Genomic DNA, 144,179 nt, shown 5'->3' on the forward strand with positions numbered 1-144,179 from the left:
TAAATTGTTATTTTAACCCTTCCTATTCCTGAGTACCATTTGTGGATAGTTTAGTCCATTTGTTTTTCATGTTGTTTTCCTAAAGGTTTCCCACTTTACGGAAAAGGAAACCAAGCAAAATGATACAAAGCACAGCATAATACAACAATAACAAAAAACAATGTGTGATCCATTGACATAGTTTGGAGTTGTAGCTTATTAACTATTTTTTAATCTCAGAAAAATCCTTAACTCTATTGCTTAGACATAGAGTTCTGTAAAAGCCCCAGGCTTTCTGTGAGCAGGCTTTTCCTTTTATAAAGGAATGGAGATTACAGGAAAAAAATACCAGTTGGAGAAATCTTTTAAGTAATTTGCATGTGAATAATCCCCAGGGATGTTATTTAGGCATAAGAGTATAGCAACTTCTACAAAGTGGAAGTGACACTAGACAGGGAAAAATAATTTTATAGATTGTGTTTGAGAAAAAGTAAACTAGGAAAGGAAAGATGAAGAGTCTGATTCCTCTATAAATGTTGTGTACTTGGATAGTAAACACATCAGTAGCAATTCTGTGTTTTGTTTTTCTTCAGCCATGCATGGTGCTTTTTTGGAAACATGGTTTTTCTTTCTTGATGCTGTCAGTCCCAGTTTAGATCTCCATATCCCAGATTGCTTGTCTTACATTGGCTGTGTATTAAAATTGCCTTATGTCATACACTCCATGCAACCTAGAGAAAGATTTTTCATTGTGGAACAAATTTGAAAAAACAGAATATTTCTTTGAAAAGCAATTTGCTTTGCTAGGCTTTGCTTGTATTCCCAGTACAATTACTATAGATTATATGAGTTTGAAAATGAGCTTTCTTCCTCGCAATCCACTCCTACCTCTGTTTGATTCTCTCGTGAAGTCATAATCCTCTGACATAAGCCTGTTACCATGGAGATTAATGTGATGTTACAAATTTGCTACTATTTATGACTTCATTGTAAGATGGATCCAAAGAGAAATTAATATCTGATTTCTTCACCAAATATTTGGGGAGACATATGAGAACAGGTGAAGGTATTTCAGCTTGCACCTCTTAATTAGAAAATGGAAGTGTTTTCACTGGTTACAAATAAAAATATCCAAGGAATAATAATTTTTAAGAATATTAAAATAAATATCTTGAAGGAAAGTTGAAACGTGAAATGGTAGGATAAAATATATATTCCATTTACATAATATCTTCTGAGAACTACAAGATAAGTCCCACCTTGAGAAGTGCAGCTGTGTCATTCTCTGAACAAGTTCCTCCTTGGTACTGCATGTTTACTTTCTTAGCAAAAGAAAGCCAAACGGTGAGCCTTCTTGGTGCATAAGCCCCTCAACCATTGAGATATTGAATTCTGATCTTTAATAAACCAACATTGATTTACTTCACTGCTTCTGTTTGCTTAGTTAAGCTCCATTGGCATAGGAAAAGGCACACATAATTTAATTAAATTACACTTTTTTTCATTTGATTTTTTATTAGTGCATAAAGTAGGCTTTAAGCATTTGGAATTTATTTTTACCAGTAAAATATCTTTCATCTCTCTTGGAGGCAAAGTTTGAAATTTCAGTTAATTTCACTCCTTACTCTCAATACATACAAAGATAAAATACAACCAAAGATCTTATTTTTGAATGTCAGATTTACTTTTTCTTTCTTGACATCAGTGTTGACTCTTGAAGAATCCAGTGTAATATCTAAGCAGGGCTGAGCTTTGAGATTTACAGATTTCAGATGCCAATAAGCAACTTGATAACTAACATTTTTAGTTATGCAACATTTTTGTTTTGTTAGAACTGAGTTTTTCCTGATCATCTAGGTTAGCCATTTAATAGATCAAAAAAACATACTTGGAATGGTGAAGTCATCTGTCAAAGCTCAGGAAGCTGATTGGTTGTCAGTTTAGGGTTATACTCAGAGATCTTGAAAATTTAATTCCACATTATCAGTGTTACTTGAAAAATACTCTTATTTCTCCTCTTGAGTTTACTTCAAATTAGAGAGTTAAAACTTGTTTTCCTAAATATAAAAGTCAATGTTAAACATATTTTTCATATCTAATTTTTGTTAGTTTTCTTTTAGACACTGAATATTTAGAATTTCCAAACGAAAGTTCTAGTTATTTCTGTGGGAAGGAAGTCAGTGAATTATTTTAGAGTGTGAGTGGGATGCATGAAATAGCTTGTGATGTTGCACTTTGAGAGGCCTAGAAGCACATAGATTTGCCAGCTTTATTGGAGAATGACAAGGTCAAAAAGCTGTGAATTCTGTTTTTCTGCACAATACACTTGTTTCTTATGACTCTCTAATGCAGGGTTAAAAAATATAGTAGTATTACTTAGCTTTAGGAAATTAGTCTAACCAACTGTTACAAAGTTTTATTATAGAATTCTTCTGAATTATACTGTTCTACATGTATTTCTCAGTTAATGGAAGATATCTTTTTCTTATCTCCCAACATTTGAAGAGTAGGGAAGGGTTTTTCTCTCTATCGCTTGATGCAGGCAGGGAGGCGTTTTTCCATTAGTTGGATGGCAGCCACCTCCTCACCGTGCGGAGAACTAAGATTGAGTGAATGGAAGAACATATAGGCAGAGTGGAGAGATGCAATCTGTCTGGGATCCTGATGAATATATTGACACGCTAAGTTAAACAGTCCTAGAACCTGAACTACTTTTGGACATAATTTTATATGAGATAAGAAATAGCCTTAATACTGTACTGACTAGTTTAGCTGCCTCCCAGATCTGCTCACCCTCATTGCCTTCTAGCACTCAACCATTGCCCTGATTCCTGGACAGAGTGAGGACCAGACTGTGGCAAAGGTTCTATTATATCTTCCATGTCTGGAGCCCCAGTTCAGAAGTTCATCCCAACTGGACCCTCTGAAGCTCTGGCTTTCCTCCCTAGTAGCTGCTTAGAGTGGTAATGAGAGGGTGTTAGAGAAGAAATGAGGAGTTGGCAGATAGATTGCTGGCTCGTCCCCACCCTATGGGCTACTTAGAGATTTAGTGGTTCCATGTAGCTGACATCCTACATGATTAAGCAAATCAGTTACATTTTTTATAAGGTTGTGGCCAGCTGCATAATGTACCACTTCATAATGTTCTTCCTCATTCAGTGTTCATTCCACTTCCCCTTGTTCTTGCTTCCCTGGGATTATAATCCCTAATCTCAGTGAAAGTTTAAACTGGTAAATTACCTCTTAGATTCTATTTTCTAGGAAACTCAGATCTGAAGATTCCCTTAGAATCCTGCAGAGAGGTCCTAGAAGGCAGACCCTCAGCATGGATTACCTGGCTAACAGGGGGCAACAGGGGCCAGATTGCTGCTGGTGTGGGGAGTTGTGATCATCTCTGGCACGCATGGCCTCGCAACTGCAAAAGTTTCCATAGTGGTAAATTAAGATGAGGTGGAAAGGCAAGTCATTGGAAATGATACAACTACTGTGCTTGACTGGGAAGGCAGAAAATAATGTAAGATTTGTGGTATGGGGTGGCTGGTTTTGATGGTATTGAGGGGCCTTGCTAAAGGGCAGTGGTATATTTGGGTCATAATTATTTATATAAGGTATGCTGAGAATGCCAGAGGACTTCCATAGCAGTTCTAAAGAAGGCTAGTTTAAAAAGAAACAAAATAAAATGAAAACCAGGCTTAGCGTCTAATTAGAAATGTGACAGACAACTGCAGAAGAAGCAAAGTAAAGATCTGCCCCATGTCCTATGTCAAAATCAAGGCTCTGATAAGGAAAGAGTAGGCCATTGAGACTAGCAGTGTAAGTGGGCAAGACTAAGAAATTTTAATCCTTTCATGCCTCTGAATCACTGGCCATAAGGAGCAGCCTCTTTTCTCTTTCTAGAGGAGAATGGCCTCACAATACCTGGAGACTACAGTGTTTCTACAAAAAGCATTTATCCAGCAAAATGATGTTTGTTTTCTTTACTATCCCTCACTACTGCCCCCGTTTAGTCAGCTAACCAAAGTTATTCTATAGCTGATATTAATATTTAGTAGGAGGGAGTAGGGGTAAGGAATAGAGGAGTGGATCCCTGGGCTCACTGGATCCACACTGAAACTCTGGCTTATCATTCCAGTGGCTCCTCAGAGGAGAAAATAGCACAATCTAAGAATGAGAGGCAGTAAATTTAAATGCCATAAACTTTAACCAGTGAGAGATAGGAAATGGCAAACAAATTCCTAGGCCATTCTCCCCTGAATGGATTGCTTTTGGTACAGTGGTTTCATATGGCAGAAATCCTTTACAACTGAGCAAACCAGCAGTATTTTCTAGAAAAAAGAAAAGTTGTGTCTATCTGGATGTTAAACTTTTGGAGGTGGGAGTGAAAATGTAAAGCTGGATGGGGAAAATTCATTGTTATGGAGAAATTCACCTTTGACTAGGAATTTGATGTTCTGGCAAGGATACTTGGTCTGATGGTGAAAATTTGTAGACACGGTCCCTGGGATCTGGTAAGCAACAAGAGCTATTAAACAGGGCTGATATGCCAGAACTTCTTGGCATGGTGTGAAGGAAGAAATCAGAAAACTTAGAGAATTGAGAATGTACCTCTGTATTACTAGGTAATATCTGAAACTCCATCACATTCACGTTACTATGTACCCTGGGGATTAAGCAAGGGACACTACCTTGTTTAGGCAATAAAGAATATACTGGGATGGATGGTACCAGAACCTTTGAGAGGTCTAGTAATGATTGTGAAGGCTAGGTGTGGTAGTTAGAGTTGCTGCCATAGCCCTGGGCTCCCTAATATCTCTGAGGATTATAAAATTCTAAAACAGGAGAGTCCAGGTGACAACCCTTAACTGTCAGATGCAGAGTATGTGTACTTACTGGGATGGACAGCAAGGGCAGAGTGACAGCCACAGGCGCCTTTGCCCACAGGAATCTATGGTAACGAATGATAGATCATGGTGGTGGTATCCTTGCAGTGGGACATACAGACAGTGACTAAAATACTGCTTGCTTTTTAAATACAATAATAATAATAATCCTGAAAGTGTTGAGCACAAGGCTGACACCTAACACTGCAATGAAAATGGTGGTTTTCAGCCTGTTTCCAGATATATATTAATGTACTGACTCATAGCCCATTGGCTGAAGGGGAAAATGTGTTTACTTTAAAAGAACCCTGCAATAATGCCAAAAATACGTGTGCAAAAATACTTCTCTGATTATTTTTCAAAGAGTAATCCCTCTCTACAGCACTTTTTAACAGCATCTTCTTTTCTCTAAAGAAAGAGGATACCAGACTTTTAAAGGACTGTTAAATATGAAGTCTGTATGGACATTCATACCAGGACATCTGAAATGTTGTCATAGTCTGATTAGGGTGAAGACTATGGAGCCACAGAATAATTTTCTAGATCCAGTGTGTTTGAGCATCCATTCTGCAATTATTTCTCTAGTTCAGGAAAATATAATTGAAGTAGATATGCTATACTCAGAAACTGACGGAACCCTCACAGCGGCATCCCAGCTTACTCTAGGAAGCATTGTGGAAGTCCTTAAAATTGTCCCAACACCGGTCCCAATACTTGAAAACAGCCATGATGATAAATCAGAAGGAATGCTGTTCTTGGAATGAATCACAGAGATTAGTAACGTTACCGAAGATTTTGAGGATATAGCAGAGGTGCCCCTTGTCTCATTCCCTTACCTGAATGCTTCAAAAAGCAGATGGATCGTGACAGTAGATAATGGACTCCCGTAAGCCAAACCCGGTGGTAGCTCTAATTGAAGCTGCTAGACTGAATGTGGTATGTGTCATGCTGAAGCCTGGTCTGCAGACCATGCACTGCCTCTTTTATTTAGTATGTGATTATTGATTTGGAGGATGCTTTCTTCTACAGTAATATAAGTAGCACATAAGACAACTTCACATATGAAGGACAGCGGTACACTGACAATATCCTTAGGGCTCTGTTAACTCTCCTGATTTCTATCATAAGCGGCTTTGATCATTGTATCTGTCAGAGTCTATTTAAGGAACAGAAACCATACCAATTACTTAAAAGATATATTAGTATAAAGAATTGTTAACCTACTGTAAGTGAACTGAAAAAGCAAAAGGAACCTGAAGTATCACAAAAGTAGCAGTTACAGGAAACATTTATCACTCGTAGGGTTGATAGTAAAAGGGAAGATATTGGGACTATTATAATCTGGAGGCTTGGACGGGGGACTCAGACCTAGAAGAGGGGCCTTGCATGGGTGGTTACACCAGCTCAACAGCGTAACAGCTCAATGGAAAGACACTGCAGCTGGGATTTAGGCCTGTGAGGAGAGAACTCAGCTGATGTGCTAAGTCAGAAGAGGTGTGCTAAAGCTGATGATAGTTGTGTGGAAAAACTGCAAAATGGAGCTAGCTCCTGTTACTGGAAACAGCTAGGAACGAGGTAAACCATGGACATGAGAGTAAAGCGTATCACACCACGGAACCACTCCTGAAGAGGAAAGTCTCAGCAGTAGGTGAATAAAACCACACATCCTGGGTATACTCGCCACCCTCTCTCCTCGGCCACCTCGTCATTGCACAGCAAGCTCACTTAAAAAGAAAACATGGTGTCAGGGACGGAGGTTATTCATGGATTAGTAGCATAAATGCTCCTTAACCAAAAACGATATAGCTACTGCTACTGCTGATTGGCCAAACTGCTAGTGAAAAAAACCGAGACTCCTGTGGATATAGCCCCTGAGATGCCTGCTCTATGCAAAGCTGTCTTATTAGAACTCCCCTAGGACCGTTGAGCTGGTCCTTGGCTTTGTCTCCTGTTCCCAGAACTCAGTCCTTTCTTTTTCCCTCTTTTCAACTGTCCCTCTCTCCCTCCCTCCTTTTCTTTCTTTCCTTCTCTCCCTTCCTTCCTTCCTCCTCTTCCTCTTCTTCATTTGCTTCCTTTCTTCTTTTGCTTTCTTCAGTTCAGTTCAGTCACTCAGTCGTGTCCGACTCTCCACAACCCCACGGGCCATCATCAACTCCCGGAGTTTATCCAAACTCATGTCCATTGAATCAGTGATGCTATCCAACCATCTCATCCTCTGTCATCCCCTTCTTCTCCCACCTTCAATTTTTCCCAGCATCAGGGTCTTTTCAAATGAGTCAGCTCTTCGCATGAGGTGGCTAAAGTATTGGAGTTTCAGCTTCAGCATCAGTCCTTCCAATGAACACCCAGGACTGATCTCCTTTAGGATGGACTGGTTGGATCTCCTTGCAATCCAAGGGACTCTCAAGAGTCTTCCCAACACCACAGTTCAAAAGTATTAATTCTTTGTTGCTCAGCTTTCTTTATAGTCCAACTCTCACATCCACACATGACCACTGGAAAAATCATAGCCTTGACGAGATGGACTTTCATTGGTAAAGTAATGTCTCTGCTTTTTAATATGCTGTCTAGGTTGGTTTATTTTATATTTAAGGTTGTTTATATTTAAAATTGTTTTATTTTTTATTTAAGACAGGGTTTAAATAAGATTTTCTTCCATAGATAGCCAGCTGTTTCAGCTGCATTTATTGAGGAGTTCCTCCTTTACCCAGATTGTTTACAAAACCAGTTGTTTTCATGCGATATCTGTTCTTTTCCACTGGTCTATTTGATTAATTCTGCACTAATTACAAATATTTAGGTTTTATAGTTTTAATATAATTTTTAATATCTGAGGACAGCCAGTCCCTTAACCATCTTTTTCTTTTTCAGTAGTGTTTCTACAAGCTCCCTCTTTCTCAAACAAATTGACTTAGTTATTTTATAGACTTTTTTTCTTTAGTTATATATCATTTGTTTCTCTTATTCATATATGAGACAAGTGCTCAGGCCTGGTGCACTGGGAAGACCCAGAGGAATCTGGTGGAGAGGGAAGTGGGAGGGGGGGATCGGGATGGGGAATACATGTAAATCCATGGCTGATTCATGTCAATGTATGACAAAAACCACTACAATATTGTAATTAGCCTCCAACTAACAAAAATAAAGGGGAAAAAATGTAGTGATTAAAGCAGGAAAAAAAAATAAAATTGAAGTATAGTTGATTTACAATATTGCATTACTTTGAGGCATACAGCAAGGTGATTTGCATATATGTATATATGCAAATATTTATATTCTTTTAAAAATTCTCTTCCATTATAGCTTATTGCAAGGTATTTAATATAGTTCCCTGGACTATATAGTAAATCCTTATTGTTTATCTATTTTATATATGGTCGTGTGCATTTGTTAATCCCATACTCACAATTTATTCCTCTCCCAGATCCCCTTTGTCAACCATAAGTTTGTTTTCTATGTCTGTGAGTCTGTTTCTATATTGTAAATAAGTTCATTTATATTATTTTTCTAGATTCCACATATAAGTAATACTCTATAATATTTGTCTTTCCCTGACTTCTCTTAGTATGATAATCTCTAGGTTCATACATGTTGCAGCAAATGGCATATTTCATTCTTTTTTATGGCTGAGTAATATTTCTCTTACTCATTTAAATATTGAACATACTTATTTTTATATGAAAAGCCTGATATTTTCCCATTTTTGGAGTTTCGTGCATATTGGCTCTCTTTTTTGTACCTCCTTTTCTTGTGAGTTTTGAGGGTTTTGAATTTGTGTTACTGTTAAGTGGAACTCTATCTAAATTACCCCTGTGAGGCATTCTTGAAGGTATGTTCATCTAGAAGATTTGCTTCTGCCAAAGGCCCAGGGCCACCGGTAATCTAGGACAAATTGAACATAAATCTTGGTTTAAGGTTTTGGGGATTATCCTGGAGGTATGACTGGCTCATGATTAAGAATTCACAAAGGAAACTTTGATTTCACCCAGAGTCAAGGCTGAGAATGGAAATCTTTCTTGTCTTTTTCTAAGGACCTTATTTATTTTGGTCTACTGCTATACAATGGTCTAGCCCTCTGGGAAAACTCCCTCTATGTAGCTATGTCTTACTAGAACTCCCACCTTGAACTCATCCTGCAGTTTTGTCTCTTGTTCCCAGCACTCTGCTTACATATTTATCAAAACAGAAACTCAGTGTACCCAGCATTGAATACTTGTCCTCAGTGTGAAAACTGCTTTGATTTCTTGTCTTTTCAAATTCTGATTTTACTTCATTATTGACCTTTGAAGTTTCCTAAACTTTCTTGACAACTCAGTAATTGAATATGTCTTTTATTCCTCCCTTTTTTCTTTGTATATTTTTTCCAGCATTTTTGTTATTTTTAAAATAGAGGGCTTAGTCTACCATGTTTCAAAATGGAAATCTTTATGAGACCATTTTTTTTAATGAATGTGAAAGGGTAACTTCAAGGTTATAGACACGCGCATCATCTGCTCTGCCAGTAGCTATCAGACTGGTCAGATCGTGTAAGCTAATCTTTCGGTGATTCTGTTTCTGTAAAATATGCTCCTCTGTCAGGGTCATTATGGGGATTGAATGAGGTTCTGTAGGCTGAAGCAGTGACTGACATATGTTGAGCTTTCATAAGTTGTTATAAATATAAATATTATGAATTATACATCTTTCTAGATCTATGATTTTAATAATTCTTATATAAATCACACAAATATGAAGAGATAATCACATAAAACATACCATGGCTTGTAAAGCAACAACAGCAATACTTGAATGTTTAAAATAAGGATTTCTCTTTAAAATATTGGTTGTTAAACTGAACCACTGTAAATTAGCAATCCCCACAATAAATTCACAACTAAGACAAGTTGAATAATTTGAAGATAGATCCTCTTGCTATTCCAAGTGGTGCTAGTGGTAAAGAACCCACCTGCCAATGAAGGGGATGTAAGAGACGCAGTTTTGACCTCTGGGCTGGGAAGATCCCCTGGAGAAGGGCGTGGAAACACACTCCAATATTCTTGCCTGGAGAATCCTATGGACAGAGGAGCGTGACAGGCTACAGTCCAGAGGTCGCTCAAAGTTGGAAGTGACTTAGCATGCACGCCTCTTGCTAAGACAGCTCTGGAAATAGAGAAGCATTTGTCCTATGTTTAAAATATACAAAATTTCTAAATCTCATGAGTACCTACTAGCTCTGTGATGTTAGCAGAAACTAACAGCAGTGGCTCTAGATTTGCCATCCAAAAACTTGGTTACTTCTTAAAATTCTTGCTAGTGTACCATCTGTGTGGTAGACTGAGCATAGGTTTAGTATACTCTGATATTTTTATCCTCCAGATTGTTTTTAAAAATATTTATTAACTAGTTTAATAAGTTCTCTAATTTTTCCTCTCTATTTGGAAGTAAGAACATTTTAATGATCACTGATTAGTTCTGGAACAGTTAATATGTTGGTAATTACAAAATATACATTTAAGGGAAAATTGTTTTGATTTTCTGGTCAATAAAGTTTAATAGTGTTTTGACACTAATTATGTACATGTAAAATACAAATTAAAATGTATGCTATTATTTAGGAAAAAAATAGCTAGGCAATTGTGGGTTTCTTTAGTTTTATATTCCTAAGCCCTAGAGAAAGTTAGAATTTGACTCATTGTAATCAGAATGATCTAGCCAAATGTCTATATTTTCTAACAATATTCAGAATAGCCTTGGTTGAAAACATGTCCCTATCTAGCTCTATTGGTCTCTGCATTAGCAGTGTATCAGAACTGTTTTTATTGTGATTTCCAAAAATTACAATAGAAATTAATGTGGGGTTTCAGTGCAGCCTCATGAGTAGTTCTATTTCAAGAAATAGCCTTATTTTTCAGAATATTGTTATCTTTTACTGTATAGTGGTCCAAAAATGCACAAAAGCCATATTATTTTTGGCAATTCTAATGAACTCAAAGAAACTCTGGTTTATAGTTTTATGTATTTCTGTTGAGTAAAAACTCAAGTTAAAGATCAAGAATTTACTGAGTGAGGGCTTGTGTTACATTGAAAAATTATACATTTTATTAAATTAGTAATTGTTATTGAGATGGTTATTGCTAAGATTCAGGCACTTTACTAAGTGATCTGTATATTATATTCTTTAAAACAACTGCTTATGAAACAGATACATATACCTGGGTTGAACTTCCAGGCTCCAAGTTGGAGCCTATTGTATCAAGTCTTCTTTATCATATGGTGAAGTGAATTACAAATGCATACTCAAGTCTCAGTTTATGTTAAGTTAGTTTTGTCTTAAAAATATTTTGAAAAAAAAAAAATTAAAAAAAAATATTTTCGAGTGAATTATAAAAACTAACTGCCATTTTCCTGGCATTTTGAATGAGATTTCATGTGTGTGTGTGTTTATGTAGTTTTAACTGTGATATTAATTGATACTATCTTCTTTTCCAAGTGTGGAAGTTATTAGCTTTAACTCTTCAGTATAAACTTTTTTGTATAAACATCACCTGACATTTTATTCTGGGTTGATTAAAGTTAGCTGCCTTAAGGTTTATGTGATAACTCTGAAACTTCAATATCTGAGCTTAATTATAACAAAAGAGACTATTGTGAAGTTTTAAGTATGAGTGTTTCATTCGTCCAAGTAAGAGCTCCTAAGTGATTAATCTTAATGAGAGTTCCCAGAGTGACCAATTGCTTCTAATATTCTTTTTTTTTTTTAATTAATTAATTAATTTATTTATTTTTTTATTAGTTGGAGGCCAATTACTTCACAACAGTTTATGGCCAGATTTTGTTTGCTGAGAATAGGTCACAAAAGAGAAATCTAAAGGGCACTTCATAATCTTTGAAAAACTTCTCATTTTGTCTTGCCTGAGGTTTATTTAGCAGAAATGTTAACATTCTAAGGTCATTTTGGGAAGTTGTACATAAAACCTGATGTTTAAGAATTGAAAGTGAGGAATTACCACTTACTACTTTTAGATTCTACTCAATTCAGAGAACCTGCTTTTGTTTTTCTTTAAGGATTTTTTCAAGTTTTATTTACTTTTTATTTTAATTTTTGTCACATCCTGCAGCATATGGGATCTTAATTCCCCAACCAGGGATAGAACCTGCAGCCCTTGCATTGAAAGCCAGAGTGTTAACCATTGGACTGCTGGGGAAGTCTCCAAGTCAGAGAATCTTCCCAAAGTCTTCTTTTGCTCTATAAAGTACTCGTTGTTCCTACACATGGATGCTATTGAAGGTATTGCATAAATTAATATATATGGTAAGGGCTTCCCTAATAGCTAGGATAAAGAATCTGCCTGAAATGCAGGAGACCCTGATTCTATTCCTGGGTTGGGAAGATCTGCTGGAGAAGGGATAGTCTACCCACTCCAGTATTCTGGCCTGGAGAGTTCCATGGACTAGTCCATGTGGTCGCAAAGAGTTGGACACAACTGAGCGACTTTCACTTTCACTTTCAGTGTATATGCAAGCATTTCGTAAGTGATTAAGTGCTATACAAAAAATAAGAGCGTGTTTACCAACAACTGTAATGCTAGTTTGGTACTAAATCTTGGAGTGACTTGTTTATTTCAGTAGTTAAATCATACCTATTTTTCAGTATCATTCTTTAAGCTGCAAAAAAGTAAAGAAAAAAAGACACAGAAAAGGAAACTTGTGTTCAGTGGGAAATTCATTGTATTTCAAGAAAAATCCTTACTATATTAAAGTTAAACTTGGATCTCTTAGTCAATTATTGATTTTTAATATATATACTTTATTGAAGAATAATTGACTTACAGTGTTTCAGATGCACAACAAGGTGATTCAGTTATACAAATACATATATATCATTTTTGACATTATTTTCCATCATGAGTTATTGTAAGATATTGACAATGGTTCCCTATGCTATATAGTAAATTAGATTACAATATTGCTTGTTGCATATCTACTTTTTAATTAGATATCTATCATTCTTTTCATAGTCAAACAAGTAGAATCAAAGTGTCATTTTTTTTAGTTAGGCAAAAATTCATGTTTTCTAAAATATATATATTTTGTACATATTTATATGCATATATATATATGTATATATATATATATATACACAAAAGTTTTTCTACTACACTTGATAAAGACTTGAGAAAGAATATTTTAAAAAAGCAAGATATGGAGAAATTGGGGGACATAAACTAAATGAAATGGGAGCACTGAATATGAAATAGAAAAAGTGAAACAAACTGGATTAAAGTAAATGGTCATCATACAGTCCAGTTGTTTTTAAACATGACTACTTATCAGAGACATATCTGGAGCTCTGGGGGAAAAAAAACAATACCTGAGCATTTGTATTTTTTTAAAAATTTCAAGGTAATGATATTAATCTGGATTTTAAAAAGTGATTACAGATTTTTCTATTAGACCCTAGTTTTGGTGATGTAGAGTTCTATTATTTTTCTGTTGGCCGATCATGATACAATGATATTAAATGAATACTATGGGGTCGCACAGAGTCAGACACGACTGAAGCGACTTAGCAGCAACAGCTACATAATCACAATAGTAAAAGACGTTTATCAGTTTTCACAATCAATAGCTATACAAAAAATAATAGATAATTACAGCTGCAAGCCATAATGGGAACATGATTAACTTAACAATATAAAATAATTACATACAATTTGGGGGATCAAGCAAAGTGATGTGGTAAGTGGAAGTGCATACATGCACATGTTTTCACCCAGCCAGCCAGTCGATGTCTTTTGGTTGGTTCATTTAATCTACTTACATTTAAGGTTATTATTGATATGTATGATCCTATTACTGTTTCTTAATTGTTCTGAGTTTATTTTCTATAGATCTTTTCCTTCTCTTGTGTTTCCTGCCTAGAGGAGTTCCTTCAGCATTTATCGTGAAGCTGGTTTGGTGGTGCCGAATTCTCTTAACTTTTGTTTGGAAAGTTTTTGGTTTCGCCATCAAATCTGAAGGAGAGTCTTGCTGGGTAGAGTATTCTTGGTTGTAGGTTCTTCTCTTTCATTACTTTAAATATATCTTGCCATTCCCTTCTGGTTTGTAGAGTTTCTATTGAGAAATCAACTGACAGCTGGTGGGAAGTCCTTTTATGTTATTTGTCGCTTCCCCTAGTTGCATTTAATATTTTCTCTCTGTCTTTAAATTTCGTCAGTTTTATTGTCATTGTCTCAGTGCCTTCTTCCTTGGGTTTTTCCTTCCTGGGGCTCTCTGTGCTTCCTGGACTAGGTTGACTATTTGCTTTCCCATGTTATCTCTTCAAATATTTTCTCTAAAATGTGAATGTTGGTGCATTTAATGTTGTCCCAGAGGTCTCTTTGGCTGTCTTCATTTCTTTTCATTCTTTTTTCTATATTCTGTTCTGTAGCAGTGATTTCCACGATTTTGTCCTCCAGATCATTTATCCCTTCTTCTACCTCAGTTATTTTGCTATTGATTCCTTCTAGTGTATTATTCATCTCTCTTTGTTCTTTAGTTCTTCTAGTTCTTTGGTAAACATTTCTTGCATCTTCTCAATCTTTGCCTCCCTTCTTTTCCCGAGATCCTGGATCATCTTCACTATCATTATTCTGAATTATTTTTCTGGGAGGTTGCCTATCTCCACTTCATTTAGTTGTTTTTCTGGGGTGTCATCTTGTCCCTTCATCTGGGACATAGCTTTCTGCTTTTTCATCGTGATTAACTCTGTAATATGGTTTTTGTTTTAGCTACCATGAGACTGTGCTTCTTTGGTCTACCCTCTGATGGATGAGGCTAAGAGGCTTGTATAAGCTTCTTGATGGGAGGGATTGCCCATGGGAAAAACTGGGTCTTGCTCTGGTGGGCAGGGCCTTGCTCAGTAAAGCTTTAATCCAACTATCTGCTGACGGGTGGGGTTGCACTCCCTCCCTGGTAGTTGTTTGGCATGAAGTGACCCAGTCCTGGGGTCTGTGGTAAGGTTAATGGCAAACTACAGGAGAGTTTATGCCTAGAGGGACCTTCCAGTGCTCTTGTCCCCGTGGTGAGCTCCTGTCGACCCCCGCCTCCACAGGAGGACCTCCAACAGTAGCAGGTGGTTTTGGTTCGGTCTCTTGTAAGGTCTCTGCTCCTCTCCTCTGGGTCTTGGTGCACACAGAATTTTGTTTGTACTCTCCAAGACTGCGGTTTCTGTTTCCCTCAGTCCTCTGGATGGCCTACAGTCAAACCCGCTGGCCCTCAAGGCCAGATTCCCTGGGGATTCCCAGTCCCTTTATCCAATCCCCAAGCTAGGAACCTAGATGTGGGGTTCAGAACATTCACAATAGTGTGAGAACTTCTTTGGTATTATTGCTCTCCAGTCTGTAAGTCACCCATCCAGTTGGTATGGGATTTGATTTGATCTTGACTGCGCCCCTCCTACTGTCTTGCTGTGGCTACTTCTTTGTCTTTGGATAGTGGGTATCCTTTCTCGGTGGGTTCCAGAGTCCTTCTGTCAGTGGTTGTTCAACAGCTAGTTGCAATTTTGGTGCTCTCAATAGGAGAAGATGAGCACACATCCTTCTTATTCACAATCTTGAACCAGAAGCGTCAATTATTGATTTTAGAAAGAGTGGGGAAAGAAGGCTTAGAACAATAGAGTGTTTCCTTCATCTATGAAAGGAGGAAGGAAAGACTTTTTGACATCTCATTTTTAACTTACTTGTCATTTATACAAACAGCAAAGTTCTGTTTCAAAATATAACTGCAATTTTCAGCTAAACTGGGCCTGATATGTTTTCTTGATTTGACTAGAAGTAACAAGGAGATCCAACCAGTCCATCTTAAAGATCAGTCCTGGGTGTTCATTGGAAGCACTGATGCTGAAGCTGAAACTCCAATACTTTGGCCACCTCATGCAAAGAGTTGTCTCATTGGAAAAGACCCTGATGCTGGGAGGGATTGGGGGCAGGAGGAGAAGGGGACGACAGAGGATGAGATGGCTGGATGGCATCACCGACTCGACGGACATGAGTTTGAGTAAACTCCGGGAGTTGGTGATGGAAAGGGAGGCCTGACGTGCTGCAGTTCATGGGGTCGCAAAGAGTCGGATATGACTTAGTGACTGAACTGAACTGAACTATAATCTTTATTTTTAATAACAAATTTTAAACTCTATCCTTCTACTTCAAATGCAAAAATTTTGATGTTTTCTTGGGTGCCTTTTTAATAAACAAATTTGATATGTTGATAAAAGTATAAAGAAAAATTTTAAGAAACCAAAATATCAGATTTTTCTACAGATTGGCTGACTAGTTTCTTCTTGACAGGGGTCTTGCTGTGAACCTTAACTTTGTTATTTAATCTTGTGTCTTCCTCTCATGGGAAATGCACTGATGGGGAATCCATATAAAATTAAAATTCTGTTTCTAAAGGGTAAAAAACTACAAGTGCCACAGAAATTAATCAGGAGTGATAGACACAAATAGGTATTACCATCACATTAGAATGGGCACAAATCAGGAGGAACTTTATCTCATCAAGTCCAAGACTATCTCTGGGCATTATAAAAGGCTGTAGAGTAATTCTTAAATCAAAATCCATTCTTGATCTCATATAAAAATTGCATACCTTTAATAGTTTGAACAAAGATACTAAGTGTGAGCAAAGATATTACCAAAACATGAAGTAATAAGAGGCTTTACATTTAATGTAAATTAGTCTGAGGAAAGATCATTGGCCTAAATTGCTGGATAATTGGGCTAGTTCTGACTTTACCTAGCTTGCCATGTAACCTGAAGTAGCAGCTTCTCTGTGCCGTTTTTCTAACCTGAGAAATGGGGGTTTGGATTTTTCCCCTTATCTTCTTTGATGATGCCATTCATGTTTATAACATGCTCCATTTAGTACCATTTCTCATTCCATTCAGTGACTCTTAACAAGAGTGCTCCCTGTCCCCACCAGGTTGAGAATTGCACTAGATAGACTCTAGCATCACTCAGAGCTATTAAATTCTGTGTGTCCCAACTTAAGAAAGGTCAGGAGTTCACTGTTAAGCTTTTAGGCCAGTACTTACCCAGTGTCTTTCGTATTGCTTTCATGTAAGAATGGTTAGTGCTCTTGTCAGGAGGATGCCTCTGATGTTAAACTATCATTTTCTGTATTACAAATAGCTTAATTTTCTCTTCAGTGCATCAGATACAGATCCCAAAAGTCAGCTTTAAGGATGCCTTCTGTATAGTGTAAGCAGTTTGGGACCTATAGAGCTAAATTCTCATTTTGAATCAGCAATGGGAAATAGCTTATTCAGTGCCTAAATTAGCATTGATAAACTTTTTCATTTATACAGAGGGATCCAGGGAAGGTGTAAGAGAACATTATAAACTTTCATTACAGATTTATTTTAGCCAGTATTTTAATTTATATTTTTAAAGGATTTTAATTTGGGGGGTGGACTTCACAGTGAAAATACTATTGTTAAAGTAAGTGATTTCATTGCTGAGTCCTTCTAATCATAATTATAAGCTATTGGTTGAATGTCCAAAATTAACTATAATTATTGCTATGAAAAGAGTAAGGAAACAGAGCAATGTTGCCATTCACTAGGTATCTTTATATGAAAGGATATTTGGGACGTGAGCCAGCACTGCTCCACTGCTATTAAAAGAAAGCAGTCAATTTGACTTTGTCATTCAGAAAGAAAAAATATTGGCCTTTAAGATTTGCTTTGCCTGTAGATTGAGGTGCATTTATCTCTTCCTTTCCTCATTTTCCATACTCTTAACATTTCCACAGAGGAAAGACATTTGCACTGTCCAGAAGGAATGAGAATGGAAGAAACTCTTCTGGCCTCTGTTTCCATATATTCATGCTCATTTCTTATCGGAGATAGAAGGCGTGGCTTCCCTGAAGAGTGATATCTGGAGATGTGCTTGCTTCTCTCACTTAGAGCTGTTTGGCTTCAGGAGTCTGAGCTCTGAGCTTGCTCCTGTTTCCATGTTTAAGCACCCAGTAAATGGATCAGAGTCCACACCTGTCTCTGTCTCTGCTCTAAGGGCTCAATGGGTATAAGACTACAGTTGTGATTGAGGGTTGTCTCTGTAGACCTTTGCTCTTCTTTAAATGGCTCTCTGAAAGTCCAGACTTTGGGATAAGGGTGAGAGCGAGGGGAAGATATTAGGAGGCGAGAGGGTTGGTCACATGTCCAAATCACAGACGTGCCTTAATTTCTATCAGTTTGATTCCCTATTTCTCAATTGCTTTGAAGTTTGGATGTAATATTAGAATGTGAACAATTATCATCCTTAAAACCTGATAATTTATTTTGCTGAGTTGTGAACAAGAGACAAATTATTACTATCACAGATGTCTGCTTTATTTATTATGAACCTATATATTAATCCATTCTAGCTTTTTGCTTTATTATAAACTTTCTAAGAGTAGTTTTACATTTATGACAAAACTGAAAGAGAGGTACAAAGGTTTCTTGTGTGTCTCCTACCCTTTCATATACATAACCACTCCATTATCAACATTACACACTGGAATGGCATTTTTTTTACCAAGGAGGAACCTACATTGAAACATCATAATCACCCAATATCCATAGTTTACCTTAAGGTTCACTCTTGGTATTGTGCATCCTATGGGTTTGGACAAATATTTATGTTTATATATGTATGTATTAATAAATATATCTATATATACTTATAATATATGGAATATTTTCACTGCCTTAAAAATTATCTGTGCTCTGCCTGTTCATCTCTGTTGCCACATGCTTGGCTACCACTGATATTTCTATTGTCTCCATAGCTCTTCTAGAGTATTGTATACTTGCAATAATAAAGTATGTAATATTTTCAGATTGGCTTCTTTCATTTAAGTTTCCTTCATGGAAACTTTTTTCATGGCTTGATAGCTCACTTCTTTTTAATGTTGAATACTATCCCATGGTCTGCATGTACCAGCTTATTTATTTATTCACCTACTAAAGGACTTCTTGCAGAACTCTCCTGGTAACTCAGACAGTAAAGAATCTGCCTGCAATGCAAGAGACCTGGGTTCAATCCCTGGGTTGGAAGGATCCCTTGGAAGAGGAAATGGCAACCCATTCCAGTATTCTTGTCTGGAGAATTCTATGGACAGAGGAGCCTGGTGGGCTGTGGTCCATGGGGTTGCAAAAATTGAACACGAATGAGCAACTAACATAACACAAAGGATTTCTTGGTTGCTTCCAAGTGTTTTCATTTGTGAATAAAGCTTCTATAAACATCCATATGCAGGTTTTTGTACAGACATAAGTTTTCAGCTCCTTTGAGTAAATGCCAAGGAGCATGATTAGCTAGACTGTTTCATGAGAGAATGTTTAGTTTGGTAAGAAATTGTCAAACTGTTTTCCAAAGAGTCTGTACCATTTCGCATTCCCACTAGCAACAAGTGAGAGTTTTTCTTACCCCACATCTTTGCCAGCATTTGGTGCTTTTAGTGTTCTGAATCTTGTGTATTCTAAGAAGTATGTCATGGTATTTCATTGTTTTGCACTTCCCTGATGACATAAGATGTGGTGCCTCATTTCATATGCTTATTTGCAATCTGTATATCATGTTGATGAAGTGTCTGTCAAAGTCGCTGGCCCATTTAAAAATCAGGTTCTTTGTTTTTTTATTGTTGAATTTTAAGAGTTCTTTGTATATTTGTATATTTTATGTATTTATCAGGTGTGTCTTTTGAAAATGCTTTTTCCTAATCTGTGGTTTGTCTTTTCATCCTCTTGATTCTCCTCCTCTCTTCTGCTCTTTCACAGAGCAAAAGCTTTACATTTTTGTAAAGTCCAGCTGATCAATTATTTCTTTTATGGATTAAGTTTCGGTTTTGGTGCTATATCTAAAAAAGGTCTCATCATACTCAATGTCATTTGGGTTTTCTCCATGTCATCTTCTAGGAGTTTCAAAGTTTTACATTTTACATTTAGGTCTATGATCAATTTTGAGTTAATTTTTATGAAAGGTGTAATATCTGTGTCTAGATAAATTTTTTGTGTATGAATCATCAGTTGTTCTAACACCATTTGTTCAAAGACTGTTTTTGTTCCATTGTATTACTTTTGCTCCTTTTTTCAAAGATAAGTTAAAAAAGAGTTCTATTTCTAGGCTCTCTATTCTCTTTCATTGATTGATCTCCTTGTCTATTCTTTCTCCATTACCACACTATCTTGATTATTGTAGCTTTATAGTAAATCTTAAAGTTGGGTAATATCAGTCCTTCAGTTTTTATCTTTTCAATTAATATTGTGTTGGCTATTCTGATATCTGGGCTTCCCTAGTGACTCAGAAGTAAAGAATTTGCCTGCCAATGCAGGAGACATGGATTTGATCCCCGGGTTGGGAAGATTCCCTGGAGAAGAAAATGGCAACCCACTCCACTATTTTTGCCTGGGAAATCCCATGGACCCAAGAATTTGGTGGGCTACAGTCCATGAAGTCACAGAGAGTCAGACATGACCTAGCCACTAAACAACAACAACAACAAAATTCTGTATTCTGCCTCTGCATGTAGACTTTAGAACTGGTTTATAGACATCATAAAATAACTTGTTGAGATTTTTATTGGGATTGCATTGAGTCTATATACCAAGATAAGAAGAACTAAGATCTTGCCAGTATTGAGCTTTCCTATCTATGAGCTTGGGATATATATCCATTCACCCACTTCTTCTTTGATTTCGTTCATCAGAATTTTGTAGTATTCCACATACAGATCTTGTACATGTTTTGTTATATCTAAATATTTCTCTATTTTTTGATTGCCAGCATAAATGGTACTGTGTTTTAATGTCATATTACACTTGTTCACTGTTGGTGTATAAGAAAGCAGTTTACTTTTGTGTATTAATCTTATATCCTGCATCTTGCTGTAATTGCTTATCAGTTCCTGGAGTTATATTGTTGATTCTTCTGAATTTTCTACATAGAAAAATATATGGTCTGCTAACAATGACAGCTTTATACCTTTCATCACAATCTGTATAACTTTTATTCCTTTTATTGACTTATTGCATTAGTAAGCACTTTCAATACAATGTTGAAAAGGAAAGGTGAGGGGGACATCCTTGTCTTGTACCTGATCTTAGTGAAAGTCCTTAAGAGAGTTCCTCACCATTATATATAGGTGAGGTTAGCTATAGGATTTTTTGCAGATAGTCTTTATCCAGTTGAAGAAGTTTCCCTCTATTCCTAGTTTACTGAGAGGTTTCTTTTTTTTTTAATCTAAATGGGTATGGTTTATGTCAAAGGCTTTCTCTGCATCTATTGATATGACCACATGGTTTAATATTTTTAGTCTATTGATGTGATGGATGACATTACTTGATTTCTTTTATAATTTTATTTATTTATTTGTATAGCTATTTTTGTATAAGCTGGGTGTACATCGCTGCGTGGGCTTTTTGTCTGGTTGTGGCAAGCTGGGCTGCTCTAGTTGTGGTGTGCAGGCTTCTCATTGTGGTGACATCTCTTGTTGCAGAGCACAGGCTCTACAGCTTGTGAGTCTCAGTAGTTGCAGTGCTTGGGCTCAGGCGGTGTGGGTCCCAGACTCTAGAGCACAGGCGCAATAGTTGTGAGGCACAGGCTGAGTTGCTCTGTGGAATGTGGGATCTTCCTGGACCAGGGATCAAACCTATGTCTCCTGCATTGGCAGGTGGATCCTTTACCACTGAGCCACCTGGGAGGCATTTTTATACATTCAGTTCAGTTCAGTTCAGTCTCTCAGTCGTGTCCGACTCTTTGCGACCCCATGGACTGCAGCACACCAGGCCTCCCTGTCCGTCACCAGCTCCCAGAGCTTACCCAAACTCATGTCTATTCAGTCGGTGATGCCATCCAACCATCTCATCCTCTGTCATCTTCTTCTCCTCCCGCCTTCAATCTTTCCCAGAATCAGGGTCTTTTCAAATGAGTCAGCTCTTTCATCAGGTGGTCGAAGTACTGGAGTTTCAGCTTCAACATCAGTCCTTCCAATGAACACTCAGAACTGATCTCCTTTAGGATGGACTGGTTGGATCTTCTTGCAGTTCAAGGGACTCTCAAGAGTCTTCTCCAACACCACAGTTTGAAAACATCAATTCTTCGGTGCTCAGCTTTGTTTATAGTCCAACTTTCACATCCATACATGACTATTGGAAAAACCACACCCTTGACTAGTCAGACCTTTGCTGGCAAAGTAATGTCTCTGCTTTTTAATGTGCTATCTAGGTTGGTCATAACTTTCCTTCCAAGAAGTAAGCGTCTTTTAATTTCATGGCTACAGTCACCATCTGCAGTGATTTTGGTGCCCCCCAAAATAAAGTCTGCCACTGTTTCCACTGTTTCCCCATCTATTTGTCATGAAGTGATGGGACCAGATGCCATGATCTTAGTTTTCTGAATGTTGAGCTTTAAGCCAACTTTTCCACTCTTCACTTTCATCAAAAGGTTCTTTAGATCTTCTTCACTTTCTACCATGAGGGTGGTGTCATCTGTGTATCTGAGATTATTGATATTTCTCCCGGCAATCTTGATACCAACTTGTGCTTCATCCAGCCCAGTGTTTCTCATGATGTACTCTGCATATAAGTTGATTAAGCAGGGTGACAATATACAGCCTTGACGCACTCCTTTTCCTATTTGGAACCTATTATACATTATACTCTACTAAAAGGTATCATAAGATATTGCCTGTAACTCCCTGTGCCATGCAATACATGTTTTTAGTTATCTATTTTATATATATTATTTAAATCTCTTAATCCCATGCTCCTCACTTGCCCCCCCTCCCTTTTGGTAACCACAAATTTGTTTTTTATGTCTGTGAGTCTGTTTCTGTTTTGCGAATACATTAATTAGTATTATTTTTTAGATTCCACATGTAACTGATACCATGCAGTATTTGTCTTTCTCTGTCTGACTTAAGTTTCACTAAGCATAATATGCTCTAGGTCAATCCATACTGCTGCAAATGATGGGATTTCATTCTTGTTTATGGATGAATAGAATGTCATTGTATATGTTATATTATGTCTTCTTTATCCATTTGTCTGTTGATGGGCACTTGGGGTGGTTCATGTTTTGGCTAAGAAATAGAGGAAAACAATAGAATGGGAAAGACTAGAGACCTCTTCAAGAAAACTAGAGATACCAAGGGAACATTTCATGCAAAGATGGGCTCAATAAAGGACAGAAATGGTAGCGACCTAACAGAAGCAGAAGATATTAAGAAGAGGTGGCAAGAATACATAGAAGAACTGTACAAAAAAGATAATCTTGACCCAGATAATCACGGTGGTATGATCACTCATCTAGAGCCAGACATCCTGGAATGTGAAGTCAAGTGGACTTTAGGAAGCATCACTATGAACAAAGCTAGTGGAGGTGATGGAATTCCAGTTGAGCTATTTCAAATCCTGAAAGATGACCTGTGAAAGTGCTGCATTCAGTATGCCAGCAAATATGGAAAACTCAGCAGTGGCCACAGGACTGGAAAAGGTCAGTTTTCATTCCAATCCCAAAGAAAGGCAACACCAAAGAATGCTCAAACTACTGCACAATTGCACTCGTCTCAAACGCTAGTAAAGTAATGCTTAAAATTCTCCAAGCCAGGCTTCAGCAATATGGGAACCATGAACTTTCAGATGTTCAAGCTGGTTTTAGAAAAGGCAGAGGAACCAGAGATCAAGTTGCCAACATTCGTTGGATCATCAAAAAAGCAAGAGAGTTCCAGAAAAACATCTATTTCTGTTTTATTGACTACACCAAAGCCTTTGACTGTGTGGATCACAATAAACTGTGCAATATTCTGAAAGAAATGGGAATACCAGACCACCTGACCTAACTCTTGAGAAATCTGTATGCAGGTCAGGAAGCAACAGTGAGAACTGGACATGCACCAACAGACTGGTTCCAAATAGGAAAAGGAGTACGTCAAGGCTGTATATTGTCACCCTGCTTATTTAACTTATATGCAGAGTACATAATGAGAAATGCTAGGCTGGAGGAAGCACAAGCTGGAATCAAGATTGCTGGGAGAAATATCAATAACCTCAGATATGCAGATGACACCACCCTTAAGGCAGAAAGTGAAGAGGAACTAAAGAGCCTCTTGATGAAAGTGAAGGAGGAGATGAAAAAGTTGGCTTAAAGCTCAACATTCAGAAAACAAAGATCATGGCATCCAGTCCCATCACTTCATGGCAGATAGATGGGGAAATAGTGGTTGACTTTATTTATTTGGGCTCCAAAATCACTGCAGATGGTGATTGCAGCCATGAAATGAAAAGACGCTTACTCCTTGGAAGGAAAGGTATGACCAACCTAGACAGCATATTAAAAAGCAGAGACATTACTTTGCCAACAAAAGTCCAACTAGTCAAGGCTATGGTTTATCCAGTGGTCATGTATGGATGTGAAAGTTGGACTATAAAGAAAGCTGAGCACCGAAGAGTTGATGCTTTTAAACTGTGGTGTTGGAGAAGACTTGAGAGTCCCTTGGACTGCAAGGAGATCCAACCAGTCCATCCTAAAGGAGATCAGTCCTGGGTGTTCATTGGAAGGACTGATGTTGAAGCTGAAACTCCAATACTTTGGCCACCTCATGCGAAAAGCTGACTCATTTGAAGAGACCCTCATGCTAGGAAAGATTGAGGGCAGGTGGAGAAGTGGATGACAGAGGATGAGATGGTTGGATGGCATCACCTTCTCAATGGACATGGGTTTGGGTGAACTCTGCGAGTTGGTGGTGGACAGGGAGGCCTGGCATTCTGCCATTCTTGGGGTCACAAAGAGTCAGACACGACTGAGCAACTGAACTGAACTGAACTGAAACATTGCTTCAGTGAACATTGGAGTTCCTGTGTCTGTTTGAATTGATATTTGCATGTTTTTCAAATCTATACCTCAGGATGGAATTGCTGTATCATATGGTAGCTCTATTTTTAGCTTTCTGAGTAACCTCAGTACTGTTTTCCATAGTTGCTGACCAAGTTACATTCCCACCAGCAGTGTACAGGGGCTTGCTTTCTCCACATCCTGATGTTAGTCATTTGTAGTCTTTTTAATGAAAGTCATTCTGACAGGTATGATGTGATATCTCTTTGTTGCTTTGATTTGCATTTCTCTGGTAGTTAGCATTGTTGAGCATCTTTTCATGTACTTGTTAGTCATTTGTATGTCTAGAAAAATATCCGTTCAGGTCTTCTGCATATTTTTAATTGAGTTTTGGGGTTTTTTATATTCAGTTTTGTTAGTTGTTTGTATATTTTGCATATTAACTTCTTGTCAGTCATATGAGTATAAATCTTATTTCCCATCCTGTAGGCTTTTCATTTTGTCAATGATTTTCTTGCGTTTAAAAGCTTTTACATTTAAACTTGCTCATTTTGCTTTTATTTCTTGTGCCTCAGGAGACAGATCCAAAAAATTTATGTCAAGAATGTCTTTCTGTGTTATCTTCTAGGAATTTTATGGTTTTAGCTCTTACATTTAGGCCTTTAATACTTTTTGAGTTTATTTTTTGTTATATGATATGAGGAAATGTCCTCACCAGTTAAATAAGAACAAAAATGTAACAGTTTTATGTCAACAATTTGGACAATCTAGAGTAAATGGACAACTTCTAAATAAACATACAACCTCCTAAGACAGAATCAAAAAGAAACAGACAGTTTCAACAGGACTGATCACTAGTAGTAAAATTAAGTTTATAATCAAAAAAACTTCCAGCAAACAAAGTCCAGGACTGGGTGGCTTTACAGGGAAAGTCTACCAAACATAGTAAAAAGGACTAATGCCTATCTTTTTCAAAATGTTGCAAAAGGTTAACGAGGACAGTACACTGCCAAATTCATTCTGTGAGACAACCATTACCCTGATGCCAAAACCAAAAAAACTACAGAAAAGTAAATTACAGGACAATATCTTTGATGAATATAGATGCCAAAATTCTCCACAAAATATTAGCAAGCCAAATACAACATTATATAGAAAGGATCATACAGAATGATCAAGTGGGATTTATTCAAGTAATGTAAAAATAGGTCAACATTCACAAATCAATCAATGTGATAGGAAAAATAAAAATCACATGATAATCTCAGTAGATATAGAAAAACATTTGACAAAATTCAACATCCATTGATGATAAAAACTCTTATCAGAGTAGGTATAGAGCGAATGTATCTCAACATAATAAAAGCCATTTATACGTTTAGCACAAACCAATAGCTAACATCATACTCAGTGGTGAAATGCTGAAAGTTTTTTCTTTAAACTCAGGAACAAGAAAAGGAAGCTCACTCTTCTATTTAACATAGTATTGGAAGTCTCAGCCACATCAATCAGACAATAAAAAGAAATACATGGCATCTATATTGGAAGGGAAGAAGTAAAATTGTCAGTATTTGCATATGACATGGTATATATATTTCATATAGAAAGCCCACAGTATTCAGCCAAGAACTATTAGGACTAATTAATGAATTCAGAAAAGTTTGAGGATACAAGATTAATGTACAGAAATCTATTTCTTTTGTATACACTTATAATTAACTCTCAGAAAGAGAAAGTTTAAAAACATAGTTACATTTAAAATTTGCATCAAAAAGAATTAAATAACTAGCAATAAACTTATCTAAGGAGGTGAAAGACATATACTCTGAAAGCTATAAAACACTGATGAAGGACATTGAAGATAATACAAAGAAATGGAAGGATATACTGTGCTCTTGAATTGGCAGAATTAACATTGTTGAAATGGCCATAGTACTCAAAGAAATCTATAGATTTAATGCAAGTCCTATCATAAAGCACATGATGTTTTTCACAGAATCAGAATAAGTAATCCTAAAATTCATATGGAACCACAGAACACCCCTAGTTGCCAATAAATCTTTAGAGAAAAGAACAAAGTTGGAAGTATCATGCTCCCAGTCTTTAGACCATACTGCAAAGCCACAGTAATCAAAACAGCTTGCTATTGGCACAATAACAGACACATAGATTAGTGGAACAGAATAGAGTGCCCAGAAATAAAGCCACACACCAATGGTCAATTAACCTATGACAAAAGAGGAAAGAATATGCAATGGAGAAATGACAGTCTATTCAACAAGTTGTGCTGGGAAAACTGGACAACTACACAGAAAACAATGAAATTAGAATATTTCCTTACAGTAATTGATTTTTAAATATTGAACCAGCTTTGTATATCTGAGATAAATCCCTCTTGGTTGTGGTGTATTAATTCTTTTTACATTTTTTGTATTTTATTTTTAATATGTTGCTGAGAATTTTTGCGTCTATGTTCATGAGAAATATTGGTCTGTAGTTTTCTTTTCTTTTCATGTCTTTATCTGGCTTTGGTATTGGTGTAAAGCTGGCTATAGAATGAGGTAGGAGGTATGCCCTTTGCTTCTATTTTCAGAAGAGATTGTAGAGAATTGATATAATTCTCCCTTAAATATTTGGAAGAATTCCCTAGTGAACCCATCTAGGTTAGGTGCACTCTATTTGGAAGGGTATTAATTGTTGATTCAGTTTTGTTAATGTGAATAGGCCTATTCAGATCATCTGTCTCTCCTTGTGTGTTTTGGCAGATTGTGTCTTTCTAGGAATTGGTCCATCTAAGTTATCAATTTTGTGGGCATAGTTATTCATAGTATTCCTTTATAGTTCTTTTTATTTTCATGAGATTTATGATGGTCTCATTTCTGATAATTAGTAATTCGTGTCTTCTTTCTTTTTTTCTTTAGTTAGCTTGTCTAGAGGCTTATCAAGTTCATTGATCTTTTCAAAAAAGCAGCTTTTGGTTTCCTTGCATTTCTCTGTTGATTTCCTATTTTTCAATTTCATTGATTTCTGCTCTAATTCTTATTTCTTTTTTTCAAGTTCCTTTGGTTTTAATTTGCTCTTCTTTTTCTAGTTTCCTGTGATGGGAGCCTGGAAATTGAATTTAGTTCTTTCTTCTTTTCTAACACATGCATTCACTCCTATAAATTTCCCTCTAAACACTTCTTTTGCTGCACTCCACATATTTTGATAAGTTGTGTTTTAATTTTCAGTTAATTCAAAATATTTTAGAATTTCTCTTGCTATTTCTTACATTTATTTAAACACCAAAAACATTTTGTATTGGTATATAGCCAATTAACATCGGGATGGGGAATACATATAAATCCATGGCTGATTCATGTCAATGTATGACAAAAACCACTACAATATTGTAAAGTAATTAGCCTCCAACTAATAAAAATAAATGGGAAAAAAAAACAGTGTTATGACAGTTTTAGGTTGTTATGACAGCAAAGGGACTCAGCCATACATATACATATATCTATTCTTCCCCAAACCCCCCTCCCATTCAGGCTGGCACATAACATTGAGCAGAATTTCAAGTGCTATACAATAGATGTTTTTGGTGATCCATTTTAAATATAGTAGTGTGTACATGACCTTCCCAAAGTTCTTAACTATCCCTTACCCCTGGAAACCATGAATTCATTTTCTAAGTCTGTGAGTCTCTATCTGTTTTGTCAGCAAGTTCACTGTATCATTTCTTTTTGGATTCTAGATATAAGGGATGTCAGATGATGGTTCTTTTTCTATGTCTTACTTAATTCACTAAGTACGACATGTTCTAGGTCCATCCATGTTGCTACAATGGCCTTATTTCATTCTTTTCGATGACTGAGTAATATTCCATTGTATATATGCACCAAATCTTCTTTATCCATTCCTCTTTCAGTAGACATTTAGGTTGTTTCCATGTCTTAGCTATTGTAAACAGTACTGCAATGAACAATGGGGTGCATGTATCTTTTGGGGCCATGTTTTTTTTCTGGATATATGCCCAGGAGTGCAATCACAGGGTCATACAGTAGCTCATATGACCCTGCAAACTAAGATGATGGCATCTGGTCCAATCACTTCATGGTAAATAGATGGGGTAACAATGAAAACAGTGACATATTTCATTTCCTTGGGCTCCAAAATCTCTGCAGATGGTGACTGCAGCCATGAAATTAAAAGATGCTTGCTCATAGGAAGAAAAGCTATAACCAAACTAGACAATGTACTAAAAAGCAGAGACATTACTTTGCTGACAAATGTCCATCTAGTCAAAGCTATGGTTTTTCCATTAGTCATGTATGGATGTGGGAGTTGAACGGTAAAGAAGGCTGAGCATTGAAGAGTTGATGCTTTTGAACTGTGGTGTTGGAGAAGACTCTTGAGAGTCCCTTGAACAGCAAAGAAATCAAACCATTCAATCCTAAAGGAAATCAGCCATGAATATTCATTAGAAGGACTGATACTGAAGCTGAAGTTACAATACTTTGACCACCTGATGCGAAGAGCCAACTCATTGGAAAAGCCCCTGATGCTGGGAAGAGTGAAGGCAGGAGGAGAAGGGGACAACAAAGGATGAGATTGTTGGATGGCATCACTGACTCAATGGACATGAATTTGAGCAAGCTCCAGGAGATGATGAAGGACAGGAAAGCCTGGCATGCTGCATCCATGGGGTTGCAATGTATCGGACAGGACTGAGTGACTGAACAACAACAGCAAATAGTAGCTTTATTTTCAGTTTTTTAGGAACCTCCGTACTCTTCCCCATGTTGGATGTGCCAATTTACATTCTTACCAACAGTGAAGGAGGGTTCTCTTCTCTCCACACCCTCTCCAGCATTTGTTGTTTGTGGATTTTTTGATGATAACCATTCTGACTGATGTGAGGTGGTATCTTGTTGTAGCTTTGATTTGCATTTCTCTAATAACTAGTTATTTTTAATATCGTTTCATGTGCTTTTTGACCACCTGTATGTCCTCTTTGGAGAAATGCCTATTCAGATCTTCTGCCCATTTTTTGAGTGGGTTGTTTGTATTATTTGGAAGTGTGATGTTTAATTTCCATTTGGGAGGGTTGTCCAGTTTTCCAGTTTCTGTTATTCATTTCCAGTTTAATTTTACTGTGGTCTGTGAGCAGATATTGTATTATTTCTATTCTTTTAAATTTGTTATGCTTTATGGCCCAGATTGGGCTTGCCTGATAGCTCAGTTGGTAATGAATCCACCTGCAATGCAGGAGACCCTGGTTCAATTCCTGGGTCAGGAAGATCAGTTGGAGAAGGGATAGACTACCCACTCCAGTATTCTTCGGTTTTCCTGGTGGCTCAGCTGGTGACTAATCCGCCCGCAATGTGGGAGACCTGGGTTCAATCCCTGGGTTGGGAAGATCCCCTGGATAAGGGAAAGGCTACCCACTTCAGTATTCTAGCCTGGAGAGTTCCATGGACTGTATAGTCCATGGGGTCACAAAGAGTCAGACACGACTGAGCAACTTTCATTTTCATGCCCAGATTATGGCCTGTTTTGGTGAAAGTTCCACGTCAGTTTGAGAAAAATATGAAATGAGCTCTTGTTGAATGGAGTAGTCTTCTAGATATTAGCTAACCCAGTAGATTGATGGTGTTGCTGAGTTCAGCTGTGTCCTTGCTGATTTCTCTCTGGTTGATCTGTCCAGTGCTTTGAGTGGAGTGTTAAGTCTTCAGCTGTGATAGTGGATTCATCTCTTTCTCCATGTAGTTCTCTCAATTTCTGTCTCATATATTTTGATGTTTTTTGGTCAGATGCAACATGTTAGGATAATTATATCTTCTTGGAGAATTAACCTCTTACTATTATGCAATGCCCTTCTTTATATTAATACTTGATACTTTTTCTTACTTTGAAATGTTCTCTGCTTGAAATTAGTATAGCTTCTCCTTCCTGTTTTGATAGGTATTACCATGTTATATTTTCCTCCATAATTTACCTTTTTTTGGTTTCTTCATCTTTTGTCCAGCACTGTACTTGAGGTTCCAGCCAATATAGTAAGGCAAGAAAAGGAAACATTTCACCAGCTTGCAATGAAACATTAAAGCTGTATTTATTTTAAGAAGATGTGATTGTTTGTGTAGAAAATCCAATGATCCTCAAGAACATCACTAGAACTAATAAGTAAGTCCAGCAAGGATGAAGCATTCAATATCAACATACAGAAATTAACTGACTTTCTATGTAGTAGCAAAGGCAACAGTAAGAAAAGACAAAAAAATATGACACTGGAAGATGAGCCCCTCAGGTCAAAAGGTGTCCAGTATGCTACTGGGGAAGAGCGGAGGGCAATTACTAACAGGTACAGAAAGAATGAAGCAACTGGGCTAAAGCAGAAAAGACCCTGAGTTGTGGATGTGTCTGGTGGTGAAAGTAACGTCCAGTGCTGTAAGAATAACATTGCATAGGAATCTGGAATGTTAGGCCCATAAGTCAAGGTATATTAGACATGGTCATGCAGGAGATAGAAAGAGTGAACATTGACATTTTAGGAAGCAGTGAACTAAAATGGATGGAAATGGGCAAATTTAATTCAGTTGACCATTATATCTACTGCTGTGGTCAAGAATCCCTTAGAAGAAATGGAATAGCCTTCATAGTCAACAAAAGAATCTGAAATGGTAGTACTTAGTTGTAAACTCAAAAACGATAGAATGATCTCAGTTCATTTTCAAGACAAACCATTCAACATCACAGTAATCCAAGTCTATGACCCAACCACCTATGCCAAAGAAGCTGAAGTTGAATGCTTCTATGAAGACCTTTTAGAACTAACACCAAAGAATGATGTCCTTTTCATCATAGGGGATTGGAATACAAGCTTCTTAATTTGAAGTTAAGACATACCTGGAGTAACGGGCAAATTTGTCCTTGGAGTACAAAATGAAGCAGGGCAAAGGCTAACACAGAGTTTTGCCAAGAAAACACAATGTCCACAGCAAGTGCCCTTTTTCAGTAACACAAGGGATGACTCTACACCTGGACATCACCAGATGGTCAATACTGAAATCAGATTGATTATATTCTTTGCAGCCAAAAATGGAGAAACTCTGTAAGTCAACAAAAACAAGTCCTGGAGCTGACTGTGGCTCAGATCATAAGCTCCTTAGTGAAAAATTGAGGCATAAATTGAAAAAACTATGGAAAACCATCAGACCATTCAGGTATGACCTAAATCAAATCGCTTATGATTATACAGTGGAGGTGATTCAAGGGATTAGCTGTGGTCGAGTGCCTGAAGAACTGTGGATGGGGTTTCATAACATTGTCCAAGAGGCAGTGACCAAAACCATCCCAAAGAAAAAGACATGTAAGGCGAAGTGGTTGTTTGAGGAGACTTTACAAAAAGGTGAGGAAAGAAGAGAAGTGAAAAGCAAGGGAGAAAAGGAAAGATATACCCAAATGAATGGAGCATTCCAGAGACTAGCAAGGAGAAATAAGGATTTCTTAAATGAACAATGTGAAGAAGTAGAGGAAAACCAAAGAATGGGAAGCACTAGAGATCTCTTCAAGAAAATTGGAGATATGAAAGCAAGATTCATGAAAGAATTGGCAGGATAAAGGGCAGAGACAGTGGGGACATAACAGAAGGAACAGAGATTAAGAAGAGGTAGCAAGAATACACAGAAGAATTGTATTAAAAAAGGTCTTAATGGCCTGGAGAACCACAATGGTGTGGTCACTCACATAAAGCTAGACATCCTGGAGTGTGAAGTCAAGTGGGCCTTAGGAAGCATTACTACACACAAAGCTAGTGGAGGGGATGAAATTCCAGTTGAGCTACTTCAAATCCTAAAAGATGATGCTATTAAAAAGTGCTGCTCTCAGTATGCCAGCAAATTTGGAAAGTTCAGCATTGACCACAGAACTGGAAAAGGTCAGTTTTTCTTCCAGTCCCAAAGAAAGGCAATGCCAAGAGATGTTAAATTACCATACAACTGTGCTCATTTCACATGCCAGTGAGTTTATACTCAAAATCCTTCAAACTGGGCATCAGCAGTACATGAATCAAGAGCTTCCCGATGTACAAGCTGGATTTAGAAAAGGCAGAGGAACCAGAGAGCACATTGCCAACATACATTGGATCATAGAGAAAGCAAGAGAATTCCAGAAAAACATCTACTTCTGTTTCATTGGCTACCCTAAAGCCTTTGTGTGGATCACAGCAAACTAGAAAATTCTTAAAGTGATGGGAAAACCAGACCACCTTACTTGTCTCCTGAGAAACCTATATGTGGGTCAAGAAGAAAAATAAGAACTTTCCATGCAGCAACTTACTGGTCCAAAATTGGGAAAAGAGTATGACAAAGCTATATATTGTCACCCTGTTTATTTAACCTATATGCAGAGTACATCCTGCTAAATGCTGGGTTGAATGAATCAAGCTGGAATCAAGATGATTGTCAGGAGAAATGTCAACAACCTCAGATATGCAGACAACACCACCCTAATGGCAGAAAGTGAAGAGGAACTTTATAAAGAGCCTCTTGATAAGGGTGAAAAAGGAGATTGAAAAAGCTGGTTTCCAACTCAACATTCAAAAAACTAAGATCATGGTATCTGGTCCCATCACCTCATGGCAAATAGAGGCAGAAAAAGTGAAAACAGTGACAAATTTTCTTTTCTTGGGCTCCAAAATCACTGGGGATGGTGACTGCAGCCATGAAATTAAAAGACCCTTGCTCTTTGGAAGGAAAGCTATGACAAAGCTAGACAGCGTATTTAAAAGTAAACACATCACTTTGCTGACATCGGTCCATATAGTCCAAGCTGTAGTTTTCCCAGTAGTCATGTATAGATGTGAAATTTGGACCATAAAGAAGGCTGAGCACTGAAGGTTTGAGCTTTAGAATCGTGGTGCTGGAGAAGACTCTTGAGAGTCCTTTGGACTGTAAGGAGATCAAACCTGTCAATCCTAAATTAAATCAAACCTGAATATTTATTGGAAAGACTGATGCTGAAACTGAAGCTGCAATGCTTTGGCCACCTGATGCAAAGAACTGACTCATTGGAAAAGACCCTGATGCCTAAAAAGGTTGAAGGCAAAGGAGGAGAGAACTGCTGAGGATGAGATGGTTAGATAGCATCACTGACTCAATGAACACAAGTTTGAGCAAATTCTGGGAGATAGTGAAGGACAGAGAAGCCTGATGTTCTGCAGTCTATGGGGTCACGAAGTCAGGCTGAACTTAGCAACTGAACAACAACAAAGCAAAAACAGTAGAAATTGAAATGTAAAAATGTCACTTGTCATAGCATCAGAAAATATTAAATATTAGATTCTTTCTGATAAATCTATTCAAGACTTATATACTGAAAGTATAAGACATTACTGAGAGAAATCTGAGAAGTCTTAAGTAGAAATACACTATGTGTATAGATCAGAAGACTCAACACTGTTTTTTACATATGTATATATATATATATACACACACACATGCTTTTATATTCTTTTCCACTATGGTTTGCTAAAGGATATTCAATATTGTTCCCTGTATTATACAGTAGGATCTTATTGTTCATCCATTCTGCATTCCACCCATTTAACTTTAATCTGTACCATCTTTATATTTATAATTGATTTCTTGTGGACAACATAAATTGGATCATGTTTTTTTAATCTGCTCTGACAATCTCTGTCCTTTAATTGATGTATATAGGCCATTTCCTTTCCATTTTGACTTTTTTTATTCATGAAATAAACTCTCTGTGAAGTGACAATGTTGTATGTATATCCTAGAAGTTTAACTTAAATTACATGGAAGTCATACATTAAGAATTTTTGATATAAATATCCTAGAAGCCTGCCATATAATATAGAATGTAGCATAAGGCTCATGTATTTTAAAGCTCTAAATAAAAAGATTTGTATTTTATGAAGTTTAGTAGTTCAACAAATGGTTATTAAATTCTGGACACATTTTTTATCTCATTATTTTGCTGAGAATATAACAGAGAATGTCTCTCAGACATTCTGTGAATGAGATTATTTCAAAGGGCGTTATAGTAGTGGAATGAAAATTGCATCTGAAGATGTGCTGGAAAGTGATTGGAGGATAAGGAAACTACTTTATATAATATAATAAATCAAAGTATATCAGTCAAAATAATCTAAATTATGCTGCAATCTCCAGACCTTGGTGGCTTAAGACTGCAAAGGATTATTCTTGCTCCAATTGCATGTCCAGTACAGAAAGTCAGGTGGCAGGAAGGTTGTCCTCTGGCCATCATAGTCTAGAAACACAGCATGTCAAAGGTTCCATATAAATACTTATTTATGTATTTCTTTTCTGTGATCACCATTGCAGGAGAGAAGAGATATGGTGCCTCTGCTAGAACTGACAGATGTCACTTGTGAATAAAAGCTCTACGTGCCTCTTCTCAAATTTCACTGGCAAGGCACATGGCCATATTTGACCTGAAAGGAAGTCAAGGATTCCAGTCACACCAGGGCCTAGAAGAAGGAGTACTGGAATGTTTCTGAACATTCCTAAGGACTATCACAGAAAGCCTTTATGAGGAGGCAACATTTTTTTGAAACCTTATCAGTAAGTCAGTCAAACATAGATATAGTCAGTAATTCTTAACCTTACTGCCCATTAAAATCACCTTGGACAGAAATTGTGTATGTGCTTTCAGGCTTTAATTCCATTATTGTACAGCAATGCTCGCATTCTATTTTCATCCTCGTTTTACAGAAAAAGAAACTGAGGTAGAGTGAGGCTATGTTATTTTCACAAGGTTGCAAAAATAATAAATAGAATCAGGATTTGCATTCAGATAGTCTGACTCCAGGACCAACAATTTTAACTACTCTAATATTGTCCCTATTTAAATTATGTGAATTATGGCCTCACATGTAACTAAGTAAAAATCAAGAGTGCTGATCCCTTGGACTCACCTTCTCTACCCTCAGTTGTGTATGCATGTGTGTGTCCGTGAGTGTCCACACATTTTTGCTTACTCGCATGGCCACATTCCAACCCTTAGTAAATTGGAGGGCTTTGCGTCATGGCTGACACTGGTCTCCTTGCTGTTCTTTGGTTCTCAAAATATACCTTTCAGCCTCAAAACCTTTTCATTGACTTTTCCTGATACTTAGAAGCCATTTCCCCCAGATATCCAAACAATTCACTCCCTCACCTTCTTCAGCTCTTTGTTGACACATTACCGTCTCAGTGAGGCCTACCATAGCATTTAGAATTACAGCCCTCCTCTGCACACCACAGATTTTTTCCTGTGTCCCCAGGACCTGAGAGAGGGCTAGCGCATAGTAGGGACTCACTAAACTTTGGTTACGTCAATCTTGGGGATTCAGGCTGAGAGCTGGTCAACGAGGGTAAATGGGATTGGATGCCGCAATCTTGTCACAGCACGTGGAGGCAGAGTGGGATGCCTCCCTGGGAGAGGAAGGGAAGGATGTGTGGAAGGATGGAAGGAAGTGTGGTGTGGGAGGCCCTACCCTCAGTGGGGCCTGCTACACCCTGTCCATCCCAAAGAGTACATTAGCCTTATCAATAGTCATTGTAGCGAAGGAAAGGTATATAATCCTGTCCAGCCCAGGAGAAAAAAGAATTATTTTCCTTCTTTCTCTCATCCTTGTCTAGTTCGTGAGAGATCAAGTGAAGGGGGAACGTATAGGCGGTTGGGAGGGTGGGTGGGGCAGACAAGGAGCTGACTCTGCCTCAGCTCAACTCCTAGAGTCACGGTCTGTCCTGCCCCGGAGGTAGGGAGAACTTTGAATCAGATTTGGGATTGAAATGAAACCCTGAACAGAACTGTCTTTCAATACCGAAATAAGAAATAAGATTTTTTCTGATAACCAAAATTCACTGGAAAATTGGGAAATCTTCCACAATTTATGTTAAGGGAGCTGCTGCCCAGAAGGAAAATTTGGTTCCACGTAGCTGACTTGGAGGAATATATGGAAGAAAAGCTTAAAGCAATTTGCTGTTTATACTTCAGAAAATTGACAGTCCTCCTCAACACAACAGTTTAGCTTAAACTAGACATTGCTATCCCATTGGAGAAGGTAGAAATTAAGGCTTAGAAAATTAAACAATGAGTTTAAGGTCATACTGCAGAAAGGATCGGGTTGGCCAAAAAATTCGTTCGGGTTTTTCCATAGGGTATTATGGAAAAACCCGAACAAATTTTTTGGTTAACCCAATATTAGCCACGATTAAATATCGAGTTTGGCTGAATCTACTGTCTGTACTTTACTGTTGGAGATATTTTCTCACTTGCAGTGAGAAAGAAAGAAAGAAAAACACAAAGGGAAACACACACCACACACACACACACACACACACACACACACACACCCTCCTTCAGCCCAATGCATTTCACATTGTTCTCATAGAAGTGCTGAATAGAGATTATCTCTCTTTAGAAATATTCTTAAATAGTTTGATGTCCCCAAATTTATGTAACTGGAATATTATCCAACAGCATCAACAAAATATTAATAGACTCAGGAAGCTGGTCACACTCATGCCTTCTTGTAGTTACCCTCCCTGTTTTTTTTTTTCTCAGTAACATTCAGTTCATAACTAGCATTCAGTTAAAAGCTGGAATTACTTCATTAGATTAGCTAAGTCATCTTTTTATGCTGGTGATAAATAAGCAGCCATTAGCAATGATTCACGTTAGTTCCGTGGTTTGAAACAGCTGATTTCCTCCTGGACGCTTTACTGCCCTCACACAGATACTTTTGCTCAATGTGTTCTTATTACGGTACTTGTACTAACAAGGTCACCCTTTTCTTTTGAACCAGAGTATAAATTTCTCTTCTCTGCAAGGTTAGACTTGGTAGAACCTACTTTCTTAGAAACATGCTCTTTTTTTTTAGATCTCTGGGTCGGTCCAAAGGCTTAGGGTGAGATAAATGGAAGAAAGACCAGCTGTTTCAAATGCTGGATGAGTTTTCAGACACAACTGGTACATGCTGGAGAGTCAGTCAAGCTGTGGAGGAAGAGGCTGATGGCATCACAGTCTCGTCTCCTCCGTCTTATGCTTTCTCTTGTCTTTTGCCTATCCTTCCGCTTTGTTTCAACGAGAGCTCAAATGGACTCTGATAGCTTCTTTTAAAGTTTAATGTATTGTTTGTGGAGTGTAATCATGTTGCCTTTGGTGTTTAACCAGTAAAATGACTATAAGATGTCCAGTAAAATGAGAGTTTTCCCTCACTTCCTATCAGAACTTTAGCTGATGTTCAATTAGTTATCAAACTCAACTTGTTTTATCTATGGAACATTGAGAATAGTCCTTATACAGTATCCAAGTGTTCTACAAACATATTGGAAGGAAATTAGCAAATAAATGTTGATTGGAAGAATTATTCTTCTGTGTTGATTGGTGGTTTTGTATGCATTAGGTCAAGTTCAGAGGTTAAATTCTTACATATGATGGTGATGTGTACTGTTACTTTATAGGTTTACACTCATGACGTTCTTCCTTGATAACTGGAGTATATTTGGTATTTGTTGAACAATAATGGTCTCATAATTGGAAAGCTAGAATTCTTAGAAGTTTCTCAACATAAGTAATCCACACTTTAAGTTTAATTTTACTTTTATATCAAGATCAAATTCTAGTTTTAAAAAATGTATTTAAGAAGGATTTTCAAGGAAACTACTAAAGAAACAAATGGTTAGATATAACTTAGTATTTTTTTAATCACTAATCCATTACTATTATGTATATAACTTGCGTTTCCTCCTGGTAGTGACAGTATTTTCTCTAATTCATATAAATAGGAATCATCTACTATTCAGAAATAATTAGTTTAAGATGTACTGTTTGGCTGTAATATTTAAGTTTAGTCACTCATTGAATACCTTCTGTGTACTAGCCCTTTTGTTCCTACGTAAAAAAGTCTTAGTATAATGAAGGACATGCATTGGACAATATATGTTTATAATAGAGTGGGATAAATGTTCCTTTAAGTCTGTTGTATACCAGAGGGAAAGGTGACCTGTGTTTACACTGAAACCTGGAGGATACAAGACAATGAATCAGAAGGAAGAGAATGCTAGGCCAAAGGAGCTACATTAAAGTAAGCCAAGGAAGTAAAATGAAAATGGTCTGAGAATGCCATAATCTAGGATAGATGACGGGAAATGACTAGAGTGATAGATGGAAGGATAATTAGGGGACAGGTTTTCAAGGATCATTCTGAAACATTTATAACTAATGGACAACCGTTAATAGATCTCAGGTGTCTTGGCATGATCCTCTCTGACCTTGACAGTGCCATAGGACTGCTGTATAACACACTCCAAACTCAGTGAGCATCTTGCTCATGAATCTGTAGATCAGTTAAAGTTCACCTGATCTAGATGGATGCAGCTGGGCTTGGTGCCACAGTGTCCCTCATGCTCCTTGGACTAACTGGAGGCATTTTCTTATGCCAAAAGGCCAAGGCAGAAGAGAACAAGCCCATTGTAAATGAACATTCTGGGCTTTTTTCCTCATGTCATGTCCATCCCATTAGCCAATGCAAGTTATATGGCCAAGGTTCCAGTCAAGGAGTGAGAGGTGTATTCTACCTATTATGAAACCAAGACACGAGTATGAAAGTATAAAACTATCACAGGAAAGTGAACTACTGAAATCAACCTATGGTACTCCATATGGTTGTTTTTATCACTCTGGGAACTGGCGCATCTGTGCATGATGCTGCTGAATTTGGGTGACAATGTGTTTTCCAGTAAACAGGTATAAAGCTGGTTAGGCGTGTTCCTTTTAGGCATCCCACTCATCAGAAATCCAGCAGCCATAGCTACAGCCCCTTTCCTCCACTGCCCTAGTAAACCTTAATAACCTCCCTAGAGATCTGCCAATTCCACGATATTGATTGGCCTTGATTCTGTTTAACTTATGAGAACAATCAAACTCCCCACTTGAGGTGATACAGTATCTACAGTTCCTGGGAAAGAAAGACTAAATAAATGTCATGGAGAGGAAGCAGTAAGAGGCAGTGTCTGCCTCGACCTGTAAATGCTGTGTGTGTCTTTGTGTCTGTCTCTGCTGTCACCTGAAACGTTTTTACCTTGGTTGTTTACAGGTTTTCCACTACAGTCTCTTCTTGCTGTCTCTTGCAACCCTTCCCATAAGGTAGGCAGTTTACAGTAATAGCATAGGAATGAAGCTCTGCTTCAGGCAAGAAAGGTTAAGCATTTTAAAAATGCAAACCAGATAAATTTTTAAAAACCTCAAAATAGTCTTGGTGCCACGTTGCCTCTATGCCATCCCCAGCCATTCTCTTAACAAAAGACGCCTCTCTTTTGCAGACTTCTCATTTGTCAGAGGAGAGATTTCCCTGTCTCCTCAGCGGCACACTGTATAATTTAAGGTGACTCACTATACAGGAAAGTTCACCTTCCATTAGCATGTTTTCTTTAGTAAGCACTCTCTTGCAAGTGCTGTAGTGTAAACATGAGTGCCTACGAATATGAACATTTATTAAATAGCACTGATGAATATTTCAATACCTCGGGGAGAGCAATTCACAGCTCAATCATTCAGGCTGTTTTAAGTGCAGCACAGGACAATTCCACTACATCTTCCATTAATATTTAATTGCCCATTTTATTCTGTTTACCTTTTTGGTTAATATATAATTTAAAGCCCTTCTACTAAAAAGGGGGGAAAAGAGAACAGCTGTTCATCTGCTTTTAACAAATCTCTAGTGAGAGCTTTTATCTCATTTAAAATTCATTGCAAAGAGTTTTTATTTAATATCAGTAACACAAAACCTCAGGTATTAAAAGTAAAACTTGGAAGTGGCTCTCAAGCAGAAAGCCTCGTTGTGACTTGGGTTTGATTACACATCCATTCCTGAGTGGCAGGCATTGACAGGAAACGTCTGAATTGCCAGCAATGGCGCCCTGTGTCACGTCCTCATGAAACAGAATCACAGTAACTCGACCTGACACATTCTGACAACGTGTCGGAAAGTTGTTATGCACCCTGCAGAAAGTGAGTCCTGTCATCCCCGCAATGCAGATTTTACTGACGGGATAAAACACTTCTCTGCTTGCTAAAGGACAAGGGAGTCAAATATGCGCGTGGCCTTGAGGAACCGGGGAATCCCTGATGCGCTAACCATTCGTTTCTCCTTGGCTTCCCTTGGTGGATGCTATCAGCCTGGCTTCTCTTCCTGTTGGGTTCAGAGCCCCAGGGCTTCTCTCCTGTCATTTCAAGTTTTCTTTCTTTTCCCAGTTGGCTGCAGTTGTTTGTCTCAAGTCTGTCCCTTAAATCCTTCCTGGTGGCAGGGATCCTGACATTTACTGACAGATCTCCACATCATTGGGGTCTTTCTAGACCTCCCAGGCTAGCCAGTAAAACTGACCCCACGTCCACCCCAGTGAGGGTCACCCTATCCCTTCATCCTCAGTCACCTGGAATCAACCGCTTTCCAGGACAGTGAGCTGCATAATCTCCTGATTTTCTTGCTCTGCTTGACCTCTGCAGCAGACTCATTCCTTCTTGTCTACTGAACTATGGTCTGTTTAAGTATTCCCAGCATGGCTAAGCCAGCAACAGCAGGAACCTCAAAACACCATTACCACTGTCACTTTACTTCAGTTCTCAATTTCTTTTCTAGGATAGATTTCTCTTATCTGCTTTGCATCACTCTATTACTCCTTTCCTCAATCTCTTGTTAAACTTGGTTCACTTTCTCCATCTGACTGTTAGTAGAGACTTTTTACGTAATGCCTCCTTTCCCTCATTCATTTACTCATTCACAAATTTTTACTGAGCATCTGAGCCAGCCTTTATTTACGGTGCTGGAAATATAGAAATACAGTAGGTGAGGAGGAGAGAGAAGGAGCAAGAAGGGACAGAGAGACAAAGATAGAGACAGAAATACTACCTGACTTCATGTAGCTTACATAATTTGAAGAGGAGTCTTGAACTCTACTGATGGTGAACACAGTCACAGTGGCACTTCACCCTTGCCCCAACACTGGGATGCCTCTGTGTGCCCAGAATGCCTCAGTAGGCAATTGGAAATGGAAAGATATAAAATACTGTTATAAATTCATTGCAAAGTTAGCCGCAGTTTTCACCCCTCTCTATATCCACACTCTGAAGTTTGTCTTATTCAATTGTCGAATCTGGGTTGTACTTATGACTTTCTTTGGCAGTAAAATTAGGATTAAAGTGTGGTGTGCCAGTTCTAAGCCTGGATTTCAAGAGACCCATTTGCTTCTGTTTTCTTTTGAACCTTGCCTCTGCCTGCACTGGCTTGTAGGAGAATAAGAGGCCACATGCAGCAAAGATAAAATATTCCTGCTGAGACCATTTTATACTGGCTAACAGCGAGCCAACCTCTATACATGGGAGGGCGCTCAACCAAGATCAGCAGAGTGCCTACCCATCACATAGCTGACCACAGATGGGTGAGTGTTCCTAGCTAAGACAAGCAGAACCACCCTGAGAAGAAGGCCGAAAGGTTAGCACTCCCAGATTCTTGTAGGCAACAAGAATACATAATGTTTTAAGCTATTAAATATAGGGATGTTTTGGTATGCTCTCATAGCTAACTGATAAATATATTCTCTAAACTTCTTATGTGATCCAGTTGGGTGAGATATGTACTCCCTTATTCTGTGGCAAATCCCACTCAACTAGATTTTAGGATTTCATAGTTTGGGCTTATTTAAATTTTTTTCATGTTTCTGAGCCAGGCAGTTGGATCAAATCCCTTAAAAATTGAGCTGAGACCACAGTGAGCTAGAAATGAAATGAGAACCAAAGGCTAAAGGATGGGAAAGATATGGTTTAAATTTATTGCAAGGGAGAATTGGATGACTGTTTGGATTGATTTATATCTCATCAGAAAGGGCTCACATATCTCTGGGTGTAGTCATTTACCAGCTTGAGTGCAAAAACTGATGCCATGATGTAACTGTACACAGCTCAAATTGTGGTTACAACTCACATTTCTATCCCTCCTCCCCCATTATTCTCTGTATTAATTCAATCACAGAAGTTAGGTGGGTTGGTAAGGAGACCTATTAAGTCATCATGCTTTTTCCCAAGAGTCGTATCTGAATTTCTACCCATAGTATATTTTCAGATGTTTTCTTCAATAAAGTTGAAAATGGCTTGAGCAATGGTCCACTGTAAAAGCTTTAACTGGAAGTATATTCTTTAAGCACTTTACTGGAAAAGAAATTAATGCAGAAAAAATAATTGGAGCTTTGTCTGACCAAAACCCACAAAATACAGGGACATTCAGGTTAATGGTAAGATTTTCTTTCCTCTCAGCCCCCTTTTTTTGCTTTGTGTTCTGCTGCGAAGGTATCAAATACCTCTTGCCTGGGCCTAATAGCACATTGGCTTTGGGATTGCGTATTATGATGATTCAGGGACTACCTGAATTACATGGCTCATTTAAATTTCTTAGTATGACCAAATACTCAAAAGTTTATCAAGGTCAGAAAACTCCAGATTATTTGCCAGGTGGGTAATTTGAACCGGAGAGAACCACAATATTGCGTCTTATTACAGCTGAGCCTGCAATCATCTTATATTTTGCAGGCTTTAAGGAGTCTCAGATCTTGAGTTCTTGCCCTAGTGTCATTCTATACATATAGAATATCCTTATTCTAAAAAATATTACAGTGAATTAAGGAAATCTAGTATGGAGTAATTCCCAAGCTGAGTGGATTTACACAGGTCTCTGCAATAACTGGCCAGAACTCTAACTGGGAAGACCAGGTAAGAATCCACATAGGGGTAGAATGGTCTTGGTCAAGGTTACCTAAATATATGAAATCTCAATTTTCTAATTTTTAAAATGAAGAGAATAGTTTCCCCATATTTGTTATTATGATCAAATGAGATAATGTATGTAAAAGGAGATAGATCCATATTTCCCCATGTGTTCTGCCTAATGTTAATAGAAGTTATGAATAAAAAAGTACTCTATTATCAAATAATTGTGGGAAACAGTGTCAAGCAAAATTAAAGGTTTTCTATACTGTAGGACTTGTCAGAGTTTGTAATGTACTAGTAGTCATAATGAATCTGATTTCCTAAATTCATTTGACTGTGGTACTATTGGGTTGGCCAAAATGTTTGTTCGAGTTTTTCCATAATATCTTACGGAAAAACCTGAATGACCATTTTGGCCAACCCAATATAACACCAGTAGGAAAAGTATTGTGCAGGAAATAGTGAGTGTCCAGAAATGTTAATTTCCTTCTCTGTTCTGTTTATCATAGAGTAGTCCCAGCGGTTTGGTAAGATCTGAGAGGGAGAGCTTTTTCTAATTCTCTCCACCTCTTTCTCCAAAGTTTCAAGATGGAATGATTGACTTAAATCTGCTTATGCTTTCAAACATAAAAGTAGCTCATCATTCCATTCCAAATAATGCTTGTTAGCATTCAAAAAATTTCCATTACTTGAGATTGAAATAATTTTGTTGTTCAGTAGCTAAGTCATTTCCAACTCTTTGCAACCTCATGGACTGAAGCTTGCCAGGCTTCCCTGTCCTTCATTATCTCCCAGAGTTTGCTCAAATTCACATCCATTGAGTTTGTGATGCTATCTAACCATGTCATTCTCTACCTCCCCCTTCTCCTTTTGTCTTCAACATTTCCCAGAATCAGAATCTTTTCCAATGAGTCAGCTGGCTCTTCCCATCAGGTGGTTAAAGTATTGGAGCTTCAGCTTTAGCATCAGTCCTTCCAATGAATATTCAGGGTTGCTTTCCTTTAGGATTGACTGGTTAGATCTCCTTGCAGTCCAAGGGACTCTCAAGAGTCTTCAGCATCACAATTCAAAAGCATCAAAACTTTGGTGCTCATCATTTTAATGGTCCAACTCTCACATCCATACGTGGTTACTGAAAAAACTATAGCTTTGACTATATGGACCTTTGTTAGCAAAGTGATGTCTCTGTTTTTTAATATACTGTCTAGATTTGTCATAGCTTTCCTTCCAAAGAGCAAGCATCTTTTAACTTCATGGCTACAGTCACTGTCCCCGGTGATTTTGGAGTCCAGGAAAAGAAAACCTATCACTGTTTCCATTTTTTCCCCATCTGTTTGCCATAAGGTTATGGGACCAGATGCCATGATCTTTGTTTTTTGAATGTTGAGTTTTAAGCCAGGTTTTTCACTCTTCTCTTTTACCCTCATCAAGAGGATCTTTAGTTCTTCACTTTCTGCCGCTAGAGTGGTATCATCTGCATATCTGAGGTTGTAGATATTTCTCCTGGCAATAGCTTGTGATTCATCCAGCCTGGCATTTCTCATGATGTACTCTGCATATAAATTGAATAAGCAGGGTGATAATAGGATATAAAAAGTAAAATTTTCACTATTTACCAATTAGAATGACAAAAATCCAGAATACTGACAATATTAAATCTTGACAAAATTTGGGCACCAGGAACTCTCTTTCATTCCTGGTGGAAATGCAAACTAGTGCACTCACTTTGAAAGACGGTTTGTTGTTTTTGGACAAAACTGAACATGTGCGTGTGTGTTTATGCTATGTTGCTTCAGGCATGCTCACCTCTTTGTGACTCTGTGGACTGTTGCCTGCCAGGCTCCTCTGTCCATGGGATTCTCCAAGCAAGAATACTGGAGTGGTTGCCACACCCTCCTCCAGCAAATCTTCCTGACCCAGGGATTGAACTCAAGTCTCCTGCATTGCAGGTGGATTCTTTACCACTGAGCCACCAGGGAAGCCCCCAAACTGAACATACTGTTACTATTTTTGTTGTTGTTCAGTCACTAAGTCATATACAACTCATTGCAACCCCGTTGACTGCAGAATGCCAGGCTTCCCTCACATTCCTTAGTTTCTACCCAGATGGGTTGAAGACTTATGTCCACATAAAAACCTGCACACAGAGATTTACAGCAGCTTTATTCATAATTGTCAATTGTTAGCTTTATTCATAATTGTCACTTGGAAGCAGCCAAGATCTCCATCAGTAGGTAAATGTATAAATAAATTGTGGTCCATCCAAGTAATACAATACTGCTGCTGCTAAGTTGCTTCAGTCCTGCCCAACTCTGTGCGACCCCATAGATGGCAGCCCACCAGACTCCCCCGTCCCTGGGATTCTCCAGGCAAGAACACTGGAGTGGGTTGCCATTTCCTTCTCCAATGCATGAAAGTGATAAGTGAAAGTGAAGCCACTCAGTCATGTCTGACTCCTAGCAACCCCATGGACTGCAGCCTACCAGGTTCCTCCATCCATGGGATTTTCCAGGCAAGAGTGCTGGAGTGGGGTGCCATTGCCTTCTCCAATACAATACTATTCAGCACTAAAAAGGACTGTCAAGCTGTGAAAAAACCTGGAAGAATCTTCAATATATATGATGAAGTGAAAGAAGTAAAATGCTGCATAATTCCAACTATATGATACCCTGGAAAAGGGACAATAAAAAGATCACTGGTTGCCAGGGTTTAGGAGGAACTGAGGGTTAGCGTCTTTTCGTGTGATCATTGTTCATTTGTGTTTGTTTTCTCCCCTGTGCTGCTCCTTTGCTCATTTTTCCATTGAGCTACTCCTTAAAAAGAGTTATTGATTCTTATAAGTTCTTTGTAAATTAAGAAAATTATCTTTATAGGTAACATTGTGTAAGTTGGAGATAATATTTTTGTAGCATATGTATTGTAAAATGTTCCTTATTTTGCTGTTATCTTCTGGTTTTGTCACATAGAAATTTAGAATGTTTATACTGCTAAATTTATTTTCATTTTTCTTTTATGTGTTTTTAGTTTAGGTCTTCCTGTGAAGAAGACCTTCTCTATTCTAATATCATAATAATTTTATTTTTAATTTTTCTGATAATGTTTAAGAATTCATTTTTTCACATTTAAATCTTCAGCATAGCTGAAAATTATTTTGATATAAAGAATAAAAGAGGGATTCAACTTTTATTTTTCTAAACAACATTCTAGTTGTTTTAACCTCATTTATAAGTAATCTGCTTTTCTCCATTGGTGAAAAATGCCACATTTAAATTAATTTCCTATATGTATTTGGTTCTATATCTGAATTCTCTACTCAGTTTGTATACTCCTGTTCATAACAATTCTTATCATTTTCCTAGATTGGGTTTTCCAGGAATGGAATAAGCATTTTAATAGAATAGGCTATACTTTTTATTTAACATAAGATTAAAACGTTAAGCCTAACAATTTCCTGTTCAAATATTTAGGCTTAGTTATTGAATTGGGAAATTGTGTGCTTATGTGTATGTATATGTGTGTGTGTATAAGTGAGAGAGAGGAAAGAGAGGGTAGATTTTATTGATATAAGTACTTTTAACACTTGAAATTAAAAGGAAAAAATAGTAAAGCTGGTTATTTCCATACATTTCAAGTCTTAGTTGTTAATGGGGTCGTTTTTCAATTTGCTATAATTCTAAAACTTAAAGTAAGAATTAAAAGTAATACAAATTCACAAGCTGGAAATAGCAAAGTCAATGTAATTTGTATCTCTGTCCCTATAAAATTTCTGAGTGATGAATCAGTCTTACCCCCATTTACTGATGATAGAAAAAGGTAAAAAAAAAAAAGTGAAATCTGATTAAAACAAACAAAAGAATCCATGTTAGGACTTGAAACAAACCCCCAAAGAGATGAGTGCTCGCTTCATTTATCTTCATTGATAAAAGCCAGGCTAGAGACTTGTTTGACTTACACTTTTTATTGCTGTTGTTATAAGAAATTTAGAGATTGAAGTTGATAGTGAGACCTGGAAGAGCATGTTAAACCTTCAACAAAGCTTTCCCAAATGGCTTAATTTTACTTCCAGCATTCAACTGTAGGTAAAATGATCCTTTAGAGAGTATTCAATAAGGAATTTTAGATAAGTCAAACTGAAGCTTCAGAACTATGGGGTAAGGCCAGGAGTAACCTTTTTATCTTTGCTTAGTTTCAGTTATACCTGTGTTTTTACTATTTCGGAAAGAAACTTGTGAGTAGATTCTAATCTAATAGTTCATTTTATATACCACAAAGGCACAGTACGTATGTTATTTCCTTTCTGATTACATCTTTCTTAAATGTTCTTTCACCAAAATTAAATTGCCTGCTTGGATGTTGCCTTTCTCAAAGTGGAGGATAATTCCATGCAGGTATTATATTCACTATCTTAGCCCCTTGCTTTTAATGAAAATAACATAAATTCAAAAATGAACCTCTTAAAAACCTTGGCTCTCTCTTTCCTATTTCCCTCTGATGCTTCTTGTGTGGATTTATCAGATGAAAGATACTCTATCAGCGGTACCACTATTATCTACCCACTTCCGAATGCTCATGCTTTCAGTTGAAGAAACCTGATCCCCAAATGGAAGAAATCTATAGTCTTTTCTATTTGTAAAGACAGCTGCAAGTAATTGTTTAATGTCTCCATTATTTCCTTTTTCATTGTCTCTAATTCCCCCTGTTATTATTATAAGTGCACACAATTTTTCCTTGATGTTGTCCTCTTAAATACACACACTGCTTACAAAACATTTAAAAAATTTCTTGGTTGTAATGTTCTGCTTTTTCTCATGCTTACTATTTAATTTTCCTCCTTTAATTTTTGATTACTTGTTTGCAATTTTCCCCTTTAAAAGCCAGATTTTTTCCTTTTACTTTAATGACTGATTTTTTTTTTTCCTTTCACAATATGGATTATTTAATACCCAGAAGAAAAGAACAAATGCCTCTTCTATTTTATCTTAACTTCAGCAGCTTTTGTCTTATTTCAGTCCCTTTGGGGCCCTGGGAAGCCTACTTCCAAGTGACGAGCAAAAGCACAAGAGTTCCCAGGCTCTGGAGGAGCTCCTTTTTCTTCTCACGCATCTCCACCAACCTCAGTATGCAGAGTGTGCTGGCTGCTGGCCAGGCCTTTGCAAGAACGGTATTGCCACATACACATATTCGTCTACTTGGGGGCTCACTCTGGCTTGCTTAGTTCTGGAGGTGCTTTCTCTGAACGCGATTCTTCCAGATTCTCTGTGATTCTTCCAATAAGTAGTTTTGTAACACTTTGGCTTCATTCAGTGCACTGGAGGTGCCTTACCAGGTTGAATAGTCCGGTGTGGGGCAAGCTGTGCTAGCGAAGCACCATGCCCGTTAGTGTCCCAGATAGTCAGTACGCTTTGCACTTCACTTCTCAACACCTCCCTGTTGGAAGTCACATAGAAGAAGACATCTAGACATCTAGAGGCCTCCCATTAAGTCAGTCTTGCTATTTTAGCAACATGCTTCTACTTGAAGCTAGGGGGCTTCCCTGGTGGTTCAGAGGCTAAAGTGTATGCCTGCAAGGCGGGAGACCTCAGTTCGGTCCCTGGGTCAGGAAGATGCCCTCAAGAAGGAAATGGCAACCCACTCCGGTATTCTCGCCTGGAGAATCCCATGGATGGAGGAGCCTGGGATAATCCACAGGGTCGCAAAGAGTTGGATATGACTGCGTGACTTCACTTTTCTTTTCTACTTGAAGCCAACCTCTGTACTGTGCTATGGCTGTCTACCTCACAGACTTTGCCCCTGTGACAGCCCTCTATTGGTAATACCCTCCCACCTTAACATTTCACATAACTCCTACTCATTCTTTATTTAAAGACAGCTTTCATTTTTATCAAATATACATATACTTAGTTCAAAAGGTCAGTTACTCCTACCAGCTATGTTAAGGTCACCAACATTCTCTGGTCTGCTTTTCCTTTTCTCCCTACCTAGAGATAATCACTTCCTCTCTTATACTTTATTCTTAGTTATTTATATTTTAGGCATTATTTGTTGATATCCTAGTATGGAAGGTAAGAATTTGGTTTCCCCCCTGCCCCTCTATCCTCTAATACTTATTATATCAATGGTGCCAACATAGAAAAATTATAGTTTAGGTTGGTAAAGTTAGTATTTACATTATTATTTATTATGTAATTTGGACCTGAACTGTATAGTAAACAGTGATCATTTTTCTTACCTATGCAACCTGGTTTTTTTTTTCTTACTGAATATAATACTTTCTGTTTTTTGTTTGCTTATTTTCTTATGTATTTAAAAGAGGCCACTTCTGAACTTTGTCAATTGCCTAAGTTGCCTCTCAACACTTTCATTCACATCTGCTATCCTAACAGTTTCATCTTCTGCAGGGATCTCTCTTAGAACGTTCTGACTTGGTTTAGTCTGCATAGGTTGCCCTCCATACCTGGAGCACAGCTGTTATTTCAGATTCCCATTTGCCACCATCTCAGGGATTCTCTTTACCACTGATCTGTATTGGATCCCCTGCTCTTGTTTCAAGGTTGCATCATCCTCTCTGATTACTCTGAGGATAAAGACCCTGATGCTGGGAAAGATTGAGGGCAGGAGGAGAAGGGGACGACAGAGGATGAGGTGGTTGAATGGCATCACCGACTTAATGGACATGGGTTTGGGTGGACTCTGGGAGTTGGTGATGGACAGGGAGGCCTGGCCTGTTGTGGTTCATGGGGTCGCAAAGAGTGAGACATGACTGAGCAACTGAAATGAACTGATTAAAAATAACTTTTGAGACTTCTTTTTGCATAATTTCTGTTTCCTCCACATTGCTTTTTTTCTGTTTATTTTCTTAGAATTTTCAATAGTCCTGGATGTCTGTTCAAGTTTGGGAGTAGGGAAATAAAACTTATTGGAAGCTCTAAGCATATGAGTGGGATGAATTGACAGTATTATCATTGTGGGTTGATTTGGCTCAGTTGATACAGGAGAACTCCTGACTTCAGTATATTTTTGTCTTTTCTCATTGGCTAAATAGTTTCTCCGGAAGCAACTTGTGAAATCTCCTGCCTGGAGGGCAAATATCCAGCAGCCAACATTTGGAAACTGTGTGGAGAAAGTGCAGTAGAGTAAGTATTATTTCCATTTTTAGTAAAGTATACCTTGATTCCCGCTGTCCAGAGACTATATCACTCAGCCAACTGTATTTTTAGTCTCCAAATTTTGTTATTCTCTTCCCTCCTTTTACAAGTTTTTAAAAAGTGAGGTATAATGTCCACACAGAAAAGCACAAAAATTTTAAATATGTAGCCTGATGAATTCTGACAAAGTGAACACATTTGTGTAACTACTGCCTAGATCACATTATAAAACATTACAACACCTGGGAAACCTTCTCTTTTATCCCCTTCATCTAATCAAAAGTGTCCACTCTTCTAAATTCCATGACTTTTATCAATTTTATCAGTTTTTGAATTTTATATAGATTGCATCATTCAGTATGTTTTCTTCTGTGTCTGGCTTTCTTTGTTCCACATAATGTTTGCAATATTCAACAATATACTGAGTAATTATAGTCCTTTGTGTGAAATACTACAATTTCCTTATCCTACTGCTAAATGCATATTTGGATTGTTTCCAGTTTGGGGCTACTATAACTAACACTGCTGTGAATATTGTTATATATCTTTTTGGTGAACATATATATGAATTTCTTTGTATATATACCCAGAAGTAGAATTGTTGGATCATGAAAGCATACGTTTGTTTTACTTTGGTAGGTACAGCTGAAAAATTGTCTAAAGTTTTTGTAACAATTTATGTTTCTACCAGCAGTGTAAGAGTTCCAGTTGCTTCATGTCCTCAGGAGCTCTTCATATTAAATCAGTCCCTTTAGTCTTTCCTCTCTAGGAATGTTGTGATAGCTCACTGTGGTTTTACTTTACATACCTCTGATGACTAATTATGTCAAGACCTTTTATGTTTATTTGTTACCATTATTTATAAAGTGCCTGTTCATGGTATTCAGAAGAAAATTTTTAAAAAATTGATCTTTTTTTTAATATATGCTAAACAACCTTGAATTCATTGTACTATATTATCCATCTTTGTATAATTGGACTTAATTTGCTAATATTTTGATTAAGATTTAGTATCAATACTCCAGAGATTGGGTAGCAATTTTATAATCTTATTTTTTCTTATCAGATTTTGATAATCAACTTTATCCTGGGCTGGCAAGTTTTTCCTCTTTCTAATCTCTTAAAGGATTTGTATAAAATAGGTGTTATTTACTTATAAGCATTAAGAAGAATTTTTTATTACAGATTCAATTCTTTCATAAATCTGAAATTTTCATATTTTCTTTTTGTCAGTTATAAGAGCTGTATTTTGTATGAATTTATTGATTTCATCTAAATATTCAAATTTATTGGCCTAAAGTTTTTCATAGAGTCCCCTTCTTATTATTTCTTTTCTGATTCTGTAGGGACTGTAGTGCTGCCCCATGCTTCTCTGCTATTGTTGGTTCTTTTCTACCTTTTTCTTTCTTGTCTTCACTCTTAATGTTTATAAACTTCATAATTCCTTTCAAAGAATCAAACTTTTGATTTCCTGATCTTTTCTATTGTGTTTTTATTTTCTTCATCATTCATTTCTTCATTCATTCATTTATTCTTATTATTGTCTTTCTTTTGCTTTTGGGAAGTATTTAACTTACTGTTCTTTTGATTGCTTTTTAGGGAGGTAATTTAGGTAATAGGTTTTTAGCTTTTTCTCCGAACACAGGCTTTCACTGCATTCTAAGGGCTTTCATATACATTTTTATAAATTTTCATTTAGGTCAAAGTATTTTCTTTTCAATTTATTTCTTTAACATATGGTCTATTTATTAGCATATTACATAAGTTCCAAACATTTGGTGATTTTCTACTTTCTGCAATTAATTTCTAATTTAATTGCTTTATGACTCAAAAACATAACATGACCATAGTAAGTTTTCACAAAAATTAGTCATTATATCAGTGTGTGAGAGTGACTGTTATTTAACTATGAGCTGCTCCTACTTTGCTCATTTCTCCTCTTTTTAATAGTTCTGAGGCCTTGGGTAAGTCACTTTACTTCTCTTAGGCTTCAGTTAAGTTCAGTTGTTCAGTCGTGTCTGAATTTTTGAGACCCCATGGACTGCAGCACGCCTGGCCTCCCTGTCCATCACCAACTCCAAGAGTTTACTCAAACTCTTGTCCATTGAGTGGGTGACACCATCCAACCGTCTCATTCTCTGTCATCCCCTTCTCCTCCTGCCTTCAGTCTTTCCCAACATCAGGGTCTTTTCAAATGAGTCAGCTCTTTGCATGAGGTAGCCAGAGTATTAGAGTTTCAGCTTCAACATCGGTCCTTCCAATGAATATTCAGGACTGATTTCCTTTAGGATGGACTGGTTGGATCTCCTTGCAGTCCAAGGAACTCTCAAGAGTCTTCTCCAAACACCACAGTTCAAAAGTATCAAATATCTTAGGCTTAGTTTCATGAAATAGAAATATGGAAATATGAGTTATATTCCTTTCATAACTCCAATATTCTATTTTCTAGCTTGCCTTTTCTCCTCTTAACTAGAATTCAGCAGCATGATAATAAAAAGGAATCCATAGAGCAAACTTCATTATTTTTTAACATACTGAGTAGTTGTAATTGGCAAAATAATTGCTGTTTCACCAAAACATGGACTGAATTTTGTTTAAATAAGATTAAGGTATAGAGACTCCCCTGACAGTCCAGTGATTAAGACTTGGCTTTCCAATGCAGGGGGTGTAGGTTCTATCCCTGGTTAGAGAGCTAAGATCCCACATGCTTTATGGCCAAAAAAACCTGAACATAAAACAGAAGCAGTATTTAAAAACTTTAAAAATGTTTCACGTAAAAAAAAAATCTTAAAAAGTAGAATAAGACATACACTTATGTTTTTTAAAAGGGTTATTGTTGTTCAGTCTCCAGATTGTGTCCGACTCTTTGTGGGCCCCATGGACTGTAGCCCACCAGACTTCTCTGTCCCTGGGATTTCCCAGGCAAAAATACTGATATCCATTGCCATTTCCTTCTCCAAGGGCTCTTCCCAACTCCGGGATCCAACCAGTGTCTCCTGTGGTCTCCTGAGTCTCCTGTGTTGGTAGGTAGTTTCTTTACCATTGAACCACCAGAGAAGCCCCTTTTAAAAGGGTGTGTAATTGTTAATAATGTTTACAGTCCCTGCTTAAGGCATGCCTCATTTCATGAAAGATCATGAATGAAAACATTGAAATACCCCAAGAAAGCTATAATCTTATTATGGAGAGCCTGAGTAAATCCTGGAAATCTTGGAAAATTGCAAGAGAAAAATGATTGCAACACAAATTTTAGCCTCCAGTCACAGAGTGCTCTCTTCCAAATGCAGCTTGCTCTTGACACATTTCATTAATGAGCACTGTGCTTTAACAGTGAATGAGCCAAGTTTATTTCAGACACATGGCAAATGTTTTCTTCTTGCCCTATGCATTGGAAATACTTGCTGATTTTTATTCTGATAACATTTTTGGTTTTTTTAGAATTTTGATTCTTAAGGAAGAGTCAAGACTGATATTTGAAAGTAGGTTGAGATTTTGTTTTGTTCACAGTTTTGAGCTTTTTTTAAAGATTAAAAAAAGCACAGTAGCAAGCCCTTCTAGTTTGTTCAGCGTTGTACTAAAGCACACTGTTGGTTTTACACTATGGGATGCTTTTTCACATATTAAGAGTTGTGGTCACCTTTTTGCTATTTGATAATATGTATGCATTGTGAAAAGATTTTCCTCCCATCTAGTTAATTAGAATATCTGTTATCTCCAACATATGTGTGTGTGTGTGTTGTGTGTGTGTGTGTGTATATATGTATGTATGTATTTTTGGTGAAAACATTTAAGTTTTAATGTTGTAGCAAATTTCAGCTATGGTGTTACCAGTTGTAGTCACCATATTTTACATTAGATCCTCAGACCCTTACTCATCTTGTAGCTGAAGGTTTGTACCCTTCTACCAACCTCTCTCACTTTCCCTCACTCCTACGTCAACCCCTAACAACCACTTTTCTACTCTGTGATCAATTCTAATTGCTATTTTAGAGTCCAGTTTGACTTATATACCTTTAAAGTGGTTTAACCTGAAACTATCTTGGACACAGAAAGGCTTGGGTTCCCAATTAATAAAATACTAGAACTTTCTGAGGTTGGTCCTACATGCAAAACATATTTTCCTAAGAGCCTGTTTTTTTTCCCTTGGTAGAAGAAAAGGAAGTATTAAGCTTGAAATTTTCTGATTGTTTCTTATCCCCATCCTCAAAACAAGATAGTGAATCATTTCTGTTTCCTCACCAAGAGGCATAGTTATCCTTAAAACTATCTTGTTTTTATGGCTTCAGGTTTTATTTCCTAAACTTCCTCTATCCTGCCTTTCCACAGTGGCATACAAGCTTGCTGTACCTTTGGTTTCTCCTCTGTTTCTAGTCTTTGTCTTTCTTTCTTCCTGGACTCAATATTGTGAACTGTCCCTTTTTTCCCTGGTGTATCTTTGCTTGGGACTTAAAAATTGCCTTCCCCCTTTTTTGCTCTGTGGCTATGGTCAGTAAAACTATCTCCATCCTTACCCTTGGATGTTGGAGAGCATCTTTCCAAGTGTCTATTTTAAAGTCCATGAGACTAAGTCCCAAGGAAGTAAAGAATCTCACCTCTTGGGGCCTCTTCTCTTCCAGGAGAAGAACTCAGACAGGAGTATATCTGAGTTCTCACTGGCATTTCTCATCGTTTAAATGGGAAGAAAGTTTAAGAGAAAAAGCCTAGAGAAAAATGACACTGGTTTGCTCTACTTTATGGGCCAAAGCTAGCTACTGCCATGCACCATTAATTTAAATTCTGAAGCTTAAGAATCAGTGCCTCCTTGTCAGATTCTTTTAGCGTACTCTAAGGATTCTTACCATCAGTATTAGAAACATTTTTCTGCCTGGTTTGGTGGTTTAGTCACGAAGTTGTGTCCAACTCTTGCGATCCCGTGGACTGTAGCCCGTCAGGCTCCTCTGTCTGTGGGATTCTCCAAGCGAGAATACTGGAGTGGGTTGCCATTTCTGCCTAGATAACTTCAAAATACAAATCATAATAGCAGCAGCAACAATAAAAACATTATAACATTTATTGAGAACTAGCTCTGGTTCTAATCAGTTATATATATATTCTCTCATTTAACACAACATAGTAAATTAGGTTATATCATAATCCTTCCCAGGTGGCTCAGTGGTAAAGAGCCTGCCTGCCAATGCAAGAGACACAAGTTCGATCCCTGGGTTGGAAAGACCCACTGAAGAAGGAATTGGCAACCCACTCCAGCATTCTTGCCTGGGATATCCCATGGACAGAGGAGCCTGATGGGCTACAGTCCATGGGGTCGCAAAAGAGTCAGACACAACTCAGTGACTAAACAAGAACAAATCATTACTCTCATTTGAAAGAGGAGAAACTAGGGTTTTAAAGAGGTAAATAAATTGCCTAAGGTGACATAACTAGTATATATTGAAACTTGTAATAAAATCCAGTGGGCTTAGCTCTTAGTTGCTAGGAATGTCACCTTCTTCTTTGCTCCATGGCTTAATAATACAAAATTATTTCTGAGATATGTGGTTTGGCTTATTATTAATGCCAAATTAGATATTCTGTATCAGAAACTCTTATTTTTGATAGTACGTGACCAAGAATGTCCAAGCAGTAATAGGCTTTTACACTTAGTACAGTGTTTTAGATATAGGACATATTTTCAATATTTGGCCCACATATTGATCCCATATGGATGCTTCAATAAAGAGGAAAAGATTGATTTTTCCAGAAATCATGGAATTGCCCATGATCACATGCAAATGGCAGAATTAAGACATGGGGCAGTCTTTTGACAAATATGTCATTCTTCTTTACATAGAGTGCTATATTACTGATTACCAGAATTACTCCAGGGACTTGCCTGGTGGTCCAGTAGGTAGGACTCTGGGCTCCCAATGCAGGGAGCCCGGGATTAGGGAGCCAGATCCCACATGCTGTAGCTAAGAAGTTCGCATGCTTCAACTAAGGTCCTGAGAGCTCTAACTAGGACCCACTACAGCCAAAATAAATAAATAATTTCTTTTTTTTAAAGAATGACTCCAAAGTATCTGTGAGATGGAATTTCATCTGTTTGGTAACATAAGGTTATATCTGTGTGGTATAACCTAGCTTATTATGTTGTTGTGTTAAATGAGAGACTATATGTAAAAATTTTATCTTTCTGGTAGCATCTCCAGAAAGATGATAAGGGTAATCAGTCATAAGAATATTTCCAATATTTTTTATAGATTAGAGTTTTACGCCATTTATGATCTTATGTGTCCGGAGGAAGACAGATATCCTATAGGGTTTCATGAAGCTCTCTCATCTTAGTTACCAGGAGAAAGAGAACTTCTGATGCCTTTATACCCACTATTCCTACCACACCGCTGCACATTATTAGAAAGTCAGCCTTCCAATTAAGTACCTGCTGGGATAGCAGTTAGTCTTCTTCACTGAATCTTTGGTAACTTCTATGTCACAGATTTCATTTTTTATCTAATGTGATATGTTGAATCACACTATCACATAATTTTAGTACCTTATTATATGTCTATTGGGAATACATTCCCAACTGCTGCAGCAGGGTGCTGTGATTCTTGAGTGAGTCCCTTGATTAAAAGGAAAACTTTGCGGGGGGAGATGCCACTTGAGGCTAAACAGAAAGTGCCAGTGACTCAGTAGAACCTAGACAATTAAAAAACTCAAATGCAGCGTTTATTACCTTTGCTTAAGCAGTGTATCAGAGATCAAAATACTAGAGCAGAGATTCACTTGTTATTTAAATTCTAATCAAGGTCATCCTAACAAATAGCTTCATATATTGTCAGAAACACCAGCAAAGGCAAATCCTTAACAAATGACTGATTATAAAGAGAGATTGTTAATAGAATGTTCTTGATATAGAAGTAAAGCCATCTTTGCAAACTTTAGGACAGGAAAGGAAAGAGGAAAGCATTTGGATACTCTGTTAAACAGTTTGCATGTTACATAATTTTCAGTAATGAGCTAGTAAACCAGATCTCTAGGGGTTTGGAAGCCCTAATTTTTAGTTTTATGACCCGTATTCTCACCAAGGCTGATTTCAGTCTACCAACATGAAGCCCCTGCATGCCAAATTTTAAAAAGATGCACACATTTGTTTCTCACAAGCTATGAGCCAACTATAGCATGCCATTGAATCCTCACTGTAATTTTATGAGGTAGGTATTATTATCAGAGATGTTAAGTCACAATGGCTGGAAAATTGTAGCAGTTCAATTGAAATTGAAATACCAAGAGTTCTATACTTTTCTGCTGTATTCTACTATGCCTAACATGTATATATGGAAAGCTTTGCCTATGCTAAGCATGGGAAGACATATTGCCCTAGTAACCTAAAAATAATGAAGAAGAAATGCATGAAGGCTTTATTCTTGGCATTATGTTGATTCTCTACCCACCCACATGGGAATTGTGAAAGCAGTTTTCAAGATTTCTAAGAAATTTACAATAGAAAGAGATTTATGAATTCAAAAATGCAGTGTAGTGGAAAGAAAACATCTGATGTATCTTCCAGGTGTTTGCTTTTTTTTTTTTTTTGGTGTGTGTATACTTACATTAGGGCTTCCCTGGTGGTGCTAGTGCATAAGGGATGTGAGTTCAATCCCTGGGTTGGGAAGATCTCGTGGAGGAGGCCATGGCAGCCCACCCCAGTGTTCTTGCCTGGAAAATCTCATGGATAGAGGAACCTGGTGGGCTACAGTCCATAGAATCACAAAAAGCTGGATACAACTGAAGCAACTTAGCACACACACATGCTCATGTTACTGCTTAAAAGAGGTGGGAACACAATCATGCCCATAACGTTCTTGAAATGGGGAAGAATTAAATGTAATTAAGACCCCTCTTCCCTGCTATTCTGCTAAAGAAATATGAGTCCATTCTGCTTTTCTAGTTTGTCTCAGGAAGAATTTGATAATGCCATAAGATAAGATAACAATGGGCCCTTTCTCAGATGGGCCCGAAGTGATCAAAGGTGTTTCATTTTATTTTGATTGATTCCTCATCTGTTTCTATTTTCTGTTTAATTGGAAAGAATTGGCAGGGAGCACTTAGTGTCTAAACCTATTAAATCCAATTTCAAATTTTGTTTACCAAACTCGGACAGGTACTCAGGCTCATAGCCTTATAGAAGCCTGGTTTGCCTTACTACTGTTTTAATTAGGTTACCTAGAATAAGTGATTTTCTTAAAATTATGCTAAAAGTAGAGTTTCACAAGAATTTACAACATTGTCTGGTAGATGTTTATAGAGGTTTTAATGCTTCAGTGGCCTGAAAGACTGAAAGAACCTCTCTAAGTAGCTAACTTACCGTCTGTCTAACAGTGTGTTTTTGACAGTTATGCACTCAGTTGAAATAGAGCTCAACTGCCTCTTTGCTGTAAGTTCCTTGTCAAGCTGATTCCATCCCTAGGCTACGACAGCATCATGGAGATACAGGCTTAGACGCTCATAGGACTGAAACTGTTAGTGAAAATTATGGTGTCTCAAAATGACTGCTGGACTATCTGGATTCTGAAGAAGAATTTTTGGAAGGAAATCTAGAGGTTTATGTGTGGACACCAAGTGGGAGGCAGATAGGGAAATGACTCTCCTGCCAGTCTTCCTTTTCTGATTCTGTCTGTGTATCTTGGCCGACCTTTAGTAACAAAGGCATCAGACATCAGAGGCTGCGTTCTTTGGAGTCAGTGAAGTTAATGAGGAAGGAGACATCATACCTTATCTCCAAGCCCTCACGACAAGCTCTCCCAAAACCCCTCACTGTTCTTCATGTTGGCTGACCGACCTTGGCCACAGTGGAGGTGATATATAATAGATGGGTCATTTAACCCCGCTGTGCCTAAGGTTTATCATCCAAAAAAATGAGAAACCCAAGTCATAGACCAGTATGCAAAATGCTTCTATGTGAATGCTATATACATGTCACCCAGATAAAGTTGCCTAAACTAGATGATGTAGCACATGATTTCAATGTTCTGGCCTTATCTTCCAGAATCTTCTGCCATTCACTCTGTTTTGAAGACTGTTATGGCAAGCACCAGCCAGAGGTCTTTTTTCCTGTCACGGGTTGGCTTACAAGAAGACAAAGTTTTATCTGTACACATAATGCTTCTGGAAGGAATCCCAAGCCAATGACAGAAAGGATGTTGGTGGATAAGTACTTGGCTTCTTGTCCTTCAGTTGAGATCATTCTGGAGTGTGTTCTATACTGTTTTCTCAAGGTTCACTGGGAGATTGAGCTCTAGTTGCCCACAGTAGTAACTGATTCGATAACACATACTTTACTGACTTTCTTCTCTTTACGTTTTACTCTCTCTTCCCATCTTTTCCTTCCCTTCCTCCCTTTTTTGCCTCACTACTCTATTTCCCTACTATTGTTTCCTGGGATCACCTCCTAAATAAACTACTTGCATTTGAATCCTTTTCTCAGGGTCTGCTTCTGGGGGATCCTAAATCAAGACAAGTTTCATGACTTTTTAAAAGTATTATTAATGGCTATTAGACTGAGGGCATTGCTATTAAGAATTTCATTGAGATAGCATATTTTATTTAGAATTTCTAATGGGCATGTAAGTTTTTATGCTCTGTATTTTGTATATTAAGATTTCTTTCTTAAGTAGGAAAAAGTTCTGAAATTAGAGGCAGAGGACCCAAGTTACTGTTGACCAACTAGGTGAATATTTTTAAAAAATATCAGTTTTATCATGTGATACTAATATATATCCAATGTTGTAATAAATAAGATAATGTACCTAAAAGGCTTCTGCAGAGGGTACATTTATTGTATCATTAGCACTCTTCTCAATAGGTTTTGTTGTTGTTATTCTTAGAATTTTCACTACTTGATGCAGATTCATCCTGTGAAATTCTGTGAATAAAAATATATTCATTTATAATAAAAAGAGAAATATTGTGACTATATTGTTATGACCTACCTTCTGTTACTCAGTTTTGGTTAACATTTTAATTTCAACTTTTCAACAACCTTATATTCCTTCTATTTCAGAAGCTGCCTGATGATCTAGCCATAGTTTGTGTGTCTTGTAGCAAGCAGGGTAATAGATTTTTGAGCTCTGTCCCCCAGAACTTGGACTCAAAGTTGCAAGCTGCATGAGACATTTTGATAATAATGTCACGAATATTTATGTTTTCATTATGCAAGCAATTCATGAGCTGTTTGACTAATGCTTATGCCAAGTATGAGTTTACCAAACTACTCAGCCACAGTCAAATTCAAACTGTATAGTTTTTCCCTGTGACTAAAAAATAATGAAAAAGACATACATAGCCATAAAAATAAGGAACATTCTATTGCTTATTATATTAGCTAGTTCAGAAAGAATTGATCCTTAAGTAAACTACTTATTTAAAAAATAATTTAAAAAATTAAGCCCTGTGAGAGTGGAGAGACTAAGACTCCACCCCCTTCTCTGTAAGATTTGACATCAGACAAATTTGGAGGGAAGCACAGTGTCCTCGGCCGAGGCCCCGTGACAGGAAAGGACCACAGGAGTGACAGCTGGGAAAACATGACAAGAGAAAGGAAGTTTGGGCTTCAGCAAGGTTTGAAGATAGGTCTGGCCTTGGCGGGCCTTGTGCTGAGCCTTCATCTGTCCTTAGGCCTGGCCAGCCCGCCATGAGAGTCAGGACTTGGCAACAGTGGGGTGGCCCTAGGAATCTAAGGGTCCCCGGGTCAGCTGTCGCTGTGGGAGTCTCATTCAGTTTCAGGGTCCCCTTGTGACAGCGCTGACAGTGTTGTTCTATTCGTGGTGTTCCCTCTCATTGAGAAGGGTGGTGGGAATCCCCTGGCTGAATAATTGTGATGGCAGGTGACTTGGGGTAAAAAGCTGCCTGCCGCTATAGGCATGTGGGTTTGTAAGTGATTAATTAGAATAATAAAAAGGATGTGGCTGTGTTTATATGTCCAGGCTGGTGCAGCAAGTTACTATTATTTGAACATTTTTCAGGTTATCATGGATTTTAATGCCTGCCTAGGGGTATGGTGAGAGAACAGGCCATATCTTATTTTATCTTTTCTGTATTATTGAACACGAACATCTTTTGTGTGAGGCATTTCTGACAGAATCTAGTATTATGGTAGCCTTATTAGTATAACAGTAGTAGGAATACATTTTCCAGGTGTTGAAAAATATGTAGTTACAGTATAAAATAAGTTATTTAGATCACAAACATTATTTTTTGCAACATGATGAATTTAGCCTCCTTGTCTTCTTATATTCAAGGGGCAGGAGGAATCTTTGCCAAGGGTGGGGCATGACGGGGAGAGGGACCTCAGAGAGCAAAGAGTGTGGTCTGGGCTTGAGTTCTGTCTTTTCCAGGACACCTTTGACCCAAAGGAGGGTCGGGGGTAGTATTGTGTGTAGGGTGGAAGGTCCACATCCACTAGACGTAAGAGGCCATGACTCTCCCCAGTAAGTCCCCAGAAACAAGCAGGGCCCAACACATAGTAAGTGTTTGGTACATATTTTGTGAGTATTTGAATGAATGAATATTTCTACTAAGTCCTGAGGGAACAGATTACAAGACTATGTAAGCATTCCAGAATTAAAGGACCAGATTTGTACAAAGTTGCCATAATTTTGGAAGTGCCCGTTTAACCTCAGGAAGTCCATTTTCTTATATGAAAAGTTGGTAATGATTTCTGTACTTACCTATATAAAAAGCATAATAATATATTACAAGTGGATTTATGTGGTTCCTTTTCATATCATGTTATGTTATTTCAAGATATTATTTTTCCTGATAGCAGTTCTGTGATCTTCTGCACCTGGATGTAAGCAACAGCAACAACAACAACAGAAAAGAAATAAAGTACCAGTGATTTCAGAGAAAATAAATAATAGTTCATGGCCATAAATGATACCTGCAGTACACAGGGGATGACTTTAGGCCTGTATTTCTGAGTGTACGTGGGGTTGCAAAGAGTTGGACACGATTTAGCGACTAAACAATATTACTTTTACTTGATTGCCCTCCAATTTCCATTCATTTGAGAACTGTGGCAAAATGAGGCTCTAAGCGCCACTTTTAAACTGGAGAATTTGGGGAACTACAGAGTGGGGTTTGTTTTGTTTTGTTTCCAGAATATAGTTTCTGTTGTGTTCTGGGAACATGGTGGCCTGTGGAGAAATAGGCCCAGCCAGGACCGCCCCCCCGCCCCCCCAAGGTACATTATCTTGAAAGAAGGGCCGAGAAGAATCGTGACTCTGAGTCTTTTTTATTTATTTATATTTTTTGTAGACATGAGGAAATAAAATTTCTGCTACAAAATAGAGAGTGAATTTAAAAGTTCTGTTTTTGTGAGCACTGAAAGGAAACTGGGCAGTGAGATCAAGTTCAGGACACAAGTGGTGATAAAACAGTCTCTTAAAAGGGATTAAAGCTCTACAATCAACAAAATGCAATTAACATACACTAAGTCTCAGCACAGCCTCTGGAGCCAAGTTGGTGAAGCACTATAATCCTAAAATATTAGGAACTGAGATTCCGAATGATTAGGGGCCTTGTCCACTGCAATATAACTTGTAACTGAGGGTTAGAGTTTGGGTTTTCACTTTCCTTCTACCACAGCCTCTCCATACCACTGTTGAAGGTGCCAGAAGCTTGGCATCTTTATGTCTTTCTCTCCTAAATCATTTAGTTATAGTTCCAGAATATCTTTGCAAAAGAAATGAATGTCCCTTCTGAAACCTAGCACCTTTAACATATATGTTATTTGTATAGCTCCATCTACAAACTCTTAAAAGTAACATGAAAGCTTGAGGTATTTATTCCTTCTTTTTCCTCTCCCCTTTCCTTTCACGCATGTCCAGAGGGTATTCTTTTTATCCTCCCGTTTCCTAGAGGAGAGAAAAATAGAAATTCTTCTTTATCAAGGCTAATAATCTGACTGCTTTTTGTTTAAATTTAAAAAACAAAAACAACCAAGAAAATCCTTTCTGTTGGCTTAACTGGTTATCCCAGTTCTCTCTAATATGTGCTCAGAGATTTTAACATTTTCTATTTCCTGGCCGCAAGACTTTTTGACAGAAAATTGGAACAAGAGAAAGGTCTGTTCCCTTTTGGAATGCGCTCCACACAGAAGCCTAGGAGAAAAGTTGTGGCATATGTTCGAGACCCCAGCTTCTAGGAGCCGGGCCAGAATAGGCAGCATGAAATAGGAAAAGGTGATTGTTTTTACCTTTAAGCTTTGGTTCCCTTTTTAAAGAAGTTCATTTTTTGTGTCCATGGAAAGCAAATAGAGTTGATTCTGAAGTGGATGCTGCTCAGACTTCCTGATTGTCAAAGCAGAAGTGAGGAGGTAGAATAAAATGAATGAGTGTGTATATGTTTGTTTACTTTCACACACACACACACACACACACAAACACACACACACTTGCATGGGCTCAAAGGATAAAGCAACAACATTTGAAAACCCAGTACAGTCTGCGAAACAAAGCTCATCTTCAATTTCAAGGAAGAATGAATAAAAATGAGTACCTCTGTAGCAGGAGTCAACAAGCTTTTTCCGTAAACAGCCAGAGAAAGATACATTTTAGACTTGGTGGCAACCTGGTGTCTGTCTCAAACGTTCAACTCTGCTGTTGTAGCGCGAAACAGCCTTAGCACAGGAGCAAATGAGCACATCTGTGTCCCAGGAAAACTTTATTTATGGACACTTACATTTGAATTTCATATGACTTTCACATCATTAAACATTATTATTTTTTTTCCCCCACCACTTAAAAAAACAAAAGCCATTCTTACCTTGTGGACTGTCCAAAAGCAGGCACTGAACCCAGATTTGGCCATGGGTGCCTAGAGGAAGGGTAACGCTAGTATATGAGTGGTGTGAAATATGAAAGACATTTCTTTTCATTCTCTTGTGAAATGGTGACCAGATGAGCGTATTTCCCCGTGTGCCTCCTCATCCTCCTTATGCAAAAAAGAAATTTACTAAAGTTATGTCCATTAAAATAATATCTCTGAAATTCTCTTAATTATCAATGGGCATTTTTTGAAAGTTTACTTGCATTTATCTGTCTTTACATTTAAGACAGATAGACTGCAAATATTTCAGAGAAATCCAGTAATCAAAGGAAGAATATCTTAAATTAAGATTGGGAATTGATGGGATTGTCCCAAAAATCTATACCAATACATCATCAGGTTAATTTTCTGTTCTATAATACAATAGAACTGCCACATAATACTGAAAACATTAACATGCTTGCAATCAAATAAAGTAATGTGTGTTATTAGTGTCCTGCATATATGTGAGGAAAAAATCTGTGTTTCTAACTGAACTAAAAAAAAAAACAACAAACCAACTCATTAAGAAAGCAAACCACTTCTGATGAAGGGAACATGAGTATAAGTCCATATCTACAAATCTTTATTTTTAAGGCATCCTCTCCCCAATTTCCTTTCCTTATTACTTTAATTGTGCCCATAACTATGGGCACTCAGATTTAGGTGGGGTATAATTTGAAAGAATGTCTGACTATGACCATAAACATAAATTTTTACATTTAATTGTTGCCATAAATCCCAGATGTGGGCAACAAAATAAACATTTACTTGTGGGAGTGAGAATCATCCAGATAAATGCTATCCAATTGTTTTCTGTAGATCAGGAGTATCAGCATTACAAAGAAGCTTATTGGAAATGTCAGACTCCACCCTCCAGCTTCACTGAATCAATATCTGCATTTCAACAAAATTTTCAAATGGTTTGTATGCACATGAATGGTAAAAAGGCATTCAGCTTTAGAAATAGTTTCCAAACTGACTATAAATTAGAATTCCCTACAGATGGTTGGGAAGATCCCCTGGAGAAGGAAATGGCAATCCACTCCAGTACTATTGTCTGGAAAATCCCATGGACAGAAGAGCCTGGTAGGCTAGAGTCCATGGGGCTGCAAAGAGTCGGACACGACTGAGCGTAGAAAGAAAAAGACAGAGCTTCTAGAAAAAGCAGTGTCCAATCTGGATTGCCAACCAATCAAATCAGAATATCTGCAGGTGGGAATCTAAAGATAAGTATTTTTTTAAAGTTCCCTAGATTATTCTAGTGTGCAGGAAAGTCTGAGAATCACTGGACTAGGTGGTGGACCCACGGTATTATTGCTCTGAGGGTAAGAGTGGAACCCTCAATACCAAATGGAAACAAAAGTCTCCAGATCTACAGGCTTTACTGGAAGTGTTACAAAAGGTTAGCATGATATGTACTAAAAGAGTGACTTTCAGGAAGAAAATCCAGCCCTCACAATGAGATAAAATGTTCAGGATACTAACAAGTTAACTAAAATGAACAAAATTAAAGGTTAAGTTCTTTGGGTTCTGGTACTTATTGATTCTCCCTAACCAGAAAGAATTCTGCCTAATGGCTGACAGATTTAAATTGGGTCCTCTTCATGAATGGTGAAAGTGTAAGTGGCTCAGTCCTATCTGCCTCTTTGCGACACCATAGACTATGTAGCCGGCCAGGCTCCCCTCTCCATGCACTTCTCCAGGGAAGAATACTGGAGTGGGTTGTCATTTCCTTCTCCAGGGATGTTCAGTTCAGTTCAGTTCCTCAGTCATGTCTGACTCTTTGTGATCCCAGGGACTGCAGCACGCCAGGCCTCCATGTCCATCACCAACTCCTGGAGCTTACTCAAACTCATGTCCATTGAGTCAGTGATGCCATCTAACCATCTCATACTTTATCATCCCCTATTCCTCCCACTTTCAATCTTTCCCAGCATCAGGTGGCCAAAGTATTGGAGTTTCAGCTTCAACATCAGTCCTTCCAATGAACACCCAGGACTGATCTCCTTTAGGATGGACTGGTTGGATCTCTTTGCTGTCGAAGGGACTCTCAAGAGTCTTCTCCAACACCATAGTTCAAAAGCATCAACTCTTCAGTGCTCAGCTTTCTTTATGGTCCAACTCTCACATCCATACATGACTCCTGGAAAAACCATAGCCTTAACTAGACGGACCTTTGTTGGCAAAGTAATGTCTCTGCTTTTTAATATGCTGTCTAGGTTGGTCATAGCATTTCTTCCAAGGAGCAGGTGTCTTTTAATTTCATGGCTGCAGTCACCATCTGCAGTGATTTTGGAACCCCCCAAAATAAAGTTTGTCACTGTTTCCATTGTTTCCCCATCTACTTGCCATGAAGTGATGGGACCAGATGCCATGATCTTAGTTTTCTGAATGTTGAGTTTTAAGCCAACTTTTTCACTCTCCTCTTTCACTTTCATCAAGAGGCTCTTTAATTCTTCTTTGCTTTCTGCCATAATGTGGTATCATATGCATATCTGAGGTTATTTGTAGTTCTCCCAACAATCTTGATTCCAGCTTTGCTTCATCCAGCCCAGCATTTCACATGATGTACTCTGCATATAAGTTAAATAAGCAGGGTGATAATATACAGCCTTGACGTACTCCTTTCCCGATTTGGAACTAGTCTGTTGTTTCATGTCCAGTTGTAACATTTGCTTCTTGACTTGCATACAGATTTCTCAGGAGGCAGGACAGGTGGCCTGGTATTTCCAACTCTTTAAGAATTTTCCACAGTTTGTTGTGATCAACACAGTCAAAGGCTTTGGCATAGTCAATAAAGCAGACATAGATGTTTCTCTGGAACTCTTGCTTTTTCAATGATCCAGCAGATGTTGTCAATCTGACCTCTGGTTCCTCTGCCTTTTCTAAATCCAGCTTGAACATCTGGAAGTTCATGGTTCATGTACTGTTGAAGCCTGGCTTAGAGTATTTTGAGCATTACTTTACTAGCGTGTAAGATGAATGCAATTGTGTGGTAGTTTGAACATTCTTTGGCACTGCCTTTCTTTGGGATTGGAATGAAAACTGACCTTTTCTATTCCTGTGGCCACTACTGAGTTTTCCGAATTTGCTGGCATATTGAGTGCAGCACTTTCACAGCAGTATCTTTTAGGATTTGAAATAGCTCAGGTGGAATTCCATCACCTCCACCTGCTTTCTTCGTAGTGAGGCCAACTTGACTTCACATTCCAGGATGTCTGGCTCGAGATGAGTAATCACACCATCGGGTGACCAGGGATGTTACAGAGCAGTATTGTGGGCTTCCCAGGTGGTGCTCATGGTAAAGAACCCACCTACCAATGCAGGTTAAACAAAAGAGATGCAGGTTCTATCCCTGGGTCAGGAAGATCCCCTGAAGTAGGGCTTGGCAACCCACTCCAGTATTCTTGCCTGGAGAATCCCATCAGTAGAAGAGCCTGGCAGGATACAGTCCATAGGGTCACAAAAAGTTGGACAGGACTGAAGCAACTTAGCACACACGGCAGGCTCCTGTCTTGTAGGCAGATTCTTGGCAGTCTGAGCCGCTAGGGAATCCCCCTCTTCTTGCTACCTGCTACTAATTATGCATCATCTTTAGATCTTCCTACATCTCCCCCCACCCCCCCACCCCCATTTAATCCTGGTGTTTTAGGTTCCTGGTGCTAGAGTTTATCTTCTAATTGCAGAGTTCTAAAGTTTTAGCTTGTAATTGCTCCATACAGCCCATCTACACTGTTTCTATTGTTCTAGCTACTTCTGTGGTTACTTGTTAATTTCACAGACCTGTGGAACACTGCAAGTGCAATTATCTTCCAGTGTAACTGCCTTCTACAAAAACTGACTCCCACAGAACTCCCACAAAAACTGCATCCTGTTTGTTATCACCTAGGAGTTATATGGATGCCTTTTCAGCTATATAGAGAGGTGTTTTCTAGATTTCCCTGGCTTTAGAAAAGAATAAGTTATCTCTATAGTTGGAACACCTTTTTAAATTAGGGGCCTTTTATGACGGTTATTCCAGGTGTCCCATTAATCTGATATCCCTCCTGGGTATATCGGTTGACGTTAAAGGTGATCTGATTGGTATCACTTGGGAGCATTTGTCTGTTTAAATATTTCATTTTCAATTATACAAAGTTACTCACATTAAATAGCTCCTAAATTCTTTACTATCACTTGATACGGGTACTACAGTACACAAACACTCTTCAGCATTCAGTTATGCAATTGTGATTTACTTCATAAACATGAACCAAAGGGCCTACTCTGTGTAAGATAGTATCCTACATTCTGTGAGGAATTAAAAGATTCAGAAAAAGTGAATATTTCTCTGCTCTCTTTGGAGCCCACAGGTAAGAAATCCACACAAATAATCATCTCTCAATCCCTTGTGGCTCAGCTGGTAAAGAATCCGCCTGCAATGAGGGAGACCTGGGTTCAATCCCTGGGTTGGGAAGATCCCCTGGAGAAGGGAACTGCTACCCACTCTGGTATCCTGGCCTGGAGAATCCCATGGACTATATAGTCCATGGGGTCACAAAGAGTCGGCCGTGACTGAGCGACTTTCACAATCAAATACAATCAGTGACTAAAGCAAACAACAAGCAGTAAGTGCTGTGGGATTCCCGAGAAAAGGAAGGGCAAGAACGCATGGGGACAAAATTTCAGCAATTTCAAAATTTCAGAGCGTTGGAGGTGGATCTCAAAGATGGGTAGTTTTCAATGGGGAATTCTCAGGATAAGTGGAAACGGAGTTAACCAAGATACAGTCTGTCAATGCATGAACATTCATGCATGAGCATTTATCAAATGGAAGGGGCTATCACTTCCTTCATCCGAAAACCTTCGTGGTTGAGTAGCTAAGTGCTATGTGCTTGGTAATAATAATGTAAGGCAACCAATGTTCTTGTCTCCTTCGAGGTAGAAAGTGAAAATGAAAACAATCATCAAGGGCTCACACACCTGCCACAGAGAAAACGACCAGTGCAGTTGAATAAAGCCTAACTCTCCTGATTTGAACTCTATGTAAGCATGCCACCAGATTTTTTTCGCATTTTTCTGTTTGATAAAAACTTCTTGTAACTTCTCCCTCTGTGCATCCGTTCTTTTCCTGAGTTCTTTATGCAGTCCCTTATTTATGTGGCCCCGTGCAGGGGATGTCCCATGTGTCCCACTGCATGCTCCCCTCTCGTCGCCCAAGGACCAGGAGCCGGTTCGCTGGTCCCAGGGTAGGTTCTGACCCAGGTCAGTTCCGCACTCTGCAAGATGGTAGTCTCCTCCCTTCTAACGCCTGTCTCCTGCTGGCTGAGGCTGGTCTAGAGGTTGTGTAGGCTTCCTAGTGGGAGGCGCTGGTGCCTGCCCATTGGCAGGTGGAGCCGGATCTTGGCCCTCTGGTGGGCAGGGCCGAGTCAAGGGGCATGTCTAGAGATGACGGCGGACTTAGAAAGTCTTTCTCGGCGGCCTGTCTGCTGATGGTCGGGCTGTGTTCCCCGACCCGTTTGTTGTTTGGCTAAGGCGTCCCACCACTAAAGCTTACAGGCTGTTGAGTGGAGCGAGGTCTCCGTATCAGGGGCCCAAACTATCTGCCTCTGATGCCAGCCAGAGCTCACATAGGCTCCTGCTGTGTCTGCCATCAGCTTTTATGACTCCAGAGAGAGCTACTCTAGAAGTAGCTCTAGAGGACCTGCCTCTCTAGAAGACCTTCCACGACAGGTAGGTCTGCCCCAGCCTGCTGTGGAGTCACTGCTTTTTTCCTGGGACCCAGTGCACGTGGGTCCTTGTGTGGACCCTCCGAGGGTAGAGTCTGTATCCCCCAGTCCCGTGGAGCTCCTGCAGGCGAGCCCTACTGACCTTCAGAGCTCAATGCTCTCGGGGCTCCTCTTACTGATCCCAGACCCCTAGGCTGGGGGCCCTGCACTGGGCTCAGAGCTCTCGCTACTGTGAGCAAACTTCTGCAATATAATTGTTTTCCAGCTTGTGGATTGCCCTCCGGGATGATATGGTAGGATTTGGCTATATCATGGCCTCCTGCATTCTCATGGTTTCCTCTTATGTCATTAGATATAGAATATCTTTTTTTGATGGATTCCAGTCTTTTCTAAATCAGTGGTTGTTTAACAGTTAGTTGTGATTTTGGTGTGCTCATGAGAGGGGGTGAACTCAAGAGTCTCTTAATCTGTAGTCTTGTCTCCAGCTTGTTTGCAACCAAAGAGGAGGAACCCTTAAATATCTGTAGAGAAGTCAGTTCTTCTTGTTATTTTCTAATTTGGCTGTGGCGTGTCTTTGTTGTAGCACCTGGGATCCTCAGCTGCAGCAGGCAGTATCTTTTTTAGTTGCCACAGGTGTGATCTTTAGTTGCACCATGAGAACCCTTAGTTGCAGCATGTGAACTCTTAATTATAGTGTCTGAGACCTAGTTCCCTGACCAGGGATTGAACCTGGGCCCCCTGCATTGGGAGCATGCAGTCTTAGCCACAGGACCACCAGGGAAGTCCTGAGAAGTCAATTCTTAATAATCCATGAACACCGAGGTCTTCCTGGGATTGATGTGCTGAAGTGACTTTTACTCCTGAAATCCCTACCATCTTTTGTTTGAATTTCAAAGAATTTACTTTTCCCATATGAAAAAATCAGGGGCAAATCAAAAGGAATTTAGGTCATTGATAAATATTCTAAATCCTTCATTGACTGATGACTGCCAAGAGTCAGCAGCAGGTGGTAACATTTCCTTTGTAATCATTCTAATTGTTTGAAATAATTCAGTGTTCTGTTCCAGGGCTGTTTTTGGAGAAGAGGCCTAAGAGAGACAATGCAGATGGGCCTGATTTAAACAGTACTGTTGTTAAAAGTGCATATTATATTTGCTGGTTAAGTTATTGGCAAATTTAAATATATTGTCAGTAAATTGAACTAATCATTTGTTGCAAAGCAGTAATAGCCACAACCATTCTCCCTTTAATTTTTAAGAGAGAAAATACCATGTTCAATTAGTTATACATATCCAACATGCCATATTTTCTTTCTTTTGCACTCAGGGTCTCCGATGTCACAATGTTTCTTTTTTGTTATGAATAGACATCTTTGTGGGCTTTTTTCTTTTAAATTTATGGAACATATGCAGTATCCACTTCACCCAAAGCTATAGAATAATGACGCTATTACTGTAGCCATCTGTCTCTTCACATCAGTGTCTTCCGTGGTTTTATAGTCCAGTCTTAGGGCTCTGTAAGAAACAATATTGGTTAACATTAATAACTGCCTTCATCTGACAATTTACATCTCTATTTGGAGGCAGCTCCTGAAAGCATCTTTCCCAGTTTAGGGTGCAGGGCTTTGTGGGGAAGGAGGGATGACTGTCTTGAGGGAGACGGAGGCAGAGCACCTATTTTGCTCCACTTGACTGACGCCCAAAGGAAAGGGTGAGTCAGTCTCCCACTTCCTACTATAACTCTGCATTTGCAGTTTTCCACCTTGACAGGCAGTAACAGTTCCAGCCAATGCTAATTTGGGCAACATCTAAAAGGCTTGCCTGACAAGGCAGATTCAAATTATGAAGCAAACCCCTCACATACTGAGACCTTGTTAGCTAGATTAGTGGTGGATTGGCTCCTTGTGACAGCTTGTTTGCTAGAGGTGAGCTATCTGCATTTTCAGTGCAGGCAGGTTATATCATCATTTAAAGAAAAAAAATAAAGATGTCGTTTTTCTTGTTTGTCATGGACTTCATGTAATATTCCCTCTCGATTTTCTCATTGTTGACTTCAGAAAGAAATAGCAGCCAGTGTGTACCTTTGAGTGCGACAGCTAATTTTGTTATGGATGAACAGAGGATTGTGACAAAACAGTGGCACAGCTGTCATAGCAGCTGTCACACATTAATCATGACAGTGACAAATAGCATAATTACCTTATCTGGAATTCCTAGCATGCACACTCAGTATGCCCCAATGCCGAGCGAGCATATCACGCATGGTTTAATTAAAAAGACATCAATACAGGTTAGTTAGACAAGGGCTAGAAGACATTGATCCAAAATGAAAATAAAATTATTTGTAGGTTGGTGTTTAGGGACACCCAAAGACCAATTACTTAGCCGACATGATAATTTGAATCTTATTTCCCTAACTGGCCCTTCTCAATGTGGTAAACTGGCTGCTCTGCCCCAAACCAGCAGTCCTTTCTCCTGAAATATTTGATCCCCATTTTTTTGAGCTGCAGCATGGGTCCTTGGGAGCCATCTTGATGCGCTGTCAATTGATTGAAGGGGCTTTATTGATAAATGTGATTACCAGTGAACAAGTTGCAGCTAACAGTTTTTAACTTGCTTTCCAATCAGGTAGTAAGTCAGGAGAATGATATTAAAATTGAGTAATTTTTGTTTTATTTGGAAATTCTTCTTAAGTAAAGAATAAAGGCAGGGGAGACTGATTTTAAGCCTAGAAATGGTAGTGTCTTGCATGTGCTGTGTTTTAATATGTATGGCTGTATTCATGTGCATATATGTGTCACATCAGTATGTATAAATATGCACACATGCCAAATATATGTATATTTTTGCCCCCGCCCCCATCCCCTGATATTTTAAGCTCAACAATTCATTGAATTCACTGATTTAATTCCTGGTAGCTAGTTCTTGAATTGCTCTGAAGCTGCCTCGATGAAATATTAATGAATCAATTTCCATAGACATGGACTCATTATCTTCTGGGATGCCACTGGAAAACACAGTCCTGCCTGCGGTGTCCTTCCACCTGCCTGTGACATGATTCAATTTTCTCTCTCTTTTTAATTAAATAAAAATATAGGATATTTTTGATAACTGTAGAACAGACATTTCCATTTCTCTTGATAGGCACCTAAAAGGAGGTAAACCATTTAAAATACATTTATATTTCACTTAAGTGATATATTGAAAAGTGAGTCCTGGAAATTAAAAGAAGGTGGCCAGTTTAGTTCTGTGGTCTCTGTAATGCCCTTTGGAAATGAGGGAACTGTTGTTCTCAGAACAATCTACTTGGAAAATGTCTGTATTTTAGGAAACTGGAGTGAACCGTCTAATTATTTACAAAGTTATCAACTTTAGAAAATGTTACTAAACACAAATACTTGTCATGTTAATTTAAGACTGATGGAATATAGATGGAATTATTCAGACTGCGTCTACAAAATGCCAAAACAGCTGGTTAGAACATGAAAAATTCAGGCAAGTAATGATTAACTACACACAATATAAATAGCTGGTTTTAGTATTTTGTGGTTTGTTCACTGAAATTGACTGGTTTCTTAAGTCTTATGCAAGTCACGCCAATAAAGCACATTGAACTGCAATTATAACAAACAAAGTTTTTAGCTTCCTTTCTCACCATTCATTCTGTTTCAGTGAAGATTATTGATGCCTGCTTTGGGTACCATCAACACCTACTTTATAGAACTAAAAAAGTCCACTGGTAAATGGTTGCCAGCATTGTTTGATAATAACTAGGATTATGTTCTCAAATTCAGTAGCTTTCACCGTTTTGATTTAGAACCAGTGGTATATTTGAATGTCATGTGATCTGAGGACAATGTTACCTTTTCAATATGTACATATTATATAACCTGAGAATGGTATTATTATTTCAGCAAATTTTTTTTTAAGAGAAAGTGGAAAAGCACAACCCTGACCAAGGATATCTTCTCAATACTGAGGCAAGAAAAGTATTTTATCTTTGAGAGGAACTCTGGCTCCCCATGGGAAGCCCACTTGGCTCCCATTCTCAATGGAGCTGATCTGATTCTGTATTCCAGATCTGAGGAATGCCTTGAAGTAGTCCCTGGTTTGAAATAGTTTGAGGAAAGCTATAAAAAACACAAAAGCATCTACACACAGCAATTTTTGCATTTCATGTCTAGGTACTGGTTAAGATGGATAGCCTATGTGTGGACACTTGGTAATCAATCCCTCAAGTATAGAAAAAGGTCAAAAATGATCTGGAACTGCTCTCAGAGGCTGGACACCATTCTAGATCTTTAGTCTCTAAATCTTTCTTGGGCTCCTCTTGAATCTAGAGGCAGAAACAGGTTTCTTGAGAATAAATCTAAGGTTTATTTATTCCACTAGATATTCAAGGAGATTTTAATGAGAAAGAATCAATTTTACGTCATCATAAAAGAAAGTAAGAGCAGTTTTAGCCGCCTTGATCAAACTTTTTAGATGGAATCTTCCTCTCTTCCCTGTACATGGTCATTTTTTTTTTTAGGGCATGAATTTACTAGTGTGAAAGTGAAAGTTTTAATTGCTTCAGTCATATCCAGCTCTTTGCGAACCCATGGACTGTAGCCCATCAGGCTCCTCTGTCCATGGAAGTCTGCAAACAAGAATACTGGAGGGGATGGCCATTCTCTTCTCCAGGAGGTCTTTCCAACCAGGGATTGAAACTGGGTCTCCTGCATTGCCGGCAGTTTTTTTTACCATGTGAACCATGTACATTGCTGCTTTTTATGTGGAATTATCTCAGTCCACTGTAAGCTCTTTGAAGGTTGATTCTGTGTTTGATTCTCCTTTTTCTTCCTTATGGAACCTCGGATTGTGCCTGCATGTTGTAATTGCTGACTAAACATAGACCTAATAAATGACAACACCTTGGCTTTGATAATTAAAACAGAGGCATGGGTTTGCTTGAAAATGTTCAGGCTGTTTCTTGAATTTAGCATATTGCTTGACGGAAAGCTCTAAGAACGTCAGAGTGTTTATTTTTAAAATAAATTTTCTTCCACATACTCTTCTTAAGATGGTTTGATTTCCTTCCTCCCTTCTGCCTGCTAGTATAAGAACTGACCTTTTATAGAAAGGTTGGATTGATTTCCATTGGTTTGAATGGAGTGGGATATTGATCCAATAGCTGAGATACCAACAACCCATTTTCTTCTCTCTCAAACTTTCATATCTCTGATCTTCCCTGACCTTGAAGGGTGAGTTACCTATATTACACATACCTGTTTTACATACCATATGATAAAACGTTCCCAATCGTCCTCTGCCATGTAAACTTGCTCCACAATGAAATTCAGTGGGATGGCCTTATCCAACTTGAGTGAATTGATACAAACAAAACTTTGTCTCTCTGCACGCCATCACCCTTTGGATCTTTTACTCTCTATGCCTCAGAATTTTTCAATAGCACTTCCTCTGTCCAGCAGTGACAATCAGCAGGCTTTCCATGTAAGAACTAGCCGGAGCAATTGTGTTTATCTCACTGACTAAAAGGTTTCCTATTTATCTTCCCTGAGGTGGTACCCATGTGGCTGTCCTGATATTGAGCAACTGGACAGATTACACCCTGGAGCCACATCTGTGGACACATAGATCAACACCATTTTCATTGCGTTGGTGCCCAAGAAGTTTATCTTCTGTCAGTGAGATTTAGTACTTTCTTCATGGATTGTTAAGGCTTTCTTTTGTCCTGATGTTTCCTTTCCTCATCCACCTTATTTGGTTTCAAGCTACGTTAGCATAATCTGATCAGGATTATTAACAGTTGATTTTTAGTTTTTGTTTCCTTCCATCATTAGTAAGGATTTTCAGTGGGACTTTGTAGGGGAATCTTGACTAGTAAAACATAGCATGAGTGTCTTGCATAGAAAGAAAATGACTTTAATTCCTAAGTATACATCTTAATAGGATTGGTTTTATATACTGTGTCTAAATGCATAGTAAAGGCATTGTTCACAGGACTTTATTTTTGCTAATGTTGCTTCAGTCAGGACGTAATCCCTCAAATCTCTGTTAGGATCTTTTAGCTTACAGTACACTTTCACTAATGCTTTCTACCTAGACGCTCAACAGAGCCCTGAATGGCGAAAGGAACGATTTTGTTATAATGCTCAGTTTTATACATGGAAAATAAAAGTTCAAATAGATGAGAAAATCACAAAGTCAGCTGTGAAGCCAAGACTCAAATCTAGGAAATCATATTTGCTTCTCAACTTCTCCCCACTTAACTTCAGTGTCTCCTCCAAATAATTCTCCCTATGTCTGTCTTTTTTACTTTGTCAGGCTTTCTCTCAACTGTTCTAATGGCTGATAACTTTTCCCTTGCCAAATTCTGTGACTTTGCTGACTGAATTATAATGGAAGATTTAGGTTATGCAAGTTACCTATCCACTTACTTAACTGTAAAGCCAAAAAAAAAAGTGAGACCGTTCTTCAGAGTATTGATTACTTCAATAGTTTCTCATCTGCCTGCATATTTGAATTAGCCAGAGAACTTTAAAAATAAATAATGATGTCTGGATCCAACCTCCAGAGAGTCTGATTTAATTGTTCTGGAGTCAGAGCCCAGACATGGGATATTAGTTTTTAAAGTTCCCCAGATGATTCTGATATGCATAGAGTGTTGAAAACCACTGGGGAAATTCCATCTCTTCACCCCTTTTTGAACCCATTTCATTATTTTCCCCCCCACCAAATTTTCAGAAACACCTTGTTTTCTCAAAATCAGAGTTCTGCATCTTGGACAACATTAGTGGTGACACTCCAAATTTTAGAGTTTAAGTGAATGTGTGTACCTATATGTGTACTTACTTTGGCTAGTCTAGGAGAAGGAGAATAATCATGGAGAAGGCTGTTGTGGAAATCGATTATGAGCCAGAGGCATTTTGTGGCATAAATTTATAGCCCCTAGAATGTCAGCCCCCATGTCCCCCCAGCACTCCTGCCCCAGGGTAGTGATTTGGTCTGTTTTCATAAGTGCTGTTTCCCTAGCATGTTAAACAGTGATTGGCTTATAGCCCTGTGAAAGTTGATCAGTCCTGACAGTTTCTTTGCAACCCCATAGACTGTAGCCAGCCAGGTTCCTCTCTCCATGGAATTCTCCAAGCAAGAATACTAGAGTGGGTAGCCATTCCCTTCTCCAGGGGATTTTCCCAACCCAGGGATTGAGTCCAGTCTCCCGCATTGCAGATGGATTCTTTACCGTCTGAGCTACCAGGGAAGCCCTGGCTTATAGCATACATTAAGTAAATATTCAGTTCAGTTCAGTTACTCAGTCGTGTCCAACTCTTTGCAACCCCATGGACTGCAGTACACCAGGCTTCCCTGTCTGTCATCAACTCCCAGAGCTTACTCAAACTCATGTCCATTGACTCGGTGATATCATCCAACCATCTCACCCTCTGTCATCCCCGTCTCCTCCGACCTTCAATCTTTCCCAGCATCAGGATCTTTTCAAATGAGTCACTTCCTCATATCAGGTGGCCAAAGCATTGGAGTTTCAGCTTCAGCATCAGTCCTTCCAATGAACACCCAGGACTGATCTCCTTTAGGATGGACTGGTTGGATCTCCTTGCAGTCCAAGGGACTCTCAAGAGTCTTCTCCAACACCACAGTTCAAAAGCATCAATTCTTCGGTGCTCAGCCATCTTTATAGTCCAACTCTCACATTCATACATGACTACTGGAAAAATCGTAGCTTTGACTAGATGGACCTTTGTTGGCAAAGTAATGTCTCTGCTTTTTAATATGCTATCTAGGTTGGTCATAACTTTCCTTCCAAGGAGCAAGTGTTTTTTAATTTCATAGCTGCAATCACCATCTGCAGTGATTTTGGACCCCCCAAAAAAGTCTGTCACTGTTTCCATTGTTTCCTCATCTACTTGCCATGAAGTGATGGGACCAGATGCCGTGATCTTAGTTTTCTGAATGCTGAGCTTTAAGCCAACTTTTTCACTCTCCTCTTTCACTTTCATCAAGAGGCTCTTTAGTTCTTCTTTGCTTTCTGCCGTAGGTGTGGTATCATCTGCATATCTGAAGTTATTGATATTTCTCCTGGCAATCTTGATTCCAGCTTGTGCTTCATCCAGTCCAGCATTTCTCATGATGTACTCTTCATATAAGTTAAATAAACAGGGTAACAATATACCACCTTGATGTACTCCTTTCCTGATTTGGAACCAGTCTGTTCCATGTCCAGTTCTAACTGTTGCTTCTTGACTTGCATATAGATTTCTCAGGAGGCAGGTCAGGTGGTCTGATATTTCCATTTCTTTAAGAATTTTCCACAGTTTGTTGTGATCTACACAATAAGCATTACCAGGGAATATTTCCCCAACATTTCCCTCACTCATTCTGAACAAGAGCTTAATAGACCCCCTTGCAGTTTCCCTATGTTAGAGGAATCACAGTTTTGGTTCCTGCCATCTCATACTGTTTCTCTGCTTAGAAGACTTGCCTCCCCATCTCTTCACGTCTAAATTCTATCATTCTTTAAGGCCTAGCATTAGTAAAGTGTCTTCCAAAAGGCTTTCTGATTCTTCTTTGAGCTGTTATAGGCAATTACCTGGGCTTCCCTGATAGCTCAGTTGGTAAAGAATCCTCCTGCAATGCAGGAGACCCTGGTTCATTCCTGGGTCGGAAAGATGTGCTGGAGAAGGGATAGGCTAACCACTACAGTATTCTGGCCTGGAGAATTCCATGGACTATATAGTCCATGGAGTCTCAAAGAGTCTGACACAGCTGAGCGACTTCCACTTTTTTCAGGTTATTATCTATATTTTACTCATCACAGCTACTTACCGCTACTGATCTTATATACATTACAGTTATTTATGTCTTCACTGTTCTGCTGCTGCTAAGTCACTTCAGTCGTGTCCAACTCTGTGCGACCCCATAGACAGCAGCCCACAGGCTCCCCCGTCCCTGGGATTCTCCAGGCAAGAACACTGGAGTGGGTTGCCATTTCCTCCAATGCATGAAAGTGAAAAATGAAAGTGAAGTCGCTCAGTCATGTCTTACTGTTAGCGACCCCATGGACTGCAGCCTACCAGGCTCCTCCGTCCATGGAATTTTCTAGGTAAGAATACTGGAGTGGGATGCCATTGCCTTCTCTGAACACTGTTCTAGTCATGGCCAATTTCTATTTGTATCTCTTTCAATACCTATAGAAAGCTCTCAGTATGTTTTTGGATGGTTGCAAATACTTGGTTGCAATCCCTGTTGCTTCTGGTATGTATGTTAGATTCCTATGTTATACTATAACAAGAGGTTAAATAGCATTTTATAATGTTTGATTTTGTTTTATTCTTTACATTTTAAAAAATATTTCCATATACAGTATCTTATTGATTCCTCAGCATAACTCTGAGGAATGAAACAGATGATATTACAAATATAGATGAAAAGAAACTGAGGCACAACTACTTTATATGACTTTTCATCATCACACCATTCAAAGGTAGAGTGTGGATGGAGTAGCTAATTTTCCAACTCCTAATCAATGCAACTTCACTAAAGAACGATGTGTTTTCCCCCAAGTTGGGTGTACTAACTGGCATAGTTTGTTTTCGTTAACTTCCGTAGGTCCACCCCTCCAGCTGAGGGGTGGGTGCGTGTTAGTCGCCCAGTCATGTCTGACTCTTTGCAACCGCATAGATGGTAGCCCGCCAGGCCCCTCCATCTGTGGGATTCTCCAGGCAAGAGTACTGGAGTGGGTTGCCGTTTCCTTCTCATACAACTACGTGTGTGTGTGTGTGTGTGTGTGTGTGTGTGTGTGTGTGTGTGTGTGTGTGTGTGTGTGTGTGTGTGTGTGTGTGTGTGTGTGTGTGTGTGTGTGTGTGTGTGTGTGTGTGTGTGTGTGTGTGTGTGTGTGTGTGTGTGTGTGTGTGTGTTGAGTCACTCGGTCGTGTCCTGCTCTTTATGACCCCGTGGATGGTAGCTGAGTTAGCAAACCTCAGTTCGCATCGTAAGTTGTATGTGGAGAGTGTTTGTATTGTTTGTGATAGAAATCTGTTTTTAGGAAGAACACAATCCAGAAAGGCAATTCTTTGTCCTTGTTGATGTCTTGTGCATTATGTTTTCTTGCTCCAGTATATCATGGCTTGTTTATTTTCATTCGTGTAAACTTCACTTTGTTCATTAGATCAAAATCATACTAGAAAGTGGGATGCATGTTTGTAACATCCTAAGTAGGTGAATGACTAGGCAGTGAGAAGTACCACATTGGAAAAAAAACAAAAACACTAGAAAAGGAATGAGAACCCAGTCTTCCGTGGCTTAATTTTCTGTGTGTATTTTTTAAAAAACATTTAAACTCAAACCCTTAGCCATTCAGTTTCTAAATACCAATCAACAGCATGAACACAGGGGCAGGGATTCCTTTTAATCATGTATTTTAGTTCAAAGAAATGATTAAAAATCTAGATTAAATGACCTGAGGTTTTATTTTTTCTTAAATATATAACACATGCATGAATGAAAACATCAGTCTAATCTTTTGAGTAAGACTCACCATTGATTTATCCAAGACAGAACTAAGCAATAGTTTTTGACAGAACAAGTGGTATAAATTGCTATTCTTAGTATGATTTAAATTTAATCATTACATATTTTTAATGATAATCCGTGAGCATTTTGTTCAGTTGCAAGTGCACTTATTTTCAAAGAGTGGAAATAAAACATTATCAAATACTCTGGAATGAAATAAAATTGCATTTTGGTTTCCATAAGATGTAGTTACATTGAGAGTTGTGCTTGACTGTAAAGGATAAAGTAGCCTTAGGGTTTTTTTTTTTCCATTTACATAAATACAGTTCAGGGAATATTCCTAATGAAGTGGATGTGGGGTCACCTAGCCACCTTAGGAAAAGGTTACTACGTTATTTTAAGTAGCCCATCAATCATTGTGAATTAATGTCACATTCTAGGTGAAAGTACTAATCATAATAAATTCATTTTGCATTCATGAGGGTGTCAAATGTACACCCATAGGAGTCCCATGTCATCTGTCAATATGGAAAGGAAAATTTAAATGTGACCTGCTTGCCATCTCTTTGCTATGGCTTCTACTCAGATGCATGCTGTGGTGCTGATGGACATGTGATGCGTGGGGGGAAGCTGGAAACTTCTCTAAGATTATTGGAAGCGGAATGAAATCTGTGTCAGGAATAATGACCTGAGGCTGCTGGCTGACATTTCCGTGTCCTCCAAGGAATGCCAAAGGGTCAAGTGGGTGCCTGAAGGCACAGCTGTAAATGGGAATTCATGAGCCCACAACAGAGCTGCCTTGTTTAATTCCCTGTTTCCAACTTCTATGTCTACCTTCCATTTAAGACAATGATGTGGTGTCATTATTACCGTAACTTTACCTATTACCAAAGCAACATAAAACACTTTTCTGAGTGGTTTCTAGACCTTGATAGTTCAACAGAGCATTGGGCATGGTGCAGGAAAGGCTTTTTCTATTTCTCCCTTTACCCTCTGTTGGGAGTATTGAAGAGAAGCCTTCTTCTCTCTTCTCACTGAATCCATCTCCATGGGAAAAGGATTAATAGAAGCGGCAGATGGTTAAAAGAGCGAGTGTCTAACACACAGTTAGAACTACATCTCTACTGGGTAGAATTACTGTGTTAAGTGACTCGCTGATACGATTTTTTATCATTGTTATTAGTATTGCTGATATTATTATCTCCATTTTAAAGAAAAAAATTAAGCATAGATTGGCTAAATAACTTACTATGATTATATAGCCCAAAGTGGTAGAGTTGCCATTTGAACCACTATTCTGCCCCTCTGTAATTAAAATAGTACCTACTACATGTGAGGGTATTGTTTTAAAAATTAAATGAGGCCAGGGATCTAAATTTCACAGAAGAGTAATTATTGTTAGCTAATATGATTAAATTGTATGGTTTGGAGTAATTCCACACACACACACATGCCCCCAGCACCTGTCCCCACCTCATCCTAAGTTTTTCCTTCGAAAAGAAGGAAAGACATAGAACTTATGGCTTCCTTTTTAGTTTGTTCTGATTGGCTCTGGTACCAAGATAACAATTTTTCATAGTCAGGGATCCACCTCTCCTCAAGAGACTCTTCCTGCCACCATGCTCAGGTTATTTCTGGGCCCTCTGATGTTCAGGTCCTATAGAAAGTGAAAGTGAAAGTCACTTAGTTGTGTCTGACTTCTTGTGACCCCATGGACTACATAGTCCATGGATTTCTCCAGGCCAGAATACTGGAGTGGGTTGCCTTTCCCTTCTCCAGGGAATCTTCCTAACCCAGGGATTGAACCCAGGTCTCCCACATTGCAGGCAGATTCTGTATCAGCTGAGCCACAAGGGAAGACCTTCAGGTCCTATCACTTCAGTTCAATTGCTCAGTCGTGTCTGACTCTTTGCAACCCCATGGACTGCAGCACGCCAGGCTTCCCTGTCCTTCACCAACTGCTGGAGTTTACCTAAACTCATGTCCATCGAGTCAGTGATGCCATCCAACCATCTCATCCTCTGTCATCCCCTTCTCCTCCTGCCTTCAGTCTTTCCCAACATCAGGGTCTTTTCTAATGAGTCCGTTCTTTGCATCAGGTGGTCTAAGTATTGAAGCTTCAGCATCAGTCCTTCCAATAAATATTTAGGAGTGATCTCCTTTAGGATGGACTGGTTGGATCTCCTTGCTGTCCAAGGGACTCTCAAGAGTCTTCTCCAACACCACAGTTCAAAAGCATCAATTCTTCAGCGCTCAGCTTTCTTTATAGTCCAACTCTCACATCCGTACATGACTACTGGAAAAACCATAGCTTTGACTATACCGACCTTTGTTGGCAAAGTAATGTCTCTGTCTAGGTTGGTCATAACTTTTCTTCCAAGCAGCAAGCATCTTTTAACTTCATGGCTACAGTCAACATCTACAGTGATTTTGGAGCCTAAGAAAATAAAGTCTGTCACTGTTTCCATTGTTTTTCCATCTATTTGCCATTGAGTGATGGGACTGGATGGCATGATCTTCATTTTTTGAATGTTGAATTTTCAGCCAGCCTTTTCACTCTCCTCTTTCACTTTTGTCAAGAGGCTCTTTAGTTCCTCTTCACTTTCTGCCATAAGGGTGGTGTCATCTATGTATCTGAGGTTGTTTGAGGTCCTATGTCTAGAATTAAACAGTTCTCTGCACTTTCTGTAGCTCCTTAAAGGTGGCAAATGGAGGCTGCTGGTCCTGCTTTGAAGCCTCTGAACCCTGGAGGACTTGACTTCTCACAAAGTTTCTCTATTTTTGGTACCAGGAAAGAATCCTCTTGCTTTTTAGAGTCCTCGTGCTTTTACCTTGAAGCCTAAATGGATAATTTGGACCCTGTGAAATTCATTTCTCTCTTTTCATCTAACTTTCTCTTCCTTTCCACAAATAACTCTCTTTGATGAAATAGAGACAGACTTGTATAAGAAGAGTAGGACTCAAAAACAATGGAGCTTAAGAACTTCACCCTACAATCCTAGGAATGCTTTTATGCTCACTCCCCTTCCAAAGATTTGATAGCAAAGAACTAACCTGAGACAGTCTATGTGTAAGAGTCCATTTCTCTAGCAAAAAGTACTATGAAGTATTAGATCAAATGAGAGGAAGTACAGTTCAAAGGACTTGTTGAATGGCTAGATATATGATTATTAGTTCTTTTTAAACTCCACTTTGCCACTGAAATTTCTAAGTGGCTTTGGTCAAGATATATATTCATGCCGTTTCCCAAGAAGGTAGAAATTACTCTCACATTTATGAGTATTCAAATCCCATGTCATACTCAGTTGACCTTCCCTGGACACTTTCCTTGGCTGCTGGAAACTTAAGTTTATACCTAATAATTTAAATCTTAATCATATTCTGATTTTATTAGTCATTATTGTCTAGTCCTAGATTGCAAGTTCTTATAAAGTATGGCATATGTCTTAATTTAAAAAGCAATCTGGTGTGATAGAGAGGACACTGAAATTTCTCTCAAGGGTAGTATAAAAGTTTTCAAATGGGGAAGTAACTTCATCAGTAGGTAATAAATTGCAGGAATTTTTGATTGACACCAAGATTTCTATCTGGGGAGACTGGAATATAACATTTATGCAACACATTTTGAATAACTTTTTTTGAGGGATGCAGACATTGCCTTTGAAAATATTCAGTGCGTTGTTCATTCTCTTTATGATATGTAAATGTCTAATGGTCAAGGAGGATGCTGGTGATAGGGCTCTCTAAACAGTTTCATATATTTATGAAAAGAAGATGAAGCAGAAAGGAATTAGATATCTTATTCAAGCCAATGCTTAAACTTCATGGATTAGCTCAAGCAAAGAATAATTTGAATAAAATTTCTATTTTATTCATTTCATATAGGCAGCCCTTTTACTGGTAAATTCTAAGAATCAGATTTCTCGATAACAAATCTTCAGTATATCTTAGAGCATCCAGTTAAAGCACAAGTTTTATATAAGATTACTGATTTTTTTTTTTTAACTAATACTTCAGAGCAACAGTTCTTACCTTTTGGGAAGTTACATATTGTACGAGTCAAAAATTGGAAGACAAAGGATAACATTCTCTATGAATTTGGCTAAAGGTATTTTTATGAATATAGTATTTAAGGGGTGTGGGCCTGAATTAAGGTGACTGAGAACAGAGGGTGAAGCATGCTGAGACTGGCAACAGTGGGAAGTCTTTGCTACTTCTAACTGTAAATGGGCAAATGAAAGGAATGCTGTTTCTAGAATTGGGGAGGAAGGTATGCACAGTAGGAATTATGATCATAGAAGGATGCTGACACTGCCAGCATCATCTACAACTGAGGAATTGAAATCTTGATGATACGCATGGCATAAAGAACTGTGAGTTACTTCATGATTCTGAACCCTTAGATAACATAGCGAAAGAGTTTAAGAGCCTAAGTGCAAAACTTCCGAAAACCAGAGTGGAATATTGAGCAGTTTCATGGGCCTGAGGAAATAAAAATTTAATTTCAGTCTCCATCAGCCACATTTGGGCCCCTAGAGAACTATATCCTAAGAATGAGTAGGAACCAGATGTACACCAAAGTTTATAAAAACTGCAACCAAGCCTGGACTCCTGACTAGATTAAGGTAATTATCCAGAGAATAGAGTAAAAATTCTCTGGAGTATTATAAAATCATCTAGAACCTCTACAATTAATACAAAATGTTTAGCATTCAATAAAATTACCAGCTATACCAAAAAGGTAATCAGGGGAAAAGGCAACTGAGCCATTTATCAGTGTTACCAAACACACATGTTTAAATAATGTATTAAAATGCTGGAAAAAATAAATGACAAATGGAAAATGCACCCAAGAAAGTGAACTCAAAAGCCAAGTGAAAAATATAAAACTGAAAAATGCAGTAATAAAATTTAAGAGCCAAATAATGACTTTAACGGCAGATTGGAAGAATTAGAAAAAGAAAGCATTAGTTAGAATAGGTCATTAGAAACTACCCAGCTTGAAGTATGGAGAGAAAAATAAAACTACAGAAAAATTAATAAGATATATGAGATATTATATAATTATCTAATATAGATAAAATTGGAATCCCAGAAGAGGAAGACGAAGAAAATAGGCAGAAGCAATATATAGGATATATATGCAAAGAGCCAACTCATTAGAAAAGACCCTGATGCTGGGAAAGATTGAGGGCAGGAGAAGAAGGGGGTGACAGAGGATGAGATGATTGAATGACTTCACCAATTCAGTGGACAGGAGTTTGAGCAAGCTTTGGGAGATAGTGAAGGACAGGGAAGCCTTGCATGCTGCAGTTCATGGGACTGCAAAGAATCAGACATGACTTAGCAACTGAACAACAACAACAATGTATAACAGGAATAAATTGAGAATTTTCCAAAACAGATGAAAGACCTCCAAGCCATAGATTTAAGAAATACTACAAATTCAAACCAAAATAAATACAAATAATTTAATTATACCTACCACATCTTACTGAACTTGTTGAAGGCCAAAGGTAAAGAGAAGATATCAATGGCAACCAGAGGGGAAAGGGGCACATTACCTTCAAAGAAGCAACAGTAAAACTGTTGGCTGACTTTTCAATAGAAAAAAATGGAAGCTGAAAAATAATGTGATGGCTATCTTTAACAGCATATTAAAAAACAGAGACATTACTTTGCCAACAAAGGTCCATCTAGTCAAAGCTATGGTTTTTCCAGTAGTCATGTATGGATGTGAGAATTAGACTATAAAGAAAGCTGAGCACCTAAGAATTGATGCTTTTGAACTGTGGTGTTGGAGAAGACTCTTGAGAGTCCCTTGGATAGCAAGGAGATCCAACCAGTCCATCCTAAAGGAAATCAGTCCTGAATATTCATTAGAAGGATTGATGCTAAAGCTGAAACTCCAGTACTTTGGCCTCCTGAAGCAAAGAACTGACTCAAGGGAAAAGACCCTGATGCTGGGAAAGATTGAAGGTGGGAGGAGAAGGGGACAGCAGAGGATGAGATGGTTGGATGGCATCACCAACTCAATGGACATGAGTTTGAGTAAGCTCCGGAAGTTGGTGATGGACAGGGCGGCCTGGAGTGCTGCAGTTCATGGAGTCACAAAGAGTAGGATACAACTGAGTAGTGGAACTGAACTGACTGATCTTTAACAGGCAAGGGAAAAAATATTCTGCCAACTTAGAACTTTATACTCTTTGAAAATATCCACAAAAATGATAGACATTTACAGACACACAAAATTGAAAGATCTCATTTCCATCAGATCTGCATTTATTGAAATACAAAGAGAGGTCTTCAAATAGAAAATTTGAAGTTGAAAATGAATTATAGAAAGGAATGAAGAGTAGGAGTAAGTGAAAATATGTAAGCAAGTGTATTTATGTCATCTTAACAGAATAAGACTAATGTCATTTGTATATCTAAAGTGAAGTGAGTCGCTCAGTATTGTCCAACTCTTTGCAACTCCATGGACTATGCAGTCCATGGAATTCTCCAGGCCAATGTACAGTATACAGACCCATATAACCATTCCTTTCTTCAGGGAATCTTCCCAACCCAGGGGTTGAATCCAGGTCTCCCATATTCCAGGCAGATTCTTTACCAGCTGAACCACCAGGAAAGCTATTGCAGAATTAAGATACATAGCAATGTTAAAGAAAGGGATAAGGAGGCAGTTGGAGTTGAAATGATCATAATATTGCCTGGGAACTGGTTAAATTAATAATTCATGTTCAGTCACTCAGTCGTGTCCGACTCTTTGCGACCCCATGAATCGCAGCATGCCAGACCTCCCTGTCCATCACCAACTCCTGGAGTCTACTCAAACTCATGCCCATTGAGTTGGTGATGCCATCCAGCCATCTCATCCTCTGTCATCCCCTTCTCCTCCTGCCCCCAATCCATCCCCCATCAGGGTCTTTTCCAGTGAGTCAACTCTTCGCATGAGGTGGCCAAAGTACTGGAGTTTCAGCTTCAACATCAGTCCTTCCAGTGAACACCCAGGACCAATCTCCTTTAGGATGGACTGGTTGGATCTCCTTGCTCTCCAAGGGACTCTCAAGAGTCTTTCTCCCAACACCGCAGTTCAAAAGCATCCATTCTTCAGCACTCAGCTTTCTTTACAGTCCAACTGTCACATCCATACATGACCACTGGAAAAATCATAGTGTTGACTAGATGGACCTTTGTTGGCAAAGTAATGTCTCTGCTTTTCAATATGCTATTCATGTTAGACTAACATAAATGAAAGGCCTGTGTCATAATCTATAAGACAACCATGAAAATAATAGTCAAAGGTTTCATTATTATTTAGATAATTAGTAGATGAGGAAAAGAGAATTTAAAATATGGATTAATCCAGAAAAGAGAAGCTAGGAGAGAATATTAAAAAAATACAAAATTGCATGGAACAAGTAGAAAACAATAAGATGGTAGATATTAACCCAAATTTATCTGTATTTATGTTATATATACTAGAAATATTTTTCAATTGAGCTAAAACAATGTTTATAAGAGCCATTGCATAAATATAATGACACTGTATGATAGAAAGTAAAAGAATGGAAAGATATATACCATTTAAACAGTAACCAAAAGGAAATAAAGTGTAACTATATGAGAATCCAGTAAGGATTGGACTCCTGTTGGATAAGAAGTATAAGAAGCATTATTACAGATGGGAGACATTTATTGTTGATAAAAAAAATAATATGCCAGGAAGCTAGAATCTTTAATTTATATGAATGGTATCAAAATATATCAAGAAAGAACCATAAAGAAACAAAAACCACAGTCAAAGGGTAAGACTTTATTTAACACACCTCTCTCATAAATTAATAAATTAAAAATGAGTAATGATATCATTTTTGAAATTTAAATAGATGTATTTTCTGCTTGTTACTTATATAGTATCTATTATCAATACTATCATCATAGTATTTTGACCTGAAAAGCGTGACTAAAATATTAATCTGGGGGATGTCCTTAATCAAAGAAATCCTCTTGCAACAAATATTGACATTTCCCTTGTAAACAAACCAAACTATTGAAAGGCTTCATATTGAAGTTTTCCTTAATATAACCTTTTAGTGAGCCTGTGTTTTAAGATATAGCAATAAAAAATCTTGTCTCTCTGGTGTTTGTTGTTAAATATAAATACTTCACTATAATGGGAAAACAGAAGATATTTCAGAATAAGTGATGATTACTCTCAAGTATTCTTATCTGTATACTATGAGTATGTTGTGTGGCACATATACATACTGCTTATCTCACTTATCATTTATGTTTACCTGTGTTTTGATGGTATATGTAATATGGTGATTGTTTAGCACTATGAAAGTTATACCTTGAAATTCTTCTGGGTTTGAATTTTGTTACCTCTTTGGGTTGTTACAGTTTTATTCATAATTTTAATTGTTGTCATAATTATGCTTTCAACATAACAGATGACGTGTCAGTAAAGAACATATATAGACTTAATGACAGAGAATATGTTCTTTATTCAAAAATATATTTAAATTAGTGACCATTAGAGTGAGTGCCATATGTTATACGTTGAATTCTGAAATGACTTGTAGCCCTCGTTTTATGATGCCCTAGCATACCTTCAATTAACTTAAGGGATATGAAGACCTGTAAAAAATTCTCAAAGATAATTCATGTTAAATTCACTTTAATTCTGTAAATATCATTCAGCATGTTTGTGCTAAATGACATGAGAGGGTTATGAATTTCAGAAACATTGGCAGGTTTTAATAGAATGGTAAAAGGTATATTATTACACAACCAAGGAATGTAATGAACTTCACATCTTTATCCTTCCAGAACCCTCCCTTCTATTTCTGGATATAATATAAAGATATGCTTAATACAGTGAGGTGAAGTCGCTCAGTCGTGTCCGACTCTTTGCGACCCCATGGACTGTAACCTACCAGGCTTCTCTGTCCATGCTATTTTCCAGGCAAGAGTACTGGAGTGGGTTGCCATTCCCTTCATTCAACATAATTAAGCCCCATGAAGGCTAATGAGGTCTGTCTACTTTTTCTGAGTAAAGCTATGATTGAGGGATTGGGGGATACATACATTTACTTGATGATAAAATCAAGAATGTGATTCAAAGGAATTAGAAATATATCAAAGTATGAAATATTTCTCTTACTATAAAAGAAGAAGAGAGCATTTTGAAATTATCAGTCATTTTGCAGGAACAAAATTTTGTTTCTATATTAATAATTAAATTCATTCTTTAGTAGGACTTAAAGGCTTTCAAAGATACCTATATATATGTCTTGAAAACTCAAATATCCATTATCTCTTAAATATTTCTGAGTAAAGAATATCTTCTGTGGTTTTCATTTTTAAACGTGTATAGAAGTTTATCTGGCAGTTTGCTTCTTTGCTGTTGGAACTACACACAGTTAAGATGCCACAGATTTAAACAGCAGCAAAAAAATTAAACACCATTAATGTAAAATTTCTGATACTTGTGAGTAAAATACAGTAAGTTCTAAATATGTTTCTTGTTTTTTATGTGATTTTTTAAAAACCCATAACGTTGAAAGCTACATAATCAAGGCAGTACCCTAATGTCTTTTGTTGTTTAGTCGCTAGGTTATGTCCAACTCTCGTGACTCCACGGACTGGAGCCTCCCAGACGCCTCCGTCCATGGGGCTTTGCTGGCAGGAATACTGGAGTAGGTTTGCCATTTCCCTTTCCAGGGGCTCTTTCCAACCCAGGGATCAAACCCGCATCTTGTGCACTGGCAGGTGGATTCTTTACCCCTCAGCCCTAATGTCCTTCAAGGTTATCTCAGACATGGGTTAGCAAAGCTTTTCTGTATAGGGTCAGATGGTAAATATTTTTGACTTTGAAAGCCATACCATCTCTGTTTCTGCTACTGAGTTTTGTCAGTGTAGCACAAAAGCAATGGTAGATATTACGTAAATGAATGGGCAGGACTGTGTTCCAATAAAATGTTATTTTTGAGAACAGGTAGTGGTTTCTGGGTCATATTTTGCCAACCCTTAAAAATCAACAACATTGGTCAGTTATTCATTAATCACTTACTATATGCCACGCCCTGTGCTAGGCATGCATGCATGCTCAGTTGTATCTGACTCTTTGCAACTCCATGGACTGTAGCCCGCCAGGCTTCTCTGTCCATGTGACATTCCAGGCAAGAACACTGGAGTGGGTTGCCATTTCCTCCTCCAGGGGATCTTCCAGATGCAGATTTCAAATTCATGTCTCCTGCATCTCCTGTATTTGACTTGGTTCCTGCCCTCAAAGGGCAGAGTATACTGATACATGTAGTGAACAAGTATAGTGTGCTCGGTAACGTGACAAATATAGAGGCAGACAGGGAGAAAGAGAAAGCAAGAGAGAGAATATCCTTAATTAAGGAGTATAGTGAAAAGTTTTTCAAGTACACACACAAAAAAAGGAATTGGTGTTTGGAAAGAGGAAATTGTATACACATTACAGAATTATAAAAGAGTTTGGTGAGTTTGAATGCTAAATAATGATTTAGTATGGCTGAGGTGCAGTATGTGAAGTGAAGTCGCTCAGTCGTGTCTGACTCTTTGTGACCCCATGGACACCAGGCTCCTCTGTCCGTGGGATTTTCTAGACAAGAGTACTGGAGTGGGTTGCCAGCAGTTTAGGAAGTGGCATATAGGAAAAATGATAGTAGAAAGATTGGTGATAGGTAGGCTCCTTAAAACATGCCTGCTAAGGGAAACAGAGGATGAGATGGTTGGATGGCATCAGCGACTCGATGGACATGAGTTTGAGTAAGCTCTGGCAGTTGGTGATGGACAGGGAGGCCTGGCGTGATGCAGTCCATGGGGTGCAAAGAGCTGGACACGAGTGAGTGACCAAACTGAAGGACACTTGGTTTCTTGCTAGGGCAATGGGGAGATGAAAGTGTTTTAACTTAAAAGAAGGGTAATCTTATTTGTGTTTTTGAAAGATATTCCTGGCAGTTTAGGGAATGTTGCAGGAAGGAAGAAGCAGGAAAAAGCAAGGAAACCAAATCATGGAGTGTGTATATTGTGGTCAAAACCCTAATTATAAGGGTTTGAATCAAGATGAGATCATTGTGCACATAGCATTTTGTTCAGTATATTTTCCTACCAGGTCTTAGATTTGTCAGAGAAGGAAGCATTAATGCACAAAGTGATTGAAATCTTTCTAGGGTTATTCAAAGAAAATATTTTACTGTCACATGTTTTAAAATGTCAATGAAAATGTGTCCAGGATTACAAGGTTGTTTCTTATGGTATTTATAGCACTTAGCAAATCATAAAATGTGGTTTTTAATCTCAGTTTTACCACTTAGAGGTGTTAAGGCACACTTCTTAATTTGAGCCTCAATTTTCTTTTTGGATAAAATTCACAGTTTTTCTTTCAAGTTTTTTGGGAAGAATACCTTTTCTTCCAAGATTATAGGGAAAAATACATTAATGATTATGAAATTATTTTAAAGCTATCGTTTTATCATTCAATGGTAAGTTATTATCACAATATGGAGAAAATTGATTACTTTTGATCCCCTTATCTACAACAACTAGAGCAGAGATCAGAGATTATGAATGTGTTGGCAGGAATGCACACCTCCCACAATTATAGCCAGCTCAGAAAACCAGACCCATGGAAAGGGAGCCCAAAGGAACCCATGAGATTAATGATCCTTATAAAATGGCCCACCCTGTGCTTCCAGGCTCCTAGCATTTTATATGTGTGAGTGCACACATGTATGCACTTCCACACATCACACAGATGCACAATGCATTTAAAATATCATCCTTCATGCTCAGTCTCATTATTAATGCTGTTTGCAGTCTCCATGGATGTATGTGCAACCTAAGTGTTTGATATGTAGCTAGAGTGTCAACATCTTCTTTTCTATTTGCAGTAACTATTTGACCCAGCTCCCCTAGTACACACACAGGCACACGTACAGACCACAACATACACAATATAGCACATACACAAAATACAAATAAAACTCACACAGAACCCATAATGCACACAATGCATTGTGTTGTTGTAAGAGAGTGTTTGCTATGACCAGTGTGTTGTCTTGGCAAAACTCTATTAGCCTTTGCCCTGCTTCATTCTGTACTCCAAGGCCAAATTTGCCTATTTCTTGACTTCCTACTTTTGCATTCCAGTCACCTGTAATGAAAAGGACATCTTTTTTGGGTGTTAGTTCTAAAAGGTCTTGTAGATCTTCATAGAACCATTCAACTTCAGCTTCTTCAGCATTACTGGTTGGGGCATAGGCTTGGATTACCGTGATATTGAATGGTTTGCCTTGGAAACAGAGATCATTTTGTCGTTTTTGAGATTGCATCCAAGTACTGCATTTCAGACTCTTTCGTTGTCCATGATGGCTACTCCATTTCTTCTAAGGGATTCCTGCCCACAGTAGTAGATAAAATCGTCATCTGAGTTAAATTCACCCATTCCAGTCCATTTTAGTTCACTGATTCCTAGAATGTTGACATTCACTCTTGCCATCTCCTGTTTGACTACTTCCAATTTGCCTTGATTCATGGACCTAACATTCTAGGTTCCTATGCAATATTGCTCTTTACAGCATCGGACCTTGCTTCTATCACCAGTACATCCACAACTATGTATTGTTTTTGCTTTAGCTCCATCCCTTCATTCTTTCTGGAGTTATTTCTCCACTGATCTCCAGTAGCATATTGGGCACCTACCGACCTGGGGAGTTCCTCTTTCAGTATCCTATCATTTTGCCTTTTCATACTGTTCATGGGGTTCTCAAGGCAAGAATACTGAAGTGGTTTGCCATTCCCTTCTCCAGTGGACCACATTCTGTTGGACCTCTCCACCATGACCCATCTGTCTTGGGTGGCCCCACACGGCATGGCTTAGTTTCATTGATTTAGACAAGGCTGTGGTCCATGTGATCAGATTGGCTAGTTTTCTGTGATTATGGTTTCAGTTTCTGCCCTCTGATGCCCTCTCACAACACCTACCCTCTTACTTGGGTTTCGCTTACCTTGGATGTGGGGTATCTCTTCACGACTGCTCCAGCAAAGCGCAGCTGCTGCTCCTGACCTTGGACGGGGGGTAGCTCCTCTCAAGAGGAGAGTGAAAATGTTGGCTTAAAACTCAACATTCAGAAAACTAAGATCATGGTATCTGGTTCCATCACTTCATGGGAAATAAGGGTAAACAATGGAAACAGTGACAGACTTTACTTTCTTGGGCTCCAAAATCACTGCAGATGGTGACTGCAGCCATGAAATTAAAACATGCTTGCTCCTTGGAATAAAACCTGTGACCAAACTAGACTCCATATTAAAAAGCAGAGACATTACTTTGCCAACAAAGCTCTGTCTAGTCAAAGCTGTGGTTTTTCCAGTTGTCATGTATGGATATGAGAGTTGGACTATAAAAAAGGCTGAGCACCGAAGAATTGATGCTTTTGAGCTGTGGTTTTGGAGAAGACTCTTGAGAGTCCCTTGGACAGCAAGGAGATCCAACCAGTCCATTCTAAAGGAAGTCAGTCCTGAATATTCATTGGAAGGACTGATGTTGAAGCTGAAACTCCAATGCTTTGGCCACCTGATGTGAAGAACTGTCTTATTAGAGAAAGTCCCTGATGCTGGGAAAGATTGAAGGCAGGAGGAGAAGTGGACGACAGAGGGTGAGATGGTTGGATGGCATCACCGACTTGATGGACATGAGTTTGAGTAAGCTCCGGAAATTCGATTGACAGGGAAGCCTGGTGTGCTGTAGTCCATGGGATCGGAAAGAGTTGGACACAACTGAACAACTGAACTGAACAGTGGGCTTATCTATCCACATGGCAGTTTCTTTATAAGTTACGGAAACATATTTATAAAGATAAGAATTTTAAAATTTGGAGGCACATTAGAAGTTAGTCAACCCTGTCTCATGGTGTCATGTTCATGCTGTTTCTACCCTATAGCACTAATGCTAAGAATAGCAAGTTTATCAGTAACATTAATGACACTGTTTTGGAAGTCATCTATGATAGCTTATAAATGTATTGAAGGCAAATGGTCAGGTTGATATGGGTGCTCTGTACATAATATGTCTGCTCAAGGACAGGTGTAAAATTTATTAAAATATAATTTGTGGTAATCATAGAAAAATTAGAAAAATATACAGTGGTAAATTAAAAATTAAAAGCATAATTAATCTTACTGCGTAGAAACAACATTGTTCTGGAAGTAAGTTCTTTGATCCAAAGGACATGTGCAGTTTCAGTGCTTTCAGAACATATAACACAATTGTTTTCCAGAACATATATGCCAAGATATACTCCTCACAGAATTGAGCATGCTGCTGCTGCTGCTAAGTCACTTCAGTCGTGTCTGACTCTGTGCAACCCCATAGACGGCAGCCCACCAGGCTCCCCCATCCCTGGGATTCTCCAGGCAAGAACACTGGAGTGGGCTGCCATTTCCTTCTCCAATGTGTGAAAGTGAAAAGTGAAAGTGAGTTCGCTCAGTCGTGTCTGACTCATAGCGACCCAATGGACTGCAGCCTACCAGGCTCCTCCGTCCATGGTATTTCCCAGGCAAGAGTACTGGAGTGGGGTGCCATTGCCTTCTCCATGTTAGAATTTAATATTGCCATTAAAAATAATCTTTTCAAAATTAGTTTTTTCTATTGACTGTTCCCTAGGTCTACCTATTGATCAGAGTTATTTCGATAGAGATTCAGCTCAGCTTCCAAGAAAATACCTATTATAATTTAGAACAGTCCTTAAAATGAATTGGCACATTGAGCAAGGAAGTCTTAATGGTGTAATTTTCTTTTGTGGCAAAGCCTTTCCTGTGGTACCTGATATCCAGAGTCATATTGGTTAAAAGGTTTTCCCTTAATAGCTAACTTTTCTCTTAATAGCTAACTTCCGTGTCCAAAACTCTTCCATTCTTGAAGTAAAGTGCCAACAAGATATTTGAAAAGACAGTGGCATTCTCATATTTCAGTTAAAATACATTTATTTTAATTTATTTTTAGCACTTGATTCTCAGACTGCCTTTAAGAAGGTTTTGATGCAGAGTGACTTCTATTAAAGTTAGGGTTGCTACAGAACCTTTTAAGCAAAGCAAAAGGGTGTCCCTTATGATCTGTTCATTCATAATACTTTTTATGAAACATGAAGGACCGTCTTTGAGTTTGATGTATGATAAATGCAAAAGTATACATATGTACAGACACCAAAATTTATCTGATAAAATACTGTGCTAATTGGTTAATATACCTTAATAATGTAACAGTAAAAATTATTTATGGATATTACTTTTTACATGTGTTTTATTCCAAGGAGTATACCTTCTAAGTAAGTAGAAACCATTGATTATATGTTTAAGGTAGTTGTAACTTTTATATTTTCTCTTTTTTTTTTCCCCTCAGGTTAGATTCACTTAAAAGATGCATCTTTTTTTAATATAAAAGATGTATTTCATTTCTGTTACAATCATAATAACTTTTTAAGAATGTGTGCTGGAAAGTTCCTGGTTCACGGTTAATTTTTAAGTCTATATAAATCCATTAAAGGAAGAGTTAATTCTAGGCAAATGACATGGAGATGAATAATGCTTATATAAAATTGTTTTCTAAGAAAAGTATACAAATTACTAAGCTTTCAAGATATTTTTTAAGGTTTAGCAGTAAATATTTAGTCCTTTATTTTTGTTATACAATGAATATTTTTTGGTAATGGTAGTTCATGTTAGTGACACTTTGATAAATTTGTGGTTAACAGGTTATATCAATATAAGAAACTAAAGCATGAGGGGGATTGGAAAATTACTTCTAAGTTCCTTTTCAATTGCATCAGCCTGTGATTATATACTTATATAACTTATTAAGAAATAGCTTCCAGATAATAAGAAATATACTGTCCCCTCTGTCCTTTACATTAAAGTGAAGTGAAGTCGCTCAGTCGTGTCCAACTCTTTGTGATCCCATGGACTATAGTCTACCAGGCTTCTCTGTCTGTGGGATTTTCCAGGCAAGAGTGCTGGAGTGGGTTGCCATTTCCTTCTCCAGGGGATCTTCCTGACCCAGGCATCGAACCCAGATCTCCTGCATTGCGGCGGACGCTTTACCCTCTGAGTCACCAGGGAAGCCCCTTTACATTAAAGCATAATGTAAAAAGCCTTCTTCTGGAAGGCTCCCTCAGGATGCCTGGTGGTCCAGAATCTGAAGGCTCCTTCTATCATACAGAATACAGTCAGGTCCTGGATTAACACAGATGCCGTAATGGATTTTAGGCTTGCAGGAACTGAACAAAACGTCCAAAGGCTAAGAACTCTCAAAACATGTTTGCAAACAAAGGGAAAACAATGAGCTGAAGGTAGCTCAATCATGTCCAACTCCTTGTGACCCCATGGACTGTAGCCTGCCAGGCTCTTCTGTCCATGGAACACTCCAGGCACGAATACTGGAGTGGGTTGGGATTTCCTTCTGCAGGGAATCTTCCCCACCCAGAGAGTGAACTTGGGTTTCCTGCATTGCAGGCAGATTGTTTACTGTCTGAGCTACCAGGGAAGCAATAAGGAGCATGAGTGAAGTCGCCCAGTCGTGTCTGACTCTTTGCGACCCCATGGACTGTAGCCCATCAGGTTCCTCCATCCATGGAATTTTCTAGGCAAAGAGTACTGGAGTGGGTTGCCATTTCCTTCTCCCGGGGATCTTTCCGGCCCAGGGAACAAACCCAGGTCTACCGCATTGCAGGTAGAGGCTTTACCCTCTGAGCCACCAGGGAATCCCGGTAGGGAGCACAGGTTAACACAAATGCTGATCTCCTACACCGACATTAAATTCAAATCCTTAGGCAGTGCTAAAGAAATCTCAGATTGATAGTACTCTTGGATCTTGGAGGGAAACAAAGCAAAAAGTGTCCTTTTTGGAAGAAAACATCTTGAAACTAAGTCCTCAGAAATCTCATGTTCTAAGATCAACCAAAAGAAAAAAAAAAAAAACTGTTGATGTCCAACTCTTTGCAACTCCATGGACTGTAGCCTGCCAGGCTCCTCTGCCCATGGGATTCTCCAGGCAAGAAGACTAGCGGGTTGCCATTCCCTTCTCCAGGAGATCTTCCCAAGCCAGGGATCAAACCCTGATACCCTGCATTGCAGGCGGATTGTGAAACACACAGGATGAAAGCCACTTATGGGTAGTCAGCAGAATCATGTTGAATATAGACCCCTAAGAATGTCAGATATTGAAATGATCAGATACAGAATGAAATATAACTATGCATGAGATATTTAAATAAATAAAAATAGAATAAAAATGAGCAAGTAATGTGACTATGAGGATGACCAGGAAATTGAAAAAAAAATAGAACTTTTTTAGAATCTGAAGATTATAGAACAGGATAGACACAGGTCAGGGGAAAATTGTGAATTGAGAGCTTGATCTGGAGAAAAATATGTCAGAGCACATAAGGACAAGGAAATGAAAATATGAAAGAGGTTAAAGGGCATGAAGGGCTATATATGAAATCCTAGTGAGTGTGTAAGTGGAGTCCCAGAATAAGAGAACAGACGGTTGGATAAGAGGTAATATTCAAAGAGCCAAGAGGCAGATTTGTATTTTTGGAACCTGAAGCCTATTTCTGAGATATACGATTTCAGAGTATTATGACCCTTATTACCAGTCTGTCATTAATATTTTTATTGTAGTGGCATATAAGATGCTATCTCTTCAAAATTTATCTTCTCTCAACCCAGCTTTTCTTATCCTTCACTTTTGGAAGGTACTGGACCCCTCTTTGATCTCCTCAATTAGAATATCAATGAGATCCTGTACTGTCTCTGTTTCGTTTCACATCCTTGGAGAAACCTTTATTTACCACTCTCAAGCAATGTGACCTTTAGCAATTTGTTTAATTCCTCAGGGATATTTCCTCAACATTGTAAAAGAATGGGAGGGTAGATTAGATGAACCTGTAAAACACCACCATCTTAAGGGTCTGAAACTTGTTTTATTTTGATAATATATGTAAAATATATAGAAGAGTTGTAATAAAAACACCACAAAGAAATCTCAGATACCAATACTCATTATTCCAAATCTTAAATGTTAGCATTTTGCTGCAGTTGCTTTATATCTATCTTCTTATCTATCTATATTTTTTCTAATTTTAAAAAATAACTTATAGATATGATGCCCTTTTAGTCATAAGTACTTGAGTGTATATATGTCCTAAAAACAAGAATTTCTTTTCCTTACAACAGCATAATTATAAATACAAGGAAAATCACACAGATACAAAACTATTGTGTATTCTGTAGTCACTTCATGGATCTTTTTATTTTACATCAAATCATTTAAAGTTGGTTTTGCTTTATATTATGCTTCTAACAGGGGTGATTTTTAATCCTCCTAATCTCTCAACAAGGGATATCATTCCTCTTTTTTGTGAATTTGATTCATGATGATACTCCCTACCTCCATCTGGATTCTTATTTACAAGCCACTTGAACTGCATTTGGCTGTCTTAAGTAAAATATCAGAATTAAAAAGGGGGTATAGATAATAACTTAGGACTCCATAGAATCAGTGGGAAAAAAAAATCAGAGAACCAAAATGTAAAAATATACAGAAACAAGGATGGCTACCCAACCAGAGCCACAGCTGAGGTCTCACCACAGTGCATCTGGTGAGATGTGGCCCTTAGAGCCGCTGTTCTCATTAATGCCACGGTCACCACTACCGTCAGCCCACTGCTATGGCAGTGATTTGCCTGCCCGCCCTCCTTGTGTCTTTGCATCACACAGTCAGAGTTCTACATCCCAGTTTTATTGTTCATGTTTAGGTTATGTGTTCATTTCATGCCCTTCATTGTTAGAAAAGAGAGGCCATGGTAGAAGGCTGGTCTGGCCAATACCTAACCCTTAAGATCAAACATGAAGTGTCAGAGTGCCAACTTCCTTTAAGGTAACTAGAGTACTCCTAGGAAGGGGAAGTTGAGGAACAGCATACTTGTACATTCATTAACAAAAAATATACAGCTCATATTAAAATCCAAGTATAGTCACAGCTAAAATCTTCCTCAAAAGTGCAAATGCTCATGGCAATTAAATATTTATCTCAAAATAAGGATCCATCTGCTAAGAGAGGAAACTTACTTCAGAAAAGAGGTTTGCTGTTGCAGATAGTTTTAATATATATAAGCATCATTGCCTCCCCCATACCCACTCTTATAGCATTAGGGAAAGTAAAATGAATTCACAGAAGATTTATTACACTTGAGTTTAAATGTACAAATGAAAAATCTGACCCAGTCAGCAATGATGTCCATTAGTTGTTTCATGTAATATTTCAGGAGAGTAATATCTTGAACATTAAATAAATTGAAAAGACTTCATGAAACTATGAATTTTAAAGAACCCAACCAAGCTTTTGTGACCTCTTTGAACCCAAAGACCACATATAAAAAAATTAATGGGACAAAGAACAGAACTTTACAAAGAAATTGAAAAGGAAGGAAAATTACTGCACGTAACCACAACTGGGGACAGATTGTATCACAGGATTATTAGAATTTGGAGGAAAACAATATTATTTTTAAAATTGAATTGGATTATTTATTACAGCTCTAAAAAGTATTGAACATGAGGAAGATTCCTAGCAAATATTAGATTATACCAGGAAATAATGTATATGAGAGGAGCGTCTCAGAGATAAATCTCTATATAAACATTACAAATATTAAATTTTTCTTCTTGTAGCTCCAATCTGATAAGAATTGCTCTTATATTTTATAAATAGCAAGTACTGTAATTCTACTTTCTTACCTTTGTAGACAAGAATGGTAATGTTTTTCAGAACTGGCAGCAGTGGCACTATCATGAATCTGGTCGAGTTAGTGACCATAGTGAGGGAATTTGAATACCACAACAGAGGAACTCTCCTGTGGGCAAGTGTGGCTTTTATATTGAATTGCAGGGTTTTAGCTAATTAATTCCTTCCACCCTGCTTTCACCTTTCAAAATCTTGTTCAGCCAAAATTTCACTGCTTCTAGGAGGCCTGTCTCAGTGCCTTAAATGGAAGTTTTCTATATGTGCCCCCCAGGTTCCCCTTGTACTTTCTGATATAAATGTATGATGGTAGTTTTGTTTTGTCTTGCATGAATAGAGCATAATGGGTATCTACCTTATCTACTAGATTATAATTTCTTGGAAGGCAAATACTGTATACATAGAGAAGGAAACAGCAGGCTTCATTTTTTGGTCAAGTCTAAGTGTTCTTTAAATTGCAATAGAAATGCACGTTACCCCCAGGCTTTTCTTGCCCTTCCCACCACTGAAAAAGCCCGAATTGCCTCATAGTTCATAATAACTATGTAATCCTGGTCTAAGCTTCTCATGTTTTAAAATATACCCTGGTCCACAAGGATCCAAATAGGTTTACTTCCTGCCATTCTTTTGGTATTAATGATATAAATTGCATCCCCACTGCTTGTGACCTGGGTGTGTGGAAAATGCAGTTTAATATGAAAACCTGGGCACAGTTTTACAACACTCTATAAAGTGCATCTAGTTTACTGAGAGTATTGGACCGAGAGGGAGAAAATTTAAACTGGTATCAGGGAATCTTCTAAAATGAGAGGTCTTCTAAATGTGAATAGGACAAGTTCATTAAAACCATTTCAAGACACATGGCTCCAAAAATTGTGGAATGAACGTGTTTTTGGATAGAATATCCAGATGTGTTTCTAAACATTTGTCTTAGATTTCTGTTTTAAGGCCCTAAAGAAATGTAGAGCCTTTTTATAATACTCAGATGGAATAAAGCTACTCTTCCATCATTGTACTTAGAATTCATGGCAGAAAAATAATGCAATGAGTGTATCCTGCTTATTTGCTAACAAGCACAACTAGCATTGCCCAATTAACTAAAAACTTAATTGAAGAGAATTAAGTTTTTACTCAAAAAAAGAAAGTCATTTTCCTCTTGAACACTGTTAGATGTTTTTCTGTGTGAATAATTGGAAAATTTTAACACTGAAAGTATATTATGAATTTTTGGTAGTAATTATGGTGTGAAGGTCTGACCTTTTCAACAGTCTTACATGCTCTGCCTGGAGTTCCTTGAAGGTTAATGCTGAGCATCACTGGTCTCATAAAGCGTTGCTGGAGGGTTTGAGAGCAGAGTTTATTCATGGGTATTTCTCATTCTCATGGGTTTAAAAAGGCTCTGAGTGAGTTTTTCTTCTGCTGCTGTTCTCAACTGATTATGTCTACTGACAGGAGAAGAAAAAATAGATTTTATCCCGATACTTTTCTAGAGGCAGACTCTGAAAGAGGCTGAGAGTAGCTTCCTGTTTGGACTCGTCTTTTCCTTTCTCCTGTGCTGTCGCTCGGAAGTATTGGGAACTAGCATCGAAACATGTATATTATCTAGAGTGAAACAGATCACCAGCCCAGGCTGGATGCATGAGACAAGTGCTCAGGGCTGGTGCACTGGGAAGACCCAGAGGGATGGGATGGAGAGGGAGGCAGGAGGGGGGATCGGGATGGGGAACACGTGTAAATCCATGGCTGATTCATGTCAATGTATGACAAAAACCACTACAATATTGTGAAGTAATTAGCCTCCAACTAATAAAAATAAATGGAAAAAAAAAAAGGGAAATACTGGGAACTATGTCTACAGGCTGCCCTTTCATGTCTTATTCCTGCCTTTTCTGCAGTGAACATGTGTGAGAAAGCTGGTGGCCTGAAGATATTTCGAGTAAACCTTTGTGTCTACTCAGCCAAGCCTTTTTATGCCATTCCAATGTTAAAACAAGCCTAGGTTTGCATTTTGATTTGAAAATGTAATAATTGTGTAAATCCAAAGCTGGAAATACTGTTAGGATTTAGAGAACAAAGCTGGATATTTGCATCTAATTAAACTAAAATTCTTCCCACAGTTTGTGTCTAGAATTTATTCTTTTTTTAGAATGAGTACGGGAGATTTTAATCAATATTGTGAATTTTCTGTAAGAAAAAATTTACATCAAATGTTTAGAAAATAATCAAGTATAATTTTATACATAAAAACTTTTATAATGACAATCGTATTTATGGGAAAGGGGTATGGTAAAATTTAAGATGTGTATTTTTTCCCCATTTTAAAAATTAAAGCTGTGTAAGTTTTTTATTATAAAGAGTACTAATGATTAGTTTCTTCCTTTATTGATTTAACTTCAAAATTGGGTGAGGTTGAGTACAACTAAAACTATTAGTTGAAATAGTAAACTATTTCAAGAAGCATTTCATATTAATTTGGTACTTAGCCTTGTAGTTTATTGAGGAGTCAGTTCAATTTCACAAATCATGGAGTCAGATTATTTCAGTGAGTCCATGCTGATCTAACAGGCAAGGCTTTAGAGTTTCACCTGTAACTATTTTCTGTTCTCCTTATTGTGGTCTTATTATATTCAGTTGGGAAGGAGCTATGGCAGAATGTACTGAGGATTATTTTTTTTTTTAAATGCACCTTGCAAGATAGAGTGCTTTAACCACCAAATATGTGTCCACTGAATTATTCTTTATATACTGTATAGAACTAAGGCAAAAGGAGTCTCTATTGACTTGAGCTGTAAAAACTAATATTTTAATTCAAATAGAGCACTCACCTGGGAAACTGGCAGATTTGGACTACGGACCTTAAACCCCAAACTTGCTTTTTGTCTTCTGTTGGCCTCACTACAAATTAACAAATAATTGACATCCACTTAAAGCTTGCTGCCTTTTTAACTAAAGGCAAGTGTGTTATATGCTTTGGTTATATATTGAAAATGGAATAGTTTAGTATTTAAAAAGTGGAGAGGATTTTGGAGAGGCCTTTATATCTGTAAGACTAAGTTAATTAAAACTCAAATTATCATGTAAAACATTTTCTCAAGTTGCCTTCAAAAGATAGGTTTATTTAACAAATGTTTGTTTGTAAATAACAGCAACAAAATAACCACTAAAATGTTTTGTGTTGTTTTGTATTTTATGGTGCTTAGGGAAGAAGCATTAAAATAAGTTGTAGAAAACATGATGTATCTTTATCAGAAGGATCAAATTACAAAACTTGAAACATATGGGCTTGTTAAACTTTCTTCTTAACTCACTCATTACTCAGGAAGCTGCCTTGATCGCAATCTAAAATTGACCATTTCAGGAAAAGCAAACCTCAGCCTTCTCCAGAGGGTCCAATCTGGGTTGTGGTCGTTATTTTACTACCAGTAATTTAAAATCTTCTTGGAAACATTACCTTTCTAATTTACTGTAAATTTTAACGGATATGAGAAACCACACTTGAGATGTTGGTAAACAAGATAGCTAAGATGAGTATGGATTGAGAGGAAAACAAGCAGTAATAAATAAAACTAAAGAAACCTGTAGCATGAACTTGAAAATCATCTGACTTCATTTCTTCATTGATTGCAATCCAACAGAAAGTCAATCTAGGTTTTCCTTTGATTTACAGTTACCTGTGAACCCTTCAGCAAATTATAATAGGACTTAATGCCACTGGAAAGTCATAAGTAGTGACCTTCCAGAGAAAATAAGATCTCACATTCCCCCTTCAGAAATGCAGGAACCCAGGGAAGTCATTCAGAGACCAAATAGAGAAAGTAGAAGCGTTTGTCAAAGTATGTTTCTTCTTAAAGAAGGATCAGGCTCATGGTTATAATATTGATGATTCTCTCTTTAAAAAAATAAAAAAAGGATGCTGTGTTATCTTGGTAGTTAAAATGAACTAAGTCTTATTACTGTGCCTGGGAAAGGTCAGTTGAGTTTCTGTGATTGATTTTATAATAGAAAGTCTAGGTTTAAGATTAGAATCTCAAAAGATATTTGTTAACCATTTATTGAGAGGTAATTAAATAAGCTTGGGAAATATGAAGAAATTATTGTACACTATGGCAACCATCACTGTAGATTTTTTTCCACATGGAAGAACACCAGAAGGTGTTTTATTAAACTCTAAGAAAAACAAACAACCACAATGACAAGAGATAGATCCTTCTTGACTATAGAACTTTAATAGGAGAGGTTAAAAAAAAAGCATTTCAACACACAGCTATGAACTAGTTATAGAGACTTCTGATTAAAAGTGGAGAAGGGAACACATGCATTTACTTTCACCAACTCCTAACTTTCTACTAAATTAGCAGTAAAGATACATATACTCACAAGTGTGAAGCAAAAAGAAAAGAGACAATAACAACAAATGTTTAAAGGTAAAATTCCAAATAGGTAAGTGGTATAATGTAGCAGATCTGAGAAAATGAAATCCTAAACTGTCAACAGATAAAGGGAAAACATCTGATTTAAACCAAAAAAAATCTCCAGTATTCTAAGGAATTTGTGATGCCAAATAACTCTGGATTTGGGAAGTGAAGGTGGAGCTTAAAAAAAAATTAGTTGAAAGAATGTTGAAGATAACTAAGCCCCATGATTCTCTTCCCATATGGGATCAAAGGACTAGAGGCTTATTCTCTGGAGAAGTAAAACAGGAAGACTCTGCACTGGGACACGCCAGACACAGTTGGGGGTAATGTTTCATACAAAGCAAGATGATTAAATGTAGTGACTTTGGGATTTATCCAATGAATTGACTTAACTATACCACTCTACACTGACGTCTACAATGTAGGAGGCTTTTCTCATTAACATAGAACTTCCAATCAGCTTCTTAGAGCAGTTCAGTTCAGTTCAGTCGCTCAGTTGTACCTGACTCTTTGTGACCCCATGGAGTACAGCACACCAAGCCACCCTGTCCATCACCAACTCCCCGAGTTTACTCAAACTCATGTCCATTGAGTTGGTGGTGACATCCAACCATCTCATCTTCTATTGACCCCTTCTCCTCCTGTTTTCAATCTTTCCCAGCATCAGGGCCTTTTCAAATGAGTCAGTTCTTCGTTTCAGGTGGCCAAAGTATTGGAGTTTGAGCTTCAGCATTAGTCCTTCCAATGAATACCCAGCACGATTTCCTTTAGAATTGACTGGTTGGATACCCTCACAGTCGAAGGGACTCTCAAGGGTCTTCTGCAACACCACAGTTCAAAAGCATCAATTCTTCGGTGCTCAGCTTTCTTTATGGTCCAAATCTTACATCCATACATGACTACTGGAAAAACCATAGCTTCGACTAGATGGACTTTTGTTGGCAAAGTAATGTCTCTGCTTTTTAATATGCTGTCTAGGTTGGTCATAACTTTCCTTTCAAGGAGTAAGTGTCTTTTAATTTCATGGCTGCAGTCACCATCTGCAGTGATTTTGGAGCCCCCTAAAATAAAGTCTGTCACTGTTTCCATTGTTTCCCTGTCTATTTGCCATGAAGTGATGGGACCAGGTGGCATGATCACAGCTTTCTGAATGTTGAGCTTTAAGACAACTTTTTCATTCTCCTCTTTCACTTTCATCAAGAGGCTCTTTAGTTCTTCACTTTCTGCCATAAGGGTGGTGTCATCTGCATATTTGAGGTTATTGATATTTCTCCCAGAAATCTTGATTCTACCTTGTGCTTCATCCAGCCTGGCGTTTCTCATGATGTACTCTGCATATAAGTTAAATAAGCAGGGTGACAGTATACAACCTTGATGCACTCCTTTCCATATTTGGAGCCAGTCTGTTGTTCCATGTCCAGTTCTAAATGTTGCTTCTTGACCTGCATACAGATTTCTCAGGAGTTGGGTCAGGTGGTCTGGTATTCCCATCTTTTTCAGAATTTTCCACAGTTTATGGTGATCCACACAGTTAAAGGCTTTGACATAGTCAATAAAGCAGAAGTAGATGTTTTTCTGGAACTCTCTTGCTTTTTCGATGATCCAGCAGATGTTGCCAATTTGATCTCTGGTTCCTCTGCATTTTCTAAAACAAGCTTGAACATCTGGAAGTTCACAGTTCACATATTGCTGAAGCCTGGCTTGGAGAATTTTGAGCATTACTAGCGTGTGAGATGAGTGCAATTGTGTGGTAGTTTGAGCATTCTTTGACATTGCCTTTCTTTGGGATTGGAATGAAAACTGACCTTTTCCAGTCCTGTGACCACTGCTGAGTTTTCCAAATTTGCTGGCATATTGAATGCAGCACTTTCACAGCATCATCGTTTAGGATTTGAATAGCTTCCCATCAGGAAGCTTCCATAAGCCTCTTATCCTTCTCCATCAGAGGGCAGACATACTGAAAAACACAGTCACAGAAAACTAACCAATCTGATCACATGGACCACAGCCTTGTCTAACTCAATGAAACTATGAGCCATGACATGTAGGACCACCCATGACCAAAGGGTCATGGTGAAGAGTTCTGACAAAATGTGGTCCGTTGCAGAAGGGAATGGCAAACCATGTCAGTATTCTTGTCTTGAGAACCCCATGAGCAGTATGAAAAGGCAAAAAGATAAGACACTGAAAGATGAACTCCCCAGGTCTGTAGGTGCCCAATATGCTACTGGAGATCAGTGGTGAAATAACTCCAGAAAGAATGAAGAGATGGAGCCAAAGCAATAATAACACCCAGTTGTGTATGTAACTGGTGATAGAAGCAAGGTCCAATGCTGTAAAGAGCAATATTGCGTAAGAACCTGGAATGTTAGGTCCATGAATCGAGGCAAATTGGAAGTGGTCAAACAGGAGATGGCAAGAGTAAACGTTGACATTTTAGGAATCGGTGAACTAAAATGGACTGGAATGGGTGAATTTAACTCAGATGACCATTATATCTACTACTGTGGGCAGGAATCCCTTAGAAGAAATAGAGTAGCCATCACAGTCAACAAAAGAGTCCAAAATACGGTAGTTAGATGCAGTCTCAAAAACGACAGAATGATCTCTGTTCTTTTCCAAGGCAAAACATTCAATATCACAGTAATCCAAGTCTATGCTCCAACCACTAATGCTGAAGAAGCTGAAATTGAATGGTTCTATGAAGACCTACAAGATCTTCTAGAACTAACACCCAAAAAAGATATCCTTTCATTATAGGCGACTGGAATGCAAAAGTAGGAAGTCAAGAAACACCTGGAGTAACAGGCAAATGTGGCCTTGCAGTATGGAGTGAAGCAGAGCAAAGGTTAATAGAGTTCTGCCAAGATAACACATTGGTCACAGCAAACACCCTCTTCCAACAACACAAGAATAGACGCTGCATATGGACATCACCAGATGGTCAATACCGAAATCAGATTGATTATATTCTTTGCAGCCAAAGATGGAGAAGCTCTTACACAATCAGCAAAAGGAACTGACTGTGGCTCGGATCATGGACTCTTTATTGCCAAATTCAGACTTAAATTGAAGAAAGTAGGAAAACCACTAGACCATTCAGGTATGACCTAAATCAAATGCCTTACGATTATACAGTGAAAGTGAGAAATAGATTCAAAGGATTAGATCTGATAGACAGAGTGCCTTATTAACTATGGATGGAGGTCCGTGACACGGTACAGGAGACAGGGATCAAGACCATCCCCAAGAAAAAGAAATGCAAAAAAGCAAAATGACTGTCTGAGGAGGCCTTACAAATAGCTGTGAAAAAAAGAAAAGCAAAAAGCATAGGAGAAAAGGAAAGATATACCCAGTTGAATGCAGAGTTCCAAAGAATAGCAAGGAGTGATAAGAAAGCCTTCCTCAGTGATCAGTGCAGAGAAATAGAGGAGAACAATAGAATGGGTAAGACTAGAGATCTCTTCAAGAAAATTAGAGATACCAAGGGAACATTTCATGCAAAAAGCTGGGCTCAATAAAAGGCAGAAATTGTATGGACCTAACAGAAGCAGAAGATATTAAGAAGAGGGGTCAAGAATACACAGAAGAACAAAAAATACAAAATAGATCTTCATGACCCAGATAATCACGACGGTATGATCACTCACCTAGAGTCAGATATCCTGGAATGTGAAGTTAAGTGGGCCTTAGGAAGCATCACTATGAACAAAGCTAGTGGAGGTGATGGAATTCCAGTTGAGCTTCTTAGTGCACCTCTCTTTAATAGGAATAGACTGTAATAGATCACCAGACATTTGAGAAAAATATGTAATACAAATCTCAAAAATCAAAACCAGTAGACTCTAACATTAGAAGAGAAGGCAGAATGCATAGGGCGAATGTAATTAAAACCAACAGAGAAAGTTATCAATATTACTACAGATGGAGGATAGTAAAGCCAGTAAAATAAGAGACCATATTTTAAGAAAATTTCAGAGGGCAGCAAACATTTGGAAATTAAAAATAGCAGAAATAAAAAGCTCAAAAGACTAGAAAGACAAAGCAAAGAATTTTCTAGAAAAGAGAAAAGAGTAAAAAGTAAAAGTATGAGAGAAAGGGAAAGAGGACCAATCTACAAGTTCTAAGAGCTGAATAACAGAAATCCCCAAAGAGAGAGTAGAGACAATGGCGTGTAGAAAATCATTAAGTAAAAGATTCAGGATAGTTTCATAGAGCTGAAGATTGTGACTTTCTAGAAAGAATGGGCTCACAGAGTACTTTGAAAGTAGATGAATATAGTACAAAAGCATGCCATTGTTGAATTTTAGAACGTGGTGTATAAAAAAAAAGAGTCTAATGAATTCCAGAGAAAAAACAGATACATAGGAAACATGAATTAGACTGACTTCAGACCTCTCAACATTGGATGGTGTAAAATTATAAAGCATTACTTAGAAAATTCTGAGGAAAAGTGACTTCTGATTTAGAATTCTCTATCTAGAAAGATACCAATTAAGTGTAGATATAAATTGATTTCATGGCAGATAAAATCTCACAAATTTACCTTCTAAAAATCACTGAAGTTATGGAATTATGTGGTCTACAAAACAAGTGAGAAAACCAAAAACCCCAAACACATGAAATATGGAAGACAAGCAATCCAACACAAGAAATGAACAAATACAATCCCCTGAAAAAGGGTGAAATAAACTCCCAGTGAGATATCTGTGCAGTGAACATTGGGGTACATGTGTATTTTTCAACTCTGGTTTCCTCAGGGTATTATGACCCAGTAGTGGGATTGCTGGGTCATATGGTAGTTTTATTCTTAGTTTTTAAGGAACCTCCATACTGTTATCCATGGTGGTTTTATCGGTTTACATTCCCACCAGCAGTGTAAGAGGGTTCCCTTTTCTCTACGCCCACTCCAGCATTTGTTTGTGGACATTTTGATGATGGCCATTCTGACTAGTATGAGATGATGATGACTCATTGTGATTTTGATTTATATTTGTCTAATAATGAGCAATGTTGAGCATCTTTTGGGCTGCCCTTGTGGCTGAGCTGATACAGAATCTGTCTGCAATGCAGGAGACCTGGGTTCAACCCCTGAGTTGGGAAGATCCCCTGGAGAAGGGAAAGGCTACCCATTCCAGTATTCTGGCCTGGAGAATTCCATGGGCTGTATAGACCATGGGGTCGCAAAGAGACACAACTGAGCAACTTTCACTCACTGAACATCTTTTCACTTGTTTATTAGCCATCTGTATGTCTTCCTTGGAAAATAGCTAAGACATGGAAGCAACCTAGATGTCCATTGGCAGATAAATGGATAAGGAAGTTGTGATACATATCAGTTCAGTTCAGTCACTTAGTCGTGTCCAATTCTTTGCAACCCCATGGACTGCAGCACGCCAGGCTTCCCTGTCCATCACCAACTCCTGGAGCTTGCTCAAGCTCATGTCCATCAAGTCAGTGATGCCATCCAACCATCTCATCCTGTCTCTTCCCCTTCTCCTCCTGCCTTCAGTCTTTCCCAGCATGAGGGTCTTTTCCAATTAGTCAGCTCTTCGCATCAAGGGTGTATGAACCTAGAGCGTATTGTACAGATTGCAGTAAGTCAGAGAGAGAAAGACAGACTACATATACTAATGCATATATATGAAATCTAGAAAGATGGTACCAATGATCCTACATGCAGGGCAGCAAAGGAGATACAGATGTAAAGAAAGACTTTTGGACTCAGTGGGAGAAGGAGATGGTAGGATGATTTGAGAGAATAACATTGAAACATATATATTACCATATGTAAAATAGACAACCAGTGCAAGTTTGATGTATGATGCAGGAGACTCAAAGCCAGTCCTCTGTGATAACCTAGAGGGGTAGGTTGGTGAGAGAGGTGGGATGGGGTTCAGGCTGGAGGGAACATATGTGTACCTATGGACAATTCATATTGATGCATGGCAAAAACCATCACAATATTGTAAAATAATTATCCTCCAATTAAAGTAAAGAGAAAAATTAGTGCAAACTAGAGCTGGTCAGAGGCTGCTTAAGAGGTTTATTCAAGTATTACAGATGACATTGACCTAATATATAACAAGTTTGAACATATGAGATGTTTTTCAACCAGAGGAGATATTGAATGTATTAGTAATAAGTGTTTAGAAACCTAAGAAAATGAAAAAAAAATCATTACTATCTTCAGGAAACATAAGCAAATAACAACAACAAACTTAGACGTGAAAATATAAGTGTTAGAGTACGTGGCTCAACTGTGCATAGGAATTGCATAGTCATAGTAATGTAAGCATTGGGTATTGATCTAGCCGTGTTATGACTTTATTGGGATGAAGGTGGCTGAGGAAGGGTACTCACATGCCAAGGATATGGGAAGAAATAAAGTTGCCTCAAAAGTATGGTCAGTAACTCAAGCCAAAAGATAGAAAAAACTAGTGTTGTATGATCTACTAATTATTCAAATATATGAAGATAACTGTCTAAAGAATAAGCTGAAAGATTTAAAGCGTTTCTGGAGAGTGGGTATTTCAGGAGAGGGGGGTTGGCTAGAAGACTTCCTGCTTTCCCTAGCAACTAACATGCAACTTGATATGCACCAAGTGTATGTATAACTTAAAAATACTAATTAAAAGACCTTACCAACAATTCTGCTAATGACAAATTCATAACAAAACTACCCCAAATTTGCTTTAAAATATACCATAATTTGCCTTAAATTTTAAGTTTCTGTAATTTTAATAATATATTTTTCACCCATACTAATGATACCTGGTTAATAAAATGATCGCTCCTTTACTATCTATCTAAAATTTATTAAAACCTAGAAATAATAGCATTATTGTATGAAAATAAATGCCACAAATCATCACTCAGTAGGAAGCCACAAATGCAAATTCCATTTATTCACATTTTAGATACAATTGTATGTATCAAGCCTTGTAAGTGCAAGTTCAAGAATTCTGATTTCTTCTTTGCAAAGGAGGCCACATATATATTGTATAAACAGTGAGTGTCTATGAAAAACAACTAAAATTTATCAGACATTGTGATAAGGCTTTAATAAAATATATATGCAAGCTTTTGTTTAAAAACTTTATTGGAGTATAATTCATGTTTTAGTTTCAAGTGTACAGCAAAGTGATTCAGTTATATATATACGTATATTCCTTTTACAGATTCTTCTCTCATCTGGGTTATCACAGAATATTGAGTAGAGTTCCTTGTGCTATACAGGAGATCCTTATTAGTTATCTCTCTTATATATAGTAGTATTTGTATGTTCATTTCAAGCTCCTGATTTATCCCTCCCCCCATGTTTCCCCTTTGGAAATCACAAATTTTTCAATATCTGTAAATCTGTTTCTGTTTTATAAACATGTTCATTTGTATCATTTTTTAAAATTAGTTTCCACATATGAGTGATATCATGTGATGTTTATCTTTCTCTGTTTGACTTAGTATGATAGTATCTAGGTCTATCTATGTAGCTTAGTATGATAATGTCTAGGTCTATCTGTTTTTGTTGTTTTTTTTTTTTACCTTGAGCTGCATGAGCTCATTATATATTTGGAGGTTAATCCCTTGTTGGTTGCTTTTTTTGTGGATGTTTTCTCCCATTCTGTGGACTGTGTTTTTCTTTACGTACACACACAACTTTTGATTTTCATTCTTTAGATGAAAAACTAAACCTTTATATAGCCTGCTACTGCTAAGTCACTTCAGTCATGTCCGACTCTGTGCGACCCCATCCCTGGGATTCTCCAGGCAAGAACACTGGAGTGGGTTGCCATTTCCTTCTCCAATGCATAAAAGTGAAAAGTGAAAGTGAAGTTGCTCAGTCGTGTCCGACTCTTAGTGACCCCATGGACTGCAGCCTACCAGGCTCCTCCGTCCATGGGATTTTCCAGGCAAGAGTACTGGAGTTGGGTGCCATTGCCTTCTCCATTATATAGCCTAACACATCTAATTTATCCCACTAATCAGTAGTCATGCCAAGATATAGTCTTCCTTCATAGATAGACATCTTTATGGGCACTGATAAGTCAAGCTTGCTCATTACCACATTTTTCTGGAGTCATGACACTTAAGTGTCAGTTAACCATGACAATATTATTTTGAACACAGTCTCTTTAGGTAAATGATGACAGTGTTGACTATCTACATAGAGGTTTCCACCAAATTACTATAATTCTTATGTAATACAGTTGACTCTTAAACAAAAATTGCAACAAACAAAAAATTGGAAATTTTTTTATTGCAAAAATTGCAATAAATACTACCGTACTATATGATTCCAGGTTGGCTTAATCCTTACATGCAGAACCTGGGATGTGGAGGAACTGTGTAAATAGAGGGCCAACTACTTTACTTGTATAGGTGGATTTTTGACGGCAGAGGATGGCACTGCTAACCTTCACGTTGTTTGAGGGACAACTATACAATATAATTCATTTACATTATCTTTTCTCTAAAAAAAAAAAGAGCCCTTCTAACATGACCTTTTATAGCAGTATGATTCTCATGACTTTGATAGATACTACTCTCATTTAACTTTGGTTATCTCCTTTTTGTTATATTGTTCAATCCTGGAAATGAAATTTTTAAAAGCTAAATCTGCCACGCACTGTAAAAAAAATAAATAAAAGCTAAATCTGAGGAATTAATGGGAGTTTATCATTATAATAAAGTTATATCAATATAATAAAAACCAAATTCAATGATTTTTCTTTGTCCAGACACTCAACTTGATTACTCCTGTATTTTGATTCATTCATCCAACACACTTATTGAGTGCTTGCAATGTGAAAAATGCTATCCTAAGTACTAGTCTAACTGATGTTTTGTTACTTAGAGATGAGTAAAGTAATTGTTTATTGAATGTCCTCTGTGTGCCAGCACATTATAAGTGTTATCTAACTTATTATCTGTGTTTTAAAAAGAAAAAACTTTGGTTCCAAGATGTTAACTTGCTTTAAGTCACAGAGGTATTAAGAGGAGAAACAGGGATTTGTATCTAATCATGTTGATAAACTGCACAATTGCACTAATCTCACACGCTAGCAAAGTAATGCTCAATATTCTCCAAGCCAGGCTTCAACAGTACATGAACCGTGAACTTCCAGATGTTCAACCTGTATGTAGAAAAGGCAGAGGAACCAGAGATCAAATTGCCAACATACGTTGGATCATCGACAAAGTAAGAGAGTTCCAGAATAACATCGACTTCTGCTTTATTGACTATGCCAAAGCCTTTGACTGTATAGATCACCACAAATTATGGAAAATTCTTATAGCATTGGGAATACCAGACCACCTGACATGACTCCTGAGAAATCTGAAGGTCAAGAAGCAACATTTAGAACTGAACGTGGAACAACACACTGGTTCCAAAACAGGAAAGGAGTACATCAAGGCTGTATATTGTCACCCTGCTTATTTAACTTATATGCAGAGTATATCATGAGAAATGTTGGGCTGGATGGAGCACAAGGTGGAATCAAGATTGCCGGGAGGAATATCAGTAACCTCAAATATGCAGATGACACCACCCTTATGGCAGAAAGTGAAGAACTAAAGAGCCTCTTGATGAAAGCGAAAGAGGAGAGTGAAAAAGCTGACTTAAAATTCAACATTCAGAAAACTAAGATCATGGCCTCTGGTCCCATCATTTCATGGCAAATAGATGGGGAAACAATGGAAACAGTGACAAACTTTATTTTAGGGGGCTCCAAAATCACTGCAGATGGTGCCTGCAGCCATGAAATTAAAAGACACTTGCTCCTTGGAAGAAAAGTTATGACCAACCTAGATAACATACCAAAAAGTAGAAACGTTACTTTGCCAACAAAGGTCCATCTAGTCAAAGCTATAATTTTTCCAGTGGTCATGTATGAATGTGATTTTGGACTATACAGAAAGTTGAGCGCCAGTGAATTGATGCTTTTGAACTGTGGTGTTGGAGAAGACTCTTGAAAGTCCCTTGAACTGCAAGGAGAGTCCAACTGGTCCATCCTAAAGGCAATCAATTCTGAATATTCATTGGAAGGACTGATGCTGAAGCTGAAACTCCAATTCTTTGGCCACCTGATGGGAAGAACTTACTCATTGGAGAAGTCCCTGATGCTTGGAAGGATTGAAGGCAGGAGGAGAAGGGGACGACAGAGGATGAAATGGTTGGCTAGCATCACCAACTGAATGGACATGAGTTTGAGTAAGCTCCGGGAGTTGGTGTTGGACAGAGAGGCCTGGCATGCTGCAGTCCATGGGGTCGCAGAGAGTCAGATGTGACTAAGCAACTGAACTGAACATGTTGATCTGCATTGTATTTGTTGAATACTCACTCAGTGCTAGGTTTTATAAGTATTAAAAGGTTAAAGACATTTACAACAATGTGAATATACTTAACACTACTGAAACACACGTTTATAAATAGTTCAGATGGTAGAAAAAAAGTATCAAGTTGTATATTTATAAATGTGCAGTATATTGCATATTATATTTCAACAAAGCTAAATATAGAATATCATTGTTTTCTTTTAGAAGGCCCAATAATTTAGTTTAGTTCATGTGCCTTGTATGTGGATAATTTATGAACTACTTAGAAAGCAATTAGATTATTTCAGAGATGAACAACCAAGTACAGAACATCAGAGGTGCAACATGATGATAATTTTGTCTCCTAATTGTTGTCTCTTACTTTGCAAAAGAATAAATTAACAACACTGAAATTTTGACAGTTACTCACCAAAAGATCTTAAGGAAGTAATGATCCATAAAGATGATATAGAAATTCTTGAAAAGATGTGAGCCATTAGGGACTGAAAGAATGAAAACAAAGAAGAGGATGGATGTTTTTGAACTGAGGATAGAATAAATTACTCTCCGGTGGGGTGGTGGGGGAGATGACATCATTTGGATAAGATTACCCAAATGATTAAAGGGTTGGAAAATATCCCATTGAGAAAAGTCTAAACCATGTGAGATAGCTTAGTGTAAAGAAGGGAAACTATGAGATTATATATTAGTGAACAGTTTTTGAGTTTATGGAAGGGTATCATTTAGAGAAATTTTCTGCCTTAATGAAGTCTGGACAGAAATAATTAACTGGTGATATAGCAAAGGGAGTATTTGCTAAATATGATAGAGGTTATTAAAAACAGAATTAACTTACCAGGCAATGTTGCAGGCTGTCTTCAAAGGAGTTTATTACAAACACATTCTTTCCCAACCATCTGGAATGGTTTCTGTGTGATACTATAGAACACCGCATGATGGGAAATAAATCAGGGTTCCCCTTAAATACCCTTCCAGCTTTCTAATTTAAGACTCAATACAAACTTTTACTTTGCTTCCTTTTTGCAGAACTCTGCAACTGATGATTCGAGCAGGATGGTGTAAGGTACCAGATTTAGATGAGACTGCCAGAGGTCCTGTGGGCCTTCCCTGCTCACAGTGTAGTCTGCAGGCAGCGGCGTTGACATCGCCTGAGAGCTTGTTAGATGTGCAGGATGGCAGGCCCACTGCAGACCTCTTGAGTTGGAATCTGTCCTATAAAAAGATCCCTAGGGTATGTATGTGTACTTGGAAGTTTGAGAAGCATCGCTCTAGTGCATTCTATTTCTAAAATAAGCCCTTTTTGCCTCTTTCCTAAGCAAATTTCTTCTCAAATTGTTCCAAAAGATAATATGGAAGGAAAGAAATTCTCCCTTGACTCAAACCATTATAGTGATGGATACACATTGATTTTCATTGTCAAGCTTTTATTTTATCAGGGGAAGTTATTCTTCAGAGAAACAAGAAAGAAAGAGACTCAAGGTGATCCTACTCAATGACATTAAAAGAATCATTTGGCCACCAGGCTTTCCACAATAAAAAAGGGACAATTTAACATTGTGATGAAACTGAGGTTTGGCATAATTGTTTCTATCCCATGGAAAACTAAAGGCACGGTTTATCTCTTTGTTTCTGTCCCAAACAACATTCTCCCCTTCACACTTCTCTTTCTCTCATTGAATGTTCTGTGTTTATACAAACTGAAAACTTTGGAAAAGTTTACTGTTTTAACTTAAGCAATCTGATTTTATTTTACTCAAGATGGAAAGCAAGCCCTTTGGTCTTGAAGACCAATAGAAATGAAATCCAAGAAGTGATGCTTTGTGAAATATAGTGCAAATCAACTGCAAACATTTCAAATGGCACCGTCATTCAGACAGGGGCTTTCCAGGTAGCTCAGGCGGTAAAGAATCTGCCTCCAGTGTGGGAGACCTGGGTTCGATCTTTGGGTCGGGAAGGTCCCCTGGGGTAGGGAATGGCAACTCACTCCAGTGTTCTGGCCTGGAGAATCCCATGGACAGAGGAGCCTGGCAATCTACAGTCCATGGGTCACAAAGAGTCATAAATGACTTAGTGACTAACACACACATTAAGACAGTGTGGAAGTGTCTCTTAATCCCTTAAAAGAGGAAATTATAGCCATTATTTTTTAATGAGGTGTAATTCTTGGGCTCCAAAATCACTGCAAATGGTGACTGCAGGCATGAAATTAAAAGATGCTTACTTGGAAGAAAAGCTATGACCAACCTAGACAGCATATTAAAAAGCAGAGGCATTACTTTGCCAACAGAGGTTCGTCTAGTCAAAGCTATGTTTTTTCCAGTAGTCATGTATGGATGTGAGAGTTGGACTATAAAGAAAGCTGAGCACCAAAGAATTGATGATTTTGAACTGTAGTGTTGGAGAAGACCCTTGAGAGTCCCTTGGACTGCAAGGAGATCCAACAAGTGAACCCTAAAGGAAATCAGTCCTGAATATTCATTGGAAAGATTGATGTTGAAGCTGAAACTCTGATATTCTGGCCACCTGATGCAAAGAACTGACTCATTTGAAAAGACCCTGATGCTGGGAAGGACTGAAGGTGGGAAGAGAAGGGATCAACATAAGATGAGATGGTTGGATAGCATCATCAACATGATGGACATGAGTTTGAGCAAGCTCCAGGAGTTGGTGATGGACAGGGAGACCTGGTGTGCTACAGCCCATGGGATTGCAGAGAGTCAGACATGACTGAGCAACTGAGCTGAACTGAATCTGTAAAAAATACTGAATCATTGTATTATACACTTGAAACTAATATGACATTATAAATCAACTATACTTCAATTTTAAAGAAACAACATGGAAGTGGAGAAAACAACTGAACATTACAGAATAGAAAGACAGCCAACTATGTTAAGAGGGTAGGGTATGTCACTGTGATTATCCAGCAAAACAAAAGATACCTCTTGGTTTTAATTTTTCTATTCAGTCTACCCAATTATTTTCTGAAAAATTATTTTAAGCGTTTGTATTTCCCACCTCTTCTCTACATAATCTTTGTAAAAGAAAATTGCTTTAGGTGACATTATGCTCTGCTCTGCCTCCTCCTTATTTGTCCCAATACCCTTGTAAGGAGAGAAGGATTAAACTAAAGGAATATGAAATATTTGATGGTATAACCATCATCCTAAAGACAGCATGTAATGTTTAAAATATGCTTAAAATATAGAGCTTTCTCACTGAACTGATTTAGAAAACAATTACCACTAGAGTGGCTAAGTTATCTCAAACTCATTTAGGCCAATTTGTTTTCTCTGAATGAAGCATGAACTCTCTAAAAGTGGAAGCTCATTGTAATTTAAAGTGTTTAAAATTTTCATCTAAATATCTAAGGCTTTACTCTAAGTATGTTTGTTTCTAAAAGTGACCTTTTCTTTCACTTTATAAACTAACAGATAAGAAGACCTTGCATATGATGCTGTGCTTTTGTCTTGCGCTTCTGCAGTAATTAGCGAAGTTTCTGGATGAATTATGCCATTTAACATCTGTTATTAACTATAACCACATTTATTGCCTCATAACAATATCATTACAAAGGAAAGCTGTGCAGATGAGAAGCGTTTCTTTGTAAACCCTAATAAGTGTACAATGTGTGTGTAAATATTTACTTTTCCATAATTCTCTCACTGTTTAATTGTGACTCTGCATTCAGCCATTTTAATTAGGTTGAATTTCTAGCCCTTTAGCATTTAGATATTTAAGTTTAATGCTCTGTTGATGAAATTTTCTTGCTTTTAATCTACACTACATGTTCAAGAAGCTCAGTCTTTGCAAAACTAAAGCTTCAAACAGGAACTACGTGAAAGGAAGACTAGCAATGCAGTTAGAATCCATTCTTGGGGCACCACCATGGCCACTGTAGATTTTAGTGACCTGCCGAAGAATTTTTTTTTTTTTTAATTACTACACTATCTGTTAAAAATGGGAAATGCACTAAGCTTAACATCAGTGTACTTATTAGGAGTTTGAGCCACATTCCTTATCTTCCTTGTGTCTTTATGTAGAAAAGAAATGGATGAATTGAGGGGTGGGTGATGGATGAAGCTTCAGTCACCTGGCTAGGCTAAAACAGAAACTACTTACGTATGGAATGAAAGAGTCCGTCATCTTTGAGCATTGGGAGCCCTACTGGAGAAAGAAATGCTCTGTTAAATCTATGTTGCAGTGCCCACTACAGTGCCCAAGAAGTGATCTCTGTTTGATATTTGGGTGGTTCCAGACGTGGGGAGAGAATGTCTGCTCTACTCCTGGGGTGCTGTACATCTTAGGAGTGGAAACATAGGGGACATAAGGCTTCGTGAATTATTCTGTAGTGGTGGAGGTAGTGGTGGTAATAGTGAAGAGGATTGTGTTAATCACTCAGTTTTGCCCGACTCCCTGAGATCCCATAAACTACAGTCCACCAGGCACCTCTGTCCAAGGGATTCTCCAGGCAAGGATCCTGGAGTGGTTTGCCATTTCCCTGTCTGGTGAAGAGGGTTAGGGGAGAGAATGGAACAATGTGGAATGGAGAAAATCTGATTCAGAGGAGAATACGTGCTTGCGTCCTTAGGGAGAACAGTAGCTGAGCCTTCTACCAATAACTTATCCATGGTCACAGAACTAATAAGATGCAGAGACAAGATTCTAGCCTGGGGTGTCTGATTCCAGAGTCTGTGCCCATAAACACTGCTGTCTTCTGTCTCCCTTGGTGACCATGTCAATGATTCATATTACTTATTAAGACATTGCCAAGGGCCACACCCCATGTTAAGGCTTATTATCTCATTAAATTTTTACAATAACACTATGAGATGAAAATGATAAGTGTGAATATTATAGTGAGAGCAGGAGAACCAGTTTTTGTATTGTGGCCCAAGCCAACAGCTTGGCTTTGATTGCAGCAAGACTTTGTCTCTAAGCCTTTCTTTGGAAAATGGCCTCCAGCATGTGGGATTTTCGTGCTGCAGCAGGAACAGCGAAGGAAGACTTGAGAGGAAGTGCCCCAGGCACACAGTGGATATAACACTGGTACTTAGGCTAAGGTGGCCACAGGGCAGGGCCTGGAAGCATAAATGCCCTGCTTACAGTGTCCAAAGGAGCAGTGTGGACAAATGCCCAAGGGAAGATATTGAACTTCCCAAGTAATTCCCCAGGACAGAAAGAACTTGAAGAAGGACCAAGTTACACTGATTACAGAGATAGTGTTTGGATCCAGAAATTTATATTTGGTTTTAGTCGTTTTTGCAGTTGGTTACCACATGTCTTTTAAATGCTGGAAAAACACTTAGAAGAGTTACATTGTTGGGTCATTTGTAATATTAGCTCCCTTGCCCCACCTTAAATTCTTATGTAGAGAAAATCAGACATAGTATTTGGTGGTGGGCCTGGGGAAGGAAAAGAAGAGGAGGAAAGGAAGCTAGAGTCAGATCAAGGAGTATAAAGTGATAGTGGAGAATATCCAGCTGACTTTCACTCAGACCCTTGAGAAAGAATGAATACCTGAAATTATGGACAAAAGCAATTCCTTAGTCAGACATGCTACAGCTCCTGAGGGAAACTCAATAGGCAAGAATGAAAGGATTTATCTGTTGACAGAAAGTCTAAGCTCTTTAAAACAAGAGTCAACTAGAGTGTTGACACAAACAGAAGAGTATGTTTGTGTGAGATTGAAGAGGAGGGACGGTACTGAAAAAGTCTTTGCAGGGCAGTGATGGCCAGAATGACCAGAAAGGGCTCACAATGGAAACAAGAATTTGGGAGTAGTCTCCAAGTTAGTTCATTAGTCTATTGAACTCATCACACTCCAACAGAAGTTAGGCTTCTAGATGTATCTGTGTCTGAGCTCACGTCTGAGTCACCACAGATAGTGTGAGTCCTTTGGGTCCCTTTCCCCTTTTGGAGAAGAATGCAAAAAGGATCTGTAGCAAAAATATCTAGATCTTGACAACTCTTCTGATGCAAGAGCCAGGGAAGAGATGAAAAGTTCAGAAATAATCACAAGTTTATGTCAGTTCAGTTCAGTTGCTCAGTCGTGTCCGACTTTTGCGACCCCATGAATCGCAGCACGCCAGGCCTCCCTGTCCATCACCAACTCCCAGAGTTTACTCAAACTCATGTCCATTGGGTCGGTGATGCCATCCAACCATCTCATCCTCTGTCGTCCCCTTCTCCTCCTGCCCCCAATCCCTCCCAGCATCAGGGTCTTTTCCAATGAGTCAACTCTTCGCATGAGGTGGCCAAAGTATTAGAGTTTCAGCTTCAGCATCAGTCCTTCCAATGAACACCCAGGACTGATCTCCTTTAGGATGGACTGGTTGGATCTCCTTGCAGTCCAAGGGACTCTCAAGAGTCTTCTCCAACACCACAGTTCAAAAGCATCAATTCTCTGGCACTCAGCTTTCTTCACAGTCCAACTCTCACATCCATACATGACCACTGGAAAAATCATAGCCTTGACTAGACGGACCTTTGTTGGAAGAGCAATTTCTCTGCTTTTCAATATGCTGTCTAGGTTGGCCATAACTTTCCTTCCAAGGAGTAAGCGTCTTTTAATTTCATGGCTGCAATCACCATCTGCAGTGATTTTGGAGCCCCCCCAAAATAAAGTCTGACACTGTTTCCACTGTTTCCCCATCTATTTCCCATGAAGTGATGGGACCGGATGCCATGATCTTAGTTTTCTGAATGTTGAGCTTTAAGCCAACTTTTTCACTCTCTTCCTTCACTTTCATCAAGAGGCTTTTTAGTTCCTCTTCACTCTCTGCCATAAGGGTGGTATCATCTGCATATCTGAGGTTATTGATATTTCTCCCGGCAATCTTGATTCCATCTGTGCTTCTTCTAGCCCAGCGTTTTCTCATGATGTATTCTGCATGTAAGTTAAATAAGCAGGGTGACAATATACAGCCTTGATGTACTCCTTTTCCTATTTGGAACCAGTCTGTTGTTCCATGTCCAGTTCTAACTGTTGCTTCCTGACCTGCATACAGGTTTCTCAAGAGGCAGGTCAGGTGGTCTGGTATTCCCATCTTTTTCAGAATTTTCCACAGTTTGTTGTGATCCACACAGTTAAAGGCTTTGGCATAGTTAAGTTTATGTACCTAAAAGAAAAGTAAGAGGAGGGAGTTTATGTTGGTAAGGAGACAACATGTTCTGATTTGTATCTGGTAAATTTAATGAGTCTCAACTTGTGTGGTTTCTCTTTCCGACAAGTATACACTGACTTTTTCACCCATTCTGTTGTTTGGCTGTAAACATGAGGGAATAGTTATGATTGTTGTTGCCTAGGCCAACCAGATACTAATCCCCAGAAAAAGGGAAGCAGTACTCCGTCTGCTGAAAGACTTTAGACATGAGCTTCTCAGCTACAGTATCTTTAGAACATTTCTTTTGTGAATCATTAAAATCCAAGACCAATCTATAAAATTAGCTTTTATTACCACATCAAAGTTTCAGGTTCATGAAGTTGGAAAACCTGACAACTGTGTCCTGCCAACATTTCAGTTTTTAAGAGGAAAATTCAAACCTTCCAATTTCTCATCATTTGTACCATTTTAAAGCCCTCAAAGATCATTAATATCAACAACATCATTTCCTGTCCTAAAGAGATACTGTCTTAAGAGCCTCTCTTTGGCCATCACTAGTACTGATGCTTACATCTATATAGCTCTATTAAAATATTGGCTTGGTGCATGTGCATTGATTTTAGATTTTCACAGCATCATTTAGCAGAAGCAGTATAACAGGAGCGGTGAGTAATGTCCCAATTTAAAAATCAGAATGCTGAGATTCAGTTGTGATCCAGTGGCCCCACAAGACCACTCATAGGTAGCATAACTAGATCTGAAATTGGTTTTTTGACCCCTAGACTGATGGTTTTTTTTCACTTTGCCACTTTTGGACCCAACTCTAAAGCTGAAGAACCATTAAAAGTGTAAAGACAAAGGCAGTGTTATATCTCTCTGGAAGAAGATGCACAGTTCCCAGATTAACTCAGATGTAATGGAGGAAGACTTCCACTCATCCTAGAGGTGAGGAAGTTTTTACACTTCATCCAGAGAGATTGAAAAACACTAGACTTCACTAACAGCTCTTCATAACTTCTACACAAATCATGTGAGCCTGTTTCTAAGAATACTTATATCTACCTGTCACACTTGATTTCCTCCTCTCAGAGTAGAGTGGCTTTCTTTTGTAATCCTCAAATCACTTTGCTTCCCACTCTTAGAAGTCATGAGCAGGGCAGTTATAGCCTCATGACATAACTTAAGGCTGAGAACCACAGGACAGTGATGTGGTACATCTTAACAGTTTCATGAATACTATTCTTGGGCCTGGGAATCTTACTGACCTGAAAGAATAGCTGACAGTCTTAATTTCACCTCCTTATTCTTGTCCTATTATGCAAACTTCATGCAATAACAACAGATTTTAGGGACTTGCCAGTAAGATGATTTTTACAAAGCTGAGTTGTTTTTGACAACTATTATAGTGAATTCCTTCCCTCATTATTTTTACAAAATTCTTCTTGGAGGTAAGTTGATTTACAATGTTGTGTTATTTTCTGCTGTATAGAAAGTACGGAATCTTGTAACCGTATTGCTTTCTACATCTATAACTTTTTGTCTTGTATTAATAAATAAATTAGTATCTTTTTCTTCTTCTTTTTTTTTTTTTTTTAGATTTCACCCATAAGCAGTATCACAAGATACTTGTCCTTCTCTGTCTTCCCTCTGTATATGACAATCTAGGTCTGTGCGCACAAACGGCATTAATTTCATTCTTTGTTACACATGAGTAATGTTCCGTTCTGTACATATGCCACATCTTCTTTATCCATTCCTCTCATGGTGGACATTTAGGTTGTTTTCATGTCTTGGCTATTGTGTATAGTGCTGCAGTGAACATTGGGGTGCGTGTATCTTTTCAAATTATGATCTTCTCCAGATGTATGCCCAGTGGTGGGATTGCTGGATCATATGGTAGCTCCATTTTTAGTTTTTTTAAGGAACTTTCATACTGTTCTCCATAGTGTTTGTACCAATTCACATTCCCAGTGTCAGTGGAGTCCCTTTTCTCCACACCCGCTCCAGCATTTATTGTTTGTAGACTTTTTATAATGGCTATTCTGACTGGTGTGTAGTGATAACCTCATTGTAGTTTTGATTTGTATTTATCTAGCAGTCAAGTAATGCTCAAAATTCTCCAAGCCAGGCTTTGGCAATACATGAACTGTGAACTTTCAGTTGTTCAAGCTGGTTTTAGAAAAGGCAGAGGAACCAGAGATCAAATTGCCAACATCTGCTGGATCAGTGAAAAAGCAAGAGAATTCTAGAAAAACATCTCTTTCTGCTTTATTGACTATGCCAAAGCCTTTGACTGTGTGGATCACAACAAACTGTGGAAAATTCTGAAAGAGATGGGAATACCAGACCACCTGACCTGCCTCTTGAGAAACCTGTATGCAGGTCAGGAAGCAACAGTTAGAACTGGACATGGAACAACAGACTGGTTCCAAATAGGAAGAGGAGTACATCAAGGTTATACATTGTCACCCTGCTTATTTAACTTATATGCAGAGTAAATCATGAGAAACGCTGGGCTAGAAGAAGCACAGATGGAATCAAGATTGCCGGGAGAAATATCAATAACCTCAGATATGCAGATGATACCACCCTTATGGCAGAGAGTGAAGAGGAACTAAAAAACCTCTTGATGAAAGTGAAGGAAGAGAGTGAAAAAGTTGGCTTAAAGCTCAACATTCAGAAAACTAAGATCATGGCATCCGGTCCCATCACTTCATGGGAAATAGATGGGGAAACAGTGGAAACAGTGTCAGACTTTATTTTGGGGGGGCTCCAAAATCACTGCAGATGGTGATTGCAGCCATGAAATTAAAAGACGCTTACTCCTTGGAAGGAAAGTTATGGCCAACCTAGACAGCATATTGAAAAGCAGAGAAATTGCTCTTCCAACAAAGGTCCGTCTAGTCAAGGCTATGATTTTTCCAGTGGTCATGTATGGATGTGAGAGTTGGACTGTGAAGAAAGCTGAGTGCCAGAGAATTGATGCTTTTGAACTGTGGTGTTGGAGAAGACTCTTGAGAGTCCCTTGGACTGCAAGGAGATCCAACCAGTCCATCCTAAAGGAGATCAGTCCTGGGTGTTCATTGGAAGGACTGATGCTGAAGCTGAAACTCTAATACTTTGGCCACCTCATGCGAAGAGTTGACTCATTGGAAAAGACCCTGATGCTGGGAGGGATTGGGGGCAGGAGGAGAAGGGGACGACAGAGGATGAGATGGCTAGATGGCATCACCGACCCAATGGACATGAGTTTGAGTAAACTCTGGGAGTTGGTGATGGACAGACAGGGAGACCTGGCGTGCTGCGATTCATGGGGTCGCAAAGAGTCAGACACGACTGAGTGACTGAACTGAACTGAATAGTTAGTGATGTTAAGCCCCTTTTTTTTATGTATTTTGGTCATCTGTATATTTTCTTTGGAGAAATACCTATTTAGGTCTGCCCGTTTTTTGATTGGGTTATTTGTTTTTTTGACATAGAGCTATGTAAACTGTATATATTGGAGATTAATCCCTTATTGGTTGCATTGTTTGCAAATATTCTCTCCCATTCTGTGGGCTACCTTTTCATTTTTTTATGCGATCCTTTGCTGTTCAAAAGCTATTGAATTTAATTATATCAGATTTGTTTATTTTTGTTTCCATTACTCTAGGAGATAGATGTTGCTGTGATTTATGTCAGAGTGTGTTTACTATGTTTACTAGTGTTCTGTAATCCAGCCTTGTACTTAGTTATTTAATCCACTTTGAGTTTATGTTTGTGTATGGTGTTAGGGAGTAATATAATTTCATTATTTACCTGTAGCTGTCCTGTTTTACCGGCATCACTTATTGAAGAGAGACTGTCTTTTCTTTGTTTTAAATTCTTGTATCTTTCGTCATAGATTAGTTGACTATAGGTACATAAGTTTATCTCTGGACTTTCTATTCTGTTTCATTAACTTATATTCTGTTTTTGTGCCAGTACCATACTGTTTTGAATATGGTAGCTTTGTGTATAATCTGAGGTCAGGGAGCCTGATTCTTCCAGTTTTATTTTTCTTTTACAAGGTTGGTTTTGCTATTTAGAATCTTTGTGTTTTCATTCAAATTGTAGAATTTTTTGTTCTAATTCTGTGAAAAATGCCATTGGTAATTTTATAGGGATTGTATTGAATCTTTAGATTGCTTTGGGTAGTATAGTCATTTTGATAATGTTGATTCTTCCAGTACAAGAACATGGATGTCTCTCCATCTGTTGGTGTCATCGTTGATTTCTCTCATCAATGTCTTAATAGTTTTCTTAGTACAGATCTTTTGTCTCCTTAGGTAGACTTATTCCTAGGTATTTTATTCTTTTTGATGTGATTATAAATGGGATTGTTTTCTTAATTTCTCCTTCTGATCTTTCATTGTTAGTGTATAGGAATGCAAGAGATTTTTGTGCACAAATTTTATGTCCTGTAACTTTACCAGATTCATTGATAAACTCTAGTAGTTTTCTGGTGGCATCTTTAGGATTTTCTATATATAATATTATGTTAACTATGGACTGACTGTTTTAGTTCTTCTTTTCCAATTTGGATTCCTTTCATATCTTTTTAATCTATGATTGCCATGGTTAGAATGGCTTCCAAAACTATGCTGAATAATAGTGGCAAAAGTAGACATCATTGTCCTGTCCCTAACCTTAGAGAAAATGCTTTTGGCTTTCACCCTTGAGAATAATGTTTGTTGTGATATATCATTAAAAAATGGTTTTGATTATGTTGAGTTAGGTTCCTTCTATGTCCACTTTCTAGAGAGATTTTTAATCATAAATGGTTATTTAATTTTGTTCAAAGCTTTTCTGCATCTATTGAGATAATGATACCATTTTTATTCTTCAGTTTGTTAATGTGGTGTACCATTGATTTATGTATATTGAAGAATCCTTACATTCTAGGGATAAATCCCACTCGACCATAGTATATGATCCTTTTAATATATTGCTGGATTCAGTTTGCTAGTATTTTGTTTGACGATTTCTGTGTCTGTGTGAATCAGTGATATTGACCTGTAGTTTTCTTTTTTCTCTGATATCTTTGTCTGGTTTTGATATCCGGGTGATGGCAGCCTCATAGAATGAGCTTGGAAGTGTTCCTTCCTCTGCAATTTTTTGGAATAGTTTGAGAAAGATAGATGTTAATTATTCTCTAAATGTTTTATAGAATTTACTCTTGAAGCCTTCTAGTCCTAAACTTTTGTTTGTTGAAAGTTTTTAAATCACAGTTTTAATTTTAGTACTTGTGATTGGTCTATTAATATATTCTTTTATAATATAATACTTCTTCCTGGTTCAGTCTTGAAAATTGTACCTTTATAAGAAATTGTCTGTTTCTCCTTGGTTGTCTCTCTTCACCTTGGTTGACTGGAAAATATCTACCCCCCCCCCCTTTTTTTTTTCAGTACAACTCAAATGACATCTGCTTTGTGACCTTTTCCCTGCTTTTCCCAGGTATTGTAGAGGATCACCTTCCTACACTCCAAGGGATCTTGTACACAGTTTTAATCTTATCATCATCATCACCATCATCATATACTGTATGGAATTTTGTCTCTTTCTTGGCTTTTTGCATACCAGAATTCAACTTCCTTGAAAGCAGATCATGTGAGAGATTAAATGATTGCATAATTTTCCCAAAATGTTTTACTCTATACCCAGACTTAAAGGTGGAAGACTATAAATAAGAAATGAATCTCATGTGCATTTTTCTTTCAGTGAAAGGTTTTGTGTTGAGAGAATCAATTCTTAGGCAGGTTGATAAGAAGTCTGGAGTCCCCAAGGATGAGAAAGGGGTCTGGGGCTCTCAGGAAGGAGATGCTGCTGCTAAGTCGCTTCAATCATGTCCGACTCTGTGCGACCCCAAAGATGGCAGCCCACCAGGCCTGCCCCTATCCCTGGGATCCTCCAGGCAAGAACACTAGAGCAGATTGCCATTTCCTTCTCCAGTGCGTGAAAGTGAAAAGTGAAAGTGAAGTCACTTAGTCGTGTCCGACTCCTAGCGACCCCACGGGCTGCAGCCTACCAGGCTCCTCTGTCCATGGGATTCGCCAGGCAAGAGCACTGGAGTGGGGTGCCACTGCCAATTCTCAAGGAGGAGGAAAGGACAAACTTTTTCTCTGCATCCCTTAGTAAGGATTATGTAACAGTAGTGTATCCTGCTTGAGAAAGTGTTTCTCCTTCCTGAAAACCTTCTGACTAACCCTGTTATCTTCAAATGTATGTTATGGGAGTGGGGCTAGTAAGGTCTTTACAACCTTGTGACATTATTTTGATTTATTGTAATAACCAATTAAAAAATATATAATTCATTTGCTACTATGGATGGGGGGCACTCTCCATCCCTCTTCTGCTCTCTGTGTCAGAAGCTTTCTCTGTCCCTTTTTCTGTCTAATAAAACTCTGCTATATAAAAGCTCTTGAGTGATCAAGGCCTGGTCCCTGGTCCTGAAGCTAAATCTTCTTCTTTGGAGATCACAAATCCGATACCATTCACCAGAAGTTATCAGTGTCTTTAGCAAATCTTTTATCTTTGAGGTGAGCTTTAAATTGATATGTAGATTGAACTCAAAGCAGATGATGAACTATTGTAACTCTTCCCATACACTTTACTTACACTTCCTATTGTGCTCCTGTCTCTATTCCTCCCTATCCATGCCAGTTCTTCCCCAGAGTGAGACAGTTAAAACTGTCTTTATAACCTCAGAGCAATGATCAGAACCATCTTAGACTACATAAACTACCAGTCGAAAAGCAAAAAATGTAGATAAGAGCATGTATGTAAACATATAGATCCTAAACACACTTAAAAATCATTTTCTTCTTTGTTTCCCAATCTCTTGCATTTTTGGAATTGGTCCAAACTTCTTTTTTGAATACCTTGATCTTTAAGTCCTCAAATAAGACTAAAATATGTCTTGCTTCAATCTGTTGCTATTTCCTTTTTCATGACATTATAAGAATCAACTAAAATTTCAAGAGTCCAGAATGTTGCAGCTGAAGAAGCACTTTCATATTTGAAGAAAGCATAATAAAATTCTTTCCCATATGCTACCTTTTCAACAGGGCTATTTTTTTTCACCCTTAGAAATTTATAGTGTCAGAATTCCTCAAAGAAGTTAAGAGTTGAGAATTAAATCCAGAATAATCATATAACCACATTCCAGAGGAATTACCTCTTGTCCAGATTCCACTCTAAGGTCTCTGGATTCTCCCAGCACCCAATTCTGTGCCGTAGACCTAGACCAAGCTTAACAGAAGCACTGTTCGAAAAGGACACACGTTTCTATTTTCATCCAATTAAACATGTGGTCTGAGATGCATATTGGAGAGCAGGGTTTTTTTTTTCCCCCCTTATGATATTTAAAATTCTCTTGATACCATCTGGAAACAGGTTTTCTTTAACAATGTCAGTCTAGCCTCACATTTCTCTAGTTCTTGCTTGCTTTCTAGCTGTCATCCAGTATTTCTTGGTTGTGGTTTAGAGACACTTTTCCTACTGCCTACCTCCATTTGGTGAGCTCTTCTTCACCTCTTTCCTATTTCATTTTTCACTTTTTTATGGTAAAATAGCTTTGATTGGTAGTCAAGACAAATTTGTTAGTGTAAAAGAGGTGTAGAGTCGGCTCTTGATGTAGAGACAAGCGTATGAAGCCCCAAGTATGCAGACTGAATGTGGACTCATTCAACATCGGTGTGCTCTATGTCTCTAAAATGAGCTCATTAGAAGGCTTTTATCTTCAAGTTCTAATACCTCTAATTAGCATAACTTTGAAGTCTTCTTTCTATGAAGCTGTCCAAGTAAGTGATTCTCAGTCTTTGCGTGTCATCTTTCATCCATGACTTTGTTAAGCAAGCTGACTTAGATTTAGTCATAATTACAAAACTTTTGGGGGTTATGGCAAGACACTTTGATATTTCTACTATCCAGAAAACTGAGCTCTTTTAGAAGGAATGAATGTCAATGGCCATTACAACTGTTACCACTGGTGTTCCCTGGATAGCCCACATTATATGGCGCTGCAAGTTATGAAATTAGCTTTAAGAAAATTAATTCTGACCTTTTGAGAGAATTCTATTGGTTTGTACATGGGCTTCCCTGTCTCTGAATTCAGGGCACACACATTCCTACACATAAGCGTTCAATCAGGAGCCTTGGGGCAAGTTTGGCATGGGACTTTGGTCTCTGCTTCTTTCTATGTGGTTTTAATCCAGAGCACCTGGAGCATATACTCTGTAGTGGAGGCAGTTCATTGGAAGTGGAGAGTTGCAGATACTAAGGGCAGGAATAGTTTTCTTCCTTATCTGCTGTCATCGCTGTGGCTGGAGCAGCTAACCTCAATTAGAAGTGCAAGACTCTCCCCATCTTGGTACTCACTGCTGAAGCATGGAACATATTTTCAAATAGAAATAAAGTAAATGAGGTGTGTGTGTGCTTGGAATAATGCTGTTATTGCTTTCCATCACTTGAAATTAGGCCCTTTGTGGATGAGTCCAGGACTCAAGCCTCCAGTCATTATATGCTTGTGAGACTATACCAACTTAAAAAAAGTTGTGGCTGTAACTCATTTATACAAATATAAATCAGGCTCTGGTCAAAACAGAACGTAAGTTCTCATTATTGGTTATACTGGAATTACCCAACCATGCAATCCTCCTGTGCCAACCTAAAACTTAGTATTTAGAACTCGAAATAATTGCCTGAACATTACTCACGAAGGCTAAAATAAGTATTACACTCATTTCAGCATTTAGTACAAGAACTGGGTAATACAAGAAAAAATTACTGCAACTTTAGAGGGAAGCAATTAAAGTTGCAAGGAGGAGGGAACAGTTCCCTCACTGTGGGGGAGTTCGATTTGAAACTCTTGTGCAGTAATTTCAGCCTCAATCAGCCTACTTGACAATTTTGTAGACAGACATAAATTCCTTTCAATTTTGTATCTTTTATCATCTAGTTATTAACAGAGGAAAAGACAGATTTTTTAAAGTTATCTTCTAGAATTTATGGAAATAGTAGTCTATTCATTATTTTTCCTGTTTCCTGCTGTGGTCCCTGTTTACCTTAACCAATAAATTGAAGAGGGAAAAAAAATCTAGCTAGGATTTTCCAAAAGCAATTTTTCACCATAAAGGTTGAAGAGACAACCTCATGAAAAGTCCATCCCCTAGAAAGAGAATAGTTCTGTTCTTTAATTTTCTATTTATTGAATGCCAGTGCTGAATCTAGGATACAAAGTCAGACCTGGCCCCACCAATCCTGTGAGTGGGGGAGGTATGATTGCACATTAAAACAAGAACTGGAAGAAGCTCTTGTTCTTGTAAAGAAGTTTCACCATATGCACAGAATGAGTGCATATAGCCAGTCATCTGACTTGGCCTGGGGATCTAGAGGTATCTTTGTGGAGGCTGGAATCTCTAGGAAGGATAAAAATTAACCAGGGGAGAAGGGTAATAATGGGAAGAAATTCCACAGTGGGGCACAAAATTTAGTGTGAGGAAACAGACCCCAGAGGGGAGAGTGAAGGAAGTGTGATTACACAGAAAACGTAGGTAGTAGTGTAAAAAGAGCCAGGAGACAGACCATGAGAGGCTTTCTAAACCTCATATCTGATTTAAACTTTATTCTAATACAAATGTGTATGTTCAGTCACTCAGTTATGTCTAGTTCCTTATGACTTCATGGACTGTAGCCCGCCAGACTCTATCCATGGATTTTTCCAAGAAGGAATACTGGGTGGATTGCCATTTTTTACTCCAGGCAATCTTCCCAACCCAGGGATCGAACCTGCATCTCCTGCATGGCAGGCAGATTGTTCACCACTGCCCCCTTATACAAATGGAAAGGCTTCCCTGGCTGCTCATTTGGTAAAGAATCTACCTGCAATGCAGGAGACCTGACCTCCCCAGATCATGAAGATCCTCTGGAGAAGGATATGGCAACCCACTCAAGTATTTTTGCCTGGGGAGTCCCATGGGCAGAGGAACCTGGCAGCTACAGTCCATGGGGCTGCAAGAGTTGGACACGACTTAGCGACTAACCCTGCCTATCTTTGTGGGGGTAGTTGGTAACCTGATTGCATTTTCAGTGTAGTCTCTGGCTAGAGAATGGAAAAGAGAGACAAAGTCCAGAGAAAAAGAGAAGATAAAGAGTGGTGCTAGAGAGAGATAAAATGGAAAAATTCAAAATATGTTTTGTAAATAAACTCAGTGTTATTAGGGAATGGGTTTAATGTAAAAGGCAAAGTGACTCATGTGTTTTGGATTTTAGATTTGGGTGGATGGTAGTGCCACTGGTATAGAAAATAAAGAAGTCTAAGTTTGTGGATGGGAAATTACCATGACTTCTGTTTTAGGCGTGTTGACTTTTAGGTACGTTTGAGACGTGGCAGGAGATACAGCAGGTTTGTAAGTGTAATAAAGGTGATTCAGATATATAGAGACCATTTGGCTTCTTTATTTTCTATACTTGATTGTTTCTTCCTCATAAACGTCCCCCTCCCCTGGTAGCAGAAGTGCTGGAGGATTTTAACTTGACAGTTAATGTATTTCCAGTTCTATTCTGGTTGAAATTGTATCTTTTGTTTTCTTCAGTATCTTTGGGGTAAATTTAGTCTTTGAGATTTCTGCTCCCCCTCTATGCTTTCTGAGATGGTATCTGTACTGTGCATAGTGTTCGGAGGCATCAGTGTGGGGGGCCAATGTGGGTAAGAAGACTGGCAGTTGACGAAAAGCAAGGTGACTTGCCTAGGGCCACACCGCTTGTAACTGGTAGATCAGGAGAGGAACGCTGTCTCCTGACATCTCATTTACCATGCTTTTTGCTGCGCAGCAATATTTCCTGCAACTTAAACCACTGAAGCACTCACCCTTGAGTGCTGTGATACATTTCTAGAATTTATTTGAATGACAAAAAAAGCAGGACAAATAGTTGTTTTGGCTCACTTAGCAGATTAGATATCCAGGAATGCCAAAAGCATATATATTTATTTACTCACAGGTAGCAAAAACACCATAAAATTCTTTTTGTGGTTGTCCAGTCAACATAATTTTTTTTCCTCTTCTTGTAAAGTGTGCATTGATTCGAAATTATTGTGAAAAAAAAAGGCTACCACTCAAACTGAGGATCTGAATAGGCAAGATGTATGAACCCCCAAGTACCTATTGTGGTCCTGTGAAAATGTATGTCCTCCCTTTATTTATTTTTTAAAGATTTATTCCACACAGAAATGGAAACTCTCTCCTGTGGTTATGTTGGTGAAATTCAGCTGGTAAATGAGCTAAAAAGAGAGAAGGCACATAATCTTAAGTGTTTGGGAATATAAAATCAGACATCACATCCTATGTGTGATAGGAAGTTATATTTTTAAATATTAGTGAATAAATCTAACTTTCCTTTATCTCTTTGCTATATCCTACTTACTCAAATTCGATTCTGCTATGGATTAGGATTAAAATCCATGAGTTAAATGGTGGAATAGTAAAGCACTAACATTTCTTATATCTAAGTGTATATGCATAGGACATTCAGAATGACTGTTTTTAATTTAGTATTGAATCGTGACATCTTTACAAACTACTTCAGCTGTCCTTTTTGAAAAGGTACACTTTCTTTTCTGGGGCTCCTTGGAGGTAAAATTTTCTCTACCCCTGCTCCACCTGGGAAACCCCAAATCTCCAGACTTTGTGAAGCATTCAGTACCAATAATTGTTAATCCTGATAGGGGAGAAAATTTTCTCCAGCAACTAAAAGAATAATGTTCCAGGCTTTTTTAAATTCATATATATCTGTTTGGTTTTTTATTTTAGTTTTTCAGTTATTTAATTTATTTTGATTGGAGGGTAATTACAGTAATGCGATGGTTTTGCCATATACCAGCATGAATTAGCCACAGGTATACATGTTTCCGCCCCCATCCTGAACCCCCTCCCCACCCTATCCCTCTGAGTTGTCCCAGAGCACCAACTTTGGGTACCCTGCTTCATTTATCGAACTTACACTGGTCATCTGTTTTACATATGGTAATGTAGATGTTTCAGTGCTATTCTCTCAAATCATCCCACCCTCACCTTCTCCCACTGAATCCAGAAGTCTGTTGTTGGCATCTGTGTGTCCTTTGTTGCCCCACATGTAAGATCATTGGTACCATCTTTCTAAATTCCATATATATGCGTTAATATACAGTATTTGTGTTTCTCTTTCTGACTTACTTCACTCTGTATAATAGGCTCTAGGTTCATCCAACTCATTAGAACTGACTCAAATGTGTTCCTTCTTATAGCTGAGTAATATTCCATTGTGTATATATATATACCACAATTCCTTATCCATTCATCTATCTGCTGATGGTCATTTAGGTTGTTTCCATGTCCTAGCTCTTGTAAATAGTGCTGCAATGAACATTGGGGTACTTGTGTCTTTTTAAATTCTGGTTTCCTCGGAGTATAAGCCTAGCAGTGAAATTGCTGGGTTTTATGGCAGTTCTAAGGACTTCCCTAGTAGCTCAGCTGGTAAAAAATCTGCCTGCAATGCAGGACACCCTGGTTTGATTCCTGGGTCAGGAAGATTCCCTGGAGAAAGGATAGGCTACCCATTCCAGTATTCTTGGGCTTCCCTGGAGGCTCAGATGGTAAAGAATCCACCTGCAATGTCAGAGACCTGGATTTAATCCCTGAGTTGGAAAGATTCCCTGGAGGAGGGCATGGCAACCCACTCCAATATACCTGCCTGGAGAATCCCCATGGACAGAGGAGGCTGGCAGGCTACAGGCCATGGGGGTCACAAAAAGTCAGACACAACTGGCCAACTTAGACACAGCACAGCACATGGTGGTTCTAGTCCCAGTTTTTTAAGGAATTTGTACACCATTCTCCATAGTGGCAGTACCAGTTTGCATTCCCACCCACAGTGTAAGAGGGTTCCCTTTTCTCCACATCCTCTCCAGCATTTATTGTTTGTGCACTTTTTTGATGATGGCCATTCTGATTATTTAAACAGTCCTGAGAAAATATCTTCAGTTCTTTTACCATATTAGGTGACATCAATTGCCTTCTATCTATGTTGTTTATTTGCAATAAAATTTTAAAACCAAGCAAACGTACATCCTCCTGATCTTTCTGTGCCAACTATCTTTGGTAAGCATGTACTTTTTAGTGGTGGTGAGAAAGAGAAAAGAGAGAAGGAGAGGCTCTAGACTATGTTTCTTTCCCAGACAAATAATCTCATGACTTTGAAATCCTAAATAATATCAAAAGAAGCACGGGCTCTGTGTAGCCATTTATGCTGCTTTAAATAGCTTTCAACTTTTACATAAGTTCCAGGTTTTTTCTAAATCCTGCCTCATTTCCGACCTCACTGGCCATGAGCACCGCTGCCTTGCAGGCATGCCACATGGAGGGAGTAAAGCTGAAATTAGATGCAACAAAAGGCGTGCTCTCTTATTCATGGACTCAATAAAAACGCTTCCTCGGGGAGATATTATATTTCCATCTTTAAGTCTGGGAGTTTGGGCACCCCAAAGTGATTGTCAGCAGCCCAGCCAGAGCAAATTTAACCTTGCTCTGAACTCTGATGGAGCTCCAATGGGACTGTCGTGAAAATGTCGACTTTTGGCCCTGAGTTTCCAGTTCCAAAGTAAGGTCTGGAGAGCCAAAGAAAACAGAGCCTGAATTAAGAAGTGAGGAGAGAAAGAGACCAGAAACTTCATCTAAAGGACCCTGCAACTCAGCAAGCACAATGGGAGCCGAAGAGGTAGAAGCAAGGCCTCTCCATTGCTGACATCCGTTCTAATTGCAGTCCTCAGACACAGGCAGCACCAGAGAGCTTGTTTATAAAAGCAGACTCTCAAGCTCCACCCTAGAATGACTGGGTCAGAATCTGCATTTTAATAGGATCTTCAAATGGTTCCTGTGCGCATTAAAGCTGGATATGCTCTGGTGTAAAAGGCAGAGGCCCAGATGCCCAGTGGCAAATCCATCGTGGTAGACCCTCATTTAAACACAAAGACTGTGTTTGTGTGTGTGCTACTGTGAGGTAAGCCTGTCACTTAGATCAGAAGCACTTCACAGGGTTGACCTGTGTAAACTAAATCAGCGAGCATTCACTGAGCTTTTACAAAGCATGGGCACCCACTGAAGGCTGACTAGCAGAGCAGTCCCCCTCAGGTTTGCAATCTGACTGTAAAGATGAGATAAACATAGAAAGTTTATATATATATATATATATATATATATATATAGGAATATAGCACACAGGAATGTAGCTCGGAGGCACTATTAAAACAGTTAGCGAATCTATCTCAGAAAAGAACAGGATAACAGAGACTCTTCTCAGAGTCCTATTTGCATAGGTGCTCCTGAGTCCTTTGGAGCTTTTTGCAGAAGGATTTGGGACTTCTGCTAAATCCCCAGCTGCCTAAAGTACAAAGTTCAGATACTGTCAGAAGGGCACAATCGGCATCCATCCTCTGGAAGAAAGGCCTAATGGAGACTGGAAATTCACCTCAGCTGTGAGACTCAGGAGACGAAGATCCTGCCCCAAGCTTAATCCCATAGACTAAGGAGATGTGTGGCCCCATCGTGGGACAGACTTTCCCTTCTCTCTGAATGCTACTCTGGGGGCCTCTCACCAGTTCCCTGACGGCTGATGCCACCTTGTCACTGCTCTCGCAGCGCTCAGCAAGAACCAGAGGGCTGATAACGAAAAGAACCTTGACTTTTCCATCTGCCTAGAGCTCTCCAGGGAAGCAGGAGGTACCAGGGCACTCCAGAAGCCACAGACAAGAAGAAAGCCACATGGCTAAATATGGCTGATGATGTAGCTGCTAAAAGGCCTGGAAAGACATTTTTAGATGGGTGTAGGCTCTTGACTGGAGACATCAGCTACAGGACATGATGCTGAACATCTTTATGCAAAACCCCTGCTGATGGAGGTTGCTTCCCCAGGCAGACACCATACTACTGTACTCTGTCAGACACTTTATTATATACGCTCTACAGGAGATCTAGGTCATTTGACATTTGAGGAGGCTGAGGCTCAAACAGGTCAAATAGTTTGTACCCAGTTGAACCAGGGTCAAATTTGAATCCAGGTCTCCATGGCTCCAAAGCCCACAGTCCTTTTACTGCACTTCAGAAACTCTTGGGTAGATGACACTTGCCAAAAAGAATCAACCAAGGCTTTGCAGGAAGTCATTAGTTGCCCAAAACCATACACGGGAAAGTGGATAAGAATGACAAGTTGGTGGAATTTTCCTATTTGGACCTTGGATGCCCATCTCACTTGCGGCCCAAGACCATCTATGTGTCCCTACCCTGCCAGATGCTTTGTAGCTCTTTGGGAGGAGTAAGAGCATTAACCTGGATGGGAAAGCTTGGACTGTGGCAAGATCACCTTCCCAGGCAAGCAGTCAGCCTAGTCACATGGGGCCTTTGCTCACAGGAGCCCCACACTTAGATTTTAATGATCTGCCCTTGCTGTCTTTGAATTCTCAACAACTTAATCTTTGAATTTATGTTGTATAAGCGAAGTCTGGTGAGACAATGGAGTCTGTGATCAGGCTGTGCTTGGCTCATACCAGCCCCCTCAAGCCGCCTCCTGCCTCCCTGGCATGCGTTGTCTGCCTTCCGCCCTCTGACTCACCAGGCTGTGCCCAGCCTCCCCACACCCTGCTACCCTTCACCCAGGACTTCAGGTACCCACTGGGTCCTGTGAGGAGACTGTAAGCCCTTGGGAGTTGCCTGTCTGCCATGAGTTGGAGGAACACCCTTGTGAAAAGGAGATGGTGACTTTCCCACATCTGGCTGGGGCCCTTTCATTTTGCACTGGGCCCTGAAAAATACATAGCCAGTATTAGGCTTAGGCTGCAATATTCTAAGGTTGGAACTGAAAGTGAGTAACAGTTCATTGCATACAAGCAGAGTGTTTCTCCTTTCCTTCCCAGAAGCCAGTGGTAGGGTGGGGAGCAGTCTTAGCCATCTTTTTCTCTCCTTCCTTGTCCTCCTACCTAGCTCCCAGGACTAGGACTACTGCCCTGTTCACTTTCTAGGTTGGCTTGGCATCAGGCATTAGGTACAGACTCTCTTCTCCCTCTAGCTCTAGCTTCTCAGGCTCTGGCAAGTAAAGTTTGGTTTGGCCTTTTAACATAGTGCTAAGGTCTAGCACTAGAGTTAATGCATTGAGGGTAGAATAGGTGTAGCAGTTCTCCAGAATTGCTTTGCTTCAAGGTTGTTTGGCCTGTTTAACTGAAGTAAAAGGAGCTTTCCACATGATCCAACTCACTGGAGTCAAAGTCCGCCAAATTATGAATCATTACTTTGATTTAGCTTCTTTGTGCCCTAGTTCTTTTGTACATATTTTTCCCTTAGGGAACCTGTTGACAGGAGAAATCCTGAGCCAAAGCAGTATTCATATACTGTTGATCTCTGTCCAAACGTCATATTCATACCATTCTAATAATACTTGATGTCATCCCAAGTCCAGTGATAAGAGAAGGGCTGAAGATAAAAAATTGTGATCTTTCAATAAGGTCTCTTTAGTATTAAACAACACATTTTTCTTTCAAGAAATCTTTAAAGGCCAAGAAAATTGCTGAAGGAAGCTTTAGCTACCTTAGGTTATAATCCAACCAACTACAAAATCCTGACATGATAGAATGAGTGGTCAGAAAAGAATTAGGAGGTCATGCAAGCATCATACAAGCAAGGTTACAATGTTGCCAATGGCTAATAGTCACATTTTTTTATACAGGCAACAATTAAATTATAAAACAAAGACTCTTGAACTTTAAATAGCATCAGAGATTATATACTTCAAGATTAATTTCCAAGTTAAGAAACTGAGGCTCTAAGGGGTGAAATACTTACATTTTGTCATTCAGGAAATCACTTTCATAATTGGTATTTAGACCCAGGTCTCTAGCAGCTGAAATCCTGATCTTTTCCAATATAATTTATCCATAGAGGTTTAACAATAGTGGATAATTACATCTAACAAAGGTAAAAATCACAGCTATATGAGATGATCATTTCTTATTAAACTTTCTAAATTAGGACTAATCTCTAAACAAGGTATAAATGGAGAATTGAGAGTGTGTATGAGAGAGAGAACATGTACATGCACACACATGTGTCCTTTATTACATGAACATTCTTTATTAGTAGGTAGAATGAGGCAATAACCTTCATGACAAGGTTTGTAGATTCTGGAAGATAATCCATAATATCTGTAAAACTTATCATCACAGATTAGAAAATACCTAAAGTTGAGCTTTGCTCAAATCCCTGAGCAAAGAAAAAGAGAGCTCTGGCCTGGTAGATGCAGTCAATTCAAGCATGAGACCCACAGACCTAGGAGTCTAAAAGGGCCTTACCAATCTTCTAGTCTAATCTTTACCTGACACTGAACTCCATTGTATCAATCCCTGAAAAATATCGATCCACTCATCCATCCATCCATCCATCTCTTCCTCCTACCATCTCTTCATTCACCCATTTATTTAGTGAGTATTTTTTGAATCCTTTTTACCCAGTCAAAATGTCAGATATTGCTTCTTATCTGTCAGTAACAAACCTATTCTTTTTATTCTGTTTGGATTTTCCCATTGAGATGCATTTCTGTGAGATTTGGAAGGCAGGAGGGGAGAAGGAGAAAGCATTATCTTCTGTGGCAGAAAGTCCACAGACACTAGTAGATGGAAGAGAAAACTGGATTTCACCAGTGTTCTCTTGAGCATTATCCATTTTTGTATCACAAACAGTTGAGATTTTTGGTAGCAGCTTCCCTGAATTTCTGGTACTTCTAGACTCTTCAAGCCAGCAGAGACTTCCCTGAACTTAGCTCACCAGCCATCCCAATGGTTGGATAAGCTTCTAATTCCCTGTATTAAATTTACTACTGTTTAAAATACCTATGATGGTTTCTCTGAAAAGTCCTGAAAGAAATAACCAAACACCAGGCAATGAACAAAAGATATAAAGCTGAGTCCACCTGCTCCATCTCAGAAGTCTTTCCTCCTACTAAGTAGCATTCTATTTCTCTCATGTGTAAGTTAGTTTTTTTTTTCCCCTGTCCTAGGCAGGAACACATAAAATATCTTATTCATTCATTTATGTCTCGTTTCAGGTTAGCCTTCCTGAGAGGAGGTGTCCACAAGACAAAGAGAAAGGTAAGGTCATGGATGTAGGAAGAAGCACATAAAGACGAAGCTAATTCTTTTATGGTTTTCATGACTCTTAGCACATGGAAGTTACATTCTGTCCTCGGAGAGACATGGACAAATCCCAAGGTCTTAGAAAGCCTCACACATTAGTGTGATGGCTCTAGGGAAGTCTTCTTTTAGTGACATGGGCATGTCACTAGACTTTTGCCTCTAATAATCACTAAGGAGGTGACTACAGGTATACATTCATCCTCTAAAATCTTCTCTCTTCTTTACTAGTTTGCTGATAAGAAAAGATACCATGAATTCAAAAGGGGCCTTTGCATTCCACAAGAACTATCCCACAACTGAGCCATGAACCAACCTTGAGCTTGACTCCTCTTGTCTTCTTAAGCTGCTGCAAAGCTTTGTGACCATGAGCTGCCTTGGTCATTTTTCACAGTGACCAGCTCTTGGAAGTATGCTTAATGAGAGGAGGAGTGGAATTAGAGGATAAAATTTTATAAGAATTAAAAAAACTCTTTAAAGCATAAAGTTGTGTTCAAGGAAGCTCTGAATCCTCTATCAATATTTATTCTTCCAGAGAAAACTAATATTTACTTAAAACTTAGATTTTCTTTAGGTTTTTCAGTATGTTCTTGTTATAGACATGAGGTTTCTAAAGAATCTGTTACCCGTATAATAACCTGAGAGTGTATACGTGTGATAGTCACATTATACCTCCTAGTAGTATTTAATATCTAGTGGAATTGAAGAACAGTGGAACTAGTCATACAGTAAACAGTATTGAGATTTAAAAGGACCTCAGTCTAATCAGACAATAAATGTTGTAAAGAACATATAGTCCCCTCTGTTCCTCAAACCTCTAATGCAGATGACGAGAACCTACAAACCATGGAAATGATTTGCAGAGAGTTCATGAAGGCTTTTAAGTAACAGGAGCGTGTCATCTTTGGCAGTGTATGGAAATGTTGAATCTGTTCCACTAACTGAGTCTGGCTTTCATACATATTTGTAAAGAGGCTGCCTTATTATTGTCCAGGAAAATGATTCTACTTTTTGTTTATGTGGGCTACTTAATCTTTCTTTTACCAAACACTTATTTAATACTTACTCTGGGTACAGCATTGCCTTATACAATGTGATGAAACCCTCAATACTTTTATAATTGAGTTAGAAAATCAAGATTTCACACTTGAAATATAAAATAAAGATATGAATGTTTTTATCATCAAAAACATTAAAAACAATTCCTGAGCCTCTACTCTGTACAAGGCAGGGTACTAAGCATTTCTTTTGGCGTCTCCCATTTTTCTTCAGATTTGCTATTCACTCTTATCCACATGCTCTCAGCTCAGGGTGGTGGACACACACAGCTTGCATCTGTAGAGGATCCCTTGGCTTCCCGCTTCTCATTAGGTTTGGCCAGTGAGAGATACTGGCATGAGATCGCGGGTGGGTAAAGAATGAAGTTATAGTAGTTATTCTCCTGACTCCCTTCTTACTGAATTGTCCTAGATGGGCTGCTTTGCTCACAGATCCACTCTTTCAGGGTCTAGTAAATGCTTGGTGCCCTGCCCATCATGCCCAGGGAAGTATTGGTTCCTTGTAGCTGCTCGTCCTAGAGTGCTGCACTCTCTTCTATTGGTCAAGGAAAGCATAAACCCCACCACAGTTTTGCAGATAGTCCCTGAAGTTCAATATAAGTTGCTCAGTTTTAATGTTCTGTCTCTTTCCCATCTGGATTCAAACTCATACAAAAATAAATCAGACAAGTATCAGGTCTTCAAAGAGAAGATAAAGTATGTATCAACATAAATATGACAAGACAAAATTTAAGTATAGTAAAATTGCTCAGCTGTGTCTGACTCTTTGTGACCCCATGGACTGTGGCCTACCAGGCTCCTCCGTCCATGGAATTTTCCAAGCAAGAATACTGGAGTGGATTGCCATTTCCTTCTCCAGGAGATCTTCCTGATCCAGGGATTGAACCCAGGTCTCCCACATTGTAGGCAGATGCTTCAAGACAGAATTTATCAATGTACCAGCAAGAAGAGTAATCTTGAGATTAGATTATATAGATTCCTCGTCCCTGCTTGCCTTCTAATTGTGAACACTTGAGCAAGACATGTTAACTTTCTTGGATGTTGGTTTCCTTAGGTGTATAATGAGAGAGATGAACTCGATGGACTTAAAGATTCTGTCCAATGTTGAGATTCTGTGAACGCAGGCTTGCTTTCAGAACTCTAAGGGAATAGTAGTTAAATGCTCTAAGGGAGTGGCCACGAAAGTAAGATGGGAACCTGGAGGGAACATTGACGTCTAAGAGCTGTGAATACCTGAGGAAGAGGAGATCGTTGTGATAAGAGAAAACTCCGTGCAGTATAAGGTACAGGGAGAATCTTTGTTTTATCTGTTGGATTAGAAACTCATTGAGTGGATAAATGTCAGTAAATCTTCCTGAGTTACAGCAGAGCCTAAGAAATTCTTTCCATTCCATGTAGAGTAATGCGGCTGTAGGACCTGACTTACCTGTAGGAGTCAGTATGTATATGACGCCAGCTGTCCCCTGAGTAGCCTCTGTAGAGACCCCTCTGTCCACTTTAAGATATCTCAGATCCCCACTTTTTCTCCTGGAACACATGCTTCTGCTGCCTTTAGATTTCACATGTATAATCCACTGCCTCCATCTCATATGACACTGGATTTCCCCAAATTAGGTAGACACATAAAGACTTCTTTGCTGATAATGACTCAGACTCTTCTAGAAGTGAATTTGAAGATCTAAGAGAGCATCACGGTTGGCGTGATGCAGGAAGAGAGGGAGAGAGTGTGCTGGATGGGGACTCCTGGAGACAGAAATTGTTGTGTGACTGCTCATTAAGTTGCTATTTATGAAAATGTATTGAGCAACTAGTACTTCTTCGGCACAGTGTTGACCAAGTCCTCAAGGAATTTAAGTCTAATAAAATAAAGGGAGAGAATAGTATTTTAGTCCAATATTGTAAGCATTTACAATTTGGCACCACATACACTTGGATCACGATGGGCGCCTAGAAAGCATACCTAACTCCGCTGGTGGATGGGTGTGCTGGGAAGAGTCAGAAAAAGCTCAATCAGAGGTGATTTATTAGTGTCAGATGAATGGAGAAGGGAGGGATGTTTGTATCAGTGAGAATAGGTGACTTGAAGCCTTCGAAATATAAAATAGCAAGATATGTGTTTGACTTGTCTGTGTATGTGTGTGTGTCATGTGAACGAAGAGTGGCTTGGTGGAAGTAAATAAATACATAAAAATGTGAGATAAAACTGGAGGAGTGTCCTATTAAGGGTTAATTTGTCCTTAGTGATCTATGCGGGGAACCTAACCCACTCAAGATGGTCTTACTTTTCTGGGAAATGTATCTAATATCCACCACATCAATTTATGAAGGAGATTATGAGTATAGCGGGTAGGTAAGTTGGGACTGTCTGTATAGCCTGTTTCCCACACATCTCCCGGCAAGCTGCTGCTGCTAAGTCGCTTCAGTCGTGTCCGCCTCTGTGTGACCCCATAGACGGCAGCCCACCAGGCTCCCCCGTCCCTGGGATTCTCCAGGCAAGA

Source organism: Muntiacus reevesi, chromosome 17 (genome assembly GCF_963930625.1).
Source record: "Muntiacus reevesi chromosome 17, mMunRee1.1, whole genome shotgun sequence".
In the NCBI taxonomy this organism is placed as follows: domain Eukaryota; kingdom Metazoa; phylum Chordata; class Mammalia; order Artiodactyla; family Cervidae; genus Muntiacus; species Muntiacus reevesi.